At 50.8% G+C, this 143,265-nt stretch overlaps 1 pseudogene; it reads left to right on the top strand.

Annotated features, from left to right (window-relative positions):
* Window positions 1-40,774: 40,774 nt before the first annotated feature.
* LOC136002978 (ciliary microtubule associated protein 1A-like) lies at window positions 40,775-104,093 on the top strand (annotated as a pseudogene).
* The last annotated feature ends 39,172 nt before the right edge of the window (window positions 104,094-143,265 follow it).

Below are 143,265 nucleotides of genomic sequence, written 5' to 3'. Positions count from 1 at the left end.
CTTCTTCTTCTTCTTCTTCTTCTTCTTCTTCTTCCTCCTCCTCTTTTGTGCATGGTCAGTCCCACAACTCCTTGTCAAGGTTCTCCCTCTGCAGGAACCGCGGACAGCTTGGCCTCTATTCCTGCTGCTGCTCTCTGCAGCTCTGGGACTTGCCTTTGCCAGCCTGCAAGGGATCTTTTCTCAGGCTAAACTGAAGAATGCCTCAGCCTACTCCTGGCTACACTTGGGCTTGAGCTAATGCTTGTGAGCCTGGCTTCTGAAACAGAGTCACAAAGGGAAAAAAAATGACATGAAATAACATAACATGAAATAACATCAAATCAAGAAAATTAATAAATTAACAACAAAATAAAATACAATTCATTGTGTTATGTGTCCTTGAAATTGATTTCGGAACTGAAACCCCTCTGTCCCTTCAGGCAAACAGTCTCTTAGATATTGGACTGGCGGACAGGAGAGAAGAGGAGAGGAGAGGAGAGGAGAGGAGAGGAGAGGAGAGGAGAGGAGAGGAGAGGAGAGGAGAGGAGAGGAGAGGAGAGGAGAGGAGAGGAGAGGAGAGGAGAGGAGAGGAGAGGAGAGCAGTTCTGCTCTGTCAGGCCTGCAGTTCTGCGTGACAAGCCCTGAGCGAGCCCTGAGGCCTCCATACATGATACCACAGGCAGTATTGCTACTGGAAGGAAGGCTGCACTGGCAACAAATCCACACTGTCTTTTTGCAAAAGAGGGACTCTATTAGGTTGCTTACTCCCCTATTTTGTAGCTACAGGGACTGATTTGGAGCCAGCACCCCAAAGGCTTCCTCCAAAGGGCTGCACATATGCGGCTGTGTCACCCCCATGTCACAATGCCAGCACCCGGCAACGCAGTGGTCACCAGGCCCCACGCAGGATCCAGAGGAGCAGCCTCCCGTGTCCACTGCCAGAGCTGGCCCGGGGGCAGCCCCAGCACATCTGACAGGAAGCACTTGAGGAGCTGCTGGAATCACAGGCCAGGGGCTGAGGGAAGAAAACCTTGCATGAGGCTGCTGGAGGTTCTCCGCTGCAAGACAATCTGCTGGCAGGGCCACCTTCCAAGCTCGGCTCATGGATGCAAATCCTTTTCAACTGGATAGCAGTGGCAAGACCAAGGCAATTCCTTCTTGAGGAGCACTGCAGAGCTCACCATCCTCATCTCCTACAGAGCAACGCTCAGGAGCCGTAAGAGATAGGATGTCGAGGGCTTGCAAGGGCTTGCAAGGCCTTGCAGTGCTTTGGAACACCCACTGGTGTCCTACACAGGGACAGCAAGGATTCTTGCCCACAAGGTCTATCAGCTCAGAGGCACTTGGGCACTCTGGCAAGTCCGCGACATAGCTCCAGCTCAAGGGAGGATAGGGCTTGGGCAGCTCCTGGGAAGCATGAGCAGCCTGTGGGACAAGGAGCCAGGTCTGGCTCACATGCTCAGGGAACAGCCCATGGCCAGCACTGGGCTCAGCAAGGAACTTTTTCCCCCGGGGCACATTGGCACTGGTCCCCGGCGGTTTTTTGCCTTCCTCTGCAGTTCCCAGCACCGCCCCTTGCCACCATTTTTTTGGGCCATTTGGCCTGGGAGCTGGCTGCTCATGCTCCACCATGCTGGCAGCCGCAGCTGCCGCTTCTCAGCTCTCCCTGCAGGTAACACAAGCGCCTGGCAGGGACCAGAGCGCTTCTCATGCATCCCTGGCCAAGAAGCACAGCAGCCAAACAAGTTGTGGAAGGCAAAAAGTCTGCTCGTCATCGCTACATGTCACGCTTTGGAAGAGATGCCACGGTACCACTCACCTCTTCTTCCTCTTCTTCCTCTTCTTCTTCTTCTTCTTCTTCTTCTTCTTCTTCTTCTTCCTCCTCTTTTGTGCATGGTCAGTCCCACAACTCCTTGTCAAGGTTCTCCCTCTGCAGGAACCGCGGACAGCTTGGCCTCTATTCCTGCTGCTGCTCTCTGCAGCTCTGGGACTTGCCTTTGCCAGCCTGCAAGGGATCTTTTCTCAGGCTAAACTGAAGAATGCCTCAGCCTACTCCTGGCTACACTTGGGCTTGAGCTAATGCTTGTGAGCCTGGCTTCTGAAACAGAGTCACAAAGGGAAAAAAAATGACATGAAATAACATAACATGAAATAACATCAAATCAAGAAAATTAATAAATTAACAACAAAATAAAATACAATTCATTGTGTTATGTGTCCTTGAAATTGATTTCGGAACTGAAACCCCTCTGTCCCTTCAGGCAAACAGTCTCTTAGATATTGGACTGGCGGACAGGAGAGAAGAGGAGAGGAGAGGAGAGGAGAGGAGAGGAGAGGAGAGCAGTTCTGCTCTGTCAGGCCTGCAGTTCTGCGTGACAAGCCCTGAGCGAGCCCTGAGGCCTCCATACATGATACCACAGGCAGTATTGCTCCTGGAAGTAAGGCTGCACTGGCAACAAATCCACACTGTCTTTTTGCAAAAGAGGGACTCTATTAGGTTGCTTACTCCCCTATTTTGTAGCTACAGGGACTGATTTGGAGCCAGCACCCCAAAGGCTTCCTCCAAAGGGCTGCACATATGCGGCTGTGTCACCCCCATGTCACAATGCCAGCACCCGGCAACGCAGTGGTCACTAGGCCCCACGCAGGATCCAGAGGAGCAGCCTCCCGTGTCCACTGCCAGAGCTGGCCCGGGGGCAGCCCCAGCACATCTGACAGGAAGCACTTGAGGAGCTGCTGGAATCACAGGCCAGGGGCTGAGGGAAGAAAACCTTGCATGAGGCTGCTGGAGGTTCTCCGCTGCAAGACAATCTGCTGGCAGGGCCACCTTCCAAGCTCGGCTCATGGATGCAAATCCTTTTCAACTGGATAGCAGTGGCAAGACCAAGGCAATTCCTTCTTGAGGAGCACTGCAGAGCTCACCATCCTCATCTCCTACAGAGCAACGCTCAGGAGCCGTAAGAGATAGGATGTCGAGGGCTTGCAAGGGCTTGCAAGGGCTTGCAGTGCTTTGGAACACCCACTGGTGTCCTACACAGGGACAGCAAGGATTCTTGCCCACAAGGTCTATCAGCTCAGAGGCACTTGGGCACTCTGGCAAGTCCGCGACATAGCTCCAGCTCAAGGGAGGATAGGGCTTGGGCAGCTCCTGGGAAGCATGAGCAGCCTGTGGGACAAGGAGCCAGGTCTGGCTCACATGCTCAGGGAACAGCCCATGGCCAGCACTGGGCTCAGCAAGGAACTTTTTCCCCCGGGGCACATTGGCACTGGTCCCCGGCGGTTTTTTGCCTTCCTCTGCAGTTCCCAGCACCGCCCCTTGCCACCATTTTTTTGGGCCATTTGGCCTGGGAGCTGGCTGCTCATGCTCCACCATGCTGGCAGCCGCAGCTGCCGCTTCTCAGCTCTCCCTGCAGGTAACACAAGCGCCTGGCAGGGACCAGAGCGCTTCTCATGCATCCCTGGCCAAGAAGCACAGCAGCCAAACAAGTTGTGGAAGGCAAAAAGTCTGCTCGTCATCGCTACATGTCACGCTTTGGAAGAGATGCCACGGTACCACTCACCTCTTCTTCCTCTTCTTCCTCTTGTTCTTGTTCTTCTTCTTCTTCTTCTTCTTCTTCTTCTTCCTCCTCCTCTTTTGTGCATGGTCAGTCCCACAACTCCTTGTCAAGGTTCTCCCTCTGCAGGAACCGCGGACAGCTTGGCCTCTATTCCTGCTGCTGCTCTCTGCAGCTCTGGGACTTGCCTTTGCCAGCCTGCAAGGGATCTTTTCTCAGGCTAAACTGAAGAATGCCTCAGCCTACTCCTGGCTACACTTGGGCTTGAGCTAATGCTTGTGAGCCTGGCTTCTGAAACAGAGTCACAAAGGGAAAAAAAATGACATGAAATAACATAACATGAAATAACATCAAATCAAGAAAATTAATAAATTAACAACAAAATAAAATACAATTCATTGTGTTATGTGTCCTTGAAATTGATTTCGGAACTGAAACCCCTCTGTCCCTTCAGGCAAACAGTCTCTTAGATATTGGACTGCCGGACAGGAGAGAAGAGGAGAGGAGAGGAGAGGAGAGGAGAGGAGAGGAGAGGAGAGGAGAGGAGAGGAGAGGAGAGCAGTTCTGCTCTGTCAGGCCTGCAGTTCTGCGTGACAAGCCCTGAGCGAGCCCTGAGGCCTCCATACATGATACCACAGGCAGTATTGCTACTGGAAGTAAGGCTGCACTGGCAACAAATCCACACTGTCTTTTTGCAAAAGAGGGACTCTATTAGGTTGCTTACTCCCCTATTTTGTAGCTACAGGGACTGATTTGGAGCCAGCACCCCAAAGGCTTCCTCCAAAGGGCTGCACATATGCGGCTGTGTCACCCCCATGTCACAATGCCAGCACCCGGCAACGCAGTGGTCACCAGGCCCCACGCAGGATCCAGAGGAGCAGCCTCCCGTGTCCACTGCCAGAGCTGGCCCGGGGGCAGCCCCAGCACATCTGACAGGAAGCACTTGAGGAGCTGCTGGAATCACAGGCCAGGGGCTGAGGGAAGAAAACCTTGCATGAGGCTGCTGGAGGTTCTCCGCTGCAAGACAATCTGCTGGCAGGGCCACCTTCCAAGCTCGGCTCATGGATGCAAATCCTTTTCAACTGGATAGCAGTGGCAAGACCAAGGCAATTCCTTCTTGAGGAGCACTGCAGAGCTCACCATCCTCATCTCCTACAGAGCAACGCTCAGGAGCCGTAAGAGATAGGATGTCGAGGGCTTGCAAGGGCTTGCAAGGGCTTGCAGTGCTTTGGAACACCCACTGGTGTCCTACACAGGGACAGCAAGGATTCTTGCCCACAAGGTCTAGCAGCTCAGAGGCACTTGGGCACTCTGGCAAGTCCGCGACATAGCTCCAGCTCAAGGGAGGATAGGGCTTGGGCAGCTCCTGGGAAGCATGAGCAGCCTGTGGGACAAGGAGCCAGGTCTGGCTCACATGCTCAGGGAACAGCCCATGGCCAGCACTGGGCTCAGCAAGGAACTTTTTCCCCCGGGGCACATTGGCACTGGTCCCCGGCGGTTTTTTGCCTTCCTCTGCAGTTCCCAGCACCGCCCCTTGCCACCATTTTTTTGGGCCATTTGGCCTGGGAGCTGGCTGCTCATGCTCCACCATGCTGGCAGCCGCAGCTGCCGCTTCTCAGCTCTCCCTGCAGGTAACACAAGCGCCTGGCAGGGACCAGAGCGCTTCTCATGCATCCCTGGCCAAGAAGCACAGCAGCCAAACAAGTTGTGGAAGGCAAAAAGTCTGCTCGTCATCGCTACATGTCACGCTTTGGAAGAGATGCCACGGTACCACTCACCTCTTCTTCCTCTTCTTCCTCTTCTTCTTCTTCTTCTTCTTCTTCTTCTTCTTCTTCTTCCTCCTCCTCTTTTGTGCATGGTCAGTCCCACAACTCCTTGTCAAGGTTCTCCCTCTGCAGGAACCGCGGACAGCTTGGCCTCTATTCCTGCTGCTGCTCTCTGCAGCTCTGGGACTTGCCTTTGCCAGCCTGCAAGGGATCTTTTCTCAGGCTAAACTGAAGAATGCCTCAGCCTACTCCTGGCTACACTTGGGCTTGAGCTAATGCTTGTGAGCCTGGCTTCTGAAACAGAGTCACAAAGGGAAAAAAAATGACATGAAATAACATAACATGAAATAACATCAAATCAAGAAAATTAATAAATTAACAACAAAATAAAATACAATTCATTGTGTTATGTGTCCTTGAAATTGATTTCGGAACTGAAACCCCTCTGTCCCTTCAGGCAAACAGTCTCTTAGATATTGGACTGGCGGACAGGAGAGAAGAGGAGAGGAGAGGAGAGGAGAGGAGAGGAGAGGAGAGGAGAGGAGAGGAGAGGAGAGGAGAGGAGAGGAGTGGAGAGGAGAGGAGAGGAGAGGAGAGGAGAGGAGAGCAGTTCTGCTCTGTCAGGCCTGCAGTTCTGCGTGACAAGCCCTGAGCGAGCCCTGAGGCCTCCATACATGATACCACAGGCAGTATTGCTAGTGGAAGGAAGGCTGCACTGGCAACAAATCCACACTGTCTTTTTGCAAAAGAGGGACTCTATTAGGTTGCTTACTCCCCTATTTTGTAGCTACAGGGACTGATTTGGAGCCAGCACCCCAAAGGCTTCCTCCAAAGGGCTGCACATATGCGGCTGTGTCACCCCCATGTCACAATGCCAGCACCCGGCAACGCAGTGGTCACCAGGCCCCACGCAGGATCCAGAGGAGCAGCCTCCCGTGTCCACTGCCAGAGCTGGCCCGGGGGCAGCCCCAGCACATCTGACAGGAAGCACTTGAGGAGCTGCTGGAATCACAGGCCAGGGGCTGAGGGAAGAAAACCTTGCATGAGGCTGCTGGAGGTTCTCCGCTGCAAGACAATCTGCTGGCAGGGCCACCTTCCAAGCTCGGCTCATGGATGCAAATCCTTTTCAACTGGATAGCAGTGGCAAGACCAAGGCAATTCCTTCTTGAGGAGCACTGCAGAGCTCACCATCCTCATCTCCTACACAGCAACGCTCAGGAGCCGTAAGAGATAGGATGTCGAGGGCTTGCAAGGGCTTGCAAGGCCTTGCAGTGCTTTGGAACACCCACTGGTGTCCTACACAGGGACAGCAAGGATTCTTGCCCACAAGGTCTATCAGCTCAGAGGCACTTGGGCACTCTGGCAAGCCCGCGACATAGCTCCAGCTCAAGGGAGGATAGGGCTTGGGCAGCTCCTGGGAAGCATGAGCAGCCTGTGGGACAAGGAGCCAGGTCTGGCTCACATGCTCAGGGAACAGCCCATGGCCAGCACTGGGCTCAGCAAGGAACTTTTTCCCCCGGGGCACATTGGCACTGGTCCCCGGCGGTTTTTTGCCTTCCTCTGCAGTTCCCAGCACCGCCCCTTGCCACCATTTTTTTGGGCCATTTGGCCTGGGAGCTGGCTGCTCATGCTCCACCATGCTGGCAGCCGCAGCTGCCGCTTCTCAGCTCTCCCTGCAGGTAACACAAGCGCCTGGCAGGGACCAGAGCGCTTCTCATGCATCCCTGGCCAAGAAGCACAGCAGCCAAACAAGTTGTGGAAGGCAAAAAGTCTGCTCGTCATCGCTACATGTCACGCTTTGGAAGAGATGCCACGGTACCACTCACCTCTTCTTCCTCTTCTTCCTCTTCTTCTTCTTCTTCTTCTTCTTCTTCTTCTTCTTCTTCCTCCTCTTTTGTGCATGGTCAGTCCCACAACTCCTTGTCAAGGTTCTCCCTCTGCAGGAACCGCGGACAGCTTGGCCTCTATTCCTGCTGCTGCTCTCTGCAGCTCTGGGACTTGCCTTTGCCAGCCTGCAAGGGATCTTTTCTCAGGCTAAACTGAAGAATGCCTCAGCCTACTCCTGGCTACACTTGGGCTTGAGCTAATGCTTGTGAGCCTGGCTTCTGAAACAGAGTCACAAAGGGAAAAAAAATGACATGAAATAACATAACATGAAATAACATCAAATCAAGAAAATTAATAAATTAACAACAAAATAAAATACAATTCATTGTGTTATGTGTCCTTGAAATTGATTTCGGAACTGAAACCCCTCTGTCCCTTCAGGCAAACAGTCTCTTAGATATTGGACTGGCGGACAGGAGAGAAGAGGAGAGGAGAGGAGAGGAGAGGAGAGGAGAGGAGAGCAGTTCTGCTCTGTCAGGCCTGCAGTTCTGCGTGACAAGCCCTGAGCGAGCCCTGAGGCCTCCATACATGATACCACAGGCAGTATTGCTACTGGAAGTAAGGCTGCACTGGCAACAAATCCACACTGTCTTTTTGCAAAAGAGGGACTCTATTAGGTTGCTTACTCCCCTATTTTGTAGCTACAGGGACTGATTTGGAGCCAGCACCCCAAAGGCTTCCTCCAAAGGGCTGCACATATGCGGCTGTGTCACCCCCATGTCACAATGCCAGCACCCGGCAACGCAGTGGTCACCAGGCCCCACGCAGGATCCAGAGGAGCAGCCTCCCGTGTCCACTGCCAGAGCTGGCCCGGGGGCAGCCCCAGCACATCTGACAGGAAGCACTTGAGGAGCTGCTGGAATCACAGGCCAGGGGCTGAGGGAAGAAAACCTTGCATGAGGCTGCTGGAGGTTCTCCGCTGCAAGACAATCTGCTGGCAGGGCCACCTTCCAAGCTCGGCTCATGGATGCAAATGCTTTTCAACTGGATAGCAGTGGCAAGACCAAGGCAATTCCTTCTTGAGGAGCACTGCAGAGCTCACCATCCTCATCTCCTACAGAGCAACGCTCAGGAGCCGTAAGAGATAGGATGTCGAGGGCTTGCAAGGGCTTGCAAGGGCTTGCAGTGCTTTGGAACACCCACTGGTGTCCTACACAGGGACAGCAAGGATTCTTGCCCACAAGGTCTATCAGCTCAGAGGCACTTGGGCACTCTGGCAAGTCCGCGACATAGCTCCAGCTCAAGGGAGGATAGGGCTTGGGCAGCTCCTGGGAAGCATGAGCAGCCTGTGGGACAAGGAGCCAGGTCTGGCTCACATGCTCAGGGAACAGCCCATGGCCAGCACTGGGCTCAGCAAGGAACTTTTTCCCCCGGGGCACATTGGCACTGGTCCCCGGCGGTTTTTTGCCTTCCTCTGCAGTTCCCAGCACCGCCCCTTGCCACCATTTTTTTGGGCCATTTGGCCTGGGAGCTGGCTGCTCATGCTCCACCATGCTGGCAGCCGCAGCTGCCGCTTCTCAGCTCTCCCTGCAGGTAACACAAGCGCCTGGCAGGGACCAGAGCGCTTCTCATGCATCCCTGGCCAAGAAGCACAGCAGCCAAACAAGTTGTGGAAGGCAAAAAGTCTGCTCGTCATCGCTACATGTCACGCTTTGGAAGAGATGCCACGGTACCACTCACCTCTTCTTCCTCTTCTTCCTCTTGTTCTTGTTCTTCTTCTTCTTCTTCTTCTTCTTCTTCTTCCTCCTCCTCTTTTGTGCATGGTCAGTCCCACAACTCCTTGTCAAGGTTCTCCCTCTGCAGGAACCGCGGACAGCTTGGCCTCTATTCCTGCTGCTGCTCTCTGCAGCTCTGGGACTTGCCTTTGCCAGCCTGCAAGGGATCTTTTCTCAGGCTAAACTGAAGAATGCCTCAGCCTACTCCTGGCTACACTTGGGCTTGAGCTAATGCTTGTGAGCCTGGCTTCTGAAACAGAGTCACAAAGGGAAAAAAAATGACATGAAATAACATAACATGAAATAACATCAAATCAAGAAAATTAATAAATTAACAACAAAATAAAATACAATTCATTGTGTTATGTGTCCTTGAAATTGATTTCGGAACTGAAACCCCTCTGTCCCTTCAGGCAAACAGTCTCTTAGATATTGGACTGCCGGACAGGAGAGAAGAGGAGAGGAGAGGAGAGGAGAGGAGAGGAGAGGAGAGGAGAGGAGAGGAGAGGAGAGGAGAGGAGAGGAGAGCAGTTCTGCTCTGTCAGGCCTGCAGTTCTGCGTGACAAGCCCTGAGCGAGCCCTGAGGCCTCCATACATGATACCACAGGCAGTATTGCTACTGGAAGTAAGGCTGCACTGGCAACAAATCCACACTGTCTTTTTGCAAAAGAGGGACTCTATTAGGTTGCTTACTCCCCTATTTTGTAGCTACAGGGACTGATTTGGAGCCAGCACCCCAAAGGCTTCCTCCAAAGGGCTGCACATATGCGGCTGTGTCACCCCCATGTCACAATGCCAGCACCCGGCAATGCAGTGGTCACCAGGCCCCACGCAGGATCCAGAGGAGCAGCCTCCCGTGTCCACTGCCAGAGCTGGCCCGGGGGCAGCCCCAGCACATCTGACAGGAAGCACTTGAGGAGCTGCTGGAATCACAGGCCAGGGGCTGAGGGAAGAAAACCTTGCATGAGGCTGCTGGAGGTTCTCCGCTGCAAGACAATCTGCTGGCAGGGCCACCTTCCAAGCTCGGCTCATGGATGCAAATCCTTTTCAACTGGATAGCAGTGGCAAGACCAAGGCAATTCCTTCTTGAGGAGCACTGCAGAGCTCACCATCCTCATCTCCTACACAGCAACGCTCAGGAGCCGTAAGAGATAGGATGTCGAGGGCTTGCAAGGGCTTGCAAGGCCTTGCAGTGCTTTGGAACACCCACTGGTGTCCTACACAGGGACAGCAAGGATTCTTGCCCACAAGGTCTATCAGCTCAGAGGCACTTGGGCACTCTGGCAAGCCCGCGACATAGCTCCAGCTCAAGGGAGGATAGGGCTTGGGCAGCTCCTGGGAAGCATGAGCAGCCTGTGGGACAAGGAGCCAGGTCTGGCTCACATGCTCAGGGAACAGCCCATGGCCAGCACTGGGCTCAGCAAGGAAATTTTTCCCCCGGGGCACATTGGCACTGGTCCCCGGCGGTTTTTTGCCTTCCTCTGCAGTTCTCAGCACCGCCCCTTGCCACCATTTTTTTGGGCCATTTGGCCTGGGAGCTGGCTGCTCATGCTCCACCATGCTGGCAGCCGCAGCTGCCGCTTCTCAGCTCTCCCTGCAGGTAACACAAGCGCCTGGCAGGGACCAGAGCGCTTCTCATGCATCCCTGGCCAAGAAGCACAGCAGCCAAACAAGTTGTGGAAGGCAAAAAGTCTGCTCGTCATCGCTACATGTCACGCTTTGGAAGAGATGCCACGGTACCACTCACCTCTTCTTCCTCTTCTTCCTCTTCTTCTTCTTCTTCTTCTTCTTCTTCTTCTTCTTCTTCTTCCTCCTCTTTTGTGCATGGTCAGTCCCACAACTCCTTGTCAAGGTTCTCCCTCTGCAGGAACCGCGGACAGCTTGGCCTCTATTCCTGCTGCTGCTCTCTGCAGCTCTGGGACTTGCCTTTGCCAGCCTGCAAGGGATCTTTTCTCAGGCTAAACTGAAGAATGCCTCAGCCTACTCCTGGCTACACTTGGGCTTGAGCTAATGCTTGTGAGCCTGGCTTCTGAAACAGAGTCACAAAGGGAAAAAAAATGACATGAAATAACATAACATGAAATAACATCAAATCAAGAAAATTAATAAATTAACAACAAAATAAAATACAATTCATTGTGTTATGTGTCCTTGAAATTGATTTCGGAACTGAAACCCCTCTGTCCCTTCAGGCAAACAGTCTCTTAGATATTGGACTGGCGGACAGGAGAGAAGAGGAGAGGAGAGGAGAGGAGAGGAGAGGAGAGGAGAGGAGAGGAGAGGAGAGGAGAGGAGAGGAGAGGAGAGGAGAGGAGAGCAGTTCTGCTCTGTCAGGCCTGCAGTTCTGCGTGACAAGCCCTGAGCGAGCCCTGAGGCCTCCATACATGATACCACAGGCAGTATTGCTACTGGAAGGAAGGCTGCACTGGCAACAAATCCACACTGTCTTTTTGCAAAAGAGGGACTCTATTAGGTTGCTTACTCCCCTATTTTGTAGCTACAGGGACTGATTTGGAGCCAGCACCCCAAAGGCTTCCTCCAAAGGGCTGCACATATGCGGCTGTGTCACCCCCATGTCACAATGCCAGCACCCGGCAACGCAGTGGTCACCAGGCCCCACGCAGGATCCAGAGGAGCAGCCTCCCGTGTCCACTGCCAGAGCTGGCCCGGGGGCAGCCCCAGCACATCTGACAGGAAGCACTTGAGGAGCTGCTGGAATCACAGGCCAGGGGCTGAGGGAAGAAAACCTTGCATGAGGCTGCTGGAGGTTCTCCGCTGCAAGACAATCTGCTGGCAGGGCCACCTTCCAAGCTCGGCTCATGGATGCAAATCCTTTTCAACTGGATAGCAGTGGCAAGACCAAGGCAATTCCTTCTTGAGGAGCACTGCACAGCTCACCATCCTCATCTCCTACAGAGCAACGATCAGGAGCCGTAAGAGATAGGATGTCGAGGGCTTGCAAGGGCTTGCAAGGCCTTGCAGTGCTTTGGAACACCCACTGGTGTCCTACACAGGGACAGCAAGGATTCTTGCCCACAAGGTCTATCAGCTCAGAGGCACTTGGGCATTCTGGCAAGTCCGCGACATAGCTCCAGCTCAAGGGAGGATAGGGCTTGGGCAGCTCCTGGGAAGCATGAGCAGCCTGTGGGACAAGGAGCCAGGTCTGGCTCACATGCTCAGGGAACAGCCCATGGCCAGCACTGGGCTCAGCAAGGAACTTTTTCCCCCGGGGCACATTGGCACTGGTCCCCGGCGGTTTTTTGCCTTCCTCTGCAGTTCCCAGCACCGCCCCTTGCCACCATTTCTTTGGGCCATTTGGCCTGGGAGCTGGCTGCTCATGCTCCACCATGCTGGCAGCCGCAGCTGCCGCTTCTCAGCTCTCCCTGCAGGTAACACAAGCGCCTGGCAGGGACCAGAGCGCTTCTCATGCATCCCTGGCCAAGAAGCACAGCAGCCAAACAAGTTGTGGAAGGCAAAAAGTCTGCTCGTCATCGCTACATGTCACGCTTTGGAAGAGATGCCACGGTACCACTCACCTCTTCTTCCTCTTCTTCCTCTTCTTCTTCTTCTTCTTCTTCTTCTTCTTCTTCTTCTTCTTCCTCCTCTTTTGTGCATGGTCAGTCCCACAACTCCTTGTCAAGGTTCTCCCTCTGCAGGAACCGCGGACAGCTTGGCCTCTATTCCTGCTGCTGCTCTCTGCAGCTCTGGGACTTGCCTTTGCCAGCCTGCAAGGGATCTTTTCTCAGGCTAAACTGAAGAATGCCTCAGCCTACTCCTGGCTACACTTGGGCTTGAGCTAATGCTTGTGAGCCTGGCTTCTGAAACAGAGTCACAAAGGGAAAAAAAATGACATGAAATAACATAACATGAAATAACATCAAATCAAGAAAATTAATAAATTAACAACAAAATAAAATACAATTCATTGTGTTATGTGTCCTTGAAATTGATTTCGGAACTGAAACCCCTCTGTCCCTTCAGGCAAACAGTCTCTTAGATATTGGACTGGCGGACAGGAGAGAAGAGGAGAGGAGAGGAGAGGAGAGGAGAGGAGAGGAGAGGAGAGGAGAGGAGAGGAGAGGAGAGGAGAGGAGAGGAGAGGAGAGGAGAGGAGAGGAGAGGAGAGGAGAGGAGAGCAGTTCTGCTCTGTCAGGCCTGCAGTTCTGCGTGACAAGCCCTGAGCGAGCCCTGAGGCCTCCATACATGATACCACAGGCAGTATTGCTAGTGGAAGGAAGGCTGCACTGGCAACAAATCCACACTGTCTTTTTGCAAAAGAGGGACTCTATTAGGTTGCTTACTCCCCTATTTTGTAGCTACAGGGACTGATTTGGAGCCAGCACCCCAAAGGCTTCCTCCAAAGGGCTGCACATATGCGGCTGTGTCACCCCCATGTCACAATGCCAGCACCCGGCAACGCAGTGGTCACCAGGCCCCACGCAGGATCCAGAGGAGCAGCCTCCCGTGTCCACTGCCAGAGCTGGCCCGGGGGCAGCCCCAGCACATCTGACAGGAAGCACTTGAGGAGCTGCTGGAATCACAGGCCAGGGGCTGAGGGAAGAAAACCTTGCATGAGGCTGCTGGAGGTTCTCCGCTGCAAGACAATCTGCTGGCAGGGCCACCTTCCAAGCTCGGCTCATGGATGCAAATCCTTTTCAACTGGATAGCAGTGGCAAGACCAAGGCAATTCCTTCTTGAGGAGCACTGCAGAGCTCACCATCCTCATCTCCTACACAGCAACGCTCAGGAGCCGTAAGAGATAGGATGTCGAGGGCTTGCAAGGGCTTGCAAGGCCTTGCAGTGCTTTGGAACACCCACTGGTGTCCTACACAGGGACAGCAAGGATTCTTGCCCACAAGGTCTATCAGCTCAGAGGCACTTGGGCACTCTGGCAATTCCGCGACACAGCTCCAGCTCAAGGGAGGATAGGGCTTGGGCAGCTCCTGGGAAGCATGAGCAGCCTGTGGGACAAGGAGCCAGGTCTGGCTCACATGCTCAGGGAACAGCCCATGGCCAGCACTGGGCTCAGCAAGGAACTTTTTCCCCCGGGGCACATTGGCACTGGTCCCCGGCGGTTTTTTGCCTTCCTCTGCAGTTCCCAGCACCGCCCCTTGCCACCATTTTTTTGGGCCATTTGGCCTGGGAGCTGGCTGCTCATGCTCCACCATGCTGGCAGCCGCAGCTGCCGCTTCTCAGCTCTCCCTGCAGGTAACACAAGCGCCTGGCAGGGACCAGAGTGCTTCTCATGCATCCCTGGCCAAGAAGCACAGCAGCCAAACAAGTTGTGGAAGGCAAAAAGTCTGCTCGTCATCGCTACATGTCACGCTTTGGAAGAGATGCCACGGTACCACTCACCTCTTCTTCCTCTTCTTCCTCTTCTTCTTCTTCGTCTTCTTCTTCTTCTTCTTCTTCTTCTTCTTCTTCTTCTTCTTCTTCCTCCTCCTCTTTTGTGCATGGTCAGTCCCACAACTCCTTGTCAAGGTTCTCCCTCTGCAGGAACCGCGGACAGCTTGGCCTCTATTCCTGCTGCTGCTCTCTGCAGCTCTGGGACTTGCCTCTGCCAGCCTGCAAGGGATCTTTTCTCAGGCTAAACTGAAGAATGCCTCAGCCTACTCCTGGCTACACTTGGGCTTGAGCTAATGCTTGTGAGCCTGGCTTCTGAAACAGAGTCACAAAGGGAAAAAAAATGACATGAAATAACATAACATGAAATAACATCAAATCAAGAAAATTAATAAATTAACAACAAAATAAAATACAATTCATTGTGTTATGTGTCCTTGAAATTGATTTCGGAACTGAAACCCCTCTGTCCCTTCAGGCAAACAGTCTCTTAGACATTGGACTGGCGGACAGGAGAGAAGAGGAGAGGAGAGGAGAGGAGAGGAGAGGAGAGGAGAGGAGAGGAGAGGAGAGGAGAGGAGAGGAGAGGAGAGGAGAGCAGTTCTGCTCTGTCAGGCCTGCAGTTCTGCGTGACAAGCCCTGAGCGAGCCCTGAGGCCTCCATACATGATACCACAGGCAGTATTGCTACTGGAAGTAAGGCTGCACTGGCAACAAATCCACACTGTCTTTTTGCAAAAGAGGGACTCTATTAGGTTGCTTACTCCCCTATTTTGTAGCTACAGGGACTGATTTGGAGCCAGCACCCCAAAGGCTTCCTCCAAAGGGCTGCACATATGCGGCTGTGTCACCCCCATGTCACAATGCCAGCACCCGGCAACGCAGTGGTCACCAGGCCCCACGCAGGATCCAGAGGAGCAGCCTCCCGTGTCCACTGCCAGAGCTGGCCCGGGGGCAGCCCCAGCACATCTGACAGGAAGCACTTGAGGAGCTGCTGGAATCACAGGCCAGGGGCTGAGGGAAGAAAACCTTGCATGAGGCTGCTGGAGGTTCTCCGCTGCAAGACAATCTGCTGGCAGGGCCACCTTCCAAGCTCGGCTCATGGATGCAAATCCTTTTCAACTGGATAGCAGTGGCAAGACCAAGGCAATTCCTTCTTGAGGAGCACTGCACAGCTCACCATCCTCATCTCCTACACAGCAACGCTCAGGAGCCGTAAGAGATAGGATGTCGAGGGCTTGCAAGGGCTTGCAAGGGCTTGCAGTGCTTTGGAACACCCACTGGTGTCCTACACAGGGACAGCAAGGATTCTTGCCCACAAGGTCTATCAGCTCAGAGGCACTCAGGCACTCTGGCAAGTCCGCGACATAGCTCCAGCTCAAGGGAGGATAGGGCTTGGGCAGCTCCTGGGAAGCATGAGCAGCCTGTGGGACAAGGAGCCAGGTCTGGCTCACATGCTCAGGGAACAGCCCATGGCCAGCACTGGGCTCAGCAAGGAACTTTTTCCCCCGGGGCACATTGGCACTGGTCCCCGGCGGTTTTTTGCCTTCCTCTGCAGTTCCCAGCACCGCCCCTTGCCACCATTTTTTTGGGCCATTTGGCCTGGGAGCTGGCTGCTCATGCTCCACCATGCTGGCAGCCGCAGCTGCCGCTTCTCAGCTCTCCCTGCAGGTAACACAAGTGCCTGGCAGGGACCAGAGCGCTTCTCATGCATCCCTGGCCAAGAAGCACAGCAGCCAAACAAGTTGTGGAAGGCAAAAAGTCTGCTCGTCATCGCTACATGTCACGCTTTGGAAGAGATGCCACGGTACCACTCACCTCTTCTTCCTCTTCTTCCTCTTCTTCTTCTTCTTTTTCTTCTTCTTCTTCTTCTTCTTCTTCTTCCTCCTCCTCTTTTGTGCATGGTCAGTCCCACAACTCCTTGTCAAGGTTCTCCCTCTGCAGGAACCACGGACAGCTTGGCCTCTATTCCTGCTGCTGCTCTCTGCAGCTCTGGGACTTGCCTTTGCCAGCCTGCAAGGGATCTTTTCTCAGGCTAAACTGAAGAATGCCTCAGCCTACTCCTGGCTACACTTGGGCTTGAGCTAATGCTTGTGAGCCTGGCTTCTGAAACAGAGTCACAAAGGGAAAAAAAATGACATGAAATAACATAACATGAAATAACATCAAATCAAGAAAATTAATAAATTAACAACAAAATAAAATACAATTCATTGTGTTATGTGTCCTTGAAATTGATTTCGGAACTGAAACCCCTCTGTCCCTTCAGGCAAACAGTCTCTTAGATATTGGACTGGCGGACAGGAGAGAAGAGGAGAGGAGAGGAGAGGAGAGGAGAGCAGTTCTGCTCTGTCAGGCCTGCAGTTCTGCGTGACAAGCCCTGAGCGAGCCCTGAGGCCTCCATACATGATACCACAGGCAGTATTGCTACTGGAAGGAAGGCTGCACTGGCAACAAATCCACACTGTCTTTTTGCAAAAAAGGGACTCTATGAGGTTGCTTACTCCCCTATTTTGTAGCTACAGGGACTGATTTGGAGCCAGCACCCCAAAGGCTTCCTCCAAAGGGCTGCACATATGCGGCTGTGTCACCCCCATGTCACAATGCCAGCACCCGGCAACGCAGTGGTCACCAGGCTCCACGCAGGATCCAGAGGAGCAGCCTCCCGTGTCCACTGCCAGTGCTGGCCCGGGGGCAGCCACAGCACATCTGACAGGAAGCACTTGAGGAGCTGCTGGAATTGCAGGCCAGGGGCTGAGGGAAGAAAACCTTGCATGAGGCTGCTGGAGGTTCTCCGCTGCAAGACAATCTGCTGGCAGGGCCACCTTCCAAGCTCGGCTCATGGATGCAAATCCTTTTCAACTGGATAGCAGTGGCAAGACCAAGGCAACTCCTTCTTGAGGAGCACTGCAGAGCTCACCATCCTCATCTCCTACAGAGCAACGCTCAGGAGCCGAAAGAGATAGGATGTCGAGGGCTTGCAAGGGCTTGCAAGGCCTTGCAGTGCTTTGGAACACCCACTGGTGTCCTACACAGGGACAGCAAGGATTCTTGCCCACAAGGTCTATCAGCTCAGAGGCACTTGGGCACTCTGGCAAGTCCGCGACATAGCTCCAGCTCAAGGGAGGATAGGGCTTGGGCAGCTCCTGGGAAGCATGAGCAGCCTGTGGGACAAGGAGCCAGGTCTGGCTCACATGCTCAGGGAACAGCCCATGGCCAGCACTGGGCTCAGCAAGCAACTTTTTCCCCCGGGGCACATTGGCACTGGTCCCCGGCGGTTTTTTGCCTTCCTCTGCAGTTCCCAGCACCGCCCCTTGCCACCATTTTTTTGGGCCATTTGGCCTGGGAGCTGGCTGCTCATGCTCCACCATGCTGGCAGCCGCAGCTGCCGCTTCTCAGCTCTCCCTGCAGGTAACACAAGCGCCTGGCAGGGACCAGAGCGCTTCTCATGCATCCCTGGCCCAGAAGCACAGCAGCCAAACAAGTTGTGGAAGGCAAAAAGTCTGCTCGTCATCGCTACATGTCACGCTTTGGAAGAGATGCCACGGTACCACTCACCTCTTCTTCCTCTTCTTCCTCTTCTTCTTCTTCTTCCTCTTCTTCTTCTTCTTCTTCTTCTTCTTCTTCCTCCTCCTCTTTTGTGCATGGTCAGTCCCACAACTCCTTGTCAAGGTTCTCCCTCTGCAGGAACCGCGGACAGCTTGGCCTCTATTCCTGCTGCTGCTCTCTGCAGCTCTGGGACTTGCCTTTGCCAGCCTGCAAGGGATCTTTTCTCAGGCTAAACTGAAGAATGCCTCAGCCTACTCCTGGCTACACTTGGGCTTGAGCTAATGCTTGTGAGCCTGGCTTCTGAAACAGAGTCACAAAGGGAAAAAAAATGACATGAAATAACATAACATGAAATAACATCAAATCAAGAAAATTAATAAATTAACAACAAAATAAAATACAATTCATTGTGTTATGTGTCCTTGAAATTGATTTCGGAACTGAAACCCCTCTGTCCCTTCAGGCAAACAGTCTCTTAGACATTGGACTGGCGGACAGGAGAGAAGAGGAGAGGAGAGGAGAGGAGAGGAGAGGAGAGGAGAGGAGAGGAGAGGAGAGGAGAGGAGAGCAGTTCTGCTCTGTCAGGCCTGCAGTTCTGCGTGACAAGCCCTGAGCGAGCCCTGAGGCCTCCATACATGATACCACAGGCAGTATTGCTACTGGAAGTAAGGCTGCACTGGCAACAAATCCACACTGTCTTTTTGCAAAAGAGGGACTCTATTAGGTTGCTTACTCCCCTATTTTGTAGCTACAGGGACTGATTTGGAGCCAGCACCCCAAAGGCTTCCTCCAAAGGGCTGCACATATGCGGCTGTGTCACCCCCATGTCACAATGCCAGCACCCGGCAACGCAGTGGTCACCAGGCCCCACGCAGGATCCAGAGGAGCAGCCTCCCGTGTCCACTGCCAGAGCTGGCCCGGGGGCAGCCCCAGCACATCTGACAGGAAGCACTTGAGGAGCTGCTGGAATCACAGGCCAGGGGCTGAGGGAAGAAAACCTTGCATGAGGCTGCTGGAGGTTCTCCGCTGCAAGACAATCTGCTGGCAGGGCCACCTTCCAAGCTCGGCTCATGGATGCAAATCCTTTTCAACTGGATAGCAGTGGCAAGACCAAGGCAATTCCTTCTTGAGGAGCACTGCACAGCTCACCATCCTCATCTCCTACACAGCAACGCTCAGGAGCCGTAAGAGATAGGATGTCGAGGGCTTGCAAGGGCTTGCAAGGCCTTGCAGTGCTTTGGAACACCCACTGGTGTCCTACACAGGGACAGCAAGGATTCTTGCCCACAAGGTCTATCAGCTCAGAGGCACTTGGGCACTCTGGCAAGTCCGCGACACAGCTCCAGCTCAAGGGAGGATAGGGCTTGGGCAGCTCCTGGGAAGCATGAGCAGCCTGTGGGACAAGGAGCCAGGTCTGGCTCACATGCTCAGGGAACAGCCCATGGCCAGCACTGGGCTCAGCAAGGAACTTTTTCCCCCGGGGCACATTGGCACTGGTCCCCGGCGGTTTTTTGCCTTCCTCTGCAGTTCCCAGCACCGCCCCTTGCCACCATTTTTTTGGGCCATTTGGCCTGGGAGCTGGCTGCTCATGCTCCACCATGCTGGCAGCCGCAGCTGCCGCTTCTCAGCTCTCCCTGCAGGTAACACAAGCGCCTGGCAGGGACCAGAGTGCTTCTCATGCATCCCTGGCCAAGAAGCACAGCAGCCAAACAAGTTGTGGAAGGCAAAAAGTCTGCTCGTCATCGCTACATGTCACGCTTTGGAAGAGATGCCACGGTACCACTCACCTCTTCTTCCTCTTCTTCCTCTTCTTCTTCTTCGTCTTCTTCTTCTTCTTCTTCTTCTTCTTCTTCTTCTTCTTCTTCTTCTTCCTCCTCCTCTTTTGTGCATGGTCAGTCCCACAACTCCTTGTCAAGGTTCTCCCTCTGCAGGAACCGCGGACAGCTTGGCCTCTATTCCTGCTGCTGCTCTCTGCAGCTCTGGGACTTGCCTCTGCCAGCCTGCAAGGGATCTTTTCTCAGGCTAAACTGAAGAATGCCTCAGCCTACTCCTGGCTACACTTGGGCTTGAGCTAATGCTTGTGAGCCTGGCTTCTGAAACAGAGTCACAAAGGGAAAAAAAATGACATGAAATAACATAACATGAAATAACATCAAATCAAGAAAATTAATAAATTAACAACAAAATAAAATACAATTCATTGTGTTATGTGTCCTTGAAATTGATTTCGGAACTGAAACCCCTCTGTCCCTTCAGGCAAACAGTCTCTTAGACATTGGACTGGCGGACAGGAGAGGAGAGGAGAGGAGAGGAGAGGAGAGGAGAGGAGAGGAGAGGAGAGGAGAGGAGAGGAGAGGAGAGAAGAGGAGAGGAGAGGAGAGGAGAGCAGTTCTGCTCTGTCAGGCCTGCAGTTCTGCGTGACAAGCCCTGAGCGAGCCCTGAGGCCTCCATACATGATACCACAGGCAGTATTGCTACTGGAAGTAAGGCTGCACTGGCAACAAATCCACACTGTCTTTTTGCAAAAGAGGGACTCTATTAGGTTGCTTACTCCCCTATTTTGTAGCTACAGGGACTGATTTGGAGCCAGCACCCCAAAGGCTTCCTCCAAAGGGCTGCACATATGCGGCTGTGTCACCCCCATGTCACAATGCCAGCACCCGGCAACGCAGTGGTCACCAGGCCCCACGCAGGATCCAGAGGAGCAGCCTCCCGTGTCCACTGCCAGAGCTGGCCCGGGGGCAGCCCCAGCACATCTGACAGGAAGCACTTGAGGAGCTGCTGGAATCACAGGCCAGGGGCTGAGGGAAGAAAACCTTGCATGAGGCTGCTGGAGGTTCTCCGCTGCAAGACAATCTGCTGGCAGGGCCACCTTCCAAGCTCGGCTCATGGATGCAAATCCTTTTCAACTGGATAGCAGTGGCAAGACCAAGGCAATTCCTTCTTGAGGAGCACTGCACAGCTCACCATCCTCATCTCCTACACAGCAACGCTCAGGAGCCGTAAGAGATAGGATGTCGAGGGCTTGCAAGGGCTTGCAAGGGCTTGCAGTGCTTTGGAACACCCACTGGTGTCCTACACAGGGACAGCAAGGATTCTTGCCCACAAGGTCTATCAGCTCAGAGGCACTCAGGCACTCTGGCAAGTCCGCGACATAGCTCCAGCTCAAGGGAGGATAGGGCTTGGGCAGCTCCTGGGAAGCATGAGCAGCCTGTGGGACAAGGAGCCAGGTCTGGCTCACATGCTCAGGGAACAGCCCATGGCCAGCACTGGGCTCAGCAAGGAACTTTTTCCCCCGGGGCACATTGGCACTGGTCCCCGGCGGTTTTTTGCCTTCCTCTGCAGTTCCCAGCACCGCCCCTTGCCACCATTTTTTTGGGCCATTTGGCCTGGGAGCTGGCTGCTCATGCTCCACCATGCTGGCAGCCGCAGCTGCCGCTTCTCAGCTCTCCCTGCAGGTAACACAAGTGCCTGGCAGGGACCAGAGCGCTTCTCATGCATCCCTGGCCAAGAAGCACAGCAGCCAAACAAGTTGTGGAAGGCAAAAAGTCTGCTCGTCATCGCTACATGTCACGCTTTGGAAGAGATGCCACGGTACCACTCACCTCTTCTTCCTCTTCTTCCTCTTCTTCTTCTTCTTTTTCTTCTTCTTCTTCTTCTTCTTCTTCTTCCTCCTCCTCTTTTGTGCATGGTCAGTCCCACAACTCCTTGTCAAGGTTCTCCCTCTGCAGGAACCACGGACAGCTTGGCCTCTATTCCTGCTGCTGCTCTCTGCAGCTCTGGGACTTGCCTTTGCCAGCCTGCAAGGGATCTTTTCTCAGGCTAAACTGAAGAATGCCTCAGCCTACTCCTGGCTACACTTGGGCTTGAGCTAATGCTTGTGAGCCTGGCTTCTGAAACAGAGTCACAAAGGGAAAAAAAATGACATGAAATAACATAACATGAAATAACATCAAATCAAGAAAATTAATAAATTAAAAACAAAATAAAATACAATTCATTGTGTTATGTGTCCTTGAAATTGATTTCGGAACTGAAACCCCTCTGTCCCTTCAGGCAAACAGTCTCTTAGATATTGGACTGGCGGACAGGAGAGAAGAGGAGAGGAGAGGAGAGGAGAGGAGAGGAGCAGAGAGGAGAGGAGAGGAGAGGAGAGGAGAGGAGAGGAGAGGAGAGGAGAGGAGAGGAGAGCAGTTCTGCTCTGTCAGGCCTGCAGTTCTGCGTGACAAGCCCTGAGCGAGCCCTGAGGCCTCCATACATGATACCACAGGCAGTATTGCTACTGGAAGGAAGGCTGCACTGGCAACAAATCCACACTGTCTTTTTGCAAAAGAGGGACTCTATTAGGTTGCTTACTCCCCTATTTTGTAGCTACAGGGACTGATTTGGAGCCAGCACCCCAAAGGCTTCCTCCAAAGGGCTGCACATATGCGGCTGTGTCACCCCCATGTCACAATGCCAGCACCTGGCAACGCAGTGGTCACCAGGCCCCACGCAGGATCCAGAGGAGCAGCCTCCCGTGTCCACTGCCAGAGCTGGCCCGGGGGCAGCCCCAGCACATCTGACAGGAAGCACTTGAGGAGCTGCTGGAATCACAGGCCAGGGGCTGAGGGAAGAAAACCTTGCATGAGGCTGCTGGAGGTTCTCCGCTGCAAGACAATCTGCTGGCAGGGCCACCTTCCAAGCTCGGCTCATGGATGCAAATCCTTTTCAACTGGATAGCAGTGGCAAGACCAAGGCAATTCCTTCTTGAGGAGCACTGCACAGCTCACCATCCTCATCTCCTACAGAGCAACGCTCAGGAGCCGTAAGAGATAGGATGTCGAGGGCTTGCAAGGGCTTGCAAGGCCTTGCAGTGCTTTGGAACACCCACTGGTGTCCTACACAGGGACAGCAAGGATTCTTGCCCACAAGGTCTATCAGCTCAGAGGCACTTGGGCACTCTGGCAAGTCCGCGACATAGGTCCAGCTCAAGGGAGGATAGGGCTTGGGCAGCTCCTGGGAAGCATGAGCAGCCTGTGGGACAAGGAGCCAGGTCTGGCTCACATGCTCAGGGAACAGCCCATGTCCAGCACTGGGCTCAGCAAGGAACTTTTTCCCCCGGGGCACATTGGCACTGGTCCCCGGCGGTTTTTTCCTTCCTCTGCAGTTCCCAGCACCGCCCCTTGCCACCATTTTTTTGGGCCATTCGGCCTGGGAGCTGGCTGCTCATGCTCCACCATGCTGGCAGCCGCAGCTGCCGCTTCTCAGCTCTCCCTGCAGGTAACACAAGCGCCTGGCAGGGACCAGAGCGCTTCTCATGCATCCCTGGCCAAGAAGCACAGCAGCCAAACAAGTTGTGGAAGGCAAAAAGTCTGCTCGTCATCGCTACATGTCACGCTTTGGAAGAGATGCCACGGTACCACTCACCTCTTCTTCCTCTTCTTCCTCTTCTTCTTCTTATTCTTCTTCTTCCTCCTCTTTTGTGCATGGTCAGTCCCACAACTCCTTGTCAAGGTTCTCCCTCTGCAGGAACCGCGGACAGCTTGGCCTCTATTCCTGCTGCTGCTCTCTGCAGCTCTGGGACTTGCCTTTGCCAGCCTGCAAGGGATCTTTTCTCAGGCTAAACTGAAGAATGCCTCAGCCTACTCCTGGCTACACTTGGGCTTGAGCTAATGCTTGTGAGCCTGGCTTCTGAAACAGAGTCACAAAGGGAAAAAAAATGACATGAAATAACATAACATGAAATAACATCAAATCAAGAAAATTAATAAATTAACAACAAAATAAAATACAATTCATTGTGTTATGTGTCCTTGAAATTGATTTCGGAACTGAAACCCCTCTGTCCCTTCAGGCAAACAGTCTCTTAGATATTGGACTGCCGGACAGGAGAGAAGAGGAGAGGAGAGGAGAGGAGAGCAGTTCTGCTCTGTCAGGCCTGCAGTTCTGCGTGACAAGCCCTGAGCGAGCCCTGAGGCCTCCATACATGATACCACAGGCAGTATTGCTACTGGAAGGAAGGCTGCACTGGCAACAAATCCACACTGTCTTTTTGCAAAAAAGGGACTCTATGAGGTTGCTTACTCCCCTATTTTGTAGCTACAGGGACTGATTTGGAGCCAGCACCCCAAAGGCTTCCTCCAAAGGGCTGCACATATGCGGCTGTGTCACCCCCATGTCACAATGCCAGCACCCGGCAACGCAGTGGTCACCAGGCTCCACGCAGGATCCAGAGGAGCAGCCTCCCGTGTCCACTGCCAGTGCTGGCCCGGGGGCAGCCACAGCACATCTGACAGGAAGCACTTGAGGAGCTGCTGGAATTGCAGGCCAGGGGCTGAGGGAAGAAAACCTTGCATGAGGCTGCTGGAGGTTCTCCGCTGCAAGACAATCTGCTGGCAGGGCCACCTTCCAAGCTCGGCTCATGGATGCAAATCCTTTTCAACTGGATAGCAGTGGCAAGACCAAGGCAACTCCTTCTTGAGGAGCACTGCAGAGCTCACCATCCTCATCTCCTACAGAGCAACGCTCAGGAGCCGAAAGAGATAGGATGTCGAGGGCTTGCAAGGGCTTGCAAGGCCTTGCAGTGCTTTGGAACACCCACTGGTGTCCTACACAGGGACAGCAAGGATTCTTGCCCACAAGGTCTATCAGCTCAGAGGCACTTGGGCACTCTGGCAAGTCCGCGACATAGCTCCAGCTCAAGGGAGGATAGGGCTTGGGCAGCTCCTGGGAAGCATGAGCAGCCTGTGGGACAAGGAGCCAGGTCTGGCTCACATGCTCAGGGAACAGCCCATGGCCAGCACTGGGCTCAGCAAGCAACTTTTTCCCCCGGGGCACATTGGCACTGGTCCCCGGCGGTTTTTTGCCTTCCTCTGCAGTTCCCAGCACCGCCCCTTGCCACCATTTTTTTGGGCCATTTGGCCTGGGAGCTGGCTGCTCATGCTCCACCATGCTGGCAGCCGCAGCTGCCGCTTCTCAGCTCTCCCTGCAGGTAACACAAGCGCCTGGCAGGGACCAGAGCGCTTCTCATGCATCCCTGGCCCAGAAGCACAGCAGCCAAACAAGTTGTGGAAGGCAAAAAGTCTGCTCGTCATCGCTACATGTCACGCTTTGGAAGAGATGCCACGGTACCACTCACCTCTTCTTCCTCTTCTTCCTCTTCTTCTTCTTCTTCCTCTTCTTCTTCTTCTTCTTCTTCTTCTTCTTCCTCCTCCTCTTTTGTGCATGGTCAGTCCCACAACTCCTTGTCAAGGTTCTCCCTCTGCAGGAACCGCGGACAGCTTGGCCTCTATTCCTGCTGCTGCTCTCTGCAGCTCTGGGACTTGCCTTTGCCAGCCTGCAAGGGATCTTTTCTCAGGCTAAACTGAAGAATGCCTCAGCCTACTCCTGGCTACACTTGGGCTTGAGCTAATGCTTGTGAGCCTGGCTTCTGAAACAGAGTCACAAAGGGAAAAAAAATGACATGAAATAACATAACATGAAATAACATCAAATCAAGAAAATTAATAAATTAACAACAAAATAAAATACAATTCATTGTGTTATGTGTCCTTGAAATTGATTTCGGAACTGAAACCCCTCTGTCCCTTCAGGCAAACAGTCTCTTAGATATTGGACTGGCGGACAGGAGAGAAGAGGAGAGGAGAGGAGAGGAGAGCAGTTCTGCTCTGTCAGGCCTGCAGTTCTGCGTGACAAGCCCTGAGCGAGCCCTGAGGCCTCCATACATGATACCACAGGCAGTATTGCTACTGGAAGGAAGGCTGCACTGGCAACAAATCCACACTGTCTTTTTGCAAAAAAGGGACTCTATGAGGTTGCTTACTCCCCTATTTTGTAGCTACAGGGACTGATTTGGAGCCAGCACCCCAAAGGCTTCCTCCAAAGGGCTGCACATATGCGGCTGTGTCACCCCCATGTCACAATGCCAGCACCCGGCAACGCAGTGGTCACCAGGCTCCACGCAGGATCCAGAGGAGCAGCCTCCCGTGTCCACTGCCAGTGCTGGCCCGGGGGCAGCCACAGCACATCTGACAGGAAGCACTTGAGGAGCTGCTGGAATTGCAGGCCAGGGGCTGAGGGAAGAAAACCTTGCATGAGGCTGCTGGAGGTTCTCCGCTGCAAGACAATCTGCTGGCAGGGCCACCTTCCAAGCTCGGCTCATGGATGCAAATCCTTTTCAACTGGATAGCAGTGGCAAGACCAAGGCAACTCCTTCTTGAGGAGCACTGCAGAGCTCACCATCCTCATCTCCTACAGAGCAACGCTCAGGAGCCGAAAGAGATAGGATGTCGAGGGCTTGCAAGGGCTTGCAAGGCCTTGCAGTGCTTTGGAACACCCACTGGTGTCCTACACAGGGACAGCAAGGATTCTTGCCCACAAGGTCTATCAGCTCAGAGGCACTTGGGCACTCTGGCAAGTCCGCGACATAGCTCCAGCTCAAGGGAGGATAGGGCTTGGGCAGCTCCTGGGAAGCATGAGCAGCCTGTGGGACAAGGAGCCAGGTCTGGCTCACATGCTCAGGGAACAGCCCATGGCCAGCACTGGGCTCAGCAAGCAACTTTTTCCCCCGGGGCACATTGGCACTGGTCCCCGGCGGTTTTTTGCCTTCCTCTGCAGTTCCCAGCACCGCCCCTTGCCACCATTTTTTTGGGCCATTTGGCCTGGGAGCTGGCTGCTCATGCTCCACCATGCTGGCAGCCGCAGCTGCCGCTTCTCAGCTCTCCCTGCAGGTAACACAAGCGCCTGGCAGGGACCAGAGCGCTTCTCATGCATCCCTGGCCCAGAAGCACAGCAGCCAAACAAGTTGTGGAAGGCAAAAAGTCTGCTCGTCATCGCTACATGTCACGCTTTGGAAGAGATGCCACGGTACCACTCACCTCTTCTTCCTCTTCTTCCTCTTCTTCTTCTTCTTCCTCTTCTTCTTCTTCTTCTTCTTCTTCTTCTTCCTCCTCCTCTTTTGTGCATGGTCAGTCCCACAACTCCTTGTCAAGGTTCTCCCTCTGCAGGAACCGCGGACAGCTTGGCCTCTATTCCTGCTGCTGCTCTCTGCAGCTCTGGGACTTGCCTTTGCCAGCCTGCAAGGGATCTTTTCTCAGGCTAAACTGAAGAATGCCTCAGCCTACTCCTGGCTACACTTGGGCTTGAGCTAATGCTTGTGAGCCTGGCTTCTGAAACAGAGTCACAAAGGGAAAAAAAATGACATGAAATAACATAACATGAAATAACATCAAATCAAGAAAATTAATAAATTAACAACAAAATAAAATACAATTCATTGTGTTATGTGTCCTTGAAATTGATTTCGGAACTGAAACCCCTCTGTCCCTTCAGGCAAACAGTCTCTTAGATATTGGACTGGCGGACAGGAGAGAAGAGGAGAGGAGAGGAGAGGAGAGGAGAGGAGAGGAGAGGAGAGGAGAGGAGAGGAGAGCAGTTCTGCTCTGTCAGGCCTGCAGTTCTGCGTGACAAGCCCTGAGCGAGCCCTGAGGCCTCCATACATGATACTACAGGCAGTATTGCTACTGGAAGTAAGGCTGCACTGGCAACAAATCCACACTGTCTTTTTGCAAAAGAGGGACTCTATTAGGTTGCTTACTCCCCTATTTTGTAGCTACAGGGACTGATTTGGAGCCAGCACCCCAAAGGCTTCCTCCAAAGGGCTGCACATATGCGGCTGTGTCACCCCCATGTCACAATGCCAGCACCCGGCAACGCAGTGGTCACCAGGCCCCACGCAGGATCCAGAGGAGCAGCCTCCCGTGTCCACTGCCAGAGCTGGCCCGGGGGCAGCCCCAGCACATCTGACAGGAAGCACTTGAGGAGCTGCTGGAATCACAGGCCAGGGGCTGAGGGAAGAAAACCTTGCATGAGGCTTCTGGAGGTTCTCCGCTGCAAGACAATCTGCTGGCAGGGCCACCTTCCAAGCTCGGCTCATGGATGCAAATCCTTTTCAACTGGATAGCAGTGGCAAGACCAAGGCAATTCCTTCTTGAGGAGCACTGCAGAGCTCACCATCCTCATCTCCTACACAGCAACGCTCAGGAGCCGTAAGAGATAGGATGTCGAGGGCTTGCAAGGGCTTGCAAGGGCTTGCAGTGCTTTGGAACACCCACTGGTGTCCTACACAGGGACAGCAAGGATTCTTGCCCACAAGGTCTATCAGCTCAGAGGCACTTGGGCACTCTGGCAAGTCCGCCAGATAGCTCCAGCTCAAGGGAGGATAGGGCTTGGGCAGCTCCTGGGAAGCATGAGCAGCCTGTGGGACAAGGAGCCAGGTCTGGCTCACATGCTCAGGGAACAGCCCATGGCCAGCACTGGGCTCAGCAAGGAACTTTTTCCCCCGGGGCACATTGGCACTGGTCCCCGGCGGTTTTTTGCCTTCCTCTGCAGTTCCCAGCACCGCCCCTTGCCACCATTTTTTTGGGCCATTTGGCCTGGGAGCTGGCTGCTCATGCTCCACCATGCTGGCAGCCGCAGCTGCCGCTTCTCAGCTCTCCCTGCAGGTAACACAAGCGCCTGGCAGGGACCAGAGCGCTTCTCATGCATCCCTGCCCAAGAAGCACAGCAGCCAAACAAGTTGTGGAAGGCAAAAAGTCTGCTCGTCATCGCTACATGTCACGCTTTGGAAGAGATGCCACGGTACCACTCACCTCTTCTTCCTCTTCTTCCTCTTCTTCTTCTTCTTCTTCTTCTTCTTCCTCCTCTTTTGTGCATGGTCAGTCCCACAACTCCTTGTCAAGGTTCTCACTCTGCAGGAACCGCGCACAGCTTGGCCTCTATTCCTGCTGCTGCTCTCTGCAGCTCTGGGACTTGCCTTTGCCAGCCTGCAAGGGATCTTTTCTCAGGCTAAACTGAAGAATGCCTCAGCCTACTCCTGGCTACACTTGGGCTTGAGCTAATGCTTGTGAGCCTGGCTTCTGAAACAGAGTCACAAAGGGAAAAAAAATGACATGAAATAACATAACATGAATTAACATCAAATCAAGAAAATTAATAAATTAACAACAAAATAAAATAAAATTCATTTTGTTATGTGTCCTTGAAATTGATTTTGGAAATGAAAACCCTCTTTCCTTTCAGGCAAACAGTCTCTTAGATATTGGCCTGGCGGACAGGAGAGAAGAGGAGAGGAGAGGAGAGGAGAGGAGAGGAGAGGAGAGGAGAGGAGAGGAGAGGAGAGGAGAGGAGAGCAGTTCTGCTCTGTCAGGCCTGCAGTTCTGCGTGACAAGCCCTGAGCGAGCCCTGAGGCCTCCATACATGATACCACAGGCAGTATTGCTACTGGAAGGAAGGCTGCACTGGCAACAAATCCACACTGTCTTTTTGCAAAAAAGGGACTCTGTTAGGTTGCTTACTCCCCTATTTTGTAGCTACAGGGACTGATTTGGAGCCAGCACCCCAAAGGCTTCCTCCAAAGGGCTGCATATATGCGGCTGTGTCACCCCCATGTCACAATGCCAGCACCCGGCAACGCAGTGGTCACCAGGCCCCACGCAGGATCCAGAGGAGCAGCCTCCCGTGTCCACTGCCAGAGCTGGCCCGGGGGCAGCCCCAGCACATCTGACAGGAAGCACTTGAGGAGCTGCTGGAATCACAGGCCAGGGGCTGAGGGAAGAAAACCTTGCATGAGGCTGCTGGAGGTTCTCCGCTGCAAGACAATCTGCTGGCAGGGCCACCTTCCAAGCTCGGCTCATGGATGCAAATCCTTTTCAACTGGATAGCAGTGGCAAGACCAAGGCAATTCCTTCTTGAGGAGCACTGCAGAGCTCACCATCCTCATCTCCTACAGAGCAACGCTCAGGAGCCGTAAGAGATAGGATGTCGAGGGCTTGCAAGGGCTTGCAAGGGCTTGCAGTGCTTTGGAACACCCACTGGTGTCCTACACAGGGACAGCAAGGATTCTTGCCCACAAGGTCCATCAGATCACAGGCACTTGGGCACTCTGGCAAGTCCGCCAGATAGCTCCAGCTCAAGGAAGGATAGGGCTTGGGCAGCTCCTGGGAAGCATGAGCAGCCTGTGGGACAAGGAGCCAGGTCTGGCTCACATGCTCAGGGAACAGCCCATGGCCAGCACTGGGCTCAGCAAGGAACTTTTTCCCCCGGGGCACATTGGCACTGGTCCCCGGCGGTTTTTTGCCTTCCTCTGCAGTTCCCAGCACCGCCCCTTGCCACCATTTTTTTGGGCCATTTGGCCTGGGAGCTGGCTGCTCATGCTCCACCATGCTGGCAGCCGCAGCTGCCGCTTCTCAGCTCTCCCTGCAGGTAACACAAGCGCCTGGCAGGGACCAGAGCGCTTCTCATGCATCCCTGGCCAAGAAGCACAGCAGCCAAACAAGTTGTGGAAGGCAAAAAGTCTGCTCGTCATCGCTACATGTCACGCTTTGGAAGAGATGCCACGGTACCACTCACCTCTTCTTCCTCTTCTTCTTCTTCTTCTTCTTCTTCTTCTTCTTCTTCTTCTTCCTCCTCCTCTTTTGTGCATGGTCAGTCCCACAACTCCTTGTCAAGGTTCTCCCTCTGCAGGAACCGCGGACAGCTTGGCCTCTATTCCTGCTGCTGCTCTCTGCAGCTCTGGGACTTGCCTTTGCCAGCCTGCAATGGATCTTTTCTCAGGCTAAACTGAAGAATGCCTCAGCCTACTCCTGGCTACACTTGGGCTTGAGCTAATGCTTGTGAGCCTGGCTTCTGAAACAGAGTCACAAAGGGAAAAAAAATGACATGAAATAACATAACATGAATTAACATCAAATCAAGAAAATTAATAAATTAACAACAAAATAAAATAAAATTCATTGTGTTATGTGTCCTTGAAATTGATTTCGGAACTGAAAACCCTCTGTCCTTTCAGGCAAACAGTCTCTTAGATATTGGCCTGGCGGACAGGAGAGAAGAGGAGAGGAGAGGAGAGGAGAGGAGAGGAGAGGAGAGGAGAGGAGAGGAGAGGAGAGGAGAGGAGAGGAGAGGAGAGCAGTTCTGCTCTGTCAGGCCTGCAGTTCTGCGTGACAAGCCCTGAGCGAGCCCTGAGGCCTCCATACATGATACCACAGGCAGTATTGCTACTGGAAGGAAGGCTGCACTGGCAACAAATCCACACTGTCTTTTTGCAAAAAAGGGACACTATTAGGTTGCTTACTCCCCTATTTTGTAGCTACAGGGACTGATTTGGAGCCAGCACCCCAAAGGCTTCCTCCAAAGGGCTGCACATATGCGGCTGTGTCACCCCCATGGCACAATGCCAGCACCCGGCAACACAGCGGTCACCAGGCCCCACGCAGGATCCAGAGGAAGAGCCTCCCGTGTCCACTGCCAGAGCTGGCCCGGGGGCAGCCCCAACACATCTGACAGGAAGCACTTGAGGAGCTGCTGGAATCACAGGCCAGGGGCTGAGGGAAGAAAACCTTGCATGAGGCTGCTGGAGGTTCTCCGCTGCAAGACAATCTGCTGGCAGGGCCACCTTCCAAGCTCGGCTCATGGATGCAAATCCTTTTCAACTGGATAGCAGTGGCAAGACCAAGGCAATTCCTTCTTGAGGAGCACTGCAGAGCTCACCATCCTCATCTCCTACACAGCAACGCTCAGGAGCCGTAAGAGATAGGATGTCGAGGGCTTGCAAGGGCTTGCAAGGGCTTGCAGTGCTTTGGAACACCCACTGGTGTCCTACACAGGGACAGCAAGGATTCTTGCCCACAAGGTCCATCAGATCACAGGCACTTGGGCACTCTGGCAAGTCCGCCAGATAGCTCCAGCTCAAGGGAGGATAGGGCTTGGGCAGCTCCTGGGAAGCATGAGCAGCCTGTGGGACAAGGAGCCAGGTCTGGCTCACATGCTCAGGGAACAGCCCATGGCCAGCACTGGGCTCAGCAAGGAACTTTTTCCCCCGGGGCACATTGGCACTGGTCCCCGGCGGTTTTTTGCCTTCCTCTGCAGTTCTCAGCACCGCCCCTTGCCACCATTTCTTTGGGCCATTTGGCCTGGGAGCCGGCTGCTCATGCTCCACCATGCTGGCAGCCGCAGCTGCCACTTCTCAGCTCTCCCTGCAGCTAACACAAGCGCCTGGCAGGGACCAGAGCGCTTCTCATGCATCCCTGGCCAAGAAGCACAGCAGCCAAACAAGTTGTGGAAGGCAAAAAGTCTGCTCGTCATCGCTACATGTCACGCTTTGGAAGACATGCCACGGTACCACTCACCTCTTCTTCCTCTTCTTCCTCTTCTTCCTCTTCTTCTTCTGCTTCTTCCTCTTTTGTGCATGGTCAGTCCCACAACTCCTTGTCAAGGTTCTCCCTCTGCAGGAACTGCGGACAGCTTGGCCTCTCTTCCTGCTGCTGCTCTCTGCAGCTCTGGGACTTGCCTTTGCCAGCGTGGAAGGGATCTTTTCTCAGGCTAAACTGAAGAATGCCTCAGCCTACTCCTGGCTACACTTGGGCTTGAGCTAATGCTTGTGAGCCTGGGTTCTGAAACAGAGTCACAAAGGGAAAAAAAATGACACGAAGAAACATAACATGAAATAACATCAAATCAAGAAAATCAATAAATTAACAACAAAATAAAATAAAATTCATTGTGTTACGTGTCCTTGAAATTGATTTTGGAACTGAAACCCCTCTGTCCTTTCAGGCAAACAGTCTCTTTGATAATGGACTGGCGGACAGGAGAGGAGAGGAGAGGAGAGGAGAGGAGAGGAGAGGAGAGGAGAGGAGAGGAGAGGAGAGCAGTTCTGCTCTGTCAGGCCTGCAGTCCTGCGTGTCAAGCCCTGAGCGAGACCTGAGGCCTCCATACATGATACTGCAGGCAGTATTGCTACTGGAAGTAAGGGTGCACTGGCAACAAATCCACACTGTCTTTTTGCAAAAAAGCGACACTGTTAGGTTGCTTACTCCCCTATTTTGTAGCTACAGGGACTGATTCGTAGCCAGCACCCCAAAGGCTTCCTCCAAAGGGCTGCACATATGTGGCTGTGTCACCCCCATGTCACAATGCCAGCACCCAGCAACGCAGCGGTCACCAGGCCCCACGCAGGATCCAGAGGAGCAGCCTCCCGTGTCCACTGCCAGAGCTGGCCCGGGGGCAGCCCCAGCACATCTGACAGGAAGCACTTGAGGAGCTGCTGGAATCACAGGCCAGGGGCTGAGGGAAGAAAACCTTGCATGAGGCTGCTGGAGGTTCTCCGCTGCAAGACAATCTGCTGGCAGGGCCACCTTCCAAGCTCGGCTCATGGATGCAAATCCTTTTCAACTGGATAGCAGTGGCAAGACCAAGGCAATTCCTTCTTGAGGAGCACTGCAGAGCTCACCATCCTCATCTCCTACGGAGCAACGCTCAGGAGCCGTAAGAGATAGGATGTCAAGGGCTTGCAAGGGCTTGCAAGGGCTTGCAGTGCTTTGGAACACCCACTGGTGTCCTACACAGGCACAGCAAGGATTCTTGCCCACAAGGTCCATCAGCTCACAGGCACTTGGGCACTCTGGCAAGTCCGCAAGATAGCTCCAGCTCAAGGGAGGATTGGGCTTGGGTAGCTCCTGGGAAGCATGAGCTGCCTGTGGGACAAGGAGCCAGGTCTGGCTCACATGCTCAGGGAACAGCTCATGGCCAGCATTGGGCTCAGCAAGGAATTTTTTCCCCCGGGGCACAGCTGCCATTTCTCAGCTCTCCCTGCGGGCAATACAAGCGCCTGGCAGGTACCAGAGCGCTTCTCATGCATCCCTGGCCAAGAAGCACAGCAGCCAAACAAGTTGTGGAAGGCAAAATGTCTGCTCGTCATCACTACGTGTCACGCTTTGGAAAAGATGCCACGGGACCACTCACCTCTTCTTCTTCTTCTTCTTCTTCCTCTTTTGTGCATGGTCAGTCCCACAACTCCTTGTCAAGTTTCTCCCTCTGCAGGACTTGAAGGGTATCCCCTCGCTCCAAACGCCTAAAAATAAAAGACAAGTAAGACAGTTATTAGGAGTCGTAGGTTATTGCAGACACTGGATCGAGGACTATAGTAACAAAGTGAAGTTTTTGTATCAAAAGTTAGTGGGAGAAGGGCTAATGAAATGGAGCCCAGACGATGAGCAAAACTTAGAAAACTTAAAAACTGATCTGGTGAACGCTCCCGTATTAAGTCTACCTGATATCAAAAGTCCTTTCTATCTATTTGTAAATACTGAAGGGGGAACAGCATTTGGTATATTAACTCAGGATTGGGCAGGAAGGAAGAAACCTATAGGCTATCTGTCAAAACTGCTAGATCCAGTTAGGAGGGGATGGCCCACTTGCTTGCAAGCTATAGTAGCCACGGCTCTCTTAGTTGAAGAAGCTAGAAAAATAACTTTGGGAGGAGAATTGAAAGTATATACACCCCATAATATACGGGGGGTCTTGCAACAAAAAGCAGACAAGTGGATTACGGATGCAAGACTACTGAAATATGAGGGCATCCTTATACATTCCCCCAAGTTAGAACTCGAGACTACAAGTTTGCAAAACCCGGCCCAATTCCTGTATGAGGAACCGAGTGAAAACCTAACCCATAATTGTGTACAATTAATAGAATATCAAACCAAAATTAGAGAAGATTTAGAGGAAGAAGAACTGCAAGATGGGGAAAAACTATTTGTAGATGGGTCATCCCGAGTAGTAGATGGGAAGCGAAAATCAGGATATGCTATAATAGATGGCAAGACCCTAAAAGTAAGGGAATCAGGTCCTCTTAATGTGACCTGGTCTGCTCAGGCTTGTGAACTATATGCTGTATTGTGGGCTTTACAAATACTAAAAGATAAAATAGGAACTGTCTTTACCGATTCCAAATATGCCTATGGAGTGGTTCATATGTTTGGAAAAACCTGGGAGGAACGCGGTTTAGGGAACTCCCAAGGGAAAGGACTCATACATGAAGCATTGATCAGGGAGACCCTAGAGGCTCTGAGAGGACCTAAACAAATTGCAGTAGTACACATAAGGGGTCACCAAAAGGGGGTGTCACCTCAAATAAAGGGAAACAACATAGCAGACGAAGAAGCAAAGAAAGCCGCTTTACTAGTACTAAAAGAGGCAGAACAAACGCAAATTAAAGTAAATCATACCATGAGCTTTATCATCCAAGAAAAAGAAAAACTCAAGCAATTAGGGGTCACTGAAAAGGAAGGAAAATGGTTGTTATCGGATGGAAGGGAAGTTCTCCCGAAGGGGGCCGCATGGAGAATAATGAGGGAATTTCACAGGCAAACCCACTGCGGGGTACGGGCATTAGTGGACCAATTTGGGGCTAAATATATGTGTATAGGAATATATGATATAGCTAAGAAAATTGTTGGAGAGTGCCTCACATGCCAGAAAGTGAATAAGCAACAACTTAGAGAAAGAGTACAGGGAGGGCGTGAGTTAGCAAAAAGACCCTTTGAGAAAATACAGATTGATTTTACTGAGCTTCTAAAAGCTGGGAGATATAAATACCTTCTAGTTCTGCTGGACCACTTGACTCATTTTGTAGAAGCCTTCCCAGTAGCTCGAGCCACAGCAAAAACTGTGGCCAAAACATTGTTAGAAAATATTATACCACGGTACGGAAACATAGCAGTAATTGACTCTGACAGGGGGCCCCATTTCACTTCGAAAGTTATTAAGGAGATTCTAGGTCCCTTAGGAACTAAGTGGGAATATTATACACCATGGCATCCTCAAAGCTCAGAGAGGGTAGAAAGAATGAATGGTGAAATTAAGAGACAGTTAACCAAATTAATAATCGAAACAAAAAGGAGTTGGGTAAAATGTCTACCTTTGGCCCTATTAAATGTGAGAACACAACCCAGAACAGACACTGGAATTTCCCCTTTTCAGATGTTATATGGAATGCTGTATGACCTAGAAACACCTATCGAACACCCGAAGGTAGAGGAAAAAGTATTGCAGGAATATATTGTGGAACTTATGAAGAGAAGGCGGGAATTAATACAAAAAGGACTGATAGTACAAAGACCACCTCTAGACATTGCAACACATAAAATTAAACCGGGAGATAAAGTATTAATTAAAACTTGGAAAGAATCGTCTCTAACCCCCCGCTGGGAGGGGCCTTTTCTTGTCTTGCTTACCACAGATACTGCAGTCCGGACCGCTGAAAGGGGGTGGACTCACGCTGATCGAATTACAGGACCAATTCGGAATCCTCACTGGGAAGCGACCAAGAATCCGGACAATCTGAAAATTACCTTTCAGAGGAAAACAGATGAGTGAAATTATCTTTTGTAACAACCTAAGCTGTATTTGTTATCCTTTTATTTGTATAAGTGTAGAAATTGTAAAGAAAAGTGGTGGGTCCATTGTCCCTATGGGAGTCCTCCTAGCGGTATTTGTTGTAAGTGTTACAATAATGGGAGGAAACTAACTAACTGAGCACTTTGAGTGGGGCGGGTAGCAACTAGAAAACTGATAAAGGATTCTGAAGAGTGGTGGGATAATTTTACAAAAAAAAAAAAAAAAAAAAAAAAGAGGTATAAATCCTGTTTCCAAACAGACGAACTTTGTCTGATAAAAGCTAAGACCGTACAGGTACTTTGCTGAAAAGCAGTAGCTAGAGTGAGGTGTGGAGCTTGGGAAGTTGGGAACTGAAAGATAAAAAAATAAGGGTGTTTGTAAGTCAAGGCCGATTAAAATAAAGGAGGTTCCCCTGAAGAATACGACTGCTGCCAAGAAGATGGTACACCTCGCTGCTCTAGGCAACAGAGTAGGCAAGGAAAAAGGCAGAGGTGTACTACTGTGGGGACTGGGGTTAATGAACCACCTCCAGGAAGGGCTCAAGAGACTCCTTGACTTACAACTCCCAAAACAAACCATCTCAAAACTTCCCCGGAACCTCCTAGCCCTCTCTGAAAACAAATGTAAAATTCTAAGAGATTGTCAGAATGCCTGGAATGCTAATGGCAATAGAAAAGTCACACCACTCTTCTCAACCCTAAATCTAAGCATTTGGATAATAGGTCTATTACAAATGGTATCAGGGTCAGCCCAAGGAAGAGAAAACCCCCACCAGCCTTATAAATGGAGCTTAATTAGGTGGGAAGACCAACAAATTATTGCCCAGAAACCTGTAGTGGGAAGCCCCAGCTTTAAGACGACTCTTTGCCAACCGGTACCCATAAAACCATGTCTAGACTTTAAGGGCTTTTACTTTTGCCCTACCTCTAACCCTGGGAAAGGGTACTGTAACCATCCCAACTCATATTATTGTGACTATTGGGGATGCGAGACGGTAGCATCAGATTGGCCCCCAGGCGGAGGAAGAGACAAATTCCTGTCTGTGTGGTGGGGACCCTATGGATGTATTCCTCCTAAGCGAGACTCCAAGGGTGGAGCGATATTACCTGGGAATTGTAAGCATTTATACATTAATATATCCAATCCCACAGACCCCATCTGGCAAATAGGAAAAACTTGGGGAGTAAGGTACTGAGAACCTGGGACAGATAGGGGAGGTCTTATTTTTATAAAGAAGGAAGTAGCGAGACCCACTCCTCAAGCAATAGGTCCCAATATAGTAGTTAAAGGACTAAAAAAAGTCATACCCTTTGGAGCAAACAACTTTGACTACTAGCAATTCCTTGATCACGACTAGTACCTTACTGCCCATGAGAGAAATAGTGAATGAAAATCCCCTATGGACAGTCATGCAAGCAGCTTATAGCATGTTAAATGAAACTAATCCTAATGTAACTACTAATTGTTGGCTGTGTTATGATACCAAACCTCCTTTTTATGATGCCATAGGGGTTAACAGCACCTATAACGTAAGCAGTGATTCTTCCTCCCACTGTCAGTGGGATGATAAGAAAAAGGGAATAACCATGCAACATGTCACCGGAGTAGGAGCTTGTATAGGTAAAGTACCGAAATCTAAGCAATCGCTCTGTAGTACTATCCAACCGGAAAGAAACCAAACCAAAACATGGATTATTTCCCCAGGTGGGGCTAGATGGATATGTTCTGAAACGGGACTCACCCCGTGTATATCTCTAAGTATGTTCAATGACTCACGGGAGTATTGTATACTAGTTACCATTATCCCGAGAATATTGTATCATCAGGAAAGTGTACTGTGTGATCATTGGGATACTGGACATTACCTCATAAAAAGAGAACCAATCACAGCTATCACAATAGCCACGTTGTTAGGAATCGGGGCAGTAGGAGCAAGGACAGGGATAACCTCTCTTATTCAACAAAAACAAGGTTTCAATTCTTTAAGAGCCGCCGTTGATGAAGACCTAGAAAGAACTGAGAAATCAATAACTGCATTAGAGAAATCTTTAACTTCATTATCGGAGGTAGTATTACAAAATAGAAGAGGAATGGATCTCCTCTTCTTACAACAAGGAGGACTGTGTGCAGCTCTAGGGCAAGCATGTTGCTTTTACACAGATCACACAGGAGTAGTAAGAGATACTATGACCAAGTTATGGGAGGGTTTAGAAAAATGAAAGAAAGAGAGGGAAGCGAAGCGGAGCTGGTACGAATCCTGGTTCACCCAATCCCCCTGGTTAACTACTTTGTTATCTACTATAGCAGGACCTTTAATAATATTAGTGTTAATTCTGACCTTCGGGCCCTGTATATTAAATAGAGTTATCGAACTAGTAAAAAACCGATTAGAAGCCGCTCACTTAATGTTATTGAAAAAAAACCTGTATGAGCAGATAGAAGAAGACAGAGGTGTTGAACACGAAACTTCCATCCTTTCTCTAGCACGAGAAACTATTATCCGGTTTGATCAACAAAATGATAAAAATAAAAAGGGGGGATTGTAATAAACCCATGTTGTAAATTTGTTAATCAAACCGGTACGTTATCTTGTGCAAACATTTATGAAACAGTACAACCGGGGAAATGTATTGGAGTTGTGTGGGTGAGGTGAGCTGCGCGTGTCCGGAGGGGTGGGGTCGCTGCCTGCGGTGTGGAGGGAAAATGTTGCCTCCGTCCCGCGACCACCGGAGAGCCTGAGGAGACCCCCCCCGGCAACCAGACGCGCAGCCGCAGGAGACGTCGGGCCAAGCTGTATCAACTTGGAAATCTACCTGGAGACAAAAAAACTATAAAAGAGGGACTCTGGTGGGGGTGGGTTGCGTGCCGTTGGTAGAGCTGAGACTCCCCGGCCACCCAGCGCTGTTTTGCCTGTTTACTGCTTGCTTAATAAATTCTAATTGGATAATTAAAACTGGCATATGATTTGCGATCCTCCTTTATACTACTGTTTTGCCTGTTTACTGCTTGCTTAATAAATTCTAATTGGATAATGAAGATTGGCATACGGTTTCGCTTGTAACAGCCATGAATAAAACACAGAGTGGCACAGAGCTGATGTCAGACATCTGCTCTGGTTGTGGCTGGGATGGAGTTCTCTTCCCAGCAGCCCATGTGGTGCCGAGTGTTGGGTTTGTGAGCAAACCAGCGTTGCAGCTGCGAGCGCTGGTTGTGTTCGATGCTGTGGGCAGGAGTGCGGACCCAGCGTGTGGTGCCCGGGCCGGGTGCTGAGCTGGGCTGTCCCTTGGGCAGGGACAGGCTGGAAGGCTCGTGGAAAAGGGACATATTTTAAGGAGCAGAAACACAACCTCCTCACGTTTTCCTCAGCGTTCGCTCCAAACTGAGAATCGGCGGGAACCCGGAGGATCCTCTTTGTCTGAACCCAAGCAGCAAGAAAGAGACACTGACGAGAGATGCCCCTTTGCGCAGACCGGGCTGAACTTTGCTCAGCTCTAGGGGGATGAAGCAAACGACTTGCAGAGGGGCTGCAAGGCTGCTCCAGCCCCGCAGTGACAGCAGGGCCACTCTGGTCCCTTCAGGGGGATTCGCTCTGGGGACAGAGGAGCGAGGGCGACACGGGCAGGAGCAGCCCGGGGCGAGGGAAGAGCCCGAGCCGCTGCGGCTCTGGGGCCATTTCTAGTCAGGCCGCGCAGCGGACACCCCCGTTGCTATGGCAGCGGGGGCTCTCCAAGGCCGGCCCCGCGCGGCGCAGCCCCTGTCGCTATGGGAACGGGTCCTTCCCCGAGGGCGGCGCGCTCCATGGGGGCGGCGGGCTGGCTGAGCGCCGCGCCGTGCGGCGGCGGGGCCGGGCGGGAGTTCGGCACGGCCGGGGGGTGGCGGGCCGAGCAGCCCCGGTTCCCCCGGGCGGGCAGTGGGAGCCGGTGGGGGTGCAGGAGGGGAAGCTCTCGGCCCCTGGATTCCCCGAGCGCGGCTGTCGGGGCGGGCTCAGGGAGGAGCTGGGCTGAGAGCTGCGAGGCGCTTCCCGCATCCATCCCTGGGGCGGGCGGGCTGGGGCTGGTGGGGCAGAGGAGCCCCAGGGGTGAGCCCGGGTGGGGTCCGCTGTCACCAGCACTGTCCCGCGGGTGAGCGGGAGGAGGGGCCGGTGCCGTGGCCAGCACGTCCCCAGCCAGGGCAGCACTGGGCGGCAGCAGAGGGGTCAGGGCTCCGAATGCGGAGCAGCCCGAGCTCAGCGTCCTGTTCCCAAATCCTCTGCGCACTTGGGGTGCAGCGTGCGGGTGTTGTGATGACAGCAACAGCTCTGTGCCGTCACCCCTCAGGGGCTCTCTCCGGGCAGCACCTCGGTGAAGGTGTCAGGAGGATGGAGCCAGGCTCTTCTCGGTGGCAGCCAGTGGTAAGACAAGGGGTAATGGGTTCAAACTGGAACACAGGAGGTTCCACTTAAATTTGAGAAGAAACTTCTCAGTGAGGGTGACAGAACCCTGGAACAGGCTGCCCAGGGGGGTTGTGGAGTCACCTTCTCTGCAGACATTCAAACCCGTCTGGACACCTTCCTGTGTAGCCTCATCTGGGTGTTCCTGCTCCAGCGCGGGGATTGGACTGGATGAGGTTTCAAGGTCCCTTCCAATCCCTGACATTCTGTGATTCTGTGATTCTGTGAAGGTGCAGGAGACCCACGGGCAGCGGGAGCAGCTGCTGGGGCGAGAGAAGGAGCAGCGGGCGGCTCGGCTGCTGTGGCAGCGGCAGGACGCGAGGCAGGAGCAGGCAGAACTGCTGGCGCAGCACCAGCAGCGCCTGAGTGCGCTGGAGCAGCAGCACCAGCTGGAGCGGCTGCGGGAGCTGCAGAGGTGAGAGCGGCACCAGCGGCACACGCGTGGGGCCGCTACCCCCGGTCTGGGCAAAGGAACCAGGGAATGGTTTGGGGAGGCGGTGAAAGGAGAAAATCGGAGTCCAGAAGCGCTGGGTTGTGGGCAGCTGGGTGGCTCGTGGAGTGGGGGTTCGCTTTGTAGGTGGACACAAGGATCTGGCTGGAGACATCATGTCAGAATGGAGGCGCTGTGTTTTGAAAGGAGTTGTACCCCATGTATTCTCTACCCCAAATCCCTTTTGTTTGGGTGAACGAGTCACTGACATGTTTTGGGTCAATGAAAAATCTGATTTTGGAGAAGCCCATAAACCCCAGATGTGTCCGTCCCAGATGTGTCCGTCCCAGATGTGTCCATCCCAGATGTGGATGCCAGTCAGTGGGATGCCCTGTGACAGCCCACCGTGCTGGCCCAGCTCCTGGGACCTGGTTCCACATACGTGTGCACACACACATATACATGTATACACACACACCTACATACACGCGCACGCATGTGCGCACACACCTGTGCAGATATTCTCACAGAATCCCAGGATGGAGGGGCAAGGATCACCTGGTCCAACCTTTCCTGGCACAAGCCCGGTCTAGATGAGCTGGCCCAGCGCCCCGTCCAGCTGAATCTTTAAAGTCTCCAATTTTGGGGAATTCACCACATCCCTGGGGAAATTATTCCAATGGCTGGTGGCTCTCCTGGTGAAAAATTTCCTTCTTGTGTCCAGTCAGGATCTCCCCAGGAGTAGCTTGTACCCATCAGCCCTTGTCTGTTCCCTGGGACTCCTTGTACAAAGGGCATGTCCATCTTTGTAGCCACCCTGGAAACACTGGAACATGGTGCTGAGCTCTCCCTGAGCCGCCGTTTCTCCAGGCTGAACAAGCCCGGTTCTCTCAGCCTTTGCTCGTATGGCGGCTGCCCAGTCCTTTGTTCATCTCTGTGGCCTTTCTCTGGACCCTCTTCAGCCTGTCCACATCTGGCTTGGCTGAAAGGGACTTAATTTTCTTCATGCAGTTATATAATTATTACTGCAGTAATCTGAGGGTATGAGGGAAAGAATGATTTGGGGAGGACAGGACACTTTTTATAGCCGTCACGTGTTTTGCAACACAGTGTTTGTTGGTCCCTGCCAAGACGATCACAGAGGTGGTGGCTGGGGTTCTGTGATGGAAATGCTTTTGTTCTGGTATTGAAGCCCAAATCGCCTCTAACAGTCTTAGAGCAGTGAATCTGGAAGTGTTGGTTTGCCTCAGCAGGCAAAGCCTCTGCTCCCCACCAGAGCTCTGTGACCGCTGTGTCACTTGTCAACACCGTCACTGAGCGCAAGGGCAGTGTAAAAACCGGGTGCTTTGGAAAGCTCCCCTGCTCTCTGCTGACGTTCCAAATCTGTCTCATGTGCACCCTGAAAATACGCATTGAGGCAGGAAAGCAGACCTCAGGAAGGTCTGGCCCTGCAGGCTGGACGTCCCCAGCCCTGGATCAGCCAGGTGATGCAATAGCACAGCCTCCCGATGTCATAGTGCGTTTCCATGACAGTCCCAGGCTGTCCCCAGGGTCCCCTGGCCACTGACACCACAACCCCTCTTGCCAGATCTCTGGCTGCCCTCACTGCTCGCCACGCTCTGTGCCGCAGAGACGAAGCAGACGCAGACATTGTCATCCTCATCCCTTTTGACGGCCGCGGCTGAGACAGGTGAAGTCCTGAGACTCTTCCGTCTCTGCCCTAGTTCAGCATCAGAGATGAGCTCCATTGTGCCTGAGGGGATTTGCATCCCCAGGCCTTGAACAAATCCAGTGATGAGGAATCCACAGCTGCTCTGGGCAACCTGTTCCAGGGTCTCACCCACCTAATAGTGAAAAATGTTCTTTTATCGAGAGCATTGGTATTCTCTGGTGAGACAGGACTCGCATGGTACAGGACCAGGATGTCACCAGTGGGTGATTGAGATGGCTCAGAAAACCCCCGTCAAAGATATTAGCAAAAGTGGTTTTAATATGATGTTGTAAAAGCGCGACATGCCATCGAACTTGGTTAAAGTTCACTATTACTGTTCGGCACAACCATTTGAACAGTGATTGAAAACTCCTAAGGCACAGGTCAAAGTACCAAGACACTCTTCTGCTCTTTCCTCAGGTTTTATCAGCATCTCACAGCATGGACGGAGCCCGGGTGGGGACTTGGAGACCTCATGGCCCATGGGGCCCCATCATGGCCCAGTTCACCAGCCCTGGACCCAAATACTCAGTCCAAGGAACAACAGGTAAAACAAGGATCCGAGTGGTGTGTTGAGCACACCCGTGGTAAAATCAGCTACAAACCTGTTTCCCTTTTTCCCCCTTCTCAGAGAAGCCCCCTGCTCCTAAAACCTTCCCACGCAAACCCAGTACATGTGAGGTTTGTTTGTTTGTTTGTTAATTTTTATTTCTCTATGATTATCACTGGAGCCAGACTGTCAGGCGGTCCAGTTTCTTTTTAAGATTATTTAGCAATGCAGTTGCAGAAGCTTTTATGCTTAGAGATTTACTGTTTGTTACTACAAGGCACAGTACAGCTCACCTTTATTACTCTTGGAGGAAAAAGGATGGGAATTTTGTGAGCTTGGCAGCTCAGTCTCCTGCAGCTTCAAAGGAGCTTTGAAATGAGGTTGCCTGCAGGTGGCCTTTCACGTGCTGTTCTTCATACGTTACCTGAACCACAACCCCCCAAAGCCCCCACTTACCCCTGTCAAGGGGCAGAACCTCCTGCAGAAGGCAGCTGCTCGCCAGGTCCTCGATACTGCGTGGAGCCTCCATGGCCAGGAATGGGGAGTACGTGGCTCCAGCCTCTCCCATGGGTGGACTTCCCGAGATAAACTTTGAGATCATGCCTGAAACAAGCGAGTAACATTTCTCCAGCTGTTTGTTCAGACAAGACTAGGATGTTTTCACATTTCCCTGCAATAGTGGCACAGAAGTTAGATGGGTGCAAAAGAGAGATGGGTACAAAAGGCTCAGCTCACCCCTTCAATGAGCTGTAGATGTTTTCCAGCAGCTGGCACTTCTGCAGCTGTTAAGGAGAGCAGCTCTTGTTGAAATTGCCTCCTTGGCTTGAGAAAAAAGGCCACATCTTCACTGCTTTTGTGCTGTTGTCCTCTGCCCTAGGCGATTACTGCCCTGAGAAGCCCAACAGACACGTCCTTATGTGCCCTCCTGTGCAGTCCATATCCTTCCGGCACAGGGGCATCAAAACCGACCTCCCTCCAGGTAAGTGACTGTGGGGAGACACCTACCCTTGCGTAGCGTGTGAGGCACGGACTCTCGATAAGGTGCAGGGAGAGACATTTATTACTAATTCAGGCTTGTATTTATATTTGATAGGATGCTTGCTCAAGCATTGCAGATTTGCTAAGTTAGGCATTACATAAGCGATACATTTTGTGTTCCTACCAAGGTTGCTACCAGAAAAGCGTTTTTTGATCTGTCACAAGTTACGCCCTGTCCTTGATGTATCAGTCCTGTATCAATCCCTCTGGCCTTAATATATAATCAGTACAGTCCTTGCTTCTTGTTTTTCCACCAATGCTTGTTCCCCCACTGTTGACTCTTGTAGTTTCTCCCAGGCTCAATGTCAGAATACCACCACACCCTTGCAGCTCAAGCATCCTCTACTGACAATCAGCTGCTCAGCTTGTTAACCAGGGCCAGTTCAAAGCCTCCACTGCAGGACACAGCTGTTTCCTGACAAGCTTCCTTCATGTGCAGTAGAAGCAAGTGGGGAGTGCTCTTGGTTGGCTGCAGCTGCCTTGGCAGGTGCTTGTGCTCATCTCTCAGCCCCAAGGTCTGATCTGTGACTTTCCCCCCACCCAAGCTGTGCTGCTGGCTCTGAGGAAATAGGGGTACAGCGGGCGGATGGTTTTACCAGAGCTGTGAAGTTCCAGTGAACCCCTCGGGGATTTTTTCTTCCTGGTTCTTGCAGTTCCAGCACAAACTCATCTCATCCCACAGAAGCACTGACAGCTCAGTTTCGGAGCTGCCAACAGTGCCCCAGCATGGCAGAAGGTGGAAGGATTGGGAAAGGGGGCAGACATCCTTCCTGCTCCTCTGAGCAGGTGGCATGGAGGCACCTCAAAGTCAGTTTTAGGTGAACAAGTTCAAACCAGACTTTATTCTGGCTGGAAAAGTGTAGCAAATACACCGACTAGAAACAGGGTTTATACAATTAGTTAGCACTGCAACAACATAAAATATAGGTTCAGATATCAGTTGAGGGGATTATTGTGGTACAACAACATAAGAATAATGAGGATGCACAATGTACACGCATTCAGTCACAAGAAACAAAACTAGAGGCCTCTGAGTCCAGGGAACCCACAAGAAATAATCACTTGCCTGGGTTAGGTGAGGGCTCACACTTGCCTTGTTAGACAAGGACTCATTCAAGGATCTATCCAGTAAATAACCACTCACCAAACGAGGAGCTGAGGCACTCTCAATCCTGGGAAGTCTCCTTAGACAGCGTACCAGTCTAAGGAAAGGGCTCCAATTCACAGACCCGCAGCTCCGAGAAGACCACTCAAAGGGGTCTTCTGTGGGAACCCCGTTTTATAGTCTGGTCAGATGGGGTAGGGGAGGATGTGACTGACAGCACCTTGGTACCACTCTGGTGCGTATGTGGGGACAGGCACAGTGGGGCACGAAAGGTGCTAAAGAGCCATCAACTGCCTCAGTGAAGGCTCCAGATCCCAGGGGGACGTGCAAGTGCCACAGCAGCCTTTGCAGGGTGCCTGTCTCTGCCCCAGAGGTTTCTTCTCTTCCCATTCCTCTTGCAGGTCCAGGCACTTACATGTTGCCCAGGGTGCTGGGCCCCAGCACGGTGCACACAGCTGCCAGCCCGTGCGATTCCATGAGGTGGAAGAGTCAGCAGAATCACTACAGTGCCGATCTCGCCACGGTGAGCTCTGCTTCTCCGCCTTTTTGTAACAGCAGCTGAAGCTGCTCTGCTCTCCTCATGGCAGAAGAGCTGCAAAGCCTGCAGGATCCTTTCTTAGCACATCCTTGGCTGCAATAAGAGCAGAACCCAAGAGTGCACGTGCCCGCTGGCAGGGCCACAGGATTCTCCTGCCATTCCAGCAGGACAGGGGAGGCTCTGCCTCCACCGCTGTCCCTTGTTTTCTAACAGTTACAGTTTTGCTGATGTAGCGCTCATCAGCTCTCATGGGAATCTCCCTCCTGCTCTGAGATAAGCCTCATCTCTGCTCCTAGTCCTTGTGGGTTGAATTCGCTTTGCTTGATTGTCACTGTGGAGAGCTGGCAGTGGAGATGAAGGTGAAGGAGAAAAATCCTCAGAGCAATTCCTGAAACATATTTCTGGCAGAAAAACAAACGCCTTCTTTCAGGCATCTGCTCTGAGCTACTTAGGATCAGGATTTCACATCCAGTGGCCACAAAACACACAAAGAGAAAAATGGCTGCCCACACCTCCACCAACTTGCAATAGAAGGGCCGTGGCGTTTCCAAATCCTTTACATTCCTGCAGAATTTAAAAGCCTTGGGGAATACCCAGTGATGATCAGAAACCCCCGGTGCTCTGCTGCCGTACACATGAACTCCCATCGTGCTCGAGATTGGTCCCTTGGCAACCTGGCAGTGTGAAGAGCCGGTGAGAACTGATGGAAACGGCTCCAGGGGATCTCCTCTAGGAGGTCGCAGCTGCTGCAAGGCTGAGCTGTGGCAATGAAAAGTTGAAATCTGCCATCACAGATTCATAGAATCATTTTGGTTGGAAGAGACCCTCAAGATCATCAATTCCAACCATAACCTAACTCTGGCACTAACCCATATCCCTAAGAGCCTCATCTGTATGTCTTTTAAACCCCTCCAGAGATGGTGACTCCCCCGCTTCCCTGGGCAGCCTCTTCCAATGCCCGACAACCCTTTCTGTTAATAATTTTTTTCCTAATATCCAATCTAAACCTCCCCTGGTGCTACTTGAGGCCTTTTCGTCTTGTCCTATCACTTGCTACCGGGGAGAAGAGACCAACACCCTCCATGCTCCAGCCTCCTTTCAGGCAGTTCAGAGATCAGAAGGTCTCCCCTCAGCCTCCTGTTCTCCAGGCTGAACAGCCCCAGGTCCCTCAGCCGCTCCCATCACACTTGTGCTCCAGGGTCTTCATCAGCTCCATTGCCCTTCTCTGAGCTCGCTCCAGCACCTCAAGGTCTTTCCTATAGTGAGGAGCCCAAAACTGACCCCAGGACTCAAGGTGTGGCCTCACTGGTGCCAGTACAGGGGACAATCACTGCCCTGGTCCTGCTGGCCACACTATTCCTGATACAAGCCAGGATGCTGGTGGCCTTTTTTCCACCTGGACACACCCTGGCTCATATTCAGCTGCTGTCAGTCAACACCCCCAGGTCCTTTTCTGCTGGGCAGCTTTCCAGCTGCTCTTCCCTGAGCCTGTAGCGCTGCCTGGGGTTGTTGTGACCCAAGTGCAAGACCCTGTGATTGACCTTGTTGAACCTCAGACAACTGGCCTCAGCCCAACCATCCAGCCAGTCCAGATCCCTTTTTACAGTCTTCCTACCATCCAGCAGATCAACGCTCACACCCAGCATGGTGTCATCTGCAAACATACTGAGGGTGCACTCCATGCCCTCATCCAGATCATTGATAAAGAGATTAAATAGAACTGGCCCCAATACTGAGCCCTGGATTTGGCTCTGTTCACCACAGCTCTTTGGGCCCAGCCCTCCAGCCAGTTTTTTATCTATCGCAGATACACCCATCCAGGCCATGTGCTGCAGCTTTTCCAGGAGATGCTGTGGGATACGGTGTCAAAGGCTTTACTGAAGTCCAAGTACACAGCATCCTCAGCCTCTCCCTCATCAAGTAAGCAGGTCATCTTGTCACAGGAGATCAGGCTGGTCAAGCAGGACCTGCCTTTCATAAACCCATGCTGACTGGGCCTGATTGCTTGGTTGTCCTGTGTGTGCCATGTGATGTCACTCAGGATGACCTATTCCATGAGGTTCCCTGGCACCGAGGTCAGATTGACAGGCCTGTAATTCCCTGGATCCTCCTGACCCATCTTGTAGACGGGCATCACATTCGCTAACTTCAAGTCAACTGGACCTCCCCAGTTAGCCAGGGTTGCTGATACACAATTGAAAGTGGCTTAGAGATCACATTTGCAAGCTCCCTAAGCAGCCTTGGATGGATCCCATCTGCCCCAGGTACTTTCCAGCCCAGCTCAGCTCCCTCGAGTCTCTCCCACCTCCCCTGCCCTCTCTCCACCATTTTCATTTCCCATTCATCCCTGATACAATGAGAATGGGTCTCAGACATAAGAAAAAAACCCTAAAAAATAAAAAAAAATTAAAAATCATGTTCATTGATTTCACTTGTATTTAAGACACTCCCTGGTTAAACAAGGTCTCTGGATCACACAACATGGGTGGATATTTAAGCAGGAGGAGATGTAGGGTGGCATTTCTTTGAAAACAACAATATCACAAGTGGAAAAAGAAAAAAAATGTATAAGAGGGAAACAAAGATTGGCCTGTCGTGATGTACACTGGAGCCATTGAAGAGGAGGGTGGGCAGTGTATGGCTGAAAACATTCACTCATCAGCTTCCTCAGAGCATCCTGAGCTCCTGGTTCCTCATGCTGTAGATGAGGGGGTTCAATGTTGGAGGCACCACTGAGTACAGAACAGACACCACCAGATCCAGGGATGGAGAGGAGATGGAGGGGGGCTTCAGGTACACAAAAGAAGAGGTGCTGACAAACAGGTTGACCACGGCCAGGTGAAGGAGGCATGTGGAAAAGGCTTTGTGCCGTCCCTGCTCATAGGGGATCCTCAGCACGGCCCTGAAGATCTGCACATAGGACAGCACAATGAACACAAAATATCCCCAGAATAGAAAAGCACTAAAAGCAATAAGACCAGCTTCCCTGAGGCAGGCATCTAAGCAGGACAATTTGAGGATCTGGGGGATTTCACAGAAGAACTGGTCCAGGGCATTGCCCTTGCAGACCGGCAGTGAAAATGTATTGCCCATGTGCAGCAGAGCACTGAGAAACCCACTGGCCCAGGCAGCTGCTGCCATGTGGACACAAGCTCTGCTGCCCAGGAGGGTCCCGTAGTGCAAGGGTTTGCAGATCGCAATGTAGCGGTCGTAGGACATGATGGTGAGGAGACAATACTCTGCTGAAGTGAAAAAGAAAAACAGAAAGACTTAGGCAGTACATCCCATATAAGAAATGGCCCTGGTGTCCCAGAGGGAATTGGCCATGGGTTTGGGGACAATGGTGGAGATGGAGCCCAGGTCAAGGAGGGAGAGGCTGAGGAGGAAGAAGTACATGGGGGTGTGGAGGTGCTGGTCACAGGCTACGGTGGTGATGATGAGGCCGTTGCCCAGGAGAGCAGCCAGGTAGATGCCCAGGAAGAGCCAGAACTGCAAGAGCTGCAGCTCCCGTGTGTCTGTGAATGGCAGGAGGAGGAACTGGGTGATGGAGCTGCTGTTGGACATTTGCTTCCTCTGGGCATGGGGCACTGTCCAAGGAGGACCTCAAGGGCCAGGGCTTTTGTGCTGGTCTGGGGAGATGGGATGGCATGGAGGGGCTGAGGACCTCTCAGGATATCCTGGAAAGGAGAGCAAAGGACACAGGTGCCTCCTTTTCCTTTTGCCATGCGTGTTTACCCACCTCCGGGGCTGACCGCTTTCTGACCCCCAGGAGCTGCTGTGCCCTTCAGAGGGGCAGAGGCTGTGGGGTGACTGCCCAGAGCACCTGCAGTGGGCACTGCTGTGGGACCAGCCCCACACTGGGCTTTTCTGGGGAGAGGGCATTGAAGGTGGAGAGAGGGCAGGGGAGGTGGGAGAGACTCGAGGGAGCTGAGCTGGGCTGGAAAGTACCTGGGAGAGAAAAACATCAGCCTGTATCTCATGCTGCATGACCATGCAGGGTGAAGACTCACACCAGGGGTTGTGGTGCAGAGCCAGGGCTTGTGGGAGGGATCAATGTCCTGCAGGTGCAGGAGAGAGGAAGCTGCTCTGTGACCTTGACGGCATGGACAGACCAGGAAGGTGGCCCAGGGCCTTCGTCACCCCCCAGCCACTGGCCACCTCTCATGGGCCATTTCCAGCACTGGCCGCTCAGCCCAGGTTTACGGGTGAGGTTCCCTGTGAGGCCATCTCCATCCTCCTGCTGGGCTCAGGGCCCGTCTCAGGGAATGGCCAGCCCTGCCCAGCCTCTCTCCTGGGCCAGACCCTGGCAGACCCTGGAGCAGGGCTGTCTGTGAACCCCACAGCTGACACGGCCTCTCCAGGAGCTTGGAGAGGCTGCCACACAGGAAGGCCATGGGGTGAGAAAGCACCAAGGACTATGTGGGCATCACACCGGGAGACCGTTCCCCACCCCAAATGCACCCTGTCCTGTGCTGTGCCTGCACCGTGGGGCTGTGGGACCACGTGTGGGGCAGCAGGGTTGGGCTGTCACAGCACAGGGTGCAGACAGGGGCCACAAAGCAGCTGCCAGGGGTGACAGCAAGGATAAGGACAGACAAGGAGTCTATGTGCATCACCTTTGCTGTGCAGGGATGACTTTGGGAAGGGCAAAGCTCACCTGGGGTTGGTGGCTGCAAGAAAAGAGACCACTGCATCAGAGACCAAGGCAGAACAAGGGAAATGCAGGGCTGCTGCTGGGTGGGGAGGGAAATTCAATAACAGCAGAGAGTGATGCTGGGGTTGAGGGACTCAATTCCTTCTGTGTCTGGGTCTTTACTGGAACACCCACCCAGGCCTCTGTGCTCAATGAAGGGCTTCAAGGAGGAGAGCACGTCTTGGCAGGAACCTCAGGAAGCCCCAGAAGGACAAACAGCAGTGTCTGCCCCTGCAGGGGACTCACCCTGGCAATGGCACAGGCTGGGGCTGCCTGGCTGCGAGCAGCTCTGTGGGAAAGGTCTGGGTGGGCAGGGAGCTGGGCAGGAGGCAGCGTGTGCCCTGGTGCAAGGGAGGCCAGGAGCACCCTGGGCTGTGCCACCAGGAGCACGGCCAGGAGATGGAGGGAAGGGATTCTCTGGAATACTCCATCCAGATTTCAGATCCCAATTCAGGAAAGATATTGGCAAGCTGGAGTGGGTTGAGCAAAGGGCCCCAGGGACAGCCAGGGACTGGAGCACTTTGCCTGTGGGGAGAGGCTGGGGGAGCCGGGCTTGTCCATGCCAGAGAAGGGAAGGCTGACAGGGACCTCATCACAGCCTGCCAGTGCCAACGAGGAGGTGATGGAGAATGCAGAGCCAGGCTCTTCACTGTAGTGCATTGCAGAAGGACAAAAAACAATGGGTGGAAGGTGAAAGAGGTGAGGTTCAGCCAAGACATAAGGAAAAGTTTTTTCCCTAGAACAGGGGTGTCAAATTCACTTTCACTGGGGGCCACATCTGCCTCATGGTTGCCTTGAAAGGGACAAATGTAATTTTAGGACTGTATATATACAACTATTCCTACATTTATACAGTCTTAAAATTACAGTTGGCCCTTTGAAGGCAACCGTGAGGCTGATGTGGTCCCAGTGAAAATGAGTTTGACACCCCTGCCCCAGGAGCTCAGCCAAGTGCTGCCTCGGGTCATCCAGAGAGGCTGAGCAGCCTCTGTCCTTGGAGGTTTTCAAACTCTGATTGAATCAGGGCTTGAACACCTTGGTCTGACCCAGTTTGTGACAGCTTGGACTGCAGACTCCTGAGGGCCCTTCAACCTCACTTCTCATATGATCCCATTGTGATGTTGGGCTCAGTTTCTAACTGGTCAGAGCAGACAATTATGGGCCATGAATCCACCTGTGCTGTAGGTGACCATCTAAACCAACATCTCAGCCAGTGAACCAGACAACGCCTCAGTGTGACTTGCTCTGGGCAAAGTGTGAAGAGTCCTGGGCAGAGAAGGTTTAGAGGGCATGGGGCGTTATACAAGACAGAAAGTGATCTTGGCTTAATGCCTGTAGGCCCATCAGATGTCAGTTAATGCAAATGCAAATGAAAATAAGAACTGAAGACAAACATTCAAAGCAAAGAAAGATGTCAACATACTTTTTTTTTTTTTCAAGTCTTTGAGAGGTTTTCTTTTGTTCAAAAAGGAAAGTGTTTTCCAGAAACAAAAATAGATATGACACACACGTCTTCAGTTACATGGATAAGCTTTTTATGTATTACTTTTTTACATATTTAAAAAAAATGTCAAAAAGTGAATTACCGGGAAGCGTACTAAGGGGAGGAGAACTTTGGTCTTCCCCTGTACTTCTATTACCAACACTCTATTATTTCATCTCCCTTGTCATTCAGGAGTTTCCAGCTCTCCTGATTCAAGGTCCATGTCAAAGGAAAACTTTTCAGCAGACTGTCTGGACACACACCCTTCCCAGCACTCTCGGGTTTTCTCCTCCGCTTCCTCTTTGGTCATTCAGTTGCCTCTCAACTGTTTGGTTTCTGCTTGGAGCTTCAGGGAGTTACAAACTTGCCCCGTTCTTCAGAGCTCTAATTAACACGGCAGTCAACACATTATTTGTGTTTATATCTATCCTTTCCTAACTCTGTCTAAAACAGTTCTTGTGTGGATGTCCCTTGTGCGTGGTGGACCTCATCAGATCCAGCTTAGACAGTTGTGGAAAGTGTTTTACTCTATTAAATTGTATTGTGTTTCCTTGTTGGCATCGAAGAGAAACCTTTCTGTGCCTGAGTGCAGCCAGGTCTCTAAGGAGAGCAGGTGGGAGCTGGTGCAGAGGAGCTGCACCATCCACCTGCAGACCTCAGTGGAGAAGTCTGATGTGAGGAAAAGTGATGCAAGTCCCAGGTGGCCAAGGAGGGAACTGGCAGACTGCGGGGGGAGGGATGAGGAGCAAGGCTGTCCATACAGTGTCCGACCTTAAGGGACAGCTTCTCCTGCCTGTCCCTGTGTATTCAGGTGACCCTCTGGATCAATGTCCAGTGTAGAATGTTGCTGTCACTTCTTCTATGAAATCAAGAACGATAGAAAGTACTGTTGAAAGAAAAAACCCTCCCTTATGAAATCTTCTTTGAAATCTTCATCACGAAGTAACTCACCGAAACCTCTCCAAATAGTTGTACAAGTCTTGCAGACTTGAAGAAAATGACAGGAAAAGACATGGCTCGTTAGGGCTTTTTGTATTTTAATGAGCCCCATGGCGTATTTGGTGCTGAGTCCACGAACCTCAGATACCAAGAGCAGACTGAAGAATCTCCTCAAGAAGTCCAAGTCAGAAGCAAACTCCAAAGTTCCTTGAAGCACTAATGGGTGCCACGGAGGCCATTCCTGACAAAGCCTCCCCAAGGACTCGTTAGAACAGATAATTGGAGACTGTGATTACATCAGGCAAAGGCAAAGTGCAGCAGCTCGGATGCTGAGAAAACCCTTGGTTTGTTTGATGAAGGAGGATGGTCAAACCTCGAGCCCCTGCACCTAGGAAGGGAGATCCTGTCCCTCACGTGTGTCTCAGGGCTCTTCCTGGGGATGTGGGGAGTGCGGTGCCATTGAGGGACAACAATGTGACACCTCCCAACCTCCCTTGGGGAGGTGCAAGGAGCAATGAGGCCTCATGGCCATGACAATGATGGGTCTCCTCTTAGGCCTCAGTGGCAGGGACATCAGCCATAGCCAAGGGGACAAAGACCTTGGGCCTTCCAGGGACATTCAGCCTCACCCTTGGCCATCTCCACCACAGGCCGTTCTACACTGTCCCAGGCCTGTGGCTGTTTCCCTGCAGGCTGCAGACACCCCATGCGCTTCCCCACCTTGTGCTCACCCCAGTATGTCCCCTCCTGTGCTGCTGTCTCTCCATCCTCCCCAGCTGTTCCTTGAAACACAAAGCCATGCCTGATCCAGACTCCTCTGAATGGCCACAGCACTGTGCTCAGAATGACATTTCTTTATCCTCAGATCCACTCTGGACCTCCAGAGCTGCAGTTTTTTATGGCTTTCCTGTCTCATGCCGTTTCCCACCACCAAAAAGAGTGTCAGCATCTTGGAAAGTGATTTTCAAGATTTCCCAAGCTACTATTATTCTTCCCTGCCATGGTTTTACCCCAGCCAGCAACTAAGACCATGATAGTTTGGTCACATACTTCCTCCACCCTGCCAAAGGGGGAGAGGGGAGAGAAGTGAGAGGGAAGGGACAAACTTGTGGGTTGAGAAAAAACAGTTTAATAAGACAACAATGTAATAATAAAATACTACTACTACTAATATACTAATACTAGAGCACCTTTCTTATGAGAAGGGACTGAGAGAGCTGGGTCTGTTCAGCCTGGAGAAGGATGAGAGGCGATCTCATCAATGTTCATAAATATCTTAAGGATGTATGCCAAGAGCATGGGACCAGACTCATTTCAGTGATGCTCAATGATAGGATGACAGGCAACAGGCACTGAAGCACAGGAGGTTCCATCTGAATATGAGGAAAAATTTCTCTACTTTGAGGTTGACAGACACTGGAACAGGCTGCCCAGAGAGGTTCTGGAGTTCCCTTCTCTGGAGACATTCAAACCCGCCTGGACACTTCCTGTGAAATCCACTCTAGGTGATCCTACTTTAGCAGGTGGGTTGGATCACATGATCACCAGGGGTCCCTTCCAACTGCAACCATTCTGTGATTCTGAGTATAAACCCACAGTGAGATGCCCCAATTTACTCAGCTGGATGCCTTCCCTTGGCAGGACTAAAGGAGATCCATTCCTGACCCTCCCTGGGTGTCCTGACCAATGATGGGACAATGAAACGGTGATTACTGGACCTAACTCTAGTTTTGACAGGTGAAATGACATAGCTGGAAAGAAGTGGAATGCCGCCTTTGCCTCAGTCTTTTACAGTCAGACCAGTTGTGCTCCAGGTACACATCCCCCTGAGCCAGAAGACAGGGACAGGAAGCAGAATGTAGTCCAATAATCCGAGGGGAAGTGGTTGGTGACCTGTTACACCACTTAGACACACACAAGTCTATGGGGCCAGATGGGATCCATCCAAGGCTGCTGAGGGAGCTTGCAGACGTGATCACTAAGCCACTTTCAATTGTGAATCAGCAACCCTGGCTAACTGGGGAGGTCCAGTCAACTGGAAGTTGGCGAATGTGATGCCTGTCTACAAGAAGGGTCAGAAGGAGGATCCAGGGAATTACAGGCCTGTCAATCTGACCTTGGTGCCAGGGAAGCTCACGGAACAGGTCATCCTGAGTGACATCACATGGCACACACAGGACAACCAAGCAATCAGGCCCAGTCAGCATGGGTTTATGAAAGGCAGGTCCTGCTTGACCAGCCTGATCTCCTGTGACAAGATGACCTGCTTACTTGATGAGGGAGAGGCTGAGGATGCTGTGTACTTGGACTTCAGTAAAGCCTTTGACACTATGAATCTGTGATGGCAGATTTCAACTTTTCATTGCAACAGCTCAGCCTTGCAGCAGCTGTGACCTCCAGGTGGAGATCCCCTGGAGCTGTTCCCATCAGTTCTCGCCGGCTCTTCACACTGCCAGGTTGCCAAGGGACCAATCTCGAGCGCAATGGGAGTTCATGTGTATGGCAGCAGATCACCAAGGGTTTGTGATCATCACTGGGTATTTCCCAAGGGTTTTTAAATTCTGCAGGAATGTAAAGGATTTGGAAACACCACAGCCCTTCTATTGCAAGTTGGTGGAGGTGTGGGCAGCCATTTTTCTCTTTGTGTGTTTTTGTGGCCACTGGATGTGAAATCCTGATCCTAAGTAGCTCAGAGCTGAAAGAAGGGGTTGGTTTTTCTGCCAGAAATATGTTTCAGGAATTGCTCTGAGGATTTTTCTCCTTCACCTTCATCTCCACTGCCAGCTCTCCACAGTGACAATCAAGCAAAGCGAATTCAACCCGCAAGGACTAGGAGCAGAGATGAGGCTTATCTCAGAGCAGGAGGGAGATTCCCATGAGAGCTGATGAGTGCTACATCAGCAAAACTGTAACTGTTAGAAAACAAGGGACAGCGGTGGAGGCAGAGCCTCCCCTGTCCTGCTGGAATGGCAGGAGAATCCTGTGGCCCTGCCAGCGGGCACGTGCACTCTTGGGTTCTGCTCCTATTGCAGCCAAGGATGTGCTAAGAAAGGATCCTGCAGGCTTTGCAGCTCTTCTGCCATGAGGAGAGCAGAGCAGCTTCAGCTGCTGTTACAAAAAGGCGGAGAAGCAGAGCTCACCGTGGCGAGATCGGCACTGTAGTGATTCTGCTGACTCTTCCACCTCATGGAATCGCACGGGCTGGCAGCTGTGTGCACCGTGCTGGGGCCCAGCACCCTGGGCAACATGTAGGTGCCTGGACCTGCAAGAGGAATGGGAAGAGAAGAAACCTCTGGGGCAGAGACAGGCACCCTGCAAAGGCTGCTGTGGCAGCTGCACGTCCCCCTGAGATCTGGAGCCTTCAGTGGGGCAGTTGATGGCTCTTTAGCACCTTTTGTGCCCCACTGTGCCTGTCCCCACGTACGCACCAGAGTGGTACCAAGGTGCTGCCAGTCACATCCTCCCCTGCCCCGGCAGGGTGACTTCACTTCCACCAGCTGGGGGGGCAGGAAGGGTGGGACCCTCTGTCAATTGACCGGGTCCTTAATGGGACCCTGAGTCGGTTGACAGGGTCCTCAACAAAGGAGGTGCCCAGAGTAGCTGCAAATCTTCTGGACCATGTTGTAATGCCCACAGCCACATCTGACCAGACTATAAAATGGGGTTCCCACAGAAGACCCCTTTGAGTGGTCTTCTCGGAGCTGCGGGTCTGTGAACTGGAGCCCCTTCCTTAGACTGGTACACGGTCTAAGGAGACTTCCCAGGATTGAGAGCGCCTCAGCTTCTCGTTTGGTGAGTGGTTATTTACTGGATAGATCCTTGAATGAGTCCTTGTCTAATCAGGCAAGTGTGAGCCCTCGCCTAACCCAGGCGAGTGATTATTTCTTGTGGGTTCCCTGGACTCAAGAGGCCTCTGGTTTTCTTTCTTGTGACTGAATGCATGCACATTGTGCATCCTCATTATTCTTATGTTGTTGTACCACAATAATCCCCTCAACTGATATCTGATCAATATTTTATGTTGTTGCAGTGCTAACTAATTGTATAAACCCTGTTTCTAGTCAGTGTATTTGCTACACTTTTCCAGCCAGAATAAAATCTGGTTTGAACTTGTTGTTCACCTAAAACTGACTTTGAGGTGCCTCCATGCCACCTGCTCAGAGGAGCAGGAAGGATGTCTGCCCCCTTTCCCAATCCTTCCACCTTCTGCCACGCTGGGGCACTGTTGGCAGCTCCGAAACTGAGCTGTCAGTGCTTCTGTGGGATGAGATGAGTTTGTGCTGGAACTGCAAGAACCAGGAAGAAAAAATCCCCGAGGGGTTCATTGGAACTTCACAGCTCTGGTAAAACCATCCACCCGCTGTACCCCTATTTCCTCAGAGCCAGCAGCACAGCTTGGGTGGGGGGAAAGGCACAGATCAGACCTTGGGGCTGAGAGATGAGCACAAGCACCTGCCAAGGCAGCTGCAGCCAAGCAGGAGCACTCCCCACTTGCTTCTACTGCACATGAAGGAAGCTTGTCAGGAAACAGCTGTGTCCTGCAGTGGAGGCTTTGAACTGGCCCTGGTTAACAAGCTGAGCAGCAGATTGTCAGTAGAGGATGCTTGAGCTCCAAGGGTGTGGTGGTATTCTGACATCGAGCCTGTGAGAAACTACAAGAGTCGACGGCGGGGGAACAAGTGTTGGTGGAAAAACAAGAAGCAAGGACTGTACTGATTATATATTAAGGCCAGAGGGATTGATACAGGACTGATACATCAAGGACAGGGGGTAACTTGTGACATCAAAAAATGCTTTTCTGGTAGCAGCTTTGGTAGGAACACAAAATGTATCACTTATGTAATGCCTAACTTAGCAAATCAGCAATGCTTGAGCAAGCATCCTATCAAGTATAAATACAAGCCTGAATTAGTAATAAATGTCTCTCCCTGCACCTTATCGAGAGTCCGTGCCTCACACGCTACGCAAGGGTAGGTGTCTCCCCACAGTCACTTACCTGGAGGGAGGTCGGTTTTGATGCCCCTGTGCCGGAAGGACATGGACTGCACAGGAGGGCACATAAGGACGTGTCTGTTGGGCTTCTCAGGGCAGTAATCGCCTAGGGCAGAGGACAACAGCACAAAAGCAGTGAAGATGTGGCCTTTTTTCTCAAGCCAAGGAGGCAATTTCAACAAGAGCTGCTCTCCTTAACTGCTGCAGAAGTGCCAGCTGCTAGAAAACATCTACAGCTCATTGAAGGGGTGAGCTGAGCCTTTTGTACCCATCTCTCTTTTGCACCCATCTAACTTTTGTGCCATTGTTGCAGGGAAATGTGAAAACATCCTAGTCTTGTCTGAACAAACAGCTGGAGAAATGTTACTCACTTGTTTCAGGCATGATCTCAAAGTTTATCTCGGGAAGTCCACCCATGGGAGAGGCTGGAGCCACGTACTCCCCATTCCTGGCCATGGAGGCTCCACGCAATATCGAGGACCTGGCGAGCAGCTGCCTTCTGCAGGAGGTTCTGCCCCTTGACAGGGGTAAGTGGGGGCTTTGGGGGGTTGTGGTTCAGGTAACGTATGAAGAACAGCACGTGAAAGGCCACCTGCAGGCAACCTCATTTCAAAGCTCCTTTGAAGCTGCAGGAGACTGAGCTGCCGAGCTCACAAAATTCCCATCCTTTTTCCTCCAAGAGTAATAAAGGTGAGCTGTACTGTGCCTTGTAGTAACAAACAGTAAATCTCTAAGCATAAAAGCTTCTGCAACTGCATTGCTAAATAATCTTAAAAAGAAACTGGACCGCCTGACAGTCTGGCTCCAGTGATAATCATAAAGAAATAAAAATTAACAAACAAACAAACAAACCTCACATGTACTGGGTTTGCGTGGGAAGGTTTTAGGAGCAGGGGGCTTCTCTGAGAAGGGGGAAAAAGGGAAACAGGTTTGTAGCTGATTTTACCACGGGTGTGCTCAACACACCACTCGGATCCTTGTTTTACCTGTTGTTCCTTGGACTGAGTATTTGGGTCCAGGGCTGGTGAACTGGGCCATGATGGGGCCCCATGGGCCATGAGGTCTCCAAGTCCCCACCCGGGCTCCGTCCATGCTGCGAGATGCTGATAAAACCTGAGGAAAGAGCAGAAGAGTGTCTTGGTACTTTGACCTGTGCCTTAGGAGTTTTCAATCACTGTTCAAATGATTGTGCCGAACAGTAATAGTGAACTTTAACCAAGTTCGATGGCATGTCGCGCTTTTACAACATCATATTAAAACCACTTTTGCTAATATCTTTGACGGGGGTTTTCTGAGCCATCTCAATCACCCACTGGTGACATCCTGGTCCTGTACCATGCGAGTCCTGTCTCACCAGAGAATACCAATGCTCTCGATAAAAGAACATTTTTCACTATTAGGTGGGTGAGACCCTGGAACAGGTTGCCCAGAGCAGCTGTGGATTCCTCATCACTGGATTTGTTCAAGGCCTGGGGATGCAAATCCCCTCAGGCACAATGGAGCTCATCTCTGATGCTGAACTAGGGCAGAGACGGAAGAGTCTCAGGACTTCTTCACCTGTCTCAGCCGCGGCCGTCAAAAGGGATGAGGATGACAATGTCTGCGTCTGCTTCGTCTCTGCGGCACAGAGCGTGGCGAGCAGTGAGGGCAGCCAGAGATCTGGCAAGAGAGGTTGTGGTGTCAGTGGCCAGGGGACCCTGGGGACAGCCTGGGACTGTCATGGAAACGCACTATGACATCGGGAGGCTGTGCTATTGCATCACCTGGCTGATCCAGGGCTGGGGACATCCAGCCTGCAGGGCCAGACCTTCCTGAGGTCTGCTTTCCTGCCTCAATGCGTATTTTCAGGGTGCACATGAGACAGATTTGGAACGTCAGCAGAGAGCAGGGGAGCTTTCCAAAGCACCCGGTTTTTACACTGCCCTTGCGCTCAGTGACGGTGTTGACAAGTGACACAGCGGTCACAGAGCTCCGCTGGGGAGCAGAGGCTTTGTCTGCTGAGGCAAACCAACACTTCCAGATTCACTGCTCTAAGACTGTTAGAGGCGATTTGGGCTTCAATACCAGAACAAAAGCATTTCCATCACAGAACCCCAGCCACCACCTCTGTGATCGTCTTGGCAGGGACCAACAAACACTGTGTTGCAAAACACGTGACGGCTATAAAAAGTGTCCTGTCCTCCCCAAATCATTCTTTCCCTCATACCCTCAGATTACTGCAGTAATAATTATATAACTGCATGAAGAAAATTAAGTCCCTTTCAGCCAAGCCAGATGTGGACAGGCTGAAGAGGGTCCAGAGAAAGGCCACAGAGATGATCAAAGGACTGGGCAGCCGCCATACGAGCAAAGGCTGAGAGAACCGGGCTTGTTTAGCCTGGAGAAAAGGCGGCTCAGGGAGAGCTCAGCACCATGTTCCAGTGTTTCCAGGGTGGCTACAAAGATGGACATGCCCTTTGTACAAGGAGTCCCAGGGAACAGACAAGGGCTGATGGGTACAAGCTACTCCTGGGGAGATCCTGACTGGACACAAGAAGGAAATTTTTCACCAGGAGAGCCACCAGCCATTGGAATAATTTCCCCAGGGATGTGGTGAATTCCCCAAAATTGGAGACTTTAAAGATTCAGCTGGACGGGGCGCTGGGCCAGCTCATCTAGACCGGGCTTGTGCCAGGAAAGGTTGGACCAGGTGATCCTTGCCCCTCCATCCTGGGATTCTGTGAGAATATCTGCACAGGTGTGTGTGCACATGCGTGCGTGTGTATGTAGGTGTGTGTGTATACATGTGTGTGTGTGTGCACACGTATGTGGAATCAGGTCCCAGGAGCTGGGCCAGCACGGTGGGCTGTCACAGGGCATCCCACTGACTGGCATCCACATCTGGGACGGACACATCTGGGACGGACACATCTGGGGTTTATGGGCTTCTCCAAAATCAGATTTCTCATTGACCCAAAACATGTCAGTGACTCGTTCACCCAAACAAAAGGGATTTGGGGTAGAGAATACATGGGGTACAACTCCTTTCAAAGCACAGCGCCTCCATTCTGACATGATGTCTCCAGCCAGATCCTTGTGTCCACCTACAAAGCGAACCCCCACTCCACGAGCCACCCAGCTGCCCACAACCCAGCGCTTCTGGACTCCGATTTTCTCCTTTCACCGCCTCCCCAAACCATTCCCTGGTTCCTTTGCCCAGACCGGGGGTAGTGGCCCCACGCGTGTGCCGCTGGTGCCGCTCTCACCTCTGCAGCTCCCGCAGCCGCTCCAGCTGGTGCTGCTGCTCCAGCGCACTCAGGCGCTGCTGGTGCTGCACCAGCAGCTCTGCCCGCTCCTGCCTCGCGTCCTGCCGCTGCCACAGCAGCCGAGCTGCCCGCTGCTCCTTCTCCCACTGCAGCACCTGCTCCCGCTGCCCGTGGGTCTCCTGCGCCTTCACAGAATCACAGAATGTCAGGGATTGGAAGGGACCTCGAAAGCTCATCCAGTCCAATCCCCCCGCCGGAGCAGGAACACCCAGATGAGGCTACACAGGAAGGTGTCCAGACGGGTTTGAATGTCTGCAGAGAAGGTGACTCCACAACCTCCCTGGGCAGCCTGGCCCAGGGTTCTGTCACCCTCACTGAGAAGTTTCTTCTCAAATTTAAGTGGAACCTCCTGTGTTCCAGTTTGAACCCATTACCCCTTGTCTTACCACTGGCTGCCACCGAGAAGAGCCTGGCTCCATCCTCCTGACACCTTCACCGAGGTCCTGCCCGGAGAGAGCCCCTGAGGGGTGACGGCACAGAGCTGTTGCTGTCATCACAACACCCGCACGCTGCACCCCAAGTGCGCAGAGGATTTGGGAACAGGACGCTGAGCTCGGGCTGCTCCGCAGTCCCAGCCCTGACCCCTCTGCTGCCGCCCAGTGCTGCCCTGGCTGGGGACGTGCTGGCCACGGCACCGGCCCCTCCTCCCGCTCACCCGCGGGACAGTGCTGGTGACAGCGGACCCCACCCCGGCTCACCCCTGGGGCTCCTCTGCCCCACCAGCCCCAGCCTGCCCGCCCCAGGGATGGATGCGGGAAGCGCCTCGCAGCTCCCAGCCCAGCTCCTCCCTGAGCCCGCCCCGACAGCCGCGCTCGGGGAATCCAGGGGCCGAGAGCTTCCCCCCCTGCACCTCCACCGGCTCCCACTGCCCGCCCGGGGGAACCGGGGCTGCTCGGCCCGTCACCCCCCGGCCGTGCCGAACTCCCGCCCGGCCCCGCCGCCGCACGGCGCGGCGCTCAGCCAGCCCGCCGCCCGCATGGAGCGCGCCGCCCTCGGGGAAGGACCCGTTCCCATAGCGACAGGGGCTGCGCCGCGCGGGGCCGGCCTTGGAGAGCCCCCGCTGCCATAGCAACGGGGGTGTCCGCTGCGCGGCCTGACTAGAAATGGCCCCAGAGCCGCAGCGGCTCGGGCTCTTCCCTCGCCCCGGGCTGCTCCTGCCCGTGTCGCCCTCGCTCCTCTGTCCCCAGAGCGAATCCCCCTGAAGGGACCAGAGCGGCCCTGCTGTCACTGCGGGGCTGGAGCAGCCTTGCAGCCCCTCTGCAAGTCGTTTGCTTACATCCCCCTAGAGCTGAGCAAAGTTCAGCCCGGTCTGCGCAAAGGGGCATCTCTCGTTAGTGTCTCTTTCTTGCTGCTTGGATTCAGACAAAGAGGATCCTCCGGGTTCCCGCCGATTCTCAGTTTGGAGCGAACGCTGAGGAAAACGTGAGGAGGTTGTGTTTCTGCTCCTTAAAATATGTCCCTTTTCCACGAGCCTTCCAGCCTGTCCCTGCCCAAGGTACAGCCCAGCTCAGCACCCGGCCCGGGCACCACACGCTGGGTCCGCACTCCTGCCCACAGCATCGAACACAACCAGCGCTCGCAGCTGCAACGCTGGTTTGCTCACAAACCCAACACTCGGCACCACATGGGCTGCTGGGAAGAAAACTCCATCCCAGCCACAACCAGAGCAGATGTCTGACATCAGCTCTGTGCCACTCTGTGTTTTATTCATGGCTGTTATAAGCGAAACCGTATGCCAATCTTAATTATCCAATTAGAATTTATTAAGCAAGCAGTAAACAGGCAAAACAGCGCGGGGCGGCCGGGGAGTCTCAGCTCCACCAACGGCACACAACCCACCCCCACCAGAGTCCCTCTTTTATAGTTTTTTTGTCTCCAGGTGGATTTCAAGTTGATACAGTTTAGCCCGACGTCTTCTGCGGCTGCGCGTCTGGTTGCCGGGGGGGTCTCCTCAGGCTCTCCGGTGGTCGCGGGACGGAGGCAACATTTTCCCTCCACACCGCAGGCGGCGACCCCACCCCTCCGGACACACGCAGCTCACCTCACCCACACAACTCCAATACATTTCCCCAGTTGTACTGTTTCATAAATGTTTGCACAAGATAACATACCGGTTTGATTAACAAATTTACAACACGGGTTTATTACAATCCCCCCTTTTTATCATTTTGTTGATCAAACCAGATAATAGTTTCTCGGGCTAGAGAAAGGATGGAAGTTTCGTGTTCAACAACTCTGTCTTCTATCTGCTCATACTCGTTTCTTTTCAATAACATTAAGTGAGCGGCTTCTAATTGGTTTTTTACTAGTTCGATAACTCTATTTAATATACAGGGCCCGAAGGTCAGAATTAACACTAATATTATTAAAGGTCCTGCTATAGTAGATAACAAAGTAGTTAACCAGGAGGATTGGGTGAACCAGGATTCGTACCAGCTCCGCTTCGCTTCCCTCTCTTTCTTTCATTTTTCTAAACCCTCCCATAACTTGGTCATAGTATCTCTTACTACTCCTGTGTGATCTGTGTAAAAGCAACATGCTTGCCCTAGAGCTGCACACAGTCCTCCTTGTTGTAAGAAGAGGAGATCCATTCCTCTTCTATTTTGTAATACTACCTCCGATAATGAAGTTAAAGATTTCTCTAACGCAGTTATTGATTTCTCAGTTCTTTCTAGGTCTTCATCGACGGCGGCTCTTAAAGAATTGAAACCCTGTTTTTGTTGAATAAGAGAGGTTATCCCTGTACTTGCTCCTACTGCCCCGATTCCTAACAACGTGGCTATTGTGATAGCTGTGATTGGTTCTCTTTTTATGAGGTAATGCCCAGTATCCCAATGATCATACAGTACACTTTCCTGATGATACAATATTCTCGGGATAATGGTAACTAGTATACAGTACTCCCGTGAGTCATTGAACATACTTAGAGATATACACGGGGTGAGTCCCGTTTCAGAACACATCCATCTAGCCCCACCTGGGGAAATAATCCATGTTTTGGTTTGGTTTCTTTCCGGTTGGATAGTACTACAGAGCGATTGCTTAGATTTCGGTACTTTACCTATACAAGCTCCTACTCCGGTGACATGTTGCATGGTTATTCCCTTTTTCTTATCATCCCACTGACAGTGGGAGGAAGAATCACTGCTTACGTTATAGGTGCTGTTAACCCCTATGGCGTCATAAAAAGGAGGTTTGGTATCATAACACAGCCAACAATTAGTAGTTACATTAGGATTAGTTTCATTTAACGTGCTATAAGCTGCTTGCATGACTGTCCATAGGGGATTTTCATTCACTATTTCTCTCATGGGCAGTAAGGTACTAGTCGTGATCAAGGAATTGCTAGTAGTCAAAGTTGTTTGCTCCAAAGGGTATGACTTTTTTTAGTCCTTTAACTACTATATTGGGACCTATTGCTTGAGGAGCGGGTCTCGCTACTTCCTGCTTTATAAAAATAAGACCTCCCCTATCTGTCCCAGGTTCTCAGTACCTTACTCCCCAAGTTTTTCCTATTTGCCAGATGGGGTCTGTGGGATTGGATATATTAATGTATAAATGCTTACAATTCCCAGGTAATATCGCTCCACCCTTGGAGTCTCGCTTAGGAGGAATACATCCATAGGGTCCCCACCACACAGACAGGAATTTGTCTCTTCCTCCGCCTGGGGGCCAATCTGATGCTACCGTCTCGCATCCTCAATAGTCACAATAATATGAGTTGGGATGGTTACAGTACCCTTTCCCAGGGTTAGAGCTAGGGCAAAAGTAAAAGCCCTTAAAGTCTAGACATGGTTTTATGGGTACCGGTTGGAAAAGAGTCGTCTTAAAGCTGGGGCTTCCCACTACAGTTTTCTGGGCAATAATTTGTTGGTCTTCCCACCTAATTAAGCTCCATTTATAAGGCTGGTGGGGGTTTTCTCTTCCTTGGGCTGACCCTGATACCATTTGTAATAGACCTATTATCCAAATGCTTAGATTTAGGGTTGAGAAGAGTGGTGTGACTTTTCTATTGCCATTAGCATTCCAGGCATTCTGACAATCTCTTAGAATTTTACATTTGTTTTCAGAGAGGGCTAGGAGGTTCCGGGGAAGTTTTGAGATGGTTCGTTTTGGGAGTTGTAAGTTAAGGAGTCTCTTGAGCCCTTCCTGGAGGTGGTTGATTAACCCCAGTCCCCACAGTAGTACACCTCTGCCTTTTTCCTTGCCTACTCTGTTGCCTAGAGCAGCGAGGTGTACCATCTTCTTGGCAGCAGTCGTATTCTTCAGGGGAACCTCCTTTATTTTAATCGGCCTTGACTTACAAACACCCTTATTTTTTTATCTTTCAGTTCCCAACTTCCCAAGCTCCACACCTCACTCTAGCTACTGCTTTTCAGCAAAGTACCTGTACGGTCTTAGCTTTTATCAGACAAAGTTCGTCTGTTTGGAAACGATACTTTCCAGGATTTATACCTCTTTTTTTTTTTTTTTTTTTTTTTTTGTAAAATTATCCCACCACTCTTCAGAATCCTTTATCAGTTTTCTAGTTGCTACCCGCCCCACTCAAAGTGCTCAGTTAGTTAGTTTCCTCCCATTATTGTAACACTTACAACAAATACCGCTAGGAGGACTCCCATAGGGACAATGGACCCACCACTTTTCTTTACAATTTCTACACTTATACAAATAAAAGGATAACAAATACAGCTTAGGTTGTTACAAAAGATAATTTCACTCATCTGTTTTCCTCTGAAAGGTAATTTTCAGATTGTCCAGATTCTTGGTCGCTTCCCAGTGAGGATTCCGAATTGGTCCTGTAATTCGATCAGCGTGAGTCCACCCCCTTTCAGCGGTCCGGACTGCAGTATCTGTGGTAAGCAAGACAAGAAAAGGCCCCTCCCAGCGGGGGGTTAGAGACGATTCTTTCCAAGTTTTAATTAATACTTTATCTCCCGGTTTAATTTTATGTGTTGCAATGTCTAGAGGCGGTCTTTGTACTATCAGTCCTTTTTGTATTAATTCCCGCCTTCTCTTCATAAGTTCCACAATATATTCCTGCAATACTTTTTCCTCTACCTTCGGGTGTTCGATAGGTGTTTCTAGGTCATACAGCATTCCATATAACATCTGAAAAGGGGAAATTCCAGTGTCTGTTCTGGGTTGTGTTCTCACATTTAATAGGGCCAAAGGTAGACATTTTACCCAACTCATTTTTGTTTCGATTATTAATTTGGTTAACTGTCTCTTAATTTCACCATTCATTCTTTCTACCCTCTCTGAGCTTTGAGGATGCCATGGTGTATAATATTCCCACTTAGTTCCTAAGGGACCTAGAATCTCCTTAATAACTTTCGAAGTGAAATGGGGCCCCCTGTCAGAGTCAATTACTGCTATGTTTCCGTACCGTGGTATAATATTTTCTAACAATGTTTTGGCCACAGTTTTTGCTGTGGCTCGAGCTACTGGGAAGGCTTCTACAAAATGAGTCAAGTGGTCCAGCAGAACTAGAAGGTATTTATATCTCCCAGCTTTTAGAAGCTCAGTAAAATCAATCTGTATTTTCTCAAAGGGTCTTTTTGCTAACTCACGCCCTCCCTGTACTCTTTCTCTAAGTTGTTGCTTATTCACTTTCTGGCATGTGAGGCACTCTCCAACAATTTTCTTAGCTATATCATATATTCCTATACACATATATTTAGCCCCAAATTGGTCCACTAATGCCCGTACCCCGCAGTGGGTTTGCCTGTGAAATTCCCTCATTATTCTCCATGCGGCCCCCTTCGGGAGAACTTCCCTTCCATCCGATAACAACCATTTTCCTTCCTTTTCAGTGACCCCTAATTGCTTGGGTTTTTCTTTTTCTTGGATGATAAAGCTCATGGTATGATTTACTTTAATTTGCGTTTGTTCTGCCTCTTTTAGTACTAGTAAAGCGGCTTTCTTTGCTTCTTCGTCTGCTATGTTGTTTCCCTTTATCTGAGGCGACACCCCCTTTTGGTGACCCCTTATGTGTACTACTGCAATTTGTTTAGGTCCTCTCAGAGCCTCTAGGGTCTCCCTGATCAATGCTTCATGTATGAGTCCTTTCCCTTGGGAGTTCCCTAAACGTCGTTCCTCCCAGATTTTTCCAAACATATGAACCACTCCATAGGCATATTTGGAATTGGTAAAGACAGTTCCTATTTTATCTTTTAGTATTTGTAAAGCCCACAATACAGCATATAGTTCACAAGCCTGAGCAGACCAGGTCACATTAAGAGGACCTGATTCCCTTACTTTTAGGGTCTTGCCATCTATTATAGCGTATCCTGATTTTCGCTTCCCATCTACTACTCGGGATGACCCATCTACAAATAGTTTTTCCCCATCTTGCAGTTCTTCTTCCTCTAAATCTTCTCTAATTTTGGTTTGATATTCTATTAATTGTACACAATTATGGGTTAGGTTTTCACTCGGTTCCTCATACAGGAATTGGGCCGGGTTTTGCAAACTTGTAGTCTCGAGTTCTAACTTGGGGGAATGTATAAGGATGCCCTCATATTTCAGTAGTCTTGCATCCGTAATCCACTTGTCTGCTTTTTGTTGCAAGACCCCCCGTATATTATGGGGTGTATATACTTTCAATTCTCCTCCCAAAGTTATTTTTCTAGCTTCTTCGACTAAGAGAGCCGTGGCTACTATAGCTTGCAAGCAAGTGGGCCATCCCCTCCTAACTGGATCTAGCAGTTTTGACAGAAAGCCTATAGGTTTCTTCCTTCCTGCCCAATCCTGAGTTAATATACCAAATGCTGTTCCCCCTTCAGTATTTACAAATAGATAGAAAGGACTTTTGATATCAGGTAGACTTAATACGGGAGCGTTCACCAGATCAGTTTTTAAGTTTTCTAAGTTTTGCTCATCGTCTGGGCTCCATTTCATTAGCCCTTCTCCCACTAACTTTTGATACAAAAACTTCACTTTGTTACTATAGTCCTCGATCCAGTGTCTGCAATAACCTACGAGTCCTAATAACTGTCTTACTTGTCTTTTATTTTTAGGCGTTTGGAGCGAGAGGATACCCTTCAAGTCCTGCAGAGGGAGAACCTTCACAAGGAGTTGTGGGACTGACTATGCACAAAAGAGGAAGAAGAAGAAGAAGAAGAAGAGGTGAGTGGTCCCGTGGCATCTTTGCCAAAGCGTGACACGTAGCGATGACGAGCAGACATTTTGCCTTCCACAACATGTTTGGCTGCTGTACTTCTTGGCCAGGGATGCATGAGAAGCCCTCTGGTCCCTGCCAGGCGCTTGTATTGCCCGCAGGGAGAGCTGAGAAGTGGCAGCTGTGCCCCGGGGGAAAAAATTCCTTGCTGGCCATGAGCTGTTCCCTGAGCATGTGAGCCAGACCTGGCTCCTTGTCCCACAGGCAGCTCATGCTTCCCAGGAGCTGCCCAAGCCCTATCCTCCCTTGAGCTGGAGCTATGTCGCGGACTTGCCAGAGTGCCCAAGTGCCTCTGAGCTGATGGACCTTGTGGGCAAGAATCCTTGCTGTCCCTGTGTAGGACACCAGTGGGTGTTCCAAAGCACTGCAAGCCCTTGCAAGCCCTTGCAAGCCCTCGACATCCTATCTCTTACGGCTCCTGAGCGTTGCTGTGTAGGAGATGAGGATGGTGAGCTGTGCAGTGCTCCTCAAGAAGGAATTGCCTTGGTCTTGCCACTGCTATCCAGTTGAAAAGGATTTGCATCCATGAGCCGAGCTTGGAAGGTGGCCCTGCCAGCAGATTGTCTTGCAGCGGAGAACCTCCAGCAGCCTCATGCAAGGTTTTCTTCCCTCAGCCCCTGGCCTGTGATTCCAGCAGCTCCTCAAGTGCTTCCTGTCAGATGTGTTGGGGCTGCCCCCGGGCCAGCTCTGGCAGTGGACACGGGAGGCTGCTCCTCTGGATCCTGCGTGGGGCCTGGTGACCACTGCGTTGCCGGGTGCTGGCATTGTGACATGGGGGTGACACAGCCGCATATGTGCAGCCCTTTGGAGGAAGCCTTTGGGGTGCTGGCTCCGAATCAGTCCCTGTAGCTACAAAATATGGGAGTAAGCAACCAAATAGAGTCCCTTTTTTGCAAAAAGACAGTGTGGATTTGTTGCCAGTGCAGCCTTACTTCCAGTAGCAATACTGCCTGTGGTATCATGTCTGGAGGCCTCAGGGCTCGCTCAGGGCTTGTCACGCAGAACTGCAGGCCTGACAGAGCAGAACTGCTCTCCTCTCCTCTCCTCTCCTCTCCTCTCCTCTCCTCTCCTCTCCTCTCCTCTCCTCTCCTCTCCTCTTCTCTCCTCTTCTCTCCTGTCCGCCAGTCCAATATCTAAGAGACTGTGTGCCTGAAAGGACAGAGGGTTTTCAGTTCCAAAATCAATTTCAAGGACACATAACACAATGAATTTTATTTTATTTTGTTGTTAATTTATTAATTTTCTTGATTTGATGTTAATTCATGTTATGTTATTTCATGTCATTTTTTTTCCCTTTGTGACTCTGTTTCAGAAGCCAGGCTCACAAGCATTAGCTCAAGCCCAAGTGTAGCCAGGAGTAGGCTGAGGCATTCTTCAGTTTAGCATGAGAAAAGATCCCTTGCAGGCTGACAAAGGCAAGTCCCAGAGCTGCAGAGAGCAGCAGCAGGAAGAGAGGCCAAGCTGTCCGCGGTTCCTGCAGAGGGAGAACCTTGACAAGGAGTTGTGGGACTGACCATGCACAAAAGAGGAGGAAGAAGAAGAAGAAGAAGAAGAAGAGGAAGAAGAGGAAGAAGAGGAAGAAGAGGAAGAAGAGGTGAGTGGTACCGTGGCATGTCTTCCAAAGCGTGACATGTAGCGATGACGAGCAGACTTTTTGCCTTCCACAACTTGTTTGGCTGCTGTGCTTCTTGGGCAGGGATGCATGAGAAGCGCTCTGGTCCCTGCCAGGCGCTTGTGTTAGCTGCAGGGAGAGCTGAGAAGTGGCAGCTGCGGTTGCCAGCATGGTGGAGCATGAGCAGCCGGCTCCCAGGCCAAATGGCCCAAAGAAATGGTGGCAAGGGGCCGTGCTGAGAAGTGCAGAGGAAGGCAAAAAACCGCCGGGGACCAGTGCCAATGTGCCCCGGGGGAAAAAGTTCCTTGCTGAGCCCAGTGCTGGCCATGGGCTGTTCCCTGAGCATGTGAGCCAGACCTGGCTCCTTGTCCCACAGGCTGCTCATGCTTCCCAGGAGCTGCCCAAGCCCTATCCTCCCTTGAGCTGGAGCTATGTCGCGGACTTGCCAGAGTGCCCAAGTGCCTCTGAGCTGCTAGACCTTGTGGGCAAGAATCCTTGCTGTCCCTGTGTAGGACACCAGTGGGTGTTCCAAAGCACTGCAAGCCCTTGCAAGCCCTTGCAAGCCCTCGACATCCTATCTCTTACGGCTCCTGAGCGTTGCTGTGTAGGAGATGAGGATGGTGAGCTGTGCAGTGCTCCTCAAGAAGGAATTGCCTTGGTCTTGCCACTGCTATCCAGTTGAAAAGGATTTGCATCCATGAGCCGAGCTTGGAAGGTGGCCCTGCCAGCAGATTGTCTTGCAGTGGAGAACCTCCAGCAGCCTGATGCAAGGTTTTCTTCCCTCAGCCCCTGGCCTGTGATTCCAGCAGCTCCTCAAGTGCTTCCTGTGAGATGTGCTGGGGCTGCCCCCGGGCCAGCTCTGGCAGTGGACACGGGAGGCTGCTCCTCTGGATCCTGCTTGGGGCCTGGTGACCACTGCGTTGCCGGGTGCTGGCATTGTGACATGGGGGTGACACAGCCGCATATGTGCAGCCCTTTGGAGGAAGCCTTTGGGATGCTGGCTCCAAATCAGTCCCTGTAGCTACAAAATAGGGGAGTAAGCAACCTAATAGTGTCCCTTTTTTGCAAAAAGACAGTGTGGATTTGTTGCCAGTGCAGCTTTACTTCCAGTAGCAATACTGCCTGTGGTATCATGTATGGAGGCCTCAGGGCTCGCTCAGGGCTTGTCACGCAGAACTCCAGGCCTCACAGAGCAGAACTGCTCTCCTCTCCTCTCCTCTCCTCTCCTCTCCTCTCCTCTCCTCTCCTCTCCTCTCCTCTCCTCTCCTCTCCTCTCCTCTCTTCTCCTCTCCTCTCCTCTCCTCTCCTGTCCGCCAGTCCAATAACTAAGAGGCTGTTTGCCTGAAAGGACAGAGGGTTTTCAGTTCCAAAATCAATTTCAAGGACACAATGAACTTTATTTTATTTTGTTGTTAATTTATTAATTTTCTTGATTTGATGTTAATTCATGTTATGTTATTTCATGTCATTTTTTTTCCCTTTGTGACTCTGTTTCAGAACCCAGGCTCACAAGCATTAGCTCAAGCCCAAGTGTAGCCAGGAGTAGGCTGAGGCATTCTTCAGTTTAGCCTGAGAAAAGATCCCTTGCAGGCTGGCAAAGGCAAGTCCCAGAGCTGCAGAGAGCAGCAGCAGGAATAGAGGCCAAGCTGTCCGCGGTTCCTGCAGAGGGAGAACCTTGACAAGGAGTTGTGGGACTGACCATGCACAAAAGAGGAGGAAGAAGAAGAAGAAGAAGAAGAAGAGGAAGAAGAGGAAGAAGAGGAAGAAGAGGTGAGTGGTACCGTGCCATCTCTTCCAAAGCGTGACATGTAGCGATGACGAGCAGACTTTTTGCCTTCCGCAACTTGTTTGGCTGCTGTGCTTCTTGGCCAGGGATGCATGAGAAGCGCTCTGGTCCCTGCCAGGCGCTTGTGTTACCTGCAGGGAGAGCTGAGAAGTGGCAGCTGCGGCTGCCAGCATGGTGGAGCATGAGCAGCCGGCTCCCAGGCCAAATGGCCCAAAGAAATGGTGGCAAGGGGCCGTGCTGAGAACTGCAGAGGAAGGCAAAAAACCGCCGGGGACCAGTGCCAATGTGCCCCGGGGGAAAAAGTTCCTTGCTGAGCCCAGTGCTGGCCATGGGCTGTTCCCTGAGCATGTGAGCCAGACCTGGCTCCTTGTCCCACAGGCTGCTCATGCTTCCCAGGAGCTGCCCAAGCCCTATCCTCCCTTGAGCTGGAGCTATGTCGTGGACTTGCCAGAGTGCCCAACTGCCTCTGAGCTGATAGACCTTGTGGGCAAGAATCCTTGCTGTCCCTGTGTAGGACACCAGTGGGTGTTCCAAAGCACTGCAAGCCCTTGCAAGCCCTTGCAAGCCCTCGACGTCCTATCTCTTACGGCTCCTGAGCGTTGCTCTGTAGGAGATGAGGATGGTGAGCTGTGCAGTGCTCCTCAAGAAGGAATTGCCTTGGTCTTGCCACTGCTATCCAGTTGAAAAGGATTTGCATCCATGAGCCGAGCTTGGAAGGTGGCCCTGCCAGCAGATTGTCTTGCAGCGGAGAACCTCCAGCAGCCTCATGCAAGGTTTTCTTCCCTCAGCCCCTGGCCTGTGATTCCAGCAGCTCCTCAAGTGCTTCCTGTCAGATGTGCTGGGGCTGCCTCCGGGCCAGCCCTGGCAGTGGACACGGGAGGCTGCTCCTCTGGATCCTGCGTGGGGCCGCGTGACCACTGCGTTGCCGGGTGCTGGCATTGTGACATGGGGGTGACACAGCCGCATATGTGCAGCCCTTTGGAGGAAGCCTTTGGGGTGCTGGCTCCAAATCAGTCCCCGTAGCTACAAAATAGGGGAGTAAGCAACCTAATAGAGTCCCTTTTTTGCAAAAAGACAGTGTGGATTTGTTGCCAGTGCAGCCTTCCTTCCAGTAGCAATACTGCCTGTGGTATCATGTATGGAGGCCTCAGGGCTCGCTCAGGGCTTGTCACGCAGAACTGCAGGCCTGACAGAGCAGAACTGCTCTCCTCTCCTCTCCTCTCCTCTCCTCTCCTCTCCTCTCCTCTCCTCTCCTCTCCTCTCCTCTCCTCTCCTGTCCGCCAGTCCAATATCTAAGAGACTGTTTGCCTGAAAGGACAGAGGGTTTTCAGTTCCAAAATCAATTTCAAGGACACATAAGACAATGAATTTTATTTTATTTTGTTGTTAATTTATTAATTTTCTTGATTTGATGTTAATTCATGTTATGTTTCTTCGTGTCATTTTTTTTCCCTTTGTGACTCTGTTTCAGAAGCCAGGCTCACAAGCATTAGCTCAAGCCCAAGTGTAGCCAGGAGTAGGCTGAGGCATTCTTCAGTTTAGCATGAGAAAAGATCCCTTGCAGGCTGGCAAAGGCAAGTGCCAGAGCTGCAGAGAGCAGCAGCAGGAATAGAGGCCAAGCTGTGTGCGGTTCCTGCAGAGGGAGAACCTTGACAAGGAGTTGTGGGACTGACCATGCACAAAAGAGGAGGAAGAAGAAGAAGAAGAAGAAGAAGAGGAAGAAGAGGAAGAAGAGGAAGAAGAGGAAGAAGAGGTGAGTGGTACCGTGGCATCTCTTCCAAAGCGTGACATGTAGCGATGACGAGCAGACTTTTTGCCTTCCACAACTTGTTTGGCTGCTGTGCTTCTTGGCCAGGGATGCATGAGAAGCGCTCTGGTCCCTGCCAGGCGCTTGTGTTACCTGCAGGGAGAGCTGAGAAGTGGCAGCTGCGGCTGCCAGCATGGTGGAGCATGAGCAGCCGGCTCCCAGGCCAAATGGCCCAAAGAAATGGTGGCAAGGGGCGGTGCTGAGAAGTGCAGAGGAAGGCAAAAAACCGCCGGGGACCAGTGCCAATGTGCCCCGGGGGAAAAAGTTCCTTGCTGAGCCCAGTGCTGGCCATGGGCTGTTCCCTGAGCATGTGAGCCAGACCTGGCTCCTTGTCCCACAGGCTGCTCATGCTTCCCAGGAGCTGCCCAAGCCCTATCCTCCCTTGAGCTGGAGCTATGTCGCGGACTTGCCAGAGTGCCCAAGTGCCTCTGAGCTGATAGACCTTGTGGGCAAGAATCCTTGCTGTCCCTGTGTAGGACACCAGTGGGTGTTCCAAAGCACTGCAAGCCCTTGCAAGCCCTCGACATCCTATCTCTTACGGCTCCTGAGCGTTGCTGTGTAGGAGATGAGGATGGTGAGCTGTGCAGTGCTCCTCAAGAAGGAATTGCCTTGGTCTTGCCACTGCTATCCAGTTGAAAAGGATTTGCATCCATGAGCCGAGCTTGGAAGGTGGCCCTGCCAGCAGATTGTCTTGCAGCGGAGAACCTCCAGCAGCCTCATGCAAGGTTTTCTTCCCTCAGCCCCTGGCCTGTGATTCCAGCAGCTCCTCAAGTGCTTCCTGTCAGATGTGCTGGGGCTGCCCCCGGGCCAGCTCTGGCAGTGGACACGGGAGGCTGCTCCTCTGGATCCTGCGTGGGGCCTGGTGACCACTGCGTTGCCGGGTGCTGGCATTGTGACATGGGGGTGACACAGCCGCATATGTGCAGCCCTTTGGAGGAAGCCTTTGGGGTGCTGGCTCCAAATCAGTCCCTGTAGCTACAAAATAGGGGAGTAAGCAACCTAATAGTGTCCCTTTTTTGCAAAAAGACAGTGTGGATTTGTTGCCAGTGCAGCCTTCCTTCCAGTAGCAATACTGCCTGTAGTATCATGTATGGAGGCCTCAGGGCTCGCTCAGGGCTTGTCACGCAGAACTGCAGGCCTGACAGAGCAGAACTGCTCTCCTCTCCTCTCCTCTCCTCTCCTCTCCTCTCCTCTCCTCTCCTCTCCTCTCCTCTCCTCTCCTCTCCTCTCCTCTCCTCTTCTCTCCTGTCCGCCAGTCCAATATCTAAGAGACTGTTTGCCTGAAAGGACAGAGGGTTTTCAGTTCCAAAATCAATTTCAAGGACACAATGAATTTTATTTTATTTTGTTGTTAATTTATTAATTTTCTTGATTTGATGTTAATTCATGTTATGTTATTTCATGTCATTTCTTTTCCCTTTGTGACTCTGTTTCAGAAGCCAGGCTCACAAGCATTAGCTCAAGCCCAAGTGTAGCCAGGAGTAGGCTGAGGCATTCTTCAGTTTAGCCTGAGAAAAGATCCCTTGCAGGCTGGCAAAGGCAAGTGCCAGAGCTGCAGAGAGCAGCAGCAGGAATAGAGGCCAAGCTGTCCGCGGTTCCTGCAGAGGGAGAACCTTGACAAGGAGTTGTGGGACTGACCATGCACAAAAGAGGAGGAAGAAGAAGAAGAAGAAGATGAAGAAGAAGAAGAAGAAGAAGAGGAAGAAGAGGAAGAAGAGGTGAGTGGTCCCGTGGCATCTTTTCCAAAGCGTGACACGTAGCCATGACAAGCAGACTTTTTGCCTTCCACAACTTGTTTGGCTGCTGTGCTTCTTGGCCAGGGATGCATGAGAAGCGCTCTGGTCCCTGCCAGGCGCTTGTGTTACCTGCAGGGAGAGCTGAGAAGTGGCAGCTGCGGCTGCCAGCATGGTGGAGCATGAGCAGCCGTCTCCCAGGCCAAATGGCCCAAAGAAACGGTGGCAAGGGGCCGTGCTGAGAAGTGCAGAGGAAGGCAAAAAACCGGCGGGGACCAGTGCCAATGTGGCCCGGGGGAAAAAGTTCCTTGCTGAGCCCAGTGCTGGCCATGGGCTGTTCCCTGAGCATGTGAGCCAGACCTGGCTCCTTGTCCCACAGGCTGCTCATGCTTCCCAGGAGCTGCCCAAGCCCTATCCTTCCTTGAGCTGGAGCTATCTGGCGGACTTGCCAGAGTGCCCAAGTGCCTCTGAGCTGCTAGACCTTGTGGGCAAGAATCCTTGCTGTCCCTGTGTAGGACACCAGTGGGTGTTCCAAAGCACTGCAAGCCCTTGCAAGCCCTTGCAAGCCCTTGCAAGCCCTCGACATCCTATCTCTTACGGCTCCTGAGCGTTGCTCTGTAGGTGATGAGGATGGTGAGCTCTGCAGTGCTCCTCAAGAAGGAATTGCCTTGGTCTTGCCACTGCTATCCAGTTGAAAAGGATATGCATCCATGAGCCAAGCTTGGAAGGTGGCCCTGCCAGCAGATTGTCTTGCAGCGGAGAACCTTCAGCAGCCTCATGCAAGGTTTTGTTCCCTCAGGCCCTGGCCTGTGATTCCAGCAGCTCCTCAAGTGCTTCCTGTGAGATGTGTTGGGGCTGCCCCCGGGCCAGCTCTGGCAGTGGACACGGGAGGCTGCTCCTCTGGATCCTGCTTGGGGCCTGGTGACCACTGCGTTGCCGGGTGCTGGCATTGTGACATGGGGGTGACACAGCCGCATATGTGCATCCCTTTGGAGGAAGCCTTTGGGGTGCTGGCTCCAAATCAGTCCCCGTACCTATAAAACAGGGGAGTAAGCTGATACAATGAATTAACTCGTTAACACTTGACTAATCAATACTTAAAGAACTAACACTTAAGGAGCTAATGCTTATAGAGCAAACCCTTAACCCAGAATGCTTAGAACCCTTATCCCACATTACAATTGCCTAGCTTTGCTTATCCTTGTGTATGAGAAGCAAAAGTTTATTGACGACTTTACATGCCTCGCAGGGAGGCAAAATCATGGATGCATCCTTGGTGCATCCTTGGGTGGATTAGATAACCAAAACTTGGACACAGGGCAGGAGATATGCCAACTCAGCAGTCTGAGTCCCAGCCAACTCATCACACCAGGCCAGAGGTGAACATGTACAGAGAAGATGACCCCGATCCATGATCACTGCACAGGCACAACCAGGAGGGGCCAAGGGTGGAGACTATGGAAATGAGTTCCCAGAACTCATTGTAATAAGAACCGCCTTCTCGGGGACAGGTTATGAATTTGTGTAGGCGTTCCTAGAACTTTCATGAATATGTAACTACTTTACAGTATTTAACTAAGCTCACAGTTACTGGAAATTTGCACACGTCTTTGTTGAAAATTATTTCCCCGTGTGTCCAGCGCTGAAATAAACATACCTGCTTTACAATCTTACAGGTTGTAAGGTCACTTTCCGCACGTCATTTGGCGAGCCAGCCAGGAGGGAGTTCTGCTTGGCTGCATGAACATCTGAGAACGGATGACTTTGGCGTGCCCCGAAGCTTTTCTTTCGGAAGACCTCCACTCCCAGCTGGTCACTGCAGGAGTAGACTGAGACCTCTGGCTTTACAGCGTGTAAGGTATGTTGCAATAAATTGCAATTGCATTTTAACGCAGGGAGCCAGTAAGTCGTAGTGGGATGCCTTACGTGTGGCCAAGGTTTCCGCAGTGGTGTACCCTGGAAATGGTGGGCATTTGCTGTCCGAGAGTTGTCTGCTAGCGATCCTGGGAGTGGATTGAGCAACCCTGAGATTCTGCATCCCGGTTTCGGGAGCCAGGACAGACCTCTGCTAATAATTTTAGCAAAGAGGAGAAGGGTAATGCAGAATCAGTTTTGCAGCTGCTGAGAAGCAATAGTCAGTTTGTAGCTGTGTGTTATTTCTTGTAAGTGCCCAGGCATTCCATGCATTCCATTCTAAGCAGTATCCGAGATAGCTATCTGTCGTAAAATTAGCCAGCTGTTGAAAGTGTCTGTGTGTCTGTGTGAGTGTGTGTGTGTGTGCTAATTACAGTAATTACTGTTTAAATGTATGGTGGTACACTTTAGCCTGTGATCTGTATAAAGTGGAAGACGAGCTTTAAACACCTCGATTTAAGTTATGTGGCAAGAGTTAAATTACAGTGTGCGCGGTGTAAGAAAGTATATGCAGATATGTTTTTCACCCTCTGAAACGGGGGACTTAATAACAAAATGGGAACCGGTTCCGTTAAAATATTAAAATACCATTTTCCTCCCCTTAGGATGCATCCTTACACATTAGAGTAATTGGGGCAATCCTGATAAAAGAAAGTTTGAAACAATATTGTATTCACTTGTGGCTTGAATGTGGGATGATAGCAACTAGTGGCAATTAATGTTGTTCTGCAGAACTTGGGAAAAATAGGATGAAGTACAGTACTGAAGTTAATTTGCTCTTATTGTTATCTAATAATTTTGAGACCAGAAAAGGGTTTAAGTTATTAAACTCTGATTCGTATTGAATTTATGTGCTAGTCGGAGATATGGAAAAAACAACAAACTAAATGTTATGATGGATGTGAGCTTGGGAGAGGTTGTATTTAAAAGTGGTTTAAAAGTGGCTAGAATATGAACTGAATTGGATCTAGGAAAATGGAAGGAATGGACTTAGGTTTAATATGCTGTTTTTCTGGCATTTGTAAGAAATTGCAAAAGGTAAATGGGACTGAGGAATGTAGCTATTGCTGAACTAATTGGAATTGCATATAAAGTGTACTATGACTGGAATTAAGTGGAAAAAGAAAAAAAACACACACAGAAAAAAAAGAAGAAAGTGAAATATCCCAGGCCTGGGCTGTCCAGCTTGAACATAAATTTCAGCCCTATGCCAAGCTGTAAGACAAGCTCAACCTCCTCCGTCCACGTGGCCTTGCCTTGTGTCTAAACTGCAGCAAGAAGAAAAAAGAAAAAAAAATAGAGAAACCGCTGCTAGAAGCGGCGAAGGTGGGGGAGGAACGCGGAGCGTCGGGGAGGATGGGACCGTGGTGGGGGCAGTCGGATACCTCTCAGGGTAGCCCTGTATCCTCTCACACCTGAAGCGAGGAAACATTGCAAGCTCCCCTCAGAGGGCCAGTGGCCCAGAGGGGGAGTCAGTCTTAATAAGGGTACCTTTCTCTTCATTTGATCTTGAAACACGGAAAACAGTAACCAAGAATTATCGGAGCGATTCTGTGGGGGTCACCAGACATTTCCAGTTTCTGATCAAACAACATAACCCCGATTGGAACGACATACAATTGTTATTAGAATGTATGACATAAACTGAAAAACAGCTAATATTGAAAACAACCCAAGATTTGGCTATTAACCAAATTGGCGATGCAGGAAGAGATGTGAAAAACTACTTCCCTTTACAGGATCCCCATTGGGATCCAAATAGGGGACCGCACATGGGATTATTAAACCAATATAGAGACTGGGTTGTGAAAGGGATGGAACGAGCCATCCTGCAAACGATTAATTGCTCAGCCTTGTACAGTATCAGGCAAGGGCCAAAAGAAACCCCCACAGAACTCCTAAATAAGTTGCGAGATACTATGAGAAAACATACACCTCTTGACGCGGGTTCAGAAGTAGGGATACAGCAGTTAGTGTCATTATTTACAGGTCAGTCAGCAGATGAAGTTACAGAAACTGAGAGCAACAGAAAGTAGACATTTGGAAATGTTGTTAGATGAAGCTTGGAGAGTATTTAGTAACACAGAAGAGTAAGATTGTCGAAAGGATAAGAGTAGGGAACTAAAGAGGTTGGAAGGCTTTGAAAGCCTTTAGAGAGAGATCAACATACAGTGGGAAAACAAATGTCAGGGAAGGTACAGAGGAAGTAGGCAGAGAGAGAATTGGACAGTAGGAAGTTTTGAAAAGGACTGACGGGACAGGAACCTGGGGAACCTAGTGGATCCATTAGTTATAATGAAGCTAGGGAAAGAACAAAAACAAGTGGAATTTTTGGTAGATTGCCAATAAGTAACAATTACATAGTAGGTAAAGGGAGTCACTGGCCGAAGTAAAAAAGCATATTTTGTGAACCTCTGAAATACAAATTGGATAAACAAGTGGGCATTCATAAATTTTTATATATGTCCAACTCCCTGAAACCTCTTTTGGGGAGAAATCTGTTGGAACAAATGGGTGCAGATTTGAAAAAGGAGAAATTACTCTGGAGGTAAATGATCAGCAATATGTGCAAATAATGAGCTTGCTTTTAGCAACTATTCCCACAGAGGGCAAGATTACTGAAGCAGTCGTGAACCAAGTGTATCCCGGGGTATGGGCTACTGATGTACCTGGAAGGGCCAAAATTGCTCCACCTGTCGAGGTAAAAATCAAAGAAGGACAAAAACCGGTGAGGATAAAACCATACCCTTTGAAAAGGGAGGGAATTCGGCTGGTGATAGAGAAATTCCTGCAAATCGGGTTATAAACAAAATAACAGAGGATCTCTACCCAGTGGTAGCAAACCCATACACCATTCTGACTGTATTAACCCTGATTTGGTTTACTGTTTTAGATTTAAAGGATGCCTTTTTTTGCCTCCCTCTCCGTGAAGCCAGCCAGACAATATTTACGTAAAACCCAGCTCACATGGATGATGTTGCAACAAGGATTTAAGAACAGCCCGACAATATTTGGAAATCAACTTGCTAAAGATCTTGAATCTTGAGAAACCCTGTCTGATGAAGGACAGATGCTACAATACATGGATAATATTTTGATCGCTACCAGAATAAAGGAGATGTGCATAACCTGGACCTCACAGAACAGAAACACCTACAATGGAATAAAGAAGCTACATAAGCCTTTGAAGAACTTGGTAAGGCTTTGATGTCAGCCCCTGCTTTAGGACTCCCAGATGTGAATAAACCATTTTTTCTATTCTCTCACGAGGAGCAGGGAATAGCCTTGGGTATACTGGCACAGGATCTTGGCCTGTACCGACGAGAAGTGGCCTGGATGCCTACAGGCAGCTGCAGCGGTGGTACTGAACATACAGGAGGCCTGGAAATTTACCATAGGTCAGAAAATGACTGTGCTAGTATCCCACACGGTGTCTACAGTTTTGGAAGCAAAAGGGGGACATTGGTTTTCCCCACAAAGATTTCTTAAATATCAGGCTATAATGGTGGAACAGAATGAGGTAGAAATCATTGTCACTAACGTTGTCAACCCAGCTTCTTTCCTCAGTGGTGACATCGGAGAACCAGTTCATCACGATTGCCTGGAAACCATCGAAGCAACATACTCCAGCTGACCCGATCTAAAGGACAAGTCTATGGAAAACACGGAGGACTGCTTTACGGACTGAAGCAGCTATATCCTGAACAGTGAAAGGCATGCTGGTTGTGCTATAATGGCTAGCCACAAAGTGATGGAATCTGGACCTCTGCCTAGAAGTACTTCCACACAAAAGGCAGAAATAATCACCCTTACTTGTGATCTGGAACTAGCTCAAGGTAAAACTGTGAATTTTATATGGACTCTAAGTATGCTTTTAGGGTCGTGCATGCGCACGGAGCAATTTGGAAAGAAAGAGGACTCTTGAACTCTCAAGGCAAACATATCAAACATGCAAACGAGATCTTGAAATTATCGGAAGCAGCAACTTCCTAAGAAGGTGGCAATCATGCATATCAAGGCACACCAGAAAGTGAGCTCAGAATTGGAAAAAGCAAACGAGTTGGCGGACAGAGAGGCAAAATTGGCAGCTAAGCAAAAGGTAAAAATAGAAAGTGCCCTAGTCCCCGATGGGCAGGTCTCTTTGGAAGGTAAGCCAGAGTATACTAAAGGAAGACCGGAAACTTATTATAGATTTAGAAGGGTCATATGATAAGGAAGGGTGGGCTCACACCCCACAAGGAAAACTTATTGTTCTCTCCTATTTAGTTTGGTCGTTAGTAAGGGAAGAGCACAGAAAGGGACACTGGGGAGCAGAAGCACTATATAAACATGTGATCAGAAAATAATAGCTAGAAATCTGTATACTACCATAAGACACAGCAATGTGATCTTTGCCTCCAGACTAATCCCAAGAATACACCCAAGCCAGAAATAGGTCAAATTGGGAAAGGAAAAGGACCTGGGCAACAATGGCAAATTGATTTTTCGGAACTCCCAAGAAAAGGGGGGTACCGATATTTGTTGGTACTGACTGATACCTTTTCAGGTTGGCCAGAAGCATTCCCTACCAGAACAGCAGGAGGTAACTAGAACATTAGCACAAGAAATAATACCAAGATTTGGAGTTCCAGCTGTCATATTCTCTGATAGAGGGCCATATTTGATTTCAAAAGTTATACAGCAAGTCAGTCAACACTTGGAAGTAGACTGGCAGCTACATACCCCTTACTGTCATCAATCAATCCAGTGGCCAGGTAGAAAAAATGAGTCATCTAATTAAAAAACAACTTGTAAAACTGAGGCAGGAGGTGAACTTAGCTTGGCCTCAATCTTTGCCTTTGGCCCTCTTGCGTATACGAACAAGGCCAAGAGCAAAGCAAGGGTTAAGTCCTTTTGAAATCCTGTATGGGAGACCCTATAATGTATAGAAGCGGATGTCTACACAAATAGGGGATGAAATTATGACTTCTTACATGGTGACACTGGGTAAACAACTTAACGAAATTGGGAAACGTGTTTGGGACTCGGAGCAGGAGTTTGGATGGGCCAGTACATAACATCCAGCTGGGAGATTATGTGTATGTGAAGTCTCTTGCAGAAAACACTTGGGAACCACAATAGGTAGGTCCATTTCAAGCCCTCCTGACATCTTTCACTGCTATCAAGATTAAAGAACAGAATGCCTGGATCCATCATTCTGAAGTGAAGAAAGCCTGCAAAGCACCATGCAGGGTAACCCAGGTGCAACCTGGAAAATTGTATTTCTTATGGTCATAGCCTTAGCACATGGGTGGGATGAAAATCAGCACGGGCAAAATCTGAATAAAACCATGGGGGGACACTTTAAATTGGTGCTTTGGAATCAAACCAATCAGAGTATATATGTTACATTGCCCACTTCTGCAGGAGAGAGTTTTAAGTTTGTGGTAATTAACCAAAATATTTCTGAAATTCTATCAAAGAAATTAGGTTACATCCACCTTGACATGTTTTGGTCCTTCTGGACCTTCTGGGTGACCTTTTGGTCCTTTTGGTCCTTCTGGTCCTTATGGGTGACCGGCCCAGGTGGCACTTACTACATCGGCAAGAAGAAACCCAAAAGAAGAGACGAATGCTACAACTGCAGTGAGCGGGGTCACCACGCCAAAGAATGCAAGCTCCCGATGCAGCCCAAAAGATGCCGTTTCTGCCGGAGCACCAGCCATATGATCACCAGCTGCCCCAAAAGAGCTTAGCAGCATGGCGGACAAACACTGGGAGCCTGACTTTTGCATTAACATTAAAATCTGTTCTTTGAAGGATAGAGATGGGTTTTCTCAGGTAGAAGTACCCTTCTTACCTGTGGTCAGAGAAAACATAGAAAAAGAATCATCATATTAGTAAAAGAATTTACTAACCTCTTAGAAAAGGGGGGGCTGATACAAGGAATTAACTAGTTAACACTTGACTAATCAATACTTAAAGAACTAACACTTAAGGAGCTAATGCTTAGAGAGCAAACCCTTAACCCACAACGCTTAGAACCCTTATCCCACATTACAATTGCCTAGCTTTGCTTAGCCTTGTGCATGAGAAACAAAAGTTTATTGATGACTTTACAGGCCTTGCAGGAAGACAAAATCTTGGATGCATCCTTGGGTGCATTAGATAACCAAAACTTGGGCACAGGACAGGAGATACATCAGTTCTAACCAACTCAGCAGTCTGAGTCCCAGCCAACTCATCACACCAGGCCAGAGGTGAACGTGTACAGAGAAGATGACCACGGTCCATGACCACTGTGCAGGCGCAACCAGGAGGGGCCAAAGGTGGAGACTATGGAAATCATTTCCCGGAACTCATTGTAATAAGAACCGCCTTCTCAGGGACAGGTTATGAATATGTGTAGGCGTTCCTAGAACTTTCATGAATATGTAACACTTTACAGTATTTAACTAAGCTCACAGCTACTGGAAATTTGCACACGTCTTTGTTGAAAATTATTTCCCCGTGTGTCCAGTGCTGAAATAAACATGCCTGCTTTACAATCTCACAGGTTGTAAGGTCATTTACCGTGTGTCAATCTTATGTTGTTTTAGGATGTTCTTTGGCATTTCACCACGTTTCAGATGTCAGACCAGGGTCAATCAACACGCTGCCCAAAGTACTCTTGCTCTGAAACAGCTCGTAAAGGGCAGCATTTGCATTCGTTAGAACTTTCTCTTGGAATACATGCTGGGAGATGCAGACAAATATCTGCAGGGGAGATTGGTGATTTGTGCATTAGAGCCTTTGTTCCAGCCCCACAAAAACATCTAATGCCAGCAAACCCTGCACAAGCCTGGAAAACACCGGCACAATCTGGGAACACCGGCACAATCTGGGAACACAGGCACAACCTGGAAACACAGGAACAACCTGGGAACACAGGAACAACCTGGAAACACAGGCGTGAGCTGGAAACACGGGAACAACCTGGGAACACAGGCAGCAGGAGCCCAAGACACGAGCGTGGAGAACTGCCCAGAGCAGGAGGAGGGGGCTCGGTGCCCACAGGCTTCTGCTGGTGGCCAGAGGGCAGGGGTGGCCATCAGATAGGGCAGCACTCACAGACCAAGGGAAGAGCAAAGTCTGCGTCCAAGCTCAAGACATTTGAGAACATCCGCTGCCTCAGGCACCTCTGGGGTAGAGACATCTCACCTGAGGTTGAAGTGCCTGTGGCTTCCACATTTCAGTTTTAAACTCCAGAGCTTAATAGGAAATATTTAAACATGTTTATATATGATATATACTTAAGACCTGGAGGAATTCAGATGATCAGGGAAAAGGAAGAATTACAAATTGGAAAAGGATTCCTGAAAGTTGCCTTTGCAAAGAAAGGGCAGAGACCACTCAAGCCTGGATGAAAGGGGAAACTGTTCAGAGCCCAGACCAGCACATCCAGATGCTGAAGGCTGTTTCCCTTCCCTGCAATAGCTGAGCTGCGTGGAAAAGCCTGTTCCAAACAGCTAAGGAAAGAAGGGCACAAGGACTCTGTCCTGCTGTCCTGGGCAAAGCAGCTCTGCTCCACTCCCCTCCACTGGCCTGGCGCTCAGCCCAGGCTGCTCTGCTCAGCCGTGTGTTTGCTCTGATGTGAAGGAGAAATTCCAATTGTAACCACTCGGCAGTGGTAACTTGTGACCAGGGAAGCTCTGCTTCTCTGACTTTTTGCAACAGCAACTGAAGCTCGGATGAGAAGGGGCCAAGCAGGCTGGAAGCAGGAATGGCAGAGCCAGAGGGGCCCCATGTCAGGGAGGGAGGTTTTCCTGGCTGGCAAGGGGAGAAGCTCAGAAGTTCTCCTTGTCCTGTACCTGTTGTGCAACATGGGGGAGCTGATGACACCTTTGGCCAGCAGAGCTGGCACTGGAGCATGGACTCTACACCAGGCTGAGGGACCCCATGCTGCTGCCCAGCGGATCAGCGCTGGTGCTGGTCTCTGAAGAACAGCCACAAGCTGCTTAAAGCTTCTTGTGGGTAAGAATCAGAGAGCAAGTCAACAAAGGAAACCATGTGGATGGTGTCTACGACAGGCCCCCTGATCAAGGGGAGACTATTGATGAAGCCTCTTAGTCCAGCTGCAGGAGGCATTGTGCTTGCAGGCTCTTGTCCTGCTGGGGGACTTCAACCGTCCTGCCACCTGCTGGAAAAGTAGCATGGTGAGCTGTAGGCACTCCAGGAGCATCCTGGAGTGCATGGAGGATAAGTTCTCAAGCCAGGGAATAGCCCTGGGGGATGAAAGATTGGACATGAGCTGGCAATGCGTGCTTGCAGCCCAGACGGCTTGTTGTATCTTGGGCTGCACCTTGGGCTACGATGCCACAGAGCTGTGCTGTGTCACGTCCTGATGTGCAGCGCTGTGCCGTGGCACCGCTCCGGCAGTGTTGGCAGTGGCGGCAGCAGCAGTGGTGGCAGTGGCTGAAACATTGGAGGCAGCAGCAGCAGCAGGAGCAGCAGTGCCATGGTCCAGGCACAGGGGGCCGTAACCCCCACTCTACTCTTTTTCCTCCTCCTGGTGGCTCTGCAAGTCCAGGACGTCGGGGCTGCTCCGTGGCAAGGACAGGGATTAGGTAGGGGGCAGCAAGGGTCAGCACCCAGGCCTGGCAGCAGCTGGGGGTGACAGTGGGGCTGGGCTGTGGTGGGGCAGGGCTGGGAGAACATGGGCCGGGCTGGGCCAGGTGAGCCGTGGCAGCTCCGTGGGCAGTGGAGGCAGATGCCCCGCAGAGAGGTCCAGGGGGCTGCAGCTGCTGTGGGGGCATTTTCCAGCTGAAAGGTGGGGCCAGGAGCAACGCTGCCAGGAGACAAACTGTCCCTAGAGCTGTCCTGGTGCCACCCTGCCCTGGGGCAGCCTTCCCCCAGCCTGCATGTTGGGGCTGGAGCGGCACCGCAGGGCAAGGCAAGAGCCTGTGGGAGCACTTCATCCCCGGGCTGGTCACAGCCATGCTCGGGGCTGTGGCTCTGATGCTTCCCAGCTGGATCCTGCCTTTCAGCCCCGGGGATGTCTGTCCTTGGGAGATGTCTGCTTAGAAAACAGGAGCACTCCTGCTCTTCCCCTGCAGTGCTCTCCTTGGGGCAACCCAGGTCCTCATGGGACACACAAACCATGGGGAACAAAGGGGGCAGTGCTGGTGCAGCCTCTCACTGGCCAGCAGGTTCTTCTCCATGAGATGTGGGAATGATCATTTTTTTCCTCCAGTGCTTTTGTGTGGGCTTCTTTTGTGCACAGTAGAGATCTCCCAGTCAGATATCCCTGAGGGATCATATGACTGTCCTTGAAGGGTGTTGCACATGGCCTGGAAACAGTATTTTGAGAGCTGCCAGGTGCCAGCAAACAGGTCATCCCAGCTCCTCTGCAGCTTTGGGAATCTCCACCCACGTCTGGGCGCCCTGTCATTACCTGACCCCCCCTCCAGTCACTGCAGGTACCTGAGAAAGAAGTAGATGACAAGATCTAATGGAAATGTGCTTGATTACAGCTGTGCCTGGAGCAAAGGGCCACCCAACTTCCCAGCTGGATCTCATCTGGGAGCCTCAGGGCAATCCCCCAGGTGTAAAAACCAGGTGCTTTGGAAAGCTCCCCCGCTCTCTGTTGACGTTCCAAATCTGTCTCATGTGCACCCTGAAAATACGCATTGAGGCAGGAAAGCAGACCTCAGGAAGGTCTGACCCTGCAGGCTGGACATCCCCAGCCCTGGATCATCCAGGTGATCAGCAATAGCACAGCCTCCCGATGTCATAGTGCGTTTCCATGACAGTCCAGGGCTGTCCCCAGGGTCCCCTGGCCGCTGACACCACAACCTCTCTTGCCAAATCTCTGGCTGCCCTCGCTGCTCACCATGCTCTGTGCCACAGAGACGAAGCAGATGCAGACATTGTCGTCCTCATCCCTTTCGACGGTCACAGCTGAGACAGGTGGAGTCACAGAATCACAGAATCACAGAATGTTAGGGATTGGAAGGGACCTCGAAAGATCATCTAGTCCAATCCCCCTGCCAGAGCAGGAACCCCTAGGTGAGGTTACACAGGAAGGCGTCCAGGCGGGTTTTGAATGTCTCCAGAGAAGGAGAATCCACAACCCCCCTGGGCAGCCTGTTCCAGTGTTCTGTCACCCTCACTGAGAAGAAGTTTCTTCTCACATTTAAGTGGAACCTCTTGTGTTCCAGCTTGAACCCATTACCCCTTGTCTTACTGTTGGTTGTCACCGAGAAGAGCCTGGCTCCATCCTCGTGACACCCACCCTTTATATATTTATAAACATTAATGAGGTCACCCCTCAGTCTCCTCTTCTCCAAGCTAAAGAGACCCAGCTCCCTCAGCCTTTCCTCATAAGGGAGATGCTCCACTCCCTTCATCATCTTTGTGGCCCTGCGCTGGACTCTCTCCAGCAGTTCCCTGTCCTTCTTGAACTGAGGGGCCCAGAACTGGACACAATATTCCAGATGAGGTCTCACCAGGGCGGAGTAGAGGGGAAGGAGAACCTCTCTGGACCTACTAACCACCCCCCTTCTAATACACCCCAGGATGCCATTGGCCTTCTTGGCCACAAGGGCACAGTGCTGGCTCATGGTCATCCTGCTGTCCACCAGGACCCCCAGGTCTCTTTCCCCTACACTGCTCTCTAATAGGTCATTCCCCAACCTGTACTGGAACCTGGGGTTGTTCCTGCCCAGATGCAAGACTTTACATTTTCCCTTGTTATATTTCATTAAATTTTTCCCCGCCCAACTCTCTAGCCTGTCCAGATCTCGCTGGATGGCAGCACAGCCTTCTGGCGTGTCAGCCACTCCTCCCAGCTTGGTGTCATCAGCAAACTTACTGATAGTACACTCAATTCCCTCATCCAAGTCATTGATGAATATATTGAACAGTATTGGTCCCAGGACTGACCCTTGAGGCACTCCACTAGATACAGGCCTCCAACCAGACTCCGCCCCATTGATCACAACTCTCTGGCTTCTCTCCTTCAGCCAGTTTGCAGTCCACCTCACTACCCGATCATCCAGTCCACACTTCCTCAGTTTTGCCGTGAGGATGCTGTGGGAGACGGTGTCAAATGCTTTGCTGAAGTCAAGGTAGACCACATCCACTGCTCTGCCATCGTCAATCCACCTTGTTACGTCTTCATAAAAGGCTATGAGGTTGGTCAAACACGACTTCCCCTTGGTGAAGCCATGTTGACTGTCCCTGATGACCCTCTTATCCTTGATATGTCTTAAGATGACACCAAGGATAAGGTGTTCCATCACTTTCCCAGGGATGGAGGTGAGGCTGACCGGTCTATAGTTGCCCGGGTCCTCCTTCTTGCCCTTTTTGAAGACCGGAGTGACATTTGCTTTCCTCCAGTCCTCAGGCACCTCTCCCGTTTCCCAAGACTTGGCAAAGATGATGGAGAGCGGTCCAGCAATGACTTCAGCCAGCTCCCTCAGCACCCGCGGGTGCATCCCATCTGGACCCATGGATTTATGGATGTCCAGATTGCTTAATTGCTCCCTAACCCAGTCCTCATCAACTGAGGCAGACTCCTCCATTGCCCTGCCTTCCTCTGGGGCCTCAGGGGTACGGGGCTCCTCAGGACAGCCTCCGGCAGAGTAGACAGAGACAAAGAAGGCATTCAGTAATTCTGCCTTCTCTGTATCTTCTGTCACCAGGGCACCCACCCCGTTCATCAGTGGGCCTACATTGCCTCTGGTGTTAGTTTTATCTGCCATGTATTTGAAGAACCTCTTCCTGTTGTCCTTGACCCCTCTCGCCAGGTTTAACTCTAAGGAGGCCTTAGCTTTCCTAGTTGCCTCCCTACATCCTCTGACAACAGCCTTATATTCTTCCCAAGTGGCCAGCCCCTCCTTCCATGATTTGTAAACCCTCCTCTTCCACTTGAGTTTGCCCAGCAGTTCCCTGTTTAACCACGCAGGTCTCCTGGCTCCCTTCCTTGACTTCCTGCGCGTCGGGATGCACTGATCTTGAGCTTGGTAGAAACAGTCCCTGAAAGTTAACCAACTATCTTGGGCGCCTTTACCTTCAAGCAGCCTTGCCCACAGGATTCCCTCCAGCAACTGTTTGAAAAGGCCAAAGTCGGCCCTGCTGAAGTCCAGGGTTGCAATTCTGCTCGGTATTCTGCTCCCACCACAGGAGATTCTGAACTCCACCATCTCATGGTCACTGCAACCAAGGCAGCCCCCCACCTTTACTGCTTCGACCAGACCCTCCTTGTTAGCGAGGACGAGATCCAGCAGCGCACCTCTTCTAGTCGGCTCCTCCACCATTTGCATGAGAAAGTTATCGTCAATGCACTGGAGGAACCTCCTAGACTGAGGCTGGCTGGCTGAGTAGTCCTTCCAGCAAACATCAGGGTAGTTAAAATCCCCCATAACAACCAGAGCCTGAAAAGGAGTCCTGAAACTCCTCCTTCCCTGCCCTAGTTCAGCATCAGGGGTGAGCTCCATTGTGCCTGAGGGGATTTGCATCCCCAGGCCGTGAACAAATCCACTGATGGGGAATCCACAACTGCTCTGGGCAACCTGTTCCAGGGTCTTGCCAAACTCATAGTAAAAAATGTTCTTTTATCGAGAACATTGGTATTCTCTGGTGAGACAGGACTCTCACGGTAGGGGAACAAGATGTCACCAATGGGTGATTGAGATGGCTTAGAGAACCCCTGTCAAAGATATTAGCAAAAGTGCTTTTAATATGATGTTGTAAAAGTGCGACTTAGCCAAGTTTGATGGCAAGTTCACTCTGTCAGTGTACGGCACAATCATTTGAACAGTGATTGAAAACTCCTAAGGCACAGCTCAAAGTAGCAAGACACTCTTCTGCTCTTTCCTCAGGCTTTATCAGCATCTCACAGCATGGACGGAGCCCGGGTGGGGACTTGGAGACCTCATGGCCCATGGGGCCCCATCATGGCTCAGTTCACCAGACCTGGACCCAAATACTCAGTCCGAGGAACAACAGGTAAAACAAGGATCAGAGTGGTGTGTTGAGCTCACCCGTGGTAAAATCAGCTACAAACCCGTTTCCCTTTTTCCCCCTTCTCAGAGAAGCCCCCTGCTCCTAAAACCTTCCCACGCAAACCCAGTACATGTGAGGTTTGTTTGTTTGTTTGTTAATTTTTATTTCTCTATGATTATCACTGGAGCCAGACTGTCAGGAGGTCCAGTTTCTCTTTAAGATTATTTAGCAATGCAGTTGCAGAAGCTTTTATGCTTAGAGATTTACTGTTTGTTACTACAAGGCACAGTACAGCTCACCTTTATTGCTCTTGGAGGAAAAAGGATGGGAATTTTGTGAGCTCAGCAGCTCAGTCTCCTGCAGCTTCAAAGGAGCTTTGAAATGGGGTTGCCTGCAGGTGTCCTTTCACGTGCTGTTCTTCATAGGTTACCTGAACCACAACCCCCTAAAGCCCCCACTTACCCCTGTCAAGGGGCAGAACCTCCTGCAGAAGGCAGCTGCTCGCCAGGTCCTCGATATTGCGTGGAGCCTCAATGGCCAGGAATGGGGAGTACATGGCTCCATCCTCTCCCATGGGTGGAATTCCCGAGATAAACTTCGAGATCATGCTTGGACCAAGTGAGTAACATTTCTCCAACTGTTTGTTCATATAAGACTAGGATATTTTCACATTTCCCTGCAATAGTGGCACAAAAGTTAGATGGATGCAAAAGAGAGATGGGTACAAAAGGCTCAGCTCACCCCTTCAATGAGCTGTAGATGTTTTCCAGCAGCTGACACTTCTGCAGTGGTTAAGGAGAGCAGCTCTTGTTGAAATTGCCTCCTTGGCTTGAGAAAAAAGGCCACATCTTCACTGCTTTTGTGCTGTTGTCCTCTGCCCTAGGCGATTACTGCCCTGAGAAGTCCAACAGACACGTCCTTAAGTGCCCTCCTGGGCAGTCCATGTCCTTCCGTCACAGAGGCATCAAAACTGACCTCCCTCCAGGTAAGTGACTGCGGGGAGACGCCCACCCTTGCGTAGCATATGAGGCACGGACTCTCGATAAGGTGCAGGGAGAGACATTTATTACAAATTCAGACTTGTATTTATACTTGATAGGATGCTTGCTCAAGCGTTGCTGATTTGCTAAGTTAGGCATTACATAAGTGATACATTTTGTGTTCCTACCAAAGTTGCTACCAGAAAAGCATTTTTTGATCTGTCACAAGTTACCCCCTGTCTTTGATGTATCAGTCCTGTATCAATCCCTCTGGCCTTAATGTATCAATCAGTACAGTCCTTGCTTCTTGTTTTTCCACCAATGCTTGTTCCACCGCCGTTGACTCTTGTAGTTTCTCCCAGGCTCAATGTTGACTCTTGTAGTTTCTCCCAGGCTCAATGTCAGAATACCACCACACCCTTGCAGCTCAAGCATCCTCTACTGACAATCAGCTGCTCAGCTTGTTAACCAGGGCCAGTTCAAAGCCTCCACTGCAGGACACAGCTGTTTCCTGATAAGCTTACTTCATGTGCAGTAGAAGCAAGTGGGGAGTGCTCCTGGTTGGCTACAGCTGCCTTGGCAGGTGCTTGTGCTCATCTCTCAGCCCCAAGGTCTGATCTGTGCCTTTCCCCCCACCCAAGCTGTGCTGCTGGCTCTGAGGAAATAGGGGTACAGCAGGCGGATGGTTTTACCAGAGCCGTGAAGTTCCAGTGAACCCCTCGGGGATTTCTTCTTCCTGGTTCTTGCAGTTCCAGCACAAACTCATCTCATCCCACAGAAGCACTGACAGCTCAGTTTCGGAGCTGCCAACAGTGCCCCAGCATGGCAGAAGGTGGAAGGATTGGGAAAGGGGGCAGACATCCTTCCTGCTCCTCTGAGCAGGTGTCACGGAAGCACCTCAAAGTCAGTTTTAGGTGAACAACAAGTTCAAACCAGACTTTATTCCGGCTGGAAAAGTGTAGCAAATACACCGACTAGAAACAGGGTTTATACAATTAGTTAGCACTGCAACAACATAAAATAGAGGTTCAGATATCAGTTGAGGGAATTATTGTGGTACAACAACATAAGAATAATGAGGATGCACAACGTGCATGCATTCAGTCACAAGAAACAAAACCAGAGGCCTCTTGAGTCCAGGGAACCCACAAGAAATAATCGCTTGCCTGGGTTAGGCGAGGGCTCACACTTGCCTGGTTAGACAAGGACTCATTCAAGGATCTATCCAGTAAATAACCACTCACCAAACGAGGAGCTGAGGCGCTCTCAATCCCAGGAAGTCTCCTTAGACAGCGTCCCAGTCTAAGGAAAGGGGTCTTCTGTGGGAGCCCTGTTTTATAGTCTGGTCAGATGTGGCTGTGGGCATTACAACATGGTCCAGAAGATTTGCAGCTTCTCTGGGCACCTCCTCTGCTAACGACCCTGTCAACCAACTCTCTTCCCATTCCTCTTGCAGGTCCAAGCACCTACATGTTGCCCAGGGTGCTGGGCCCCAGCACGGTGCACACAGCTGCCAGCCCGTGCGATTCCATGAGGTGGAAGAGTCAGCAGAATCACTACAGTGCCGATCTCGCCACGGTGAGCTCTGCTTCTCTGCCTTTTTGTAACAGCAGCTGAAGCTGCTCTGCTCTCCTCATGGCAGAAGAGCTGCAAAGCCTGCAGGATCCTTTCTTAGCACATCCTTGGCTGCAATAGGAGCAGAACCCAAGAGTGCACGTGCCCGCTGGCAGGGCCACAGGATTCTCCTGCCATTCCAGCAGGACAGGGGAGGCTCTGCCTCCACCGCTGTCCCTTGTTTTTTAACAGTTACAGTTTTGCTGATGTAGCGCTCATCAGCTCTCATGGGAATCTCCCTCCTGCTCTGAGACAAGTTTCATCTCTGCTCCTAGTCCTTGCGGGTTGAATTCACTTTGCTTGATTGTCACTGTGGAGAGCTGGCAGTGGAGATGAAGGTGGAGGAGAAAAATCCTCAGAACAATTCCTGAAACATATTTCTGGCAGAAAAACAAACCTCTTCTTTCAGGCAGCCTCTTCCAATGCCCGACAACCCTTTCTGTGAATAATTTTTTTCCGAATATCCAATCTAAACCTCCCCTGGTGCAACTTGAGGCCTTTTCCTCTTGTCCTATCACTTGTTACCAGGGAGAAGAGACCAACACCCTCCATGCTCCAACCTCCTTTCAGGCAGTTCAGAGATCAGAAGGTCTCCCCTCAGCCTCCTGTTCTCCAGGCTGAACAGCCCCAGGTCCCTCAGCTGCTCCCATCACACTTGTGCTCCAGTGTCTTCATCAGCTCCATTGCCCTTCTCTGAACTCACTCCAGCACCTCAAGGTCTTTCCTATAGTGAGGGGCCCAAAACTGACCCCAGGACTCAAGGTGTGGCCTCACTGGTGCCAGTACAGGGGACAATCACTGCCCTGGTCCTGCTGCCCATACTATTCCTGATACAAGCCAGGATGCTGGTGGCCTTTTTTCCACCTGGACACACCCTGGCTCATATTTAGCTGCTGTCAATCAACACTCCCAGGTCCTTTTCTGCTGGGCAGCTTTCCAGCTGCTCTTCCCCGAGCCTGTAGCGCTGCCTGGGGTTGTTGTGACCCAAGCGCAGGACCCTGAGATTGGCCTTGTTGAACCTTAGACAACTGGCCTCAGCCCAACCATCCAGCCAGTCCAGATCCCTTTTTAGAGCCTTCCTACCGTCCAGCAGATCAATGCTCACACCCAGCATGGTGTCATCTGCAAACATACTGAGGGTGCACTCAATCCCCTCATCCAGATCACTGATAAAGAGATTAAACAGAACTGGCCCCAATACTGAGCCCTGGGGACACCACTCGCGACCAGCCACCTACTGGATTTGCCTCCGTTCACCACAACTCTTTGGGCCCAGCCCTCCAGCCAGTTTTTTATCTATCGCAGATAAACCCATCCAGGCCATGAGCTGCAGCTTTTCCAGGAGATGCTGTGGGATACGGTGTCAAAGGCTTTACTGAAGTCCAAGTACACAGCATCCTCAGCCTCTCCCTCATCAAGTAAGCAGGTCACCTTGTCATAGGAAGAGATCAGGCTGGTCAAGCAGGACCTGCCTTTCATAAACCCATGCTGACTGGGCCTGATTGCTTGGTTGTCCTGTGTGTGCCATGTGATGTCACTCAGGATGATCTGTTCCATGAGCTTCCCTGGCACTGAGGTCAGATTGACAGGCCTGTAATTCCCTGGATCCTCCTTCTGACCCTTCTTGTAGACGGGCGTCACATTCGCCAACTTCCAGTCAACTGGGACCTCCTCGGTTCGCCAGGGTTGCTGATTCACAATTGAAAGTGGCTTAGTGATCACGTCTGCAAGCTCCCTCAGCAGCCTTGGATGGATCCCATCTGCCCCCATAGACTTGTGTGTGTCTAAGTGGTGTAACAGGTCACCAACCATTTCCCCTCGGATTATTGGACTACATTCTGCTCCCTGTCCCTGTCTTCTGGCTCGGGGGGATATGTACCTGGAGCACAACTGGTTTGACTGTAAAAGACTGAGGCAAAAAAGGCATTCCACTTCTTTCCAGCTATGTCATTTCACCTGTCAAAACTAGAGTTAGGTCCAGAAAGCACCGTTTCATTGTCCCATCATTGGTCAGGACACCCAGGGAGGGTCAGAAATGGATCTCCTTTAGTCCTGCCAAGGGAAGGCATCCAGCTGAGTAAATTGGGGCATCTCACTCTGGGTTTATACTCAGAATCACAGAATGGTTGCAGCTGGAAGGGATCCCTGGAGATCATTTAATCCAACCCACCTGCTAAAGTAGGATCACCTAGAGTGGATTTCACAGGAAGTGTCCAGGTGGGTTTGAATGTCTCCAGAGAAGGAGACTCCAGAACCTTTCTGGACAGCCTGTTCCAGTGTCTGTCAACCTCAAAGTAGAGAAATTTTTCCTCATATTCAGACGGAACCTCCTGTGCTTCAGTGCTTTTTGCCTGTCATCCTATCGTTGGGCATCACTGAAATGAGTCTGGTCCCATGCTCTTGACATCCATCCTTAAGATATTTATAAACATTGATGAGATCACCTCTCATCCTTCTCCAGGCTGAACAGACCCAGCACTCTCAGTCCCTTCTCATAAGAAAGGTACTCTAGTATTAGTATATTAGTAGTAGTAATATTTTATTATTACATTGTTGTCTTATTAAACTGTTTTTTCTCAACCAACAAGTTTGTCCCTTCCCTTTCACTTCTCTCCCCTCTCCCCCTTTGAAGGGGTGGAGGAAGTATGTGACCAACTATCACGGTCTTAGTTGCTGGCTGGGGTAAAACCATGGCAGGGAAGAATAATAGTAGCTCGGGAAATCTTGAAAATCATCTTCCAAGATGCTGACACTCTTTTTGGTGGTGGGAAACGGCATGAGAAAAGAAAGCCATAAAAAACCTGCAGCTCTGGAGGTCCAGAGTGGACCTGAGGATAAAGAAATGTCATTCTGAGCATAGTGCTGTGGACATCCAGAGGCGTCTGGATCAGGCATGGCTTTGTGTTTCAAGGAACAGCTGGGGAGAATGGAGAGACAGCAGCACAGGAGGGGACATACTGGGGTGAGCACAAGGTGGGGAAGCGCATGGGGTGTCTGCAGCCTGCAGGGAAACAGCCACAGGCCTGGGACAGTGTAGAACGGCCTGTGGTGGAGATGGCCAAGGGTGAGGCTGAATGTCCCTGGAAGGCCCAAGGTCTTTGTCCCCTTGGCTATGGCTGATGTCCCTGCCACTGAGGCCTAAGAGGAGACCCATCATTGTCATGGCCATGAGGCCTCATTGCTCCTTGCACCTCCCCAAGGGAGGTTGGGAGGTGTCACATTGTTGTCCCTCAATGGCACCGCACTCCCCACATCCCCAGGAAGAGCCCTGAGACACATGTGAGGGACAGGATCTCCCTTTGTAGGGGCAGGGGCTCAAGGATTGACCATCCTCCTTCATCAAACAAACCAAGGGTTTTCTCAGCATCAGAGCTGCTGCACTTTGCCTTTGCCTGATGTAATCGCAGTCTCCAATTATCTGTTCTAACGAGTCCCTGGGGAGGCTTTGTCAGTAATGGCCTCAGTGGCACCCATTAGTGCTTCAAGGAACTTTGGAGTTTGCTTCTGACTTGGACTTCTTGAGGAGATTCTTCAGTCTGCTCTTGGTATCTGAGGTTCATGGACTCAGCACCAAATACGCCAAGGGGCTCATTACAATACAAAAAGCCCTAACGAGCCATGTCTTTTCCTGTCATTTTCTTCAAGTCTGCAAGACTTGTACAGCTATTTGGAGAGGTTTCGGTGGGTTACTTCGTGATGAAGATTTCAAAGAAGATTTCATAAGAGAGGGTTTTTTCTTTCAACGGTACTTTCTATCATTCTTGATTTCATAGAAGAAGTGACAGCAGCATTCTACACTGGGCATTGATCCAGAGGGTCACCTGAATAAACCGGGACAGGCAGGAGAAGCTGTCCCTTAAGGTCGGACACTGTATGGACAACCTTGCTCCTCATCCCTCCTCCCTAGTCTGCCAGTTCCCTCCTTGGCCACCTGGGACTTGCATCACTTTTCCTCACATCAGACTTCTCCACTGAGGTCTGCAGGTGGATGGTGCAGCTCCTCTGCACCAGCTCCCACCTGCTCTCCTTAGAGACCTGGCTGCACTCAGGCACAGAAAGGTTTCTCTTCGATGCCAACAAGTAAACACAATACAATTTAATAGAGTAAAACACTTTCCACAACTGTCTAAGCTGGATCTGATGAGGTCCACCGTCCACAAGGGACATCCACACAAGAACTGTTTTAGACAGAGTTAGGAAAGGATAGATATAAACACAAATAATGTGTTGACTGCCGTGTTAATTAGAGCTTTGAAGAATGGGGCAAGTTTGTAACTCCCTGAAGCTCCAAGCAGAAACCAAACAGTTGAGAGGCAACTGAATGACCAAAGAGGAAGTGGAGGAGAAAACCTGAGAGTGCTGGGAAGGGTGTGTGTCCAGACAGTCTGCTGAAAAGTTTTCCTTTGACATGGACCTTGAATCAGGAGAGCTGGAAACTCCTGAATGACAAGGGAGATGAAATAATAGAGTGTTGGTAACAGAAGTAGAGGGGAAGACCAACGTTCTCCTCCCCTTAGTACGCTTGCCGGTAATTCACATTTGAACTTTTTTTTTTATATGTAAAAAAGTAGTACGTAAAAAGCTTGTCCGTGTAGCTGAAGACATGTGTGTCTTATATCCATTTCTGTTTCTGGGAAAAACTTTCCTTTTTGAAGAAAAGAAAACCTCCCAAAGACTTAAAAAAAAAAAAAAAAAGGATGTTGACATCTTTCTTTGCTTTGAATATTTGTCTTCAGTTCTTATTTTAATTTTCATTGACATCAGCTGACATCTGATGGGCCTACAGGCATTAAGCCAAGATCATTTTCTGTCTTGTATAGCGCCCCATGCCCTCTAAACCTTCCCTGCCCAGGACTCTTCCCACTTCGCCCAGAGCAAGTTACACTGAGGCGTTGACTGGTTCACTGGCTGAGATGTTGGTTTAGATGGTCACCCAAAGCACAGGTGGATTCATGCCCCATAATCGTCTGCTCTGACCAGTTAGAAACAGAGCCCAACATCACAATGGGATCAAATGAGAAGTGAGGTTGAAGGGCCCTCAGGAGTCTGCAGTCCAAGCTGTCACAAACTGGGTCAGACCAAGGTGTTCAAGCCCTGATTCAATCAGAGTTTGAAAACCTCCAAGGACACAGGCTGCTCAGCCTCTCTGGGTGACCCGAGGCAGCACTTGGCTGAGCTCCTAGGGCAGGGGTGTCAAACTCATTTTCACTGGGACCACATCAGCCTCACGGTTGCCTTCAAAGGGCCAACTGTAATTTTAAGACTGTATAAATGTAGGAATAGTTGTATATATACAGTCCTAAAATTACATTCGTCCCTTTCAAGGCAACCGTGAGGCAGATGTGGCCCCTGGTGAAAGTGAATTTGACACCCCTGTTCTAGGGAAAAAACTTTTCCTTATGTCCTGGCTGAACCTCACCTCTTTCACCTTCCACCCATTGGTTTTTGTCCTTCTGCAATGCACTACAGTGAAGAGCCTGGCTCTGCATTCTCCATCACCTCCTCATTGGCACTGGCAGGCTGTGATGAGGTCCCTGTCAGCCTTCCCTTCTCTGGCATGGACAAGCCCGGCTCCCCCAGCCTCTCCCCACAGGCAAAGTGCTCCAGTCCCTGGCTGTCCCCAGGGCCCTTTGCTCAACCCTCTCCAGCTTGCCAGTATCTTTCCTGAATTGGGATCTGAGATCTGGATGGAGTATTCCAGAGAATCCCTTCCCTCCATCTCCTGGCCGTGCTCCTGGTGGCACAGCCCAGGGTGCTCCTGGCCTCCCTTGCACCAGGGCACACGCTGCCTCCTGCCCAGCTCCCTGCCCACCCAGACCTTTCCCACAGAGCTGCTCGCAGCCAGGCAGCCCCAGCCTGTGCCATTGCCAGGGTGAGTCCCCTGCAGGGGCAGACACTGCTGTTTGTCCTTCTGGGGCTTCCTGAGGTTCCTGCCAAGATGTGCTCTCCTCCTTGAAGCCCTTCATTGAGCACAGAGGCCTGGGTGGGTGTTCCAGTAAAGACCCAGACACAGAAGGCATTGAGTCCCTCAACCCCAGCATCACTCTCTGCTGTTATTGAATTTCCCTCCCCACCCAGTAACAGCCCCGCATTTCCCTTGTTCAGCCTTGGTCTCTGATGCAGTGGTCTCTTTTCTTGCAGCCACCAACTCCAGGTGAGCTTTTCCCTTCCCAAAGTCATCCCTGCACAGCAAAGGTGATGCACATAGACTCCTTGTCTGTACTTGTCCTTGCTGTCACCCCTGGCAGCTGCTTTGTGGCCCCTGTCTGCACCCTGTGCTGTGACAGCCCAGCCCTGCTGCCCCACACATGGTCCCACAGCCCCACGGTGCAGGCACAGCACAGGACAGGGTGCATTCGGGGTGGGGAACGGTCTCCCGGTGTGATGCCCGCATGGTCCTTGGTGCTTTCTCACCCCACGGCCTTCCTGTGTGGCAGCCTCTCCAAGCTCCTGGAGAGGCCGTGTCAGCTGTGGGGTTCACAGACAGCCCTGCTCCAGGGTCTGCCAGGTCTGGGCCAGGAGAGAGGCTGGGCAGGGCTGGCCATTCCCTGAGACAGGCCCTGAGCCCAGCAGGAGGATGGAGATGGCCTCACAGGGAACCTCACCCGTAAACCTGGGCTGAGCGGCCAGTGCTGGAAATGGCCCATGAGAGGTGGCCAGTGGCTGGGGGGTGATGAAGGCCCTGGGCCACCTTCCTGGTCTGTCCATGCCACCAAGGTGACAGAGCAGCCTCCTCTCTCCTGCACCTGCATGATATTGATCCCTCCCACAAGCCCTGGCTCTGCACCACAACCCCTGGTGTGAGTCTTCACCCTGCATGGCCATGCAGCACGAGATACAGGCTGATGTTTTTCTCTCCCAGGTACTTTCCAGCCCAGCCCAGCTCCCTCGAGTCTCTCCCACCTCCCCTGCCCTCTTTCCACCCTCAATGCCCTCTCCCCAGCAAAGCCGAGTGTGGGGCTGGTCCCACACCAGTGCCCATTGCAGGTGCTCTGGGCAGTCACCCCACAGCGTCTGCCCCTCTGAAGGGCACAGCAGCTCCTCAGCCCCTCCATGCCATCCCATCTCCCCAGACCAGCACAAAAGCCCTGGCCCTTGAGGTACTCCTTGGACAGTGCCCCATGTGAGAGGAAGCAAATGTTCAACAGCAGCTCCATCACCCAGTTCCTCCTCCTGGCATTCACAGACACATGGGAGCTGCAGCTCTTGCACTTCTGGCTCTTCCTGGGCATCTACCTAGCTGCCCTCCTGGGCAACGGCCTCATCATCACCATGATAGCCTGTGACCAGCACCTCCACACCCCCAGGTACTTCTTCCTCCTCAACCTCTCCCTCCTCGACCTGGGCTCCATCTCCACCATTGTCCCCAAGTCCACGGCCAATTCCCTCTGGGATGCCAGGGCCATCTCCTATGCAGGATGTGCTGCCCAGGTCTTTCTCTTTGCAATTTCAGCAGAGTGTGCCCTTCTCACCCTCATGTCCTACAACCGCTACGTTGCCATCTGCAAACCCCTGCACTACAGGACCCTCCTGGGCGGCAGAGCTTGTGTCCATATGGCAGCAGCTGCCTGGGTCAGTGGGTTTCTCAATGTTCTGCTGCACATGGCCAATGTATTTTCCATACCTCTCTGCAAGGGCAATGCTGTGGACCAGTTCTTCTGAGAAATCCCCCAGATTCTCAAGCTCTCCTGCTTCTCTTACTTCAGGGAAGCTGGGCTTATTGTGCTTAGTGTCTCTTTAGCATTTTGGTGTTTTGTGTTCATTATGCTGTCCTATGTGCAGATCTTCAGGGCTGTGCTGAGGATCCCCTCTGAGCAGGGACGGCACAAAGCCTTTTCCAAGTGTATCCCTCACCTGACTGTGGTCTCCCTGTTTGTCAACACTGGTGTGTTTGCCTGCCTGAAGGCCCTCTCCATTTCCTCACCAAGCCTGGACCTGGTGGTCTCTTTTCTGTACTCAGTGGTGCCTCCAGCAGTGAACCCCCTCATCTACAGCATGAGGAACCAGGAGCTGAAAGTGGCACTGAAGAAGGTGATTCAATCATTTTTTTTGTCAGCAGCAATAAGTTACCCATGTCTCTTCAGAAGTCATTTCCAATTCATCTCAGGAACCTCCTTTGTGTTGAGCATTTTATCTGTGATAGCCATGTTTGTCAAGGAATTTCTTCATCCATGGCACTTCTCCAGAGGCATGAAGCCAGCCTCTCAGACTCAGAGGCCTGTTTACCTCTTTCTGGGACCACGACGTCCTCTGTTGGATCTCTGTAATACACGGTGTTTCAAAAAGATGGACCCATTTTGAAATCACTGTATCTCTGAAATTGGGTCCATCTTTTTGAAACACCCCGTAAAAGGGGATTTCCTCACTTTCTGTATTTGGAGCTTGGGCTCTTCTTCCAAAGCTGTGGTCAGCCTGAATAAATTTCCCCCCACAAGGCCATGCTGCCGTGCTTGGGTTTTTCATGGGCTCAGGGGAGGACATGAGGCAACATGTTATGTCATGGTGCTGGTTCGAGTGTTCATCTGTGGGTGCCCAGTGTTCCTGGAGATGGTGAAGGACCTTCAGTGATCTGCCTTGGACTGCCTTGCTGTGGTTTTCAGGCACCACAGCCTGCTCCCAGTGCTCTGTGCTTCAACAGGGGAATAAATGACCAACAGAAACCTATTTCTGCATTCCACAGCTCAGGGCAGGCTGCTCTGTCACTGCGGTAGCAGGAGCAGCATGAAGACCTCCTGGGCCAGGAGTCTTGTGCTGGTGAGAGGGGCTGGCACAGGAGGGCTGCCAGCAATGGGTGTAAAGGATCTCTTGGAAACAAGAGCAGGGGACAAAGGGGGACTGTCCTGGGTTCCCTCATGCCATGGCTGGCCCCAACCCTTGGGCTGAAAGGGAGTCTGATCCTCCTCTCTGTCCCAATCCATCTATCTGACCATCCTACCACGCATCCGTGCATCCATGCATCCATCCATGCATCCATCCATACATCCATGCATCCATCCATACATCCATACCGGTACTCCGTATGGGTGAGCTGCCCCATGATGTTTCTCATCCCAATGAGATCATATAATTATTTAGGTTGGAAGAGACCCTCAAGATCATCTTATCCAGCCATTAACCCAACTCTGGCACTAAACCATGTCCCTAAGAACTTCATATATATGTCTTTTAAACACCTTCAGGGATGGTGACTCAACCAATACTTGGACAGCCTGTTCCAATGCCTGACTATCTATTCCATGAAAAGATTTTTCCTAATATGCAAACTGAACCTTCCTGGGTGCAACTTGAGGCCGTTTCCTCTTGTCCTATCACTTTCTACTTAGGAGAAGAGACCAACACCCTCCATGCTACAACCTCCTTTCAGGCAGTCGTAGACAGTGATAAGGTCTACCTTCAGCCTCCTGTTCTCCAGGCTACACAGTCTCAGTTCCCTCAACTGCTCCCCATCTGACTTGTTCTCCAGACCCCTCACCAGCTTTGTTGCCCTTCTCTGAACTCACTCCAGCATCTCAAGATCTGTCTTGTAGTGAGGGGCCCAAAACCACACACAGGATTTGAGGTGCAGCCTCACCAGTTCCGAGAACAGGAGAATGATCACTTGCCTGGTCCTGCTGGCCACACTATTGCTGTTGCACGGCAGGATGCTGCTGGCCTTCTTGGCCACCTAGGCACATGCTGACTCAAGTTCAGTTGGCTGTCGATCAACACCCCCAGGTCCTTTTCCATTGGGCAGATTTCCAGCTGCTCTTCTTTGAGCCTATAGTGTTGCATGGGGCTGTTGTGACCCAACTGCAGGAGCCGGCACTTGGCATGAAATTGAACAAGTCCAAGTGCTGGATTGTTCACCTGGGATAGAGTAATACTGAGTGAAAGTGTAGATTGGGAGAGAGTGGCTGGAGAGCAGCCCTGCAGAAAGGGATCTGGCGTGATGGTTGGCCACAGGGTCGATATGAGCCAACACTGTCCCCTGGCAGCCAAGACAGTAAACCACATCCTGGGGTGCATCAAACACAGCATGGCCATGTGGTCAAAACAGGTGACTGTGCTGCTGTATTCAGCGTTGGTGCGGCCTCACCTTGAGGGCTGTGTGCGGTTCTGGGCCCCACATGTTATTACAACAAGGATGTGAAGGTCCTTGAATGCATCCAGAGCAGAGCAACAAAACTGGTGAAAGGGCTGCAAGGATTGTCCTCTGACGAGCAGCTGAGGACTCTGGGCTTCTCTAGTTTGGTGAAAAGGAGGCTGAGGAGTGACCTCATTGCTTTCTACAGCTTCCTGAGGAGGGGACATGGACAGGGAGGTGCTGAGATCTTCTCCCTGGTGTCCAGTGATAGGACATGTGGGAATGGTTCAAAGCTTGGCCAGGGGAGGTTTAGACTGGTTATTAGGAAACATCTCTTTATCAAGGCCGGTCAAAAACTGGAACAAGCTTCCTAGAGAGGTGGTCAATTCCCCAAGTCTGTCAGTGTTTAAGAGACACTTGGACAGTGCCCTTGGTACCATGATTTATCTTTTGGTCAGCCCTGAATGGGTCAGGTATTTGAACTAGATGATCGCTGTAGGTCCCTTCCAACTGAACTAGTCTAGTCTCGTCTAGTCTAGTCTGTTTTACACATATACCTGTATAGGGTTGATCCTGGGCTCAAACACTCAGTCTGCTCAGTAGCCTCCCCAGGACACCTGCCTTGCCAGTTGCAGATACCAGGACCCATGAGCCCCTAGGGCCGCAGCCCCATTCCAGATACTGGTACAGACCCCCGCAGTTACACACATGCGCACACAATCTTATGTCCAGTCACTCTGGTCTCTCAGTTGCTGGCACCAATGACATACGGGCTGTCTGACCCCCTGGTCCTGCTCCAGTTGCTACACTCACACATTCATGCAAAGAAGAGATTTACTCACATAGCAAAGACTTAGAAATTAAATTTAATGAGATGACAGGACAGACTGCACTGGTTGGGGTCTTTCCCCAAACTTCCCATGATAAGTACTGTGTAATCCAAAAATGTTCTTCCCCTGCATCCCCTAATGTGTCCTGCACCTCTAGGCAACAATCCCGTTAGTCTAAATGGTGATCCAGAGAGCTACTCTCAGGTAATCCACTTGATGGGCTTCACACCTGGACAACAAGGCTGATGGTTCTCCCAGGGCAGCCTTGGGACAAGATGTTTAGTCCTCAGGAGCCTGTAATTTGGGTTCCCACTTGCCAATGAGCCTCTGTGCTCTTCTTGGTTTTAGAGATGGGCTCGCGATGAGCTGGTGGCTCCCCAGTGATGGTGCTGGGAGCAGTCGGGGCAGAATATTAACTGACTTACTCCTCCTGACATTGTTAGTGCCTTCTTTGTGTGTGCAGAGGAGCTTCTTATCACTTAACACAATCCAATGAGATAGGACAAGAGGAAATGGCCTCAAGTTGTGTCAGGGGAGGTTTAGATTGGATATTAGGAAAAAATTCTTCCTGGAAAGGGTTGTTGGGCATTGGAACAGGCTGCCCAGGGCAGTGGTGGAGTCACCATCCCTGGAGGGGTTTAAAAGGTGTTTAGACGAGGTTCTTAGGGACATGGGTTAGTGCTAGAGTTGGGTTATGGTTGTACTTGATGATCCTGAGGGTCTCTTCCAACTGAAAGGATTCTGTGATTCTATAAATCTCCTGAGGTATCTCTGGAGGTTACATACAAATACATTGGTATTATTTAACATATGATAGCAGATCACTGGAATTTCTGTCCAGAAATGCCTCATGATTAGGGGAAAAGCTGTGTTGTTATACAGGCAATGGCTTCATTCAGGGCCAGTATCACAGTCTTGTTTCTGAGACTGTACATGAATGGATTTAAGAATGGGTAGAAGACGGTGTTCAGCAACGCTACAATTCTGCTGTTCTCCAAGGAAACATCTTTTGAAGGACACAGGCAGAAAGCAATGCAGCTCCCATATGCAAGTGCCAAGGTGGTGAGATGGGAAGAACACGTAGAAAAAGCTTTTTTCCTCCCAGAGGCTGCTGGAAGATGTAGAATACAGAAAAGGATGCACATGTAAAATGCCTGAGTTAAACATAAGGAACCCAGAATGACAAATGATAAGAAAACAGAGTCTATTTTCCAAAGCAGGCTGGTGTCAGAGCAGGACATTTTGAATAAGGGGGAGTTGTCACAAAAAAAGTGATGGATCTCATTTGAGCCACAGAAGGTCAGCTGGGAGAGGATGACCAGGCGGTAACTCAAGAATGTGAAGCCTGTGACCCAAGCAGCAAATAACCAGGTGGATGCAGAGCTGAGGCTTCATGATGGCAGCATAACGCAAAGGCTGGCAGATGGCAACATAGCGGTCAAAGGACATGACAACAAGTAGAACAAACTCTGTACAGCCCAGGGCAAAATAGAAATAGGATTGGGCAAAGCAGCTGCTTAGTGAGATTGTTCTCCTACCAGAACCCAGGATCACAACCAATTTTATGCTTGTGGATGATGTAAACCAGATTTCCAGGAAGGCCAGATTGCCAATGAAAAAGTACATGGGGGTTTGTAGGCGGTGATCTGCATACACGAGGAAAATGATGGTAGTGTTCCCCATCACTGTTGTCAGGCATATGAGCAGAAAGACCAGGGAGAGTACGAGCTGTAGTCTTTGATCAAGCTGTGAGAAACCCTCCAGGGTGAACTCAGTAACTGCAGTTCCATTTTCTGGTCCCATGTTCAATTTTGGTTTGTCATGCCGAGACAGGAACATGGCAAAAACCAAGTGTGATAATTCACAGTCTGGGAGAAAGGCCCTCTAAAACCTTCTCTGCTTCTTTCCTTTCTTGCAGTCTTCCTATAGTACACAGATAGAGTACTTCAAGCATTTCTCATACTCAGTTTTTTCTGTATCAAATTTCAGTTGGAGTTCTCAGAGAATTTGTTATCTTCTTTCAACATTTTTCAAACACTCATAAAGAATTCTTTCTTCATAACAGGGGATTTTAAAGTCTGTTAGCTATTTTATCCCATTCCTGGTAAATTCCAAATTCATGCAGATCTGTTCCAAACATCTGTCACACCTGTGTGGCTAAGTCATCCCTTCTATTGCACAAATGCTAAACTATCAAATCAAATCAAATCAAGTCAAGTCAAATCAAATCAAATGCAGGTTGAAAGCTTTTCTTTCTACTTTTCAGTACTTGCCTTTTTTGACTAGGAATCCCTGAGTAACTACCGATTTCAGAATAAGCAGTATCAAGCATCTCTTTTGTAGTCCCCTGCTTTCTTCCACAGCTTCGTGCTCTCTGTTTCTTCAGGAAAGGGGAGAGGAGGCTGGAATAGGGACCAAGGATAACTCATCTTCTTTAGTACTCTAAATAATGACTGAAATATGTTACAGTTCCACACAGTCTCATCTGACATCCATCTGCACTGAAATGCAATTGCTTCCAAACAGTTGCTCATTGCTATTGCTATCAAATGACCTGACCCTTTTTTTTTCTCCTTTTTCTTGTTTCCTCTAATTAAAAAAGTCCCCCTGTGCCTGTTTACATCCAGATCTCTAAGGAAAGCATGAAGTAATTCCTGCAAAGAAGCTGTAACAATCAGGTGCAAACTTCAGCGTAGAATCAGATGTAAAGAAATGTGATGTAACTCCCTGGGGGCCAATGAGCAGAACAGGGAATTTGGGGAGCTGATTATAGATTTTCTCCTAACAATTTGAGTAGAGAAACATCATTCACCAGCACTGCTCTGTTTATGTTGTCACCTTTTATGTCTCCTCATCTGCATGGTGGGTTTTTTTTTTTGTTTTCTTTCCTCCCTCCACCAATTCTCTCTTCCAAAACCTCTCCAAGGAAAAGAATAATAGAGTAAGTCAGGTTTGAAGTGAGCCCTGAACACCACCTTGTCTCATTCTCCTGCTCAGGGCAGGGTGAACCAGGTGAGGTTATCCAAGGCCTCTGCCCAGCCTCTGCCGTCATCCACAAAGGAGCTGAAGGTTCACTGCATCATACAGGGGGGAGAACAAAGACATTCAACAGTGCTGGCCCAAGTACTGGTCACTGAGGGATTCCACTGGCAACTGGTCCTATGGGGCACTTTGTACCACTGCTGACATTTGCGCTTCATCATCCAGCCAGCTTCCCACCTAGCATTCACTTCTTTAGCCCAGAGAGCGTTAATCGGATTATAAGGACATCACAAGAGACCAGGTCTAAGGCTCTGCAAAATTCCAGGTACACAACATTCCCTTCTTTCCCTGCCCATTTGGGTTCAGCAATCCCTTCCTTGTTTTCCAAGTGCCTGGACACGGCTGCAGGAAGACTTGTCCCATCCCCTTCCCAGGGATGGAGATCGGCTGGCCAGCCCGTAATTCTCCCAATACTTGTTCCTGCCCTTCTTGAAGACAGGTTTGACAACTGACTTTTCCAACCTCTCTGATTGCTCTGGCACATTTGAGACCACAGTCCAGAATCACGGGTAAGGATGACGTAGCAGACACGAGCATGTGAGATTAATCTGCCTGGGCCAGTGGGGTTTGTTCCTGGAGTCACACACAGAAATGTCAGGGTCTGTCAGGTGTCCACATCTGAGCTGGCCTCATGGACTCCTTATGCACCCAGGAATGTTTGGAGATGGAGTCTGTCCCTTTTACACACAGAGGCAGGAGTCACAGTGTCCCTCTGGCCTCCTGTTGCCACTCCAAAGGGACGGGAGGCACCTCAGCACTGTGATGTGTCACCCTGCTCTGCACTCATCTGAGATGTCCCACGTCATGAGGAATGGACACAGGGACATTGGTTAAAGGAAGCACATCTCAGTGCTGCATTTAGGCAGTTTCCATGGGATGTTACTCCCAATGAGAAATGACCTTGAGACCCTGTCTGTCCCACGGGCCATCATGGAACCTCCAGGAATACCTGATAGTGTTTGTGCTCGCTCAGGTTCATCTCACCTCACGTACATGATGTGAGTGCTCACATCTTATCTGTACAATGAAACATGGACTGCTGACCTAGTCATTCAGTGTCATTCCATGGAGGGACAAAGAACCTCTCTGAGCTGGGGTGAGAGGCCAGGGCTGGAAATGGAGGTTGTGAGGGGCCAGTCCATGACAATTGCCCTGGGGCAGATGCCGTGGGGTGTCCAGTGCACATGGGCACAGCTCAGACCCTGCTCTGCTGGTCCTGCAGGTCGCTGGCAGGAGGCTCGGCTGTGAGAGGACACTGCTGTGTGCCCCAGCCCTGCACACACACTGTTGAGCTGTACACTGGTGTTTGCATCTGCAGGCCACTTTTGTAGGCATATGCTTGAGAGAAACTTTGCAAGAAGATATAAACCATCAGGCCCTGCCCTGAGGAGATCACCTTTCTTTCTGGAAAGGCTGTTCTGAGGCCGGCTCTGTCACACAAGTGCCCATTGCCTGTCCCTGCCTCTGCTCACAGGACTGACACACAGCAGGACGGTGACCAAGCTGCCAGAGCACTCAGGCCTTGCACCAACACAAGGGATCAGAAGAAGGGTGGAGAAGTGAAATGAGAACAGCTCTGGAAGGCCAAGCGCTGGTGCTCCCTGGCAGTGCTGCTGTTCTGGACTCCTTTCCCTCCACCCATGCACAGGAACTGTCCATGCAGCTCCAAAAAGGCCTTGGAGGAAAGATCTCCTGAAAACAAAACGTTGCTGCAGGGCCCTTTATTTTGGTTAATCACACAGAGAGCGCAGCTCTTCCTTTACACATCCACTCCATGAGAAAAACGGACAGAGAAATAGAAATGAGATTAAAATATTTTTAAAAGTTTAAAACAAAAACAACAAAGGAAGAGAGCCAGAGCATGCAATGAGCTACATTATAACTGTTATGCACAAGAAGATAATCAGTTTATTGCTTCAGAAAAGCTTCCAGTTATCATTTTCCACACAGCATCCTTGAGCTCCTGGTTCCTCATGCTGTAGATGAGGGGGTTCACTGCTGGAGGCACCAGTGAGTACAGAAAAGAGACCACCAGGTCCAGGCTTGGTGAGGAAACGGAGAGGGGCTTCAGATAGGCAAACACACCAGTGTTGACAAACAGGGAGACCACAGTCAGGTGAGGGACACACGTGGAAAAGGCTTTGTGCTGTCCCTGCTCAGAGGGGATCCTCAGCACAGCCCTGAAGATCTGCACGTAGGACAGCACAATGAACACAAAACACCCAAACGCTAAACAGACACAAATCACAAGATGTCTGACTTCCCTGAGGTAGGCTTCTGAGCAGGAGAGCTTGGGGATCTGGGGGATTTCTCAGAAGAACTGGTCCAGGGCATTACCCCTGCACAGTGGCAGTGAAAATATATTGCCCATGTGCAGCAGAGCACTGAGAAACCCAGTGCCCCAGGCAGCTGCTGCCATGTGGACACAAGCTCTGCTGCCCAGGAGTGCAGGGTCTCATAGTGCAGGGGTTTGCAGATGACAACATAGCGGTCATAGGACATGATGGTGAGGAGAGAATACTCTGCTGTGGTGAAAGAGGATAAAAAAAAAAGACCTGGGCAGCACATCCTGGGTAGGTGATGGCCCTGGGGTCCCAGCGGGAATTGGCCATGGATTTGGGGACAATGGTGGAGATGGAGCCCAGGTCGAGGAGGGAGAGGTTGAGGAGGAAGAAGTACATGGGGGTGTGGAAGTGCCGGTCACAGGCTATCATGGTGATGATGAGGCCGTTGCCCAGGAGGGCAGCCAGGTAGATGCCCAGGAAGAGCCAGAAGTGCAAGAGCTGCAGCTCCCGTGTGTCTGTGAACGCCAGGAGGAGGAACTGGGTGATGGAGCTGCTGTTGTACATTTGCTTCCTCTCACATGGGGCACTGTCATAGGAGGAAAAGACCGGGACAAGTTAGGTGAGACTTGTCCAAATAAAATGAAAGCCATTTTGCACAGACTCTCCACCTGTCACAGACCCTTTTCTTTTTCCAGGGCATATTCCTTCAGCTCCATGGCCAGAGCCTTCTTTGATGCAAGATGCAAGGCCTCTGCCCATGGGCTTTTGATAAATCAATCCGACCCTGCATAACTGAGTAGGGGCGCGGATCAGTCCTGGTGTTCAGCTTTCTCAGATGAAAGCACTGCTAATGCAGAAAGGCCTGTCAGCATCTGCACTGCCAGTGCAACGGAATGGGAAGTGGCAAGGCAGTTTAAGAGTTCTGTGTTTTTTACATCCGCTCCCCATCTCCCCTGGACAGTGTTCTTGGGTGTCAGAAACCCTCAGCATTTCTGCTGCACTCAGGGAGAACAGAGCAAGTCCTGAGAGACCAGAGGATGCTTGAAGCTTTGGGCAGAGTGAGGGCAGCTGGTCTGTCCCTCTGTCTTGCTCCAGCTGCCCTGGGCTGGCACCTCTCTGAGATGGAGGCTGATCACACTGCCACGTTACCCTGAAAAGCCACCAGGCACTGCTGAGAGCAGAGGGACCCACCTTAGACAACAACGTCTCACCCTTTCCCAAGGTCTCAGCACCCCACATTTAGCCCAGGACACACCTGACACATTTTAAAAACCCAACAGCATTTTCTCGGTCACAGCAGCTCTGCACTTCTCCATGGGGCTACACAAAGATGCTGTAGGACAGGTTTGCATCCTGGAGGGAAGCTCACAGCTTGGAAGGAAACCTCAAGGAGATAGCCAAGTGTCCTAATGATGGCATTTGATTCAGGGAGACTCAGCTCATTCCCCAGCCCCACAGACTGCATTGCCCACAGCCCCCCAGGTCAGAGGAAAGCTGGGACACGTGTTCCCATGGACACACCTGCAGGAAAGGACCCACAAGATCAGGGTGTGACTGTGCAGCTGAAACTCCCATCCCCAGAGAGCCTGACGGCAAGAACAAGATCACAACAGTGACCCAGCGCAGTGGAGCAAGAAGGAAAATGCGGTGAGGGCGGGTGTGAGAGAGGCCAGGGCAGAGGCAGCCGGGCACTCAGACAGCATCACCCTTCCCCAGCTGTGCAGCCACCTCCCACACACCAGCATTGCCGGGCAGCTGCTCTCAGCCCCTGTGCTCTGCAGAGGGAACTGGAGCTCTGGCTGCACAGGAGCTGGTTCATGCCTTGGAGCCCCCGGCCCTGAGGGCAGAGGCTTTGCTGGGTGGGAGAGGAGGTGAGAGTGCTGCTCAGAGGAAGGATCTGCACTGGGGGGATCGTACGGAGATTTCTGATTTCTTCCTTTCACAACATTTCTGGTTTTATTTTCCTCTCCTTCCCAGATCATACCCTTGCTGCCAGGAGATTTTTCTCCTGGGAGGTGTTTCCCTGTACAAGTCTCTTCCCTGTCAGCACTCACAGACCCCATCCCATGCTCTGTGCCCACACCCTGGCCCTACAGATCCTGCCTGTTTGCAGGGCACTGCCTGGGGGCATCTTCCTGTTTGCGGGCTGGAAAACAGGACAGGTCAGACTAAGGCTGACGGGTCCAACAAAGGTGATGCAGGTGCTGTCCAGAGGCAGAGGAGCGGCTGAAGGGATGGTATGAGGCTTCTGGCAGACACACCGATCACTCAGAGTTGCAGTTCAGCACTATCAGTGACTTGTTTAAGCATGAGAGCTCATTTTCATTTCATCCTTTCCTGCAACCCCCAACCCTTGGGATAGGAAACTGAAAAGACAGGCTCCGGAATGCTCCTTATCTGGCTGGTAATCCTTACATTGGTCTTCTCCTTGCGGCATCCACTTGCAAAAATCCTGGGGGTGATCTGGAGCTGTGAGCAGCCCTGACCCACACAGCACCCTCTCCACAGCAGAAGCTCCATTCCTGCCCTGATAGGGGTGGCTCCTTCCCCACACAGCTTCTCCCCACAGCACCGTGGGGATCTCCCCTGGCAGGCGGCAGAGTCCCTGCCCCGGCACAGCCCTGGGGTGCAGGGACCCTGCTCTGCAGGACAGCCCTGGGCACCCCTGGGTGCTCACCCGGCTTCACAGCTGTTCAACATTGCCTGACAAGAGCCCCCTCCATACAGATCCCACAAGCTGTGCCTGTGCGAACTTTAGGAGATGCCACCAGGAGCTGCAGCTGCATTGCCCGGCACCCACAGACTTACCGAGTCAAGGGCTGCAAAGATTTCTTCTGCAGTGAGCTCTCAGTCATCCTCCCAATCCTGACCACATTTAGTCTCTCTCTGACTTGCTCGTCTCCCTGAGACCCCTTGGAAGTGCCCTCAGCCCTGCTGCGCTTTGCAGAGGAGCTGCTCCTGGGCAGAGCTGTCTCTCTGCAGCGCTGCCGCTTGCCATGAGCTCCCTCTGTCCCAGGAGCCCAGCCCAGCTCAGCAGCACCGGAGCAGCCCAAGGCACTTTAATGACCCCTCTGGTGGGTTTGACGCTGAGTCCATGAACCTCAGATCCTGGAGGAAGCTGAAGAAACCTCTCAAGAAGTCAAAGTCAAGTTCAAACTCCAAAGTTTCTTGTAAGGTTAATGGGTCCTGCTGAGGAACACTACTGAGGAACTGACCCCAGGGTCTGGTTAGAGATGACAGATCAGGAAAAGCAAGTTGAAGGTCTCTCGGATGCTGAGTAAACCTGGACATGTTTCATTAATCAAAGGGCCAAGCCCTGACCCTCAACGCTGGGAAGGCAGATCCTGTCCCTCACACATTGCCCAGGGCTCTTCCTGGGACAGTGTGATGTGGGGCTGTGCAAGGCCAAGGGCAGGACTATGGTCCGACACCTCCCAGGTTCCTGGGTGGAGACAAAGAGGCAATGAGGCCCCTGTGCTTCTGTAAGGACAAGGTGTCTCCTCACAGGCATCAGAGGTGGAGACAACAGCCATAGCCAAGGGGAGAAGAGGCTCCAGCTGTTAGTGTTTACATGCAGATGGTTTATCCTGATGAGGGTGTCTATCCCAAGATAACAGCATGAGGAGTTACAGGACACTACGAATATCACCTGCAGGAGAAACTGTGGGGTCTTGGGAGTCTGGTGCTCATAATGCCAGAGGTCTGGACTTAGAGGGGAAGTTTCCCTTTATGTGGGACCGCAGCAGGAATGCGTGGAGCTCTGCCTGGGGACAGAGAATATCAGCTGATAGTTGAGGAGTCAGCATGAGAGGGCAGAACAACATGGGCAAAGTTGTGGTGACTGGACATCAGCTACTGACTCACTGATCTGGAAGAGGAATTAGATGAGGCCCCCTTCAGACCAATGAAAGAAGCCTCATGTTTCCAGGGCCGTGTCCTCATGGCAGACCTAAGATATCCCAATATTTGCAAAGTACCAGCCATCCAGGAGGGCTTTGTAGCTCATTGACACCGTCTTCCTGACAAGGGTGATGGAAGAGTCGGTGAGGTGAGGTGCCCTGTGGGACTTCACACTTGTAAACCAGAAAGAGTTGGTCAGGGATGTAACAGTCAGGGATGGGAAAGCAGAGTTGAGGCTCCTGGAAGACGATAACAAGGCAAAGAGCAGGATTTCAGGAGAGCAGGCTTTGGCCTGCTGAGGGACCTCCTTGGGTCCTATGGGATAGGACCTTGGTGTCTGCAGTGTTTTTTCTCTCACATTTCCTCCCTCCTCTCTCCCACCTGTTGTTGTGCAGCATTTTTTACCGTTTCTCAAATACATGATCACAGAGGTGCTGCCGGCATCACTGAGTGGCTCAGATTTGGCAAATGTGGCTCCATCTCGGTGCCAGCTGAAATCAGCTCTGTCTGACACAGGTCAAACTCCTGTTGTGTTCTCAGAGAGGTGACAACTGTAGCACACCCACACTCACCCCAGTTCCAAGACTTTGCCATGTAAACCTGGTACAGGGTGATAATATGTTGGGTGTTACAAACTACTTGATCATGGAGAAGAAATGGAAAAGATCTTCTGTCAGCAACCAGAGGAAGCCTCAAGACAATGAGCAGGTTCCTGTGGGGAACTGTATTGCCCTGACATTATCACTGGCCAGGGAAAGCAGCAGGTGCCAGTAGTCCAGAGGATCTTGGGACAACTTCTTAATACAGCTGCCTGATGGTACAACAAGGGTGATGCTCACCTGGATCTGGAACTGGGACACAAGGAAGAGCTGGTGAGGGATGTGAACATCAGTGTCCGGCATGGCTGTTGTGACCAGGAAACAGTGGTCCTGGCACCAGAGGGGAGGGAGGAAGTGCAGCAGCAGAGCACAGGCTGGTGGGCTCCAGAGGAGAAGACACTGATGTAACTTTGGCGGCTGATAGATGTGGTGCCACGGGAAGCAGCTCTGAAGGGTGGAGGAGCTCAGGAAATCTGATCAGCCTTACAGGACAGCCTGCTCCAAGCACAAGAATGATCTCTTCAAGTACCCATGAGAAGAAGAATTTATCTTATGAGGCCACTTGTCTGAACTGACGGAGCTCCAGAGCAAAAAGGCAGTACACGGGAGGTGGGAGCAGGGGAAGCTGCAAAGGAGGAACTTAGAAACCTTGTGGGTTTGATGTGGGGATGATGCCAAAGCTCCACTGGACTTGACGCCTGCAGGGGAGGATGAGGGCAGCAAGATGAGCTGACACAGCTTCCTTACAGTAAAAGAATAGATGGGGTGAACGTGGGCCTGCTACTGAACTTCGTAGGAGTACAATCAGACAGGACTGAGGTACTTCATGGCTTCCTTGCCTCCATCTTCACCAGCAATGTCTCCTGGGACTTTGTTCCTGAAGGCAGGAGTCTGGAGAACACCCAGGAGTGGATGGGGCTCAAGTCAGGGGTTACATTAGCAAACTCAGACATCATTACAGAAAAGGAGATGAGTCACTTGACCAGCTCCCTGAACACAAGTATCGCTGTGCTGTGGCACCTGAGAATCCCAGGAACACCCACCTCTTGGTCCAGAGGAATGTGATTCCTCTTGAGGTGTCCTGGCCTGTCTCCTCACTCAAGTGATGCTTTAGGCACCCCCTTTTCTGACACATTCACTCTTTATCAGGAGATGCTCCAGATCCATATGAATCGGAGAATGCTAATACCACCTATTCTGGAAAGGAGGGGGAGGGTGAGCAGGGAAGGAGATAGAGGAAATTTGGCTTTATTGCTATATATTATGGAAATGCTTCCTGTTTTTCTACAGTCCTGAAATCTCTCTAATCATCCACACCAGACTTGAAGACTATAGGAGAGTGATGCACAGAGGCTTGACTTCTCAGAGCAGTTTAGATGTTGATGAGCCCTCTGCTGCCATGTTCCTGAACCGCAGCTACTGAAAGAGTGACGAAAATAAGTGAAAGGAAAAGCCCAAGTCATGAGCGAGTTTGGGATACCATGAAGAGCCACCACTGACACAGCTGTGAAGGAACCAACCAGTCGAGGTCCCTGTCCCTGGAGGATGGTGAGGCAAAAACTTGGAGATGCTGGTTACAGGCGATAAAGCCAGTGTGGAGGTGGCTCTGATGCCATGTCAGCCCTTCATGTTTGTTCATCATCAGAATCGCCGAGCCTCGACCCCCAAGGTTAGGCGAAGGAGACCTTTTCTCTCCAATGTTTCTCTAGGCTCTGCCTGTGGTCAGTGTGAGTGTGTGGTTTGGGTGGTGGGTTTGTGGCCAAGTGCTGTTACTTAAACCATAAGGCTCTAGTTTTCTGGGGAGCTGGCAATGCCTGTCAGTTCCTCAAAACCTCTCCACCTTCTTGCATAGACCTGGCAATGGTCCTCAATCACCGGAGCTCTCCCAGTCCCAAACTTGCTTGAATCCTCAATTTGGATCCATACCCCGGCACTCCAGAAGGTTAATGCATCCTCCAGGCTCATGGATGTTTCCTGAGGTTCATCCAAGTGTGAAAGGTGAAAAACTGCAAGTGTGCAAGGTCAGCTCATGGGCCATGACTGAGCGCAGCCCCCCCAGCAGCAGCCATTCCTCATCTCCCAGGCACAGCCATGCCCACAGCATGCAAATATCACGGCCATATATGATCAGCCCAAGAGAGGTCGGCCTTCCCTCCATATTCCCAGGAAAAACTTCCTCCTATTCCTCCTCCACCTGCAGACATCAACTGTTTTACATTTCTGGGCTCAGACATGGGTTTAAAGATTCACTAAAGCCATCAGCCAGAACCTTGTTTCTCCCCGTCATCCCCTGACCCTCCCTTCCACACCTACACATGGCCAGTCACTGCTGCTCAGGACCTCCCGCTCTTCAGAAGAGGCCTCGAGCTTCTTGATTCTTTCTGGTGTTTATTGTAAACTTCCTCGCTCCCTCCAGAGCTCATCGTGAGATTTTTTGTCCATAACAGCACCTTTATGACCATGTTTTACTAAATGGGCGTCTTTTTGTGACCATTTGTGCAGAAAGAGTAGTCACAGGAAAGCACCACATACATAAAAACTGATGCCGAGTGAAATGCCATGAAAACCTGATGAGTTACCTGTGTCTGTGTCTTTCCTGGAAGGAGTCCGTCCCAAGAAGGGGATCCAGCTTCTGCCACTCTCTGGAGAGACACATGAGCAGTGTTCATGGCACCTGGCGAGGAACATGGTGATTTTTGCCAGACCACCCTTCATCTGAACCACTTAGATATGTACTTATGGATGGGGTATCAAGGCTTATAGTGCAAATACCTATTTGATTGGCACTGCCAGTGGGGCTACCACAGATGGCAGACTGCTATGTTGCAGATATTTATATGTTGGCAGATTAACCCTTTTCTACTTCTTTTAATTGTTATTATTTTTAATATTGACACTCTTAGAGAAATTACACAAAACACTTGAAGGATTATTGACGCATGTTAACATGATTATCCACAGAAGGCCCACCAGCTTTGCATCTCAGGAAATGGGGTTTCAGAGGCCAAGGGAAGGTTGGTTTGGGCTCTGTCCTGGCATCTGGGAAACTGAAGAATGATCCCATCTCCCCAACACTCTGCCCTCCTCAGTGAGGAGTGTGAGAAACTCTGCCAATGGGGTCTGAACTCACAGTCATGACAAGTATCTTATGTCAAACTGCAGCCAATGTTGTCCTGCCAGCTCAGGATTTGGGCTTCCATCCCTGGAGGTATTTGAAAGACATAGAGATGTGGTGCTAAGGGATATGGTTTAGTGTTGGACTTGGCAATGTTAGATTTACAGTTGGACTCGATGATCTTATGTGTCTTTTCCAAACTAAATGATTCTATGATTCTATAATTCTCTGATTCTACAATTTCAGTCAAAACCATTTCAACTCCCATCACCTCCAGCTTCCCTTGAGGGCGGCTGTTGTGTGGCACAACTGTCCTGGCCCTCCAGGCAGGTTGGGCACTGGTTTGGTGCCTGCACTGGAAGATTTCCTCTTCCTGGGGTAAAAGTCCTTCGATGACAGAAGGTTGTAGTGATTTGGGTCACAGATGTTTGAAGCAGTCCTTTCAAAATCTCAGCAAGCCGAGCTTTGGAGCCAACACAGAACAGAGACGTTCTCAAGGATGTTTTTGACTAGTGGTACTATCACCAATAACAGTAACAGGGAACTCATTACTCTCGGTGAGATTCATGAGCTAAAGCTCTTTAATTTCATTCCCAACAGTCATTCTTGCTTCTCAAAACAGCTCCTACACCTCAGTAGTTCGCCTTTTGCATGAAGTTCTTACTGCTTTTCTCTCAGTTCTACCTTTTTTTATCATTTAAAAAGTACATCTCTTGGACAGCATTTCCCTGAAATCGCATCTCTTTCATACTTTTCCTCTTTTTTTCTGGTGTGATGGGGAGGTGGCAAAGGGGATATATTTCTTTTTTTCCAAGGAGAGCCAAGGAACAGATCCCAGGTCAGTGCAAAGGCACAAAGGAATCCAGAATGTTGATGTGGTGTACACTGACACACACCATCACCTGCATTTCCAGTCTCTGAAGTCTCAACTGTGCAGCAGAGACTGGAGTTCAGAGCTCCCTTCATCTGCCCTGCATGACACATGAGAAATGAAACTACCCCTGTCCAAAAGTTGGTTTTGATTCTCTTCACAGCCTGAAGAACCACACGGGTCAGGAGACAAGCCAGGATACCCAACGAGGACTCACATGCTCTACTCTTAAAGTTCAGGTGTTCCCAGGAATCTCAACAGACAAGTTGTGCCGATTCCTGGGTGCAAGGAGCTGGTCAAGAGCCTCGTCTCCATTTCTGTAATGATGGCTTTGCTGTCTGGCTGATGTGCAGACTCTGTACATGGATGCTGACACCTGTTGAGCAACCTGCTCTGAAAAGATCAACAAGGTGGGCATGAGGACAGCAAAACAGAAGAACCTGGGTTGGGGCAAATGAAAAGGGATGCAAAAGATGTGGTCAGGGCTGTTTGGGGGCACTTGTAAAGCAGCCCTGCACATCATGTGAATTATTCCTGTGCTCAGGGAGAACCTGAGAGCTCTCCCTAAATTGAAAACATGAAGGGGATGAAAGGACAGCGTCATTCAGGCTGGGTGGGACCTCGGGAGGTGTCTTGACAAACCTCCTGCTCAAAGCACTGTCAGACCACATTACACAGGGCTCTATCCAAACACAGTCACATTCTGGGACAGAGCGGGTGGACAATCCCTGGGAAACAGCTTCCAGTGCTTGACTGTCCTCATGACTGGAAAGTTTCTCCCTTTATCTAGAGTCCTCCTAAGCCCAACCATCCAGCTGGTTTTTTACGCATCTACTTACACACTGACACAGATCATAATGTCCTACCTTGGACACAAGAATATTGTTGGGGATGATGCTGAATGCCTCGCTGACTTGCAGGTAACAGACCATCAATGTTCTCCCCCCATCCTGCAAGCCTCTCCCTTCCTCACAGAAAGCAAAGACGATGGACAGGCACAACCTGCCCTGGGTAAACCCCGTCACCTCTTTCTGATACCCACAACTGGGGTCCCAGTGGACATACTCTGGGGCACAGCCCTTAGTTCCCCTGCTCATCCATTGGCCATTTTTGAAAAGTGCACACAATGTGTGAGAGCTGCCAGAGGTCAGGGAGTCCCCCCAGTCTCCATGAGCTTTCCAAGATGGTGGAGAGTGGCCTCACTGTGACATCGCCCTGCTGTCCCAGCTCCTGGGATGCTGCCGCTCCTGTCCCATAGACTGGAAAGGATTGCGTTAGTTCCAGTGACCCTGACTTGATCCCCATCCACTGCTGGTTGTTCTCCTCCAGATTCCTGCCTCCAGTCACAGAGGCCTGGGAGACCTTGCTGGTGAAGATGGAGGACAAGAGATGCAGAGAATATCGCTTCTTTGCCTTATTAAATTCATCAGTGGCCACACAGTGTCTTTGTTTCTCCTTTAACTATTCCTGAGGTAGTGTCAGCTCATTATGGGACCCTTGAATTGCCTTACAGGTCTAGACTGAGTTTTGATCTGGACTGCTGCTGTGCTTGGAGGCTGCTGTCCTTGAAGACCAGATGAACGAACTTCTGCCACCCTGCCTTGGCAGTTTATTCCATCCATGTCACAGCTCTGCCTCCAACACTGACAGCTCCAGCTCACCCAGTCAGTGCCCTGGCTGAGGACATTGCCTCACATCTGGGCTGAACCAGCCCAGCTGTGGCACTAGGAAACTCTGAGCTGCCCCACGGAAACCTGGTCCCAAGTGTCCAAGACTCCCTGTGTGCAAAGGCTTTGCCTCAGAGCAGAGACGTGACATGGTCAAAAGCTTGATGAATGTCTTTCTAGCCCCTAGATTACAAACCCAGAATAAAATGCATAAATCCATTCAACTGAAGATATTCCCCCCCAGCCTGGAGAAATAAGATCCTTTGTTGTAACCTTCCTGGTGTCCTGTCTAATGATGGGACAAGAAAACATGATTCTTATACCAATATATTTTCTAATAAGAAGAATACAATGCTGGCAAGAAGTGTCTGTGCAGAGGAGAGGGAATCAACATCAGTGATTACTTCAGGTTGTCTCAAAGGATGTGCCCCTGGAGCCCCAGGGACACCTGGAGGAAGCCCAGAGGGGCCAGAGAAAGGGACATCATGGGCTGCTCCTGTGCCACTGAGCTGGGCTGGGCTCCTGGGACAGAGGGAGCTCATGGCAAGTGGCAGCGCTGCAGAGAGACAGTTCTGCCCAGGAGCAGCTCCTCTGCAAAGCGCAGCAGGGCTGAGGGCTCTGCCTGCAGCACCGAGGGCACAGGAGCCAGGCAGAGAGAGGGGAAACACAGTCTGGGGTGGGAGGATGCTGAGAGATCACTGGGAGAGAAATCTTCACAGAAATTAAGTCTGTGGCTGCAGTGCATTGCATCTGCAGATCATAGTAGAATCTCAGAAAGCTGTCACATTGCAGAGACTACAAGAGATGTAAGTACAACCCTCAGGGATTCTCTGATCAGAGGAGGAGGATGTGCTGCAGAGCAGGGATTGCCTTCTGCACCCCCAGAGTGACAAGACGTGAATGCTACATTCTCCCAAGGATGGCTGTGGGGTGTAAACGTAAATGAGCACCCAGGGGTGCCCAGGGCTGTCCTGCAGAGCAGGGTCCCTGCACCCCAGGGCTGTGCCAGGGCAGGGACTGTGCTGCCTGCCAGGGTCAGTGCTCAGCCTGCCTGGGGGGATCCCAGCGACACTGAGGGGAGAAGCTGTGAGTGGAAGGAACGACCCCCGGCAGAGCAGGAGGGGTACTTCTAGTGTTCAGAGGGCACTCTGTGTTACAGGGCTGCTCAGAACTCCAGATCACCCACGCAGCAATTGCAGAGGGTCCTTCTGATGAACACCATAAAGACAGAACACCTGAAAGGGAAGGAGTCTGTGCTTTCAGTTTTCCACTCTTGGTTGGCTGGTGGTCAGTGGGACATGGGAATTTATTTCTCTGCCATTGAGAAGGCGCTGAGACCCCAGTTCTTGTTAGGACTTGTCAGAGCTGCTCCTGAGCCCCTGCACACACAGAGCTGCCCCTGGGCAGTGCCCGGTGCCAGGAGGTGTGAGCAGGGCAGAGCTGAGCACACAGCGGGTGGGACGGGCTCTGTGACACTGACAGGGAGCAGACCCATGGACAGAGAAAAAGCTGTCGGCAGGGACAGCTCCAGGCAGCAGAGACTTGGGCAAGGATGGAGAAGGATAAGCTCTCTGAAAAGCCATGGGAAGGGAGATTTGGGCACCTCCCAGCCATGCCCCGCAGTACAGACACCAACTATGGACCAGATCCCTGGTCTCCTCTCCTAGCTTTTAATGTCAGAGGTGGTCAGTCACCTTCTTAACAACCTCACCCCTTGAAAGGAGAAATTACCAAGCAGCCGACGGTCTGTCTGTCTCCTGGCTCCACCTGCAGCAGCTCTGTGGCTTTCGACTTTTTTTCTCGGCTGTCTTTGCAAAGCTTCTTTTATCACCTAACTTATTTATACCTTTTCCTCCTTGGACAGCACCTACGCCAAAGAGAAAGGAAATGCCCAACAGCAGCTCCATCACCCAGTTCCTCCTCTTGGTGTTCACAGACACACGGGAGCTGCAGCTCTTGCACTTCTGGCTCTTCCTGGGCATCTACCTGGCTGCCCTCCTGGGCAACGGCCTCATCATCACCATGATAGCCTGTGACCGGCACTTCCACACCCCCATGTACTTCTTCCTGCTCAACCTCTCCCTCCTCGACCTGGGCTCCATCTCCACCATTGTCCCCAAACCCACAGCCAGTTCCCTCTGGGACACCAGGGCCATTTCTTATATGGGATGTGCTGCCCAAGTCTTTCTGTTTTTCTTTTTCATTTCAGCAGAGTATTGCCTCCTCACCATCATGCCCTACAACCACTACATTGCCATCTGCACACCCCTGCACTACAGGACCCTCCTGGGCAGCAGAGCTTGTGTCCACATGGCAGCAGCTGCCTGGGGCACTGGGTTTCTCAGTGCTCTGCTGCACATGGGCAATACATTTTCACTGCCTCTCTGCAAGGGCAATGCCCTGGACCAGTTCTTCTGTGAAATCCCCCAGATCCTCAAATTGTCCTGCTTAGATGCCTGCCTCAGGGAAGCTGGTCTTATTGCTTTTAGTGCTTTTCTATTCTGGGGATATTTTGTGTTCATCGTGCTGTCCTATGTGCAGATCTTCAGGGCCGTGCTGAGGATCCCCTATGAGCAGGGACGGCACAAAGCCTTTTCCACATGCCTCCTTCACCTGGCTGTGGTCAACCTGTTTGTCAGCACCTCTTCTTTTGTGTACCTGAAGCCCCCCTCCATCTCCTCTCCATCCCTGGATCTGGTGGTGTCTGTTCTGTACTCAGTGGTGCCTCCAACATTGAACCCCCTCATCTACAGCATGAGGAACCAGGAGCTCAGGATGCTCTGAGGAAGCTGATGAGTGAATGTTTTCAGCCATACACTGCCCACCTTCCTCTTCAATGGCTCCAGTGTACATCATGACAGGCCAATCTTTGTTTCCCTCTTATACATTTTTTTTCTTTTTCCACTTCTGATATTGTTGTTTTCAAAGAAATGCCACCCTACATCTCCACCTGCTTAAATATCCACCCATGTTGTGTGATCCAGAGACCTTGTTTAACCAGGGAGTGTCTTAAATACAAGTGAAATAAATGAACATGATTTTTAATTTTTTTTATTTTTTAGGGCTTTTTTCTTATGTCTGAGACCCATTCTCATTGTATCAGGGATGAATGGGAAATGAAAATGGTGGAGAGAGGGCAGGGGAGGTGGGAGAGACTCGAAGGAGCTGGGCTGGGCTGGAAAGTACCTGGGAGAGAAAAACATCAGCCTGTATCTCGTGCTGCATGACCATGCAGGGTGAAGATTCACACCAGGGGTTGTGGTGCAGAGCCAGGGCTTGTGGGAGGGATCAATGTCCTGCAGGTGCAGGAGAGACGAAGCTGCTCTGTGACCTTGGCGGCATGGACAGACCAGGAAGGTGGCCCAGGGCCTTCGTCACCCCCCAGCCACTGGCCACCTCTCATGGGCCATTTCCAGCACTGGCCGCTCAGCCCAGGTTTACGGGTGAGGTTCCCTGTGAGGCCATCTCCATCCTCCTGCTGGGCTCAGGGCCTGTCTCAGGGAATGGCCAGCCCTGCCCAGCCTCTCTCCTGGCCCAGACCCTGGCAGACCCTGGAGCAGGGCTGTCTATGAACCCCACAGCTGACACGGCCTCTCCAGGAACTTGGAGAGGCTGCCACACAGGAAGGCCATGGGGTGAGAAAGCACCAAGGACCATGTGGGCATCACACTGGGAGACCGTTCCCCACCCCAAATGCACCCTGTCCTGTGCTGTGCCTGCACCGTGGGGCTGTGGGACCATGTGTGGGGCAGCAGAGCTGGGCTGTCACAGCACAGGGTGCAGACAGGGGCCACAAAGCAGCTGCCAGGGGTGACAGCAAGGACAAGGACAGACAAGGAGTCTATGTGCATCGCCTTTGCTGTGCAGGGATGACTTTGGGAAGGGAAAAGCTCACCTGGAGTTGGTGGCTGCAAGAAAAGAGACCACTGCATCAGAGACCAAGGCAGAACAAGGGAAATGCGGGGCTGTTACTGGGTGGGGAGGGAAATTCAATAACAGCAGAGAGTGATGCTGGGGTTGAGGGACTCAATGCCTTCTGTGTCTGGGTCTTTACTGGAACACCCACCCAGGCCTCTGTGCTCAATGAAGGGCTTCAAGGAGGAGAGCACATCTTGGTAGGAACCTCAGGAAGCCCCAGAAGGACAAACAGCAGTGTCTGCCCCTGCAGGGGACTCACCCTGGCAATGGCACAGGCTGGGGCTGCCTGGCTGCGAGCAGCTCTGTGGGAAAGGTCTGGGTGGGCAGGGAGCTGGGCAGGAGGCAGCATGTGCCCTGGTGCAAGGGAGGCCAGGAGCACCCTGGGCTGTGCCACCAGGAGCACGGCCAGGAGATGGAGGGAAGGGATTCTCTGGAATACTCCATCCAGATCTCAGATCCCAATTCAGGAAAGATATTGGCAAGGTGGAGTGGGTTGAGCAAAGGGCCCTGAGGACAGCCAGGGACTGGAGCACTTTGCCTGTGGGGAGAGGCTGGGGGAGCCGGGCTTGTCCATGCCAGAGAAGGGAAGGCTGACAGGGACCTCATTACAGCCTGCCAGTGCCAACGAGGAGGTGATGGAGAATGCAGAGCCAGGCTCTTCACTGTAGTGCATTGCAGAAGGACAAAAAACAATGGGTGGAAGGTGAAAGAGGTGAGGTTCAGCCAAGACATAAGGAAAAGTTTTTTCCCTAGAACAGGGGTGTCAAATTCACTTTCACCGGGGGCCACATCTGCCTCACGGTTGCCTTGAAAGGGACGAATGTAATTTTAGGACTGTATATATACAACTATTCCTACATTTATACAGTCTTAAAATTAGAGTTGGCCCTTTGAAGGCAACCGTGAGGCTGATGTGGTCCCAGTGAAAATGAGTTTGACACCCCTGCCCCAGGAGCTCAGCCAAGTGCTGCCTCGGGTCACCCAGAGAGGCTGAGCAGCCTGTGTCCTTGAACGTTTTCAAACTCTGATTGAATCAGGGCTTGAACACCTTGGTCTGACCCAGTTTGTGACAGCTTGGACTGCAGACTCCTGAGGGCCCTTCAACCTCACTTCTCATATGATCGCATTGTGATGTTGGGCTCTGTTTCTAACTGGTCAGAGCAGACGATTACGGGGCATGAATCCACCTGTGCTGTAGGTGACCACCTAAACCAACATCTCAACCAGTGAACCAGACAACGCCTCAGTGTGACTTGCTCTGGGCAAAGTGTGAAGAGTCCTGGGCAGTGAAGGTTTAGAGGGCATGGGGCCCTATACAAGACAGAAAGTGATCTTGGCTTAATGCCTGTAGGCCCATCAGATGTCAGTTAATGCAAATGCAAATGAAAATAAGAACTGAAGACAAACATTCAAAGCAAAGAAAGATGTCAACATACTTTTTTTTTTTTTTTTTTTAAGTCTTTGGGAGGTTTTCTTTTCTTCAAAAAGGAAAGTGTTTTCCAGAAACAAAAATGGATATGACACACATGTCTTCAGTTACACGGATAAGCTTTTTACGTATTACTTTTTTACATATTTAAAAAAAATGTCAAAAAGTGAATTAGCGGGAAGTGTACCAAGGGGAGGAGAACGTGGGTCTTCCCCTGTACTTCTATTACCAACACTCTATTATTTCATCTCCCTTGTCATTCAGCAGTTTCCAGCTCTCCTGATTCAAGGTCCATGTCAAAGGAAAAGTTTTCAGCAGACTGTCTGGACACACACCCTTCCCAGCACCCTCAGGTTTTCTCCTCCACTTCCTCTTTGGTCATTCAGTTGCCTCTCAACTGTTTGGTTTCTGCTTGGAGCTTCAGGGAGTTACAAACTTGCCCCGTTCTTCAGAGCTCTAACGAACATGGCAGTCAACACATTATTTGTGTTTATATCTATCCTTTCCTAACTCTGTCTAAAACAGTTCTTGTGTGGATGTCCCTTGTGGATGGTGGACGTCACCAAATCCAGCATAGATGGTTGTGGAAAGTGTTTTACTCTATTAAATTGTATTGTGTTTCCTTGTTGGCATCGAAGAGAAACCTTTCTGTGCCTGAGTGCAGCCAGGTCTCTAAGGAGAGCAGGTGGGAGCTGGTGCAGAGGAGCTGCACCATCCACCTGCAGACCTCAGTGGAGAAGTCTGATGTAAGGAAAAGTGATGCAAGTCCCAGGCGGCCAAGGAGGGAACTGGCAGACTTTGTGGGGAGGAATGAGGAGCAAGGTTGTCCATACAGTGTCCGACCTTAAGGGACAGCTTCTCCTGCCTGTCCCGGTGTATTCAGGTGACCCTCTGGATCAATGCCCAGTGTAGAATGCTGCTGTCACTTCTTCTATGAAATCAAGAATGATAGAAAGTACCGTTAAAAGAAAAAACCCTCTCTTATGAAATCTTCTTTGAAATCTTCATCACGAAGTAACCTACCGAAACCTCTCCAAATAGCTGTACAAGTCTTGCAGACTTGAAGAAAATGACAGGAAAAGACATGGCTCGTTAGGGCTTTTTGTATTGTAATGAGCCCCATGGCGTATTTGGTGCTGAGTCCATGAACCTCAGATACCAAGAGCAGACTGAAGAATCTCCTCAAGAAGTCCAAGTCAGAAGCAAACTCCAAAGTTCCTTGAAGCATTAATGGGTGCCACTGAGGCCATTACTGACAAAGCCTCCTCAGGGACTCGTTAGAACAGATAATTGGAGACTGCGATTACATCAGGCAAAGGCAAAGTGCAGCAGCTCTGATGCTGAGAAAACCCTTGGTTTGTTTGATGAAGGAGGATGGTCAAACCTTGAGCCCCTGCCCCTACAAAGGGAGATCCTGTCCCTCACGCGTGTCTCAGGGCTCTTCCTGGGGATGTGGGGAGTACGATGCCATTGAGGGACAACAATGTGACACCTCCCAACCTCCCTTGGGGAGGTGCAAGGAGCAATGAGGCCTCATGGCCATGACAATGATGGGTCTCCTCTTAGGCCTCAGTGGCAGGGACATCAGCCATAGCCAAGGGGACAAAGACCTTGGGCCTTCCAGGGGCATTCAGCCTCACCCTTGGCCATCTCCACCACAGGCCGTTCTACACTGTCCCAGGCCTGTGGCTGTTTCCCTGCAGGCTGCAGACACCCCATGCGCTTCCCCACCTTGTTCTCACCCCAGTATGTCCCCTCCTGTGCTGCTGTCTCTCCATCCTCCCCAGCTGTTCCTTGAAACACAAAGCCATGGCTGATCCAGATGCCTCTGGATGTCCACAGCACTATGCTCAGAATGACATTTCTTTATCCTCAGGTCCACTCTGGACCTCCAGAGCTGCAGTTTTTTATGGTTTTCCTTTCTCATGCCGTTTCCCACCACCAAAAAGAGTGTCAGCATCTTGGAAAGTGATTTTCAACATTTCCCGAGCTACTATTATTCTTCCCTGCCATGGTTTTACCCCAGCCAGCAACTAAGACCGTGATAGTTGGTCACATACTTCCTCCACCCCTTCAAAGGGGGAGAGGGGAGAGAAGTGAAAGGGAAGGGACAAACTTGTTGGTTGAGAAAAAACAGTTTAATAAGACAACAATGTAATAATAAAATATTACTACTACTAATATACTAATACTAGAGCACCTTTCTTATGAGAAGGGACTGAGAGTGCCGGGTCTGTTCAGCCTGGAGAAGGATGAGAGGTGATCTCATCAATGTTTATAAATATCTTAAGGATGGATGTCAAGAGCATGGGACCAGACTCCTTTCAGTGATGCCCAACGATAGGATGACAGGCAAAAAGCACTGAAGCACAGGAGGTTCCGTCTGAATATGAGGAAAAATTTCTCTACTTTGAGGTTGACAGACACTGGAACAGGCTGTCCAGAAAGGTTCTGGAGTCTCCTTCTCTGGAGACATTCAAACCCACCTGGACACTTCCTGTGAAATCCACTCTAGGTGATCCTACTTTAGCAGGTGGGTTGGATTAAATGATCTCCAGGGGTCCCTTCCAGCTGCAACCATTCTGTGATTCTGAGTATAAACCCACAGTGAGATGCCCCAATTTACTCAGCTGGATGCCTTCCCTTGGCAGGACTAAAGGAGATCCATTTCTGACCCTCCCTGGGTGTCCTGACCAATGATGGGACAATGAAACGGTGCTTTCTGGACCTAACTCTAGTTTTGACAGGTGAAATGACATAGCTGGAAAGAAGTGGAATGCCTTTTTTGCCTCAGTCTTTTACAGTCAAACCAGTTGTGCTCCAGGTACACATCCCCCCGAGCCAGAAGACAGGGACAGGGAGCAGAATGTAGTCCAATAATCCGAGGGGAAATGGTTGGTGACCTGTTACACCACTTAGACACGCACAAGTCTATGGGGGAAGATGGGATCCATCCAAGGCTGCTGAGGGAGCTTGCAGACGTGATCACTAAGCCACTTTCAATTGTGAATCAGCAACCCTGGCGAACCGAGGAGGTCCCAGTTGACTGGAAGTTGGCGAATGTGACGCCCGTCTACAAGAAGGGTCAGAAGGAGGATCCAGGGAATTACAGGCCTGTCAATCTGACCTCGGTGCCAGGGAAGCTCATGGAACAGATCATCCTGAGTGACATCACATGGCACACACAGGACAACCAAGCAATCAGGCCCAGTCAGCATGGGTTTATGAAAGGCAGGTCCTGCTTGACCAGCCTGATCTCTTCCTATGACAAGGTGACCTGCTTACTTGATGAGGGAGAGGCTGAGGATGCTGTGTACTTGGACTTCAGTAAAGCCTTTGACACCGTATCCCACAGCATCTCCTGGAAAAGCTGCAGCTCATGGCCTGGATGGGTTTATCTGCGATAGATAAAAAACTGGCTGGAGGGCTGGGCCCAAAGAGTTGTGGTGAACGGAGGCAAATCCAGTAGGTGGCCGGTCGCGAGTGGTGTCCCCAGGGCTCAGTATTGGGGCCAGCTCTGTTTAATCTCTTTATCAATGATCTGGATGAGGGCATGGAGTGCACCCTCAGTATGTTTGCAGATGACACCATGCTGGGTGTGAGCGTTGATCTGCTGGACGGTAGGAAGGCTCTAAAAAGGGATCTGGACTGGCTGGATGGTTGGGCTGAGGCCAGTTGTCTAAGGTTCAACAAGGCCAATCGCAGGGTCCTGCACTTGGGTCACAACAATCCCAGGCAGCGCTACAGGCTCGGGGAAGAGCAGCTGGAAAGCTGCCCCGCAGAAAAGGACCTGGGAGTGTTGATTGACAGCAGCTAAATATGAGCCAGGGTGTGTCCAGGTGGAAAAAAGGCCACCAGCATCCTGGCTTGTATCAGGAATAGTGTGGGCAGCAGGACCAGGGCAGTGATTGTCCCCTGTATTGGCACCAGTGAGGGCACACCTTGAGTCCTGGGGTCAGTTTTGGGCCCCTCACTATAGGAAAGACCTTGAGGTGCTGGAGTGAGTTCAGAGAAGGGCAATGGAGCTGATGAAGACACTGGAGCACAAGTGTGATGGGAACGGCTGAGGGACCTGGGGCTGTTCAGCCTGGAGAACAGGAGGCTGAGGGGAGACCTTCTGATCTCTGAACTGCCTGAAAGGAGGTTGGAGCATGGAGGGTGTTGGTCTCTTCTCCCTGATAGCAAGTGATAGGACAAGAGGAAAAGGCCTCAAGTTGCACCAGGGGAGGTTTAGATTGGATATTAGGGAAAAAATTATTCACAGAAAGGGTTGTCGGGCATTGGAAGAGGCTGCCTGAAAGAAGAGGTTTGTTTTTTGTGCCAGAAATATGTTTCAGGAATTGCTCTGAGGATTTTTCTCCTCCACCTTCATCTCCACTGCCAGCTCTCCACAGTGACAATCAAGCAAAGCGAATTCAACGCGCAAGGACTAGGAGCAGAGATGAGGCTTATCTCAGAGCAGGAGGGAGATTCCCATGAGAGCTGATGAGTGCTACATCAGCAAAACTGTAACTGTTAGAAAACAAGGGACAGCGGTGGAGGCAGAGCCTCCCCTGTCCTGCTGGAATGGCAGGAGAATACTGTGGCCCTGCCAGCGGGCATGTGCACTCTTGGGTTCTGCTCCTATTGCAGCCAAGGATGTGCTAAGAAAGGATCCTGCAGGCTTTGCAGCTCTTCTGCCATGAGGAGAGCAGAGCAGCTTCAGCTGCTGTTACAAAAAGGCGGAGAAGCAGACCTCACCGTGGCGAGATCGGCACTGTAGTGATTCTGCTGACTCTTCCACCTCATGGAATCGCACGGGCTGGCAGCTGTGTGCACCGTGCTGGGGCCCAGCACCCTGGGCAACATGTAGGTACCTGGACCTGCAAGAGGAATGGGAAGAGAAGAAACTTCTGGGGCAGAGACAGGCACCCTGCAAAGGCTGCTGTGGCAGCTGCACGTCCCCCTGAGATCTGGAGCCTTCACTGGGGCAGTTGATGGCTCTTTAGCACCTTTTGTGTCCCACTGTGCCTGTCCCCACGTACGCACCAGAGTGGTACCAAGGTGCTGTCAGTCACATCCTCCCCTGCCCCGGCAGGGTGACTTCACCTCCACCAGCTGGGGGGGCAGGAAGGCTGGGACCCTCGGTCAATTGACAGGGTCCTCAACGGGACCCTGAGTTGGTTGACAGGGTCCTCAGCAAAGGAGGTGCCCAGAGTAGCTGCAAAGCTTCTGGACCATGTTGTAATGCCCACAGCCACATCTGACCAGACTATAAAACGGGGTTCCCACAGAAGACCCCTTTGAGTGGTCTTCTCAGAGCTGCGTGTCTGTGAACTGGAGCCCTTTCCTTAGACGGCTACGCCGCCTAAGGAGACTTCCCAGGATGGAGAGCACCTCAGCTCCTCGTTTGGTGAGTGGTTATTTACTGCATAGATCCTTGAATGAGTCCTTGTGTAACCAGGCAAGTGTGAGCCCTCGCCTAACCCAGGCGAGTGATTATTTCTTGTGGGTTCCCTGGACTCAGAGGCCTCTGGTTTTCTTTCTTGTGACTGAATGCGTGCACGTTGTGCATCCTCATTATTCTTATGTTGTTGTACCACAATAATCCCCTCAACTGATATCTGAACCTCTATTTTATGTTGTTGCAGTGCTAACTAATCATATAAACCCTGTTTCTAGTCGGTGTATTTGCTACACTTTTCTGGCCAGAATAAAGTCTGGTTTGAACTTGTTGTTCACCTAAAACTGACTTTGAGGTGCCTCCATGCCACCTGCTCAGAGGAGCAGGAAGGATGTCTGCCCCCTTTCCCAATCCTTCCACCTTCTGCCACGCTGGGGCACTGTTGGCAGCTCCGAAACTGAGCTGTCAGTGCTTCTGTGGGATGAGATGAGTTTGCGCTGGAACTGCAAGAACCAGGAAGAAAAAATCCCCGAGGGGTTCATTGGAACTTCACGGCTCTGGTAAAACCATCCGCCTGCTGTACCCCTATTTCCTCAGAGCCAGCAGCACAGCTTGGGTGGGGGGAAAGGCACAGATCAGACCTTGGGGCTGAGAGATGAGCACAAGCACCTGCCAAGGCAGCTGCAGCCAAGCAGGAGCACTCCCCACTGGCTTCTACTGCACATGAAGGAAGCTTGTCAGGAAACAGCTGTGTCCTGCAGTGGAGGCTTTGAACTGGCCCTGGTTAACAAGCTGAGCAGCAGATTGTCAGTAGAGGATGCTTGAGCTGCAAGGGTGTGGTGGTATTCTGACATCAAGCCTGCGAGAAACTACAAGAGTCAACGGTGGGGGAACAAGCATTGGTGGAAAAACAAGAAGCAAGGACTGTACTGACTGCTACATTAAGGCCAGAGGGATTGATACAGGACTGGTACGTCAAGGACAGGGGGTAACTTGTGACAGATCAAAAAATGCTTTTCTGGTAGCAACTTTGGTAGGAGCACAAAACGTATCACTTATGTAATGCCTAACTTAGCAAATCAGCAATGCTTGAGCAAGCATCCTATCAAGTATAAATACAAGTCTGAATTTGTAGTAACTGTCTCTCCCTGCACCTTATCGAGAGACCGTGCCTCATATGCTACGCAAGGGTAGGCGTCTCCCCGCAGTCACTTACCTGGAGGGAGGTCGGTTTTGATGCCTCTGTGCCGGAAGGACATGGACTGCCCAGGAGGGCACTTAAGGACGTGTCTGTTGGGCTTCTCAGGGCAGTAATCGCCTAGGGCAGAGGACAACAGCACAAAAGCAGTGAAGATGTGGCCTTTTTTCTCAAGCCAAGGAGGCAATTTCAACAAGAGCTGCTCTCCTTAACCGCTGCAGAAGTGCCAGCTGCTGGAAAACATCTACAGCTCATTGAAGGGGTGACCTGAGCCTTTTGTACCCATCTCTCTTTTGCACCCATCTAACTTTTGTGCCATTGTTGCAGGGAAATGTGAAAACATCCTAGTCTTGTCTGAACAAACACCTGGAGAAATGTTACTCACTTGGTGCGGGCATGATCTCGAAGTTTATCTTGGGAAGTCCACCCATGGGAGAGGCTGGAGCCATGTACTCCCCATTCCTGGCCATGGAGGCTCCACGCAATATCAAGGACCTGGCAAGCAGCTGCCTTCTGCAGGAGGTTCTGCCCCTTGACAGGGGTAAGTGGGGGCTTTAGGGGGTTGTGGTTCAGGTAACCTATGAAGAACAGCACGTGAAAGGCCACCTGCAGGCAACCCCATTTCAAAGCTCCTTTGAAGCTGCAGGAGACTGAGCTGCCGAGCTCACCAAATTCCCATCCTTTTTCCTCCAAGAGTAATAAAGGTGAGCTGTACTGTGCCTTGTAGTAACAAACAGTAAATCTCTAAGCATAAATGCTTCTGCAACTGCATTGCTAAATAATCTTAAAGAGAACAGGTTGCCCAGAGCAACGGCCTGGTCATGCAAATCCCCTCAGGCACAATGGAGCTCATCCCTGATGCTGAACTAGGGCATGGAAGGAGTCTCAGGACTCCACCTGTCTCAGCCGTGGCCGTCAAAAGGGATGAGGACGACAATGTCTGCATCTGCTTCGTCTCTGTGGCACAGAGCGTGGCGAGCAGTGAGGGCAGCCAGAGATCTGGCAAGAGAGGTTGTGGTGTCAGTGGCCAGGGAACCCTGGGGACAGCCTGGGACCGTCATGGAAACGCACTATGACATCGGGAGGCTGTGCTATTGCATCACCTGGCTGATCCAGGGCTGGGGATGTCCAGCCTGCAGGGCCAGACCTTCCTGAGGTCTGCTTTCCTGCCTCAATGCGTATTTTCAGGGTGCACATGATACAGATTTGGAACGCCAGCAGAGAGCGGGGGAGCTTTCCAAAGCACCCGGTATTTACACTGCCCTTGCACTCTGTGACAGTGTTGACAAGTGACACAGCGGTCACAGATCTCTGCTGGGGAGCAGAGGCTTTGCCTGCTGAGGCAAACCAACACTTCCAGATTCACTGCTCTAAGACTGTTAGAGGCGATTTGGGCTTCAATACCAGAACAAAAGCATTTCCATCACAGAACCCCAGCCACCACCTCTGTGATCATCTTGTCAGGGACCCACAAACACCGTGTTGCAAAGCACATGACGGCTATAAAAAGTGTCCTGTCCTCCCCAAATCATTCTTTCCCTCATACCCACTGGTTTTGCAGCAGGCACTGGAAGCAGCGCAGGGTCAGAGAGGCTGGGAAAGAGCTTTGCAAGGCAGAGTGCCCCGGGGCACATCACTGGGCCTCACCCATTCCCTCCCTGCTCTTCTGCATGTCTGAGCATAGACCAAGAAAATATTAAGTTAAATTTCATATGAACAGTATATTTAAACCTGAAGGCTCACTGATTCAAGTGACAGACCTGGGGGATTGCCCTGAGGCTCCCAGACGAGATCCAGCTGGGAAGTTGGGTGGCCCTTTGCTCCAGGCACAGCTGTAATCAAGCACATTTCCATTAGATCTTGTCATCTACTTCTTTCTCAGTGACCTGCAGTGACTGGACGGGGGGTCAGGTAATGACAGGGCACCCAGACGTGGGTGGAGATTCCCAAAGCTGCAGAGGAGCTGGGATGACCTGTTTGCTGGCACCTGGCAGCTCTCAAAATACTGTTTCCAGGCCATGTGCAACACCCTTCAAGGACAGTCATATGATCCCTCAGGGATATCTGACTGGGAGATCTCTACTGTGCACAAAAGAAGCCCACACAAAAGCACTGGAGGAAAAAAATGATCATTCCCACATCTCATGGAGAAGAACCTGCTGGCCAGTGAGAGGCTGCACCAGCACTGCCCCCTTTGTTCCCCATGGTTTGTGTGTCCCATGAGGACCTGGGTTGCCCCAAGGAGAGCACTGCAGGGGAAGAGCAGGAGTGCTCCTGTTTTCTAAGCAGACATCTCCCAAGGACAGACATCCCCGGGGCTGAAAGGCAGGATCCAGCTGGGAAGCGTCAGAGCCACAGCCCCGAGCATGGCTGTGACCAGCCCGGGGATGAAGTGCTCCCACAGGCTCTTGCCTGGCCCTGCGGTGCTGCTCCAGCCCCAACATGCAGGCTGGGGGAAGGCTGCTCCAGGGCAGGGTGGCACAGGGACAGCTCTAGGGACAGTTTGTCTCCTGGCAGCGTTGCTCCTGGCCCCACCTTTCAGCTGGAAAATGCCCCCACAGCAGCTGCAGCCCCCTGGACCTCTCTGCGGGGCATCTGCCTCCCACTGCCCACGGAGCTGCCACGGCTCACCTGGCCCAGCCCGGCCCATGTTCTCCCAGCCCTGCCCCACCACAGCCCAGCCCCACTGTCACCCCCAGCTGCTGCCAGGCCTGGGTGCTGAACCTTGCTGCCCCCTAGCTAATCCCTGTCCTTGCCATGGAGCAGCCCCGACGTCCTGGACTTGCAGAGCCACCAGGAGGAGGAAAAAGAGTAGAGTGGGGGTTACGGCCCCCTGTGCCTGGACCATGGCACTGCTGCTCCTGCTGCTGCTGCTGCCTCCAATGTTTCAGCCACTGCCACCACTGCTGCTGCCGCCATCGCCAGCACTGCCGGAGTGGTGCCACGGCACAGCGCTGCACATCAGGACGTGACACAGCACAGCTCTGTGGCGTCGTAGCCCACGGTGCAGCCCAAGATACAACAAGCCTTCTGGGCTGCAAGCACGCATTGCCAGCTCATGTCCAATCTTTCATCCCCCAGGGCTATTCCCTGGCTTGAGAACTTATCCTCCATGCACTCCAGGATGCACCTGGAGTGCCTACAGCTCACCATGCTACTTTTCCAGCAGGTGGCAGGACGGTTGAAGTCCCCCAGCAGGACAAGAGCCTGCAAGCACAATGCCTCCTGCAGCTGGACTAAGAGGCTTCATCAATAGTCTCCCCTTGATCAGGGAGCCTGTCGTAGACACCATCCACATGGTTTCCTTTGTTGACTTGCTCTCTGATTCTTACCCACAAGAAGCTTTAAGCTGCTTGTGGCTGTTCTTCAGAGACCAGCACCAGCGCTGATCCGCTGGGCAGCAGCATGGGGTCCCTCAGCCTGGTGTAGAGTCCATGCTCCAGTGCCAGCTCTGCTGGCCAAAGGTGTCGTCAGCTCCCCCACGTTGCACCACAGCTACAGGACAAGGAGAACTGCTGAGCTTCTCAGCTCGCCAGCCAGGGAAACCTCCCTCCCTGACATGGGGCACCTCTGGCTCTGCCATTCCTGCTTCCAGCCTGCTTGGCCCCTTCTCATCCTCCATGAGGAGAGCTGAGGAGCTTCAGTTGCTGTTGCAAAAAGGCAGAGAAGCAGAGCTTCCCTGGTCACAAGTTACCACTGCCGAGTGGTTACAATTGGAATTTCTCCTTCACATCAGAGCAAACACACGGCTGAGCAGAGCAGCCTGGGCTGAGCGCCAGGCCAGTGGAGGGGAGTGGAGCAGAGCTGCTTTGCCCAGGGCAGAGTCCTTGTGCCCTTCTTTCCTTAGCTGTTTGGAACAGGCTTTTCCACGCAGCTCAGCTATTGCAGGGAAGGGAAACAGCCTTCAGCATCTGGATGTGCTGGTCTGGGCTCTGAACAGTTTCCCCTTTCATCCAGGCTTGAGTGGTCTCTGCCCTTTCTTTGCAAAGGCAACTTTCAGGAATCCTTTTCCAATTTGTAATTCTTCCTTTTCCCTGATCATCTGAATTCCTCCAGGTCTTAAGTATATATCATATATAAACATGTTTAAATATTTCCTATTAAGCTCTGGAGTTTAAAACTGAAATGTGGAAGCCACAGGCACTTCGACCTCAGGTGAGATGTCTCTACCCCAGAGGTGCCTGAGGCAGCGGATGTTCTCAAATGTCTTGAGCTTGGACCCAGACTTTGCTCTTCCCTTGGTCTGTGAGTGCTGCCCTGTCCGATGGCCACCCCTGCCCTCTGGCCACCAGCAGAAGCCTGTGGGCACCGAGCCCCCTCCTCCTGCTCTGGGCAGTTCTCCACGCTCGTGTCTTGGGCTCCTGCTGCCTGTGTTCCCAGGTTGTTCCTGTGTTTCCAGCTCACGCCTGTGTTTCCAGGTTGTTCCTGTGTTCCCAGGTTGTTCCTGTGTTTCCAGGTTGTGCCTGTGTTCCCAGATTGTGCCGGTGTTTTCCAGGCTTGTGCAGGGTTTGCTGGCATTATATGTTTTTGTGGGGCTGGAACAAAGGCTCTAATGCACAAATCACCAATCTCCCCTGCAGATATTTGTCTGCATCTCCCAGCATGTATTCCAAGAGAAAGTTCTAACGAATGCAAACGCTGCCTTTTATGAGCTGTTTCAGAGCAAGAGTACTTTGAGCAGCGTGTTGATTGACCCTGGTCTGACATCTGAAACGTGGTGAAATGCCAAAGAACATCCTAAAACAACATAAGATTGACACACGGTAAATGACCTTACAACCTGTGAGATTGTAAAGCAGGCATGTTTATTTCAGCACTGGACACACGGGGAAATAATTTTCAACAAAGACGTGTGCAAATTTCCAGTAGCTGTGAGCTTAGTTAAATACTGTAAAGTGTTACATATTCATGAAAGTTCTAGGAACACCTACACATATTCATAACCTGTCCCCGAGAAGGCGGTTCTTATTACAATGAGTTCCGGGAAATCATTTCCATAGTCTCCACCTTTGGCCCCTCCTGGTTGCGCCTGCACAGTGGTCATGGACCGTGGTCATCTTCTCTGTACACGTTCACCTCTGGCCTGGTGTGATGAGTTGGCTGGGACTCAGACTGCTGAGTTGGTTAGAACTGATGTATCTCCTGTCCTGTGCCCAAGTTTTGGTTATCTAATGCACCCAAGGATGCATCCAAGATTTTGTCTTCCTGCAAGGCCTGTAAAGTCATCAATAAACTTTTGTTTCTCATGCACAAGGCTAAGCAAAGCTAGGCAATTGTAATGTGGGATAAGGGTTCTAAGCGTTGTGGGTTAAGGGTTTGCTCTCTAAGCATTAGCTCCTTAAGTGTTAGTTCTTTAAGTATTGATTAGTCAAGTGTTAACTAGTTAATTCCTTGTATCAGCCCCCCCTTTTCTAAGAGGTTAGTAAATTCTTTTACTAATATGATGATTCTTTTTCTATGTTTTCTCTGACCACAGGTAAGAAGGGTACTTCTACCTGAGAAAACCCATCTCTATCCTTCAAAGAACAGATTTTAATGTTAATGCAAAAGTCAGGCTCCCAGTGTTTGTCCGCCATGCTGCTAAGCTCTTTTGGGGCAGCTGGTGATCATATGGCTGGTGCTCCGGCAGAAACGGCATCTTTTGGGCTGCATCGGGAGCTTGCATTCTTTGGCGTGGTGACCCCGCTCACTGCAGTTGTAGCATTCGTCTCTTCTTTTGGGTTTCTTCTTGCCGATGTAGTAAGTGCCACCTGGGCCGGTCACCCATAAGGACCAGAAGGACCAAAAGGACCAAAAGGTCACCCAGAAGGTCCAGAAGGACCAAAACATGTCAAGGTGGATGTAACCTAATTTCTTTGATAGAATTTCAGAAATATTTTGGTTAATTACCACAAACTTAAAACTCTCTCCTGCAGAAGTGGGCAATGTAACATATATACTCTGATTGGTTTGATTCCAAAGCACCAATTTAAAGTGTCCCCCCATGGTTTTATTCAGATTTTGCCCGTGCTGATTTTCATCCCACCCATGTGCTAAGGCTATGACCATAAGAAATACAATTTTCCAGGTTGCACCTGGGTTACCCTGCATGGTGCTTTGCAGGCTTTCTTCACTTCAGAATGATGGATCCAGGCATTCTGTTCTTTAATCTTGATAGCAGTGAAAGATGTCAGGAGGGCTTGAAATGGACCTACCTATTGTGGTTCCCAAGTGTTTTCTGCAAGAGACTTCACATACACATAATCTCCCAGCTGGATGTTATGTACTGGCCCATCCAAACTCCTGCTCCGAGTCCCAAACACGTTTCCCAATTTCGTTAAGTTGTTTACCCAGTGTCACCATGTAAGAAGTCATAATTTCATCCCCTATTTGTGTAGACATCCGCTTCTATACATTATAGGGTCTCCCATACAGGATTTCAAAAGGACTTAACCCTTGCTTTGCTCTTGGCCTTGTTCGTATACGCAAGAGGGCCAAAGGCAAAGATTGAGGCCAAGCTAAGTTCACCTCCTGCCTCAGTTTTACAAGTTGTTTTTTAATTAGATGACTCATTTTTTCTACCTGGCCACTGGATTGATTGATGACAGTAAGGGGTATGTAGCTGCCAGTCTACTTCCAAGTGTTGACTGACTTGCTGTATAACTTTTGAAATCAAATATGGCCCTCTATCAGAGAATATGACAGCTGGAACTCCAAATCTTGGTATTATTTCTTGTGCTAATGTTCTAGTTACCTCCTGCTGTTCTGGTAGGGAATGCTTCTGGCCAACCTGAAAAGGTATCAGTCAGTACCAACAAATATCGGTACCCCCCTTTTCTTGGGAGTTCCGAAAAATCAATTTGCCATTGTTGCCCAGGTCCTTTTCCTTTCCCAATTTGACCTATTTCTGGCTTGGGTGTATTCTTGGGATTAGTCTGGAGGCAAAGATCACATTGCTGTGTCTTATGGTAGTATACAGATTTCTAGCTATTATTTTCTGATCACATGTTTATATAGTGCTTCTGCTCCCCAGTGTCCCTTTCTGTGCTCTTCCCTTACTAACGACCAAACTAAATAGGAGAGAACAATAAGTTTTCCTTGTGGGGTGTGAGCCCACCCTTCCTTATCATATGACCCTTCTAAATCTATAATAAGTTTCCGGTCTTCCTTTAGTATACTCTGGCTTACCTTCCAAAGAGACCTGCCCATCGGGGACTAGGGCACTTTCTATTTTTACCTTTTGCTTAGCTGCCAATTTTGCCTCTCTGTCCGCCAACTCGTTTGCTTTTTCCAATTCTGAGCTCACTTTCTGGTGTGCCTTGATATGCATGATTGCCACCTTCTTAGGAAGTTGCTGCTTCCGATAATTTCAAGATCTCGTTTGCATGTTTGATATGTTTGCCTTGAGAGTTCAAGAGTCCTCTTTCTTTCCAAATTGCTCCGTGCGCATGCACGACCCTAAAAGCATACTTAGAGTCCATATAAAATTCACAGTTTTACCTTGAGCTAGTTCCAGATCACAAGTAAGGGTGATTATTTCTGCCTTTTGTGTGGAAGTACTTCTAGGCAGAGGTCCAGATTCCATCACTTTGTGGCTAGCCATTATAGCACAACCAGCATGCCTTTCACTGTTCAGGATATAGCTGCTTCAGTCCGTAAAGCAGTCCTCCGTGTTTTCCATAGACTTGTCCTTTAGATCGGGTCAGCTGGAGTATGTTGCTTCGATGGTTTCCAGGCAATCGTGATGAACTGGTTCTCCGATGTCACCACTGAGGAAAGAAGCTGGGTTGACAACGTTAGTGACAATGATTTCTACCTCATTCTGTTCCACCATTATAGCCTGATATTTAAGAAATCTTTGTGGGGAAAACCAATGTCCCCCTTTTGCTTCCAAAACTGTAGACACCGTGTGGGATACTAGCACAGTCATTTTCTGACCTATGGTAAATTTCCAGGCCTCCTGTATGTTCAGTACCACCGCTGCAGCTGCCTGTAGGCATCCAGGCCACTTCTCGTCGGTACAGGCCAAGATCCTGTGCCAGTATACCCAAGGCTATTCCCTGCTCCTCGTGAGAGAATAGAAAAAATGGTTTATTCACATCTGGGAGTCCTAAAGCAAAAGCAGGGGCTGACATCAAAGCCTTACCAAGTTCTTCAAAGGCTTATGTAGCTTCTTTATTCCATTGTAGGTGTTTCTGTTCTGTGAGGTCCAGGTTATGCACATCTCCTTTATTCTGGTAGCGATCAAAATATTATCCACGTATTGTAGCATCTGTCCTTCATCAGACAGGGTTTCTCAAGATTCAAGATCTTTAGCAAGTTGATTTCCAAATATTGTCGGGCTGTTCTTAAATCCTTGTTGCAACATCATCCATGTGAGCTGGGTTTTACGTAAATATTGTCTGGCTGGCTTCACGGAGAGGGAGGCAAAAAAAGGCATCCTTTAAATCTAAAACAGTAAACCAAATCAGGGTTAATACAGTCAGAATGGTGTATGGGTTTGCTACCACTGGGTAGAGATCCTCTGTTATTTTGTTTATAACCCGATTTGCAGGAATTTCTCTATCACCAGCCGAATTCCCTCCCTTTTCAAAGGGTATGGTTTTATCCTCACCGGTTTTTGTCCTTCTTTGATTTTTACCTCGACAGGTGGAGCAATTTTGGCCCTTCCAGGTACATCAGTAGCCCATACCCCGGGATACACTTGGTTCACGACTGCTTCAGTAATCTTGCCCTCTGTGGGAATAGTTGCTAAAAGCAAGCTCATTATTTGCACATATTGCTGATCATTTACCTCCAGAGTAATTTCTCCTTTTTCAAATCTGCACCCATTTGTTCCAACAGATTTCTCCCCAAAAGAGGTTTCAGGGAGTTGGACATATATAAAAATTTATGAATGCCCACTTGTTTATCCAATTTGTATTTCAGAGGTTCACAAAATATGCTTTTTTACTTCGGCCAGTGACTCCCTTTACCTACTATGTAATTGTTACTTATTGGCAATCTACCAAAAATTCCACTTGTTTTTGTTCTTTCCCTAGCTTCATTATAACTAATGGATCCACTAGGTTCCCCAGGTTCCTGTCCCGTCAGTCCTTTTCAAAACTTCCTACTGTCCAATTCTCTCTCTGCCTACTTCCTCTGTACCTTCCCTGACATTTGTTTTCCCACTGTATGTTGATCTCTCTCTAAAGGCTTTCAAAGCCTTCCAACCTCTTTAGTTCCCTACTCTTATCCTTTCGACAATCTTACTCTTCTGTGTTACTAAATACTCTCCAAGCTTCATCTAACAACATTTCCAAATGTCTACTTTCTGTTGCTCTCAGTTTCTGTAACTTCATCTGCTGACTGACCTGTAAATAATGACACTAACTGCTGTATCCCTACTTCTGAACCCGCGTCAAGAGGTGTATGTTTTCTCATAGTATCTCGCAACTTATTTAGGAGTTCTGTGGGGGTTTCTTTTGGCCCTTGCCTGATACTGTACAAGGCTGAGCAATTAATCGTTTGCAGGATGGCTCGTTCCATCCCTTTCACAACCCAGTCTCTATATTGGTTTAATAATCCCATGTGCGGTCCCCTATTTGGATCCCAATGGGGATCCTGTAAAGGGAAGTAGTTTTTCACATCTCTTCCTGCATCGCCAATTTGGTTAATAGCCAAATCTTGGGTTGTTTTCAATATTAGCTGTTTTTCAGTTTATGTCATACATTCTAATAACAATTGTATGTCGTTCCAATCGGGGTTATGTTGTTTGATCAGAAACTGGAAATGTCTGGTGACCCCCACAGAATCGCTCCGATAATTCTTGGTTACTGTTTTCCGTGTTTCAAGATCAAATGAAGAGAAAGGTACCCTTATTAAGACTGACTCCCCCTCTGGGCCACTGGCCCTCTGAGGGGAGCTTGCAATGTTTCCTCGCTTCAGGTGTGAGAGGATACAGGGCTACCCTGAGAGGTATCCGACTGCCCCCACCACGGTCCCATCCTCCCCGACGCTCCGCGTTCCTCCCCCACCTTCGCCGCTTCTAGCAGCGGTTTCTCTATTTTTTTTTCTTTTTTCTTCTTGCTGCAGTTTAGACACAAGGCAAGGCCACGTGGACGGAGGAGGTTGAGCTTGTCTTACAGCTTGGCATAGGGCTGAAATTTATGTTCAAGCTGGACAGCCCAGGCCTGGGATATTTCACTTTCTTCTTTTTTTTCTGTGTGTGTTTTTTTTCTTTTTCCACTTAATTCCAGTCATAGTACACTTTATATGCAATTCCAATTAGTTCAGCAATAGCTACATTCCTCAGTCCCATTTACCTTTTGCAATTTCTTACAAATGCCAGAAAAACAGCATATTAAACCTAAGTCCATTCCTTCCATTTTCCTAGATCCAATTCAGTTCATATTCTAGCCACTTTTAAACCACTTTTAAATACAACCTCTCCCAAGCTCACATCCATCATAACATTTAGTTTGTTGTTTTTTCCATATCTCCGACTAGCACATAAATTCAATACGAATCAGAGTTTAATAACTTAAACCCTTTTCTGGTCTCAAAATTATTAGATAACAATAAGAGCAAATTAACTTCAGTACTGTACTTCATCCTATTTTTCCCAAGTTCTGCAGAACAACATTAATTGCCACTAGTTGCTATCATCCCACATTCAAGCCACAAGTGAATACAATATTGTTTCAAACTTTCTTTTATCAGGATTGCCCCAATTACTCTAATGTGTAAGGATGCATCCTAAGGGGAGGAAAATGGTATTTTAATATTTTAACGGAACCGGTTCCCATTTTGTTATTAAGTCCCCCGTTTCAGAGGGTGAAAAACATATCTGCATATACTTTCTTACACCGCGCACACTGTAATTTAACTCTTGCCACATAACTTAAATCGAGGTGTTTAAAGCTCGTCTTCCACTTTATACAGATCACAGGCTAAAGTGTACCACCATACATTTAAACAGTAATTACTGTAATTAGCACACACACACACACTCACACAGACACACAGACACTTTCAACAGCTGGCTAATTTTACGACAGATAGCTATCTCGGATACTGCTTAGAATGGAATGCATGGAATGCCTGGGCACTTACAAGAAATAACACACAGCTACAAACTGACTATTGCTTCTCAGCAGCTGCAAAACTGATTCTGCATTACCCTTCTCCTCTTTGCTAAAATTATTAGCAGAGGTCTGTCCTGGCTCCCGAAACCGGGATGCAGAATCTCAGGGTTGCTCAATCCACTCCCAGGATCGCTAGCAGACAACTCTCGGACAGCAAATGCCCACCATTTCCAGGGTACACCACTGCGGAAACCTTGGCCACACGTAAGGCATCCCACTACGACTTACTGGCTCCCTGCGTTAAAATGCAATTGCAATTTATTGCAACATACCTTACACGCTGTAAAGCCAGAGGTCTCAGTCTACTCCTGCAGTGACCAGCTGGGAGTGGAGGTCTTCCGAAAGAAAAGCTTCGGGGCACGCCAAAGTCATCCGTTCTCAGATGTTCATGCAGCCAAGCAGAACTCCCTCCTGGCTGGCTCGCCAAATGACGTGCGGAAAGTGACCTTACAACCTGTAAGATTGTAAAGCAGGTATGTTTATTTCAGCGCTGGACACACGGGGAAATAATTTTCAACAAAGACGTGTGCAAATTTCCAGTAACTGTGAGCTTAGTTAAATACTGTAAAGTAGTTACATATTCATGAAAGTTCTAGGAACGCCTACACAAATTCATAACCTGTCCCCGAGAAGGCGGTTCTTATTACAATGAGTTCTGGGAACTCATTTCCATAGTCTCCACCCTTGGCCCCTCCTGGTTGTGCCTGTGCAGTGATCATGGATCGGGGTCATCTTCTCTGTACATGTTCACCTCTGGCCTGGTGTGATGAGTTGGCTGGGACTCAGACTGCTGAGTTGGCATATCTCCTGCCCTGTGTCCAAGTTTTGGTTATCTAATCCACCTAAGGATGCACCAAGGATGCATCCAAGATTTTGCCTCCCTGCGAGGCATGTAAAGTCGTCAATAAACTTTTGCTTCTCATACACAAGGATAAGCAAAGCTAGGCAATTGTAATGTGGGATAAGGGTTCTAAGCATTCTGGGTTAAGGGTTTGCTCTCTAAGCATTAGCTCCTTAAGTGTTAGTTCTTTAAGTATTGATTAG

This window comes from Caloenas nicobarica, unplaced genomic scaffold (assembly GCF_036013445.1).
Source record: "Caloenas nicobarica isolate bCalNic1 unplaced genomic scaffold, bCalNic1.hap1 Scaffold_97, whole genome shotgun sequence".
NCBI classification, from domain to species: Eukaryota; Metazoa; Chordata; class Aves; order Columbiformes; family Columbidae; genus Caloenas; species Caloenas nicobarica.
This window is presented reverse-complemented; position numbering and strand designations above follow the sequence as displayed.